General features: G+C 53.2%; 3 protein-coding genes and 1 long non-coding RNA gene across 10 annotated transcripts in view; 1 reads left to right on the forward strand and 3 right to left on the reverse strand.

The window, feature by feature from the left end:
• Positions 1-17,148, reverse strand: part of LOC120307154 (probable cation-transporting ATPase 13A5) — a 40,484-nt gene extending 23,336 nt beyond the window's left edge. For 2 of the 3 annotated variants that reach the window (XM_039341509.1, XM_039341508.1), the window contains exons 1-6: positions 17,002-17,148; positions 3,676-3,849; positions 2,355-2,495; positions 1,699-1,769; positions 1,504-1,584; positions 585-654 (exon numbers count right to left, since the gene is read on the reverse strand). In XM_039341509.1, the coding sequence (XP_039197443.1) occupies positions 585-654; positions 1,504-1,584; positions 1,699-1,769; positions 2,355-2,495; positions 3,676-3,849; positions 17,002-17,067 (603 nt within the window). In that variant the 5' untranslated portion in view covers positions 17,068-17,148. The remainder of the gene's footprint in view (positions 1-584; positions 655-1,503; positions 1,585-1,698; positions 1,770-2,354; positions 2,496-3,675; positions 3,850-17,001) is intronic. The other variant, XM_039341510.1, reaches the window with a different exon arrangement.
• Positions 17,149-21,355: 4,207 nt separating this feature from the next.
• On the reverse strand, positions 21,356-54,604 carry LOC120307155 (probable cation-transporting ATPase 13A4). 2 transcript variants are annotated; one of them, XM_039341512.1, is made up of 30 exons: positions 54,431-54,604; positions 48,912-49,085; positions 47,269-47,403; positions 45,231-45,301; positions 45,058-45,138; positions 43,943-44,012; positions 41,684-41,818; positions 40,516-40,588; positions 38,469-38,600; positions 37,087-37,260; positions 36,405-36,562; positions 34,365-34,553; positions 33,342-33,403; positions 33,041-33,191; positions 32,322-32,399; positions 30,822-30,975; positions 30,065-30,176; positions 29,640-29,764; positions 28,933-29,099; positions 28,326-28,445; positions 28,128-28,207; positions 27,971-28,013; positions 27,248-27,357; positions 26,517-26,613; positions 25,931-26,003; positions 25,170-25,344; positions 24,193-24,377; positions 23,901-23,989; positions 23,571-23,651; positions 21,356-22,588 (listed from the first exon to the last, which is right to left on the reverse strand). In XM_039341512.1, exons 1-30 carry the CDS (start codon positions 54,491-54,493, stop codon positions 22,358-22,360), a joined length of 3,588 nt encoding a protein of 1,195 aa, XP_039197446.1. In that variant the 5' UTR covers positions 54,494-54,604; the 3' UTR covers positions 21,356-22,357. The 2 variants fall into 2 exon arrangements, with proteins under 2 accessions (XP_039197446.1, XP_039197445.1); XM_039341511.1 differs by lacking the exon at positions 54,431-54,604 and having other exon boundaries at positions 48,912-49,315.
• Positions 54,605-58,864: 4,260 nt separating this feature from the next.
• Positions 58,865-119,904, forward strand: OPA1 (OPA1 mitochondrial dynamin like GTPase). Of its 4 annotated transcripts, none has more exons than XM_039341514.1 (30): positions 58,865-58,993; positions 61,274-61,589; positions 64,428-64,524; positions 66,083-66,190; positions 75,495-75,562; positions 78,610-78,729; positions 82,955-83,008; positions 84,152-84,256; positions 84,977-85,063; positions 86,679-86,792; positions 86,895-86,975; positions 88,458-88,532; positions 88,625-88,696; positions 90,525-90,624; positions 90,971-91,101; positions 92,444-92,516; positions 93,307-93,379; positions 95,890-96,005; positions 97,447-97,511; positions 99,210-99,286; positions 102,144-102,309; positions 103,905-104,057; positions 104,166-104,274; positions 104,583-104,662; positions 105,740-105,880; positions 106,974-107,090; positions 107,438-107,531; positions 108,143-108,253; positions 116,439-116,518; positions 119,523-119,904. In XM_039341514.1, the coding sequence occupies exons 1-29, from the start codon at positions 58,956-58,958 to the stop codon at positions 116,504-116,506; spliced, it is 3,009 nt and encodes a 1,002-aa protein (XP_039197448.1). In that variant the 5' UTR covers positions 58,865-58,955; the 3' UTR covers positions 116,507-116,518; positions 119,523-119,904. The 4 variants fall into 4 exon arrangements, with proteins under 4 accessions (XP_039197448.1, XP_039197447.1, XP_039197449.1 ...); XM_039341513.1 differs by having other exon boundaries at positions 119,538-119,904; XM_039341515.1 differs by having other exon boundaries at positions 84,152-84,250; positions 119,538-119,904.
• Positions 119,905-126,852: 6,948 nt separating this feature from the next.
• On the reverse strand, positions 126,853-129,450 carry LOC120307118. Its single transcript, XR_005556451.1, has 2 exons — positions 129,019-129,450; positions 126,853-127,092 (listed from the first exon to the last, which is right to left on the reverse strand). It is a non-coding gene; the product is annotated as an uncharacterized LOC120307118 (long non-coding RNA).
• Positions 129,451-138,844: the final 9,394 nt, after the last annotated feature.

The following is a 138,844-nucleotide window of genomic DNA, read 5'->3' on the forward strand; positions in this document are numbered from 1 at the left end:
CCCTCCAAGCCCCCACAGGCGCTGAGGAGCCGTGCAGCAACCGCCCTTCGCAAGAGCAGCCGTGGCGTTGGCAGGGCAGGCTGGCGTCCTCAAGTCACCCGTGGCCCTCTCAGAGCACCTGTGGCCCAGGCCCCTACAAGCCAGGTCTGACCTGCCCCCGGAGCAGCAGCAAGCCAGCCCTAGGCCAGCCCCTGGTTGCCCCGGGGGCTCGGCCCTCTGCCAGGCATTTACTGTGCCAAGACTCCGGCCTCCTGGCCAGGGTTCAGCTGCCCCCCCCCCCCCCGCTGCCCAGCACCCACAGCTGAGCTGGCTCTGCTCTGAGGGGACCCCGAGATGCTCTTGGGCCTCACAAGCAGCGGGCACTGTGCCAGGCTTTTGGGGAGAAGAGCTTCTGGCGTTCCTCAGTTTCCGGAGAGGAACGTCCCGGTCCCTGGAGGAGGGAGAAGCCCCCCCCCCAAGGGTCTGAATCCGCTCTTCAGCGTCTTTGTGTTGGTCTGAGACCTCCCAGAAGCAAGAGGTCAGGCTTTGGCCCTTCCTCCTGGCTGTCGTCCCCCAAGGCTGGGCAGAGAGGGGGGGGCGGTCACCTCTTTGAAGAGCAGCTTCCAGATGGGGCGGATTTCAATCTCGATGGCGTTGGGGCCGCAGACGGAGCTCCTGGAAGGCAGGAGGGGGGGCTGCCTCAGGCTGCAGCAGCAGCCCGGGGTGGGAGGCAAGGCAGAGGGACCCCCCACCAGCTGGCCCAGAGGGGAAGAAGGGCTCGCCCCTCGGAAGGAGGAACACCCCCCTCCCCGCCAGGGCGAGGGAGCTCCCCCCCCCCAGACAGGAGATTTGCAGCCCTCTGCCCTTGAAGAAGGTCACCCACTTCCACCTCTTCCTGGTTGCCTTTACTGAACGACTAAAACACCAAGAGGGAGGGAGGGAGGAAGGATGGAATGGGACAGAGGAGAAGTAGAAATAAAATAAGGAAAGTAGAAATAAAATAGAGAGGGAGGGAGAGATGGAGGGAGGGGACGGAGGAAGGGACGGAGGGAGGGAGGGAGGGAGGAAGGAAGGAAGGAAGGAAGGAAGGAAGGGAGGGAGGGAGGGGACAGAGAAATAGACATAAAATAAGGAAAGTAGAAATAAAATAGGGAGGGAGGGAGGGAAGGAGGAAGGAAGGAAAATCTTGTGTCCATCCATGAATTCTACATGTGTGCTTGCATGTGTGATGCTTGAGAAAAAAATTAAATGCAACATTTGCAACACACAACAATAGACAACATGCAGGGTAACTTTTCTAACACTACAGTTGTTTTAAGTCACAACTCTGGGTGAAGATTACTTCAGCCTCACCAACCTCCGGATCCCTAATTACAACAGAAGCAAAGGAGGAAGGCTCTCTCTCTCTCTCTCTCTCTCTCTCTCTCTCTCTCTCTCTCTCTCTCTCTCTCTGTGTGTGTGTGTGTGTGTGTGTGTGTGTGTGTGTGTGTGTGTGTGTGTGCTGGTTGCACAGGAGGAGTGTACCTGAGTGCCTTTTCCCTCCTTTCCAGCCCACCTCCAAATTGGTGGTGAACTTGGTAGCAGGTGTTGCCGTCCTCAAGTGACCTGGAAAAGAAGCCACACGGAAACATGGGGGGGGGGTGACTGGGCAGGAGGGACCCTCCGGCCAGTCCTTCTCCTCCTCCTCCTCCTCTGAAGAAGAAGAAGTGAAAAACTCACCCAGCCCGGGCAAACTGTTTCTCAGAAAAATCCCAGAGATAGCGTATTTTTTGTACCTGGACATATCTCCCCTATAAGAGCAACACATCATGAAAACATTAGGAGGCCAGGGGTCCCGGCCAGCCTCCCCTTGCCCCCCCCTTCCGCCAGGCCTGGGGGCAGGAGGGCGACCTTTGGAGACAGGCAGCAGGCTCAGGATGCCTGGGGCTCTGCTCGGCCTGGGTAAGGGTCAAGGGGGCAGGAGATCAGCCCCCACCTCACCCTCCCCAGCTGAACTCCCTCTGCCTCCTTCCGCCCTGAGGGCACCAGGAAGTGCCAGGGTGTCCAGAGTTGACTTCTAGAAGCAGCCCCCCAAGGCGACGTGTTCTTCCTGAATGGGTCCTGGGCTGGTGGGGCACCTGGAGGCCTTAAACGGGAAAGGGGATGCAGGCAAAGTCTGCAGGGGCCTCCAGGTGGAGGGCTGCCAAGGTTTCCACAGGTGGAGGTGGCTCCCTTGCACCTCGCTCTGGCCTCAGGCTGTGCCTCATGGAACTGGCCCAGCAGGAAGGAGAGCAAAACAAGCTTGGAGGCTCTTTGTAGTGTTTCACACACACACACACACACACACACACACACACAAGCAGCCCCCACTTGCTCCCAGGTAACGCCTGGCTTACTTTCATGTCAGGCATCTTGATGGCTTTCCATAGGACTGAATGCTTTTCTTTGCTGAAGCCCTGATCCGATTCTTCACAGCCCAACAGATCCCGGAAATCGAGGCAGATCACCCGCTTCCGAGTGTATCTCTTGCTCTCATCCTGAGGAAAGGGAAAAGGAGGGAAGGAGAGACGCTCCGGCTGAATCTGGAAATTCGGCCAGGGATTATTCCGTTAGAGCGGGACTGGTTTGATCCCTCCAGCAAGAGACTGGGTTCCAGATCCTCTTTCTTAACTATTTACTTACTTATTAAATTTATTTGTTACCCTCTCAGCACGGGTGACTTTGGGCAACTTACAACATTAAAATTATGCCTAGGTCTTTTAGAGAGTTGCATTAACAGAGGGATCCAATCAAGATCACATGAGGTACTAATACCGCTCTATAAAGCCTTAATAAGATCATACTTGAAATACTGCAAACCAGGTTGGTCTCCACACTATAAAAAAGATGTTGAGACTCTAGAAAGAGTGCAGAGAAGAGCAACCAAGAGGATCAGGGGACTGGAGGCTAAAACATATGAAGGATGGTTGCTGGAATTGGGTATGTCTAGTTTAATGAAGAGAAGGGGGGACAGGATAGCAGCCTTCCAGTATCTCAGGGGCTGCCCCAAAGAAGAGGGAGTCAAGCTATTCTCCAAAGCGCCTGAAGGCAGGACAAGAAGCAACGGATGGAAACTCATCAAGGAGAGAAGCAACCTGGAATTAAGGAGAAATTTCCTGACAGTGAGAACAATTAACCAGTGGAACCACCTGCCTCCAGAAGTTGTGGGAGGTTCATCACTGGAAGCTTTCAAGAAGAGACTGGACTGCCATCTATCAGAAATGGTGTGGGGTCTCCTGCTTGGGCAGGAGGCTGGACTAGATGACCTACAAGGTCCCTTCCAATTCTGATTCTGATTTTGATTCGGACAGGGAGGAGGAGGAGCTGGACCAGGACCAGGACCAGGACCAGGAGCAAGGCGGAGGGGCTCCAGTACCCAGCATTAGATCAGAATAAGGAAGAAAGCACCAATCCTGAATGCTGTGGTGGATTCAGTTTCCCACCCGGCCAATCTCTGAATTTCTATAAATCAAATACAGTCTGATCTTGTGGCCCAACGAATGAAACAAACAAAATAGTTGTGACTTGCAGAAGCCACGGCTTTCCTCTGAAGAAGGAGAAGCTGAAATGGCTCTCCAAGCTCTGTCTGTGTCCAGGGCAGAAGACATGAAGCCTAAGGAAGGACTGCACATAACACGGAGAGAATCGGGTTGCTTCGGGAGAATAAAAGGGACCTACTGTGGTTCTGAGCAGCACCACGTCGGCCTCTTCCAAGCTGCAGGGCTGGCAGTTGGCCCAGACATCCCACTCGGGTTTCCAGTGGAAGAGAAGCAGGAGGCCTCCGCAGGACAGGACGTAGCCAGCCAGGCACAGGGCCCTCCGGAAGCCGTGGGTCTTGTAGCCAAATATCTCCTGGAAGGAAAGAGATTGCCGTGAAGAGAGCGCTTCCCACTCAATCTGTGGGAAGGCTCAGTCCTTGTAAAAACTCATCTCTCTTCAAAATAATCAACCTGTAGGACAACAGATAGCAGAACCTGGGGCGGAGTCAACAGAGGTGTTGAAAGAAAAATCTTCTTCAGGGTCCAGTCCAAGCCGGGAATAAACAAAATGGAGACTGCTTTAGAAAGAAGGTTACAGTTGATTGAAGAGCAGAGCCAGACAGAAATGGGACTCTGGGAAAGCTGACCCCATGTAGCTGGGAGTGGTGGGTTTTTATACTTTTCTGGGCTTTTGGGTTTGAGGTTGTTTCCTGTTCCTGTGGCATGAACCTTGACCTGAGCTTTTGAGCATGTCCAGGCCTGCGTCACAAGCAATTCAAGGTGGATGATGTGAAGCTGTTGTGGCCTTTGCTACTCTCCAGTAAATAAGCCTGGGGCCACTTCCTTGCTGGCTGAGCTGAACCACAGGTGAGTCAGCTCCAATTTGCAACGGGGTGTGCTGGGTGCAAAACAAGCCAGAAACTGGCCGTGCTATTTGCTAACAATGATTGCCAAGGAACATGATGATTTTAGGCAATTATTATGAGCCAACTGACCATGGATCTGAACTCAGATACCACTCAGTAGCTTAATTCACCCAAGGATCCTGGAAGAGGTAATTGAAGATCAGGGGAGCAATTGACACAGCCACCCAACCGGCTTGGCCAGGTCAGTGAAAGACTCAAGACTCTTGTGGACCTCAGTTAGGCTTTTATGGGGCTTCATCAATCAATCAGCCTTGCGTCACAGGCCAGAATTAGAGGCTTAATGCTTTTTGTGAATCCTGGCTGGATGGTTAGTTTTGGATTCTATGTACCGGAAAGCGGTCAGCACAGCAACTCCCAAAGGGGCTTTTTTCAAGAGGCAACTTCCTTTGTTTTTCCTTGAAGACGTTTCGCTTCTCACCCAAAAAGCTTTTTCAGTTCTAGCTGAGTGTCAGAAAAGAAGCAGCTCCTTGGAGGAGAAGCAAAACGTCTTCAAGGAAAAACAAAGGAAGTCCAGTTGCCTCTTGAAGAGTGAACAGAAAGATTTAAAAACAAATCAATTCCTGGAAACTTTTGCCAACAGGATTGTGTTTCAACAAATATTTCTGGAGAAAAGCGCATCTAAGAACAATTGAGCTGAAAGCAAACAAACTGCAGCCAGCTCTGACTAAGCTAAGATGGGCCAAGAGAGGCCAGCCAGGGACAGGGTCAGGACCTCTGGGTGGACACTACAAGGGAGAGTTTCAGGCTGGACGTCAGGAGGAAGGGCACCACAGTAGGAAGGCTCACCGGTGGGACAGACTGCCCAGGAAGGGGCAGGACAGGCTGCCTCGCTTGCCAGCTCTGCCGTGGGGCCGGAGCTCTCCAAGGACACTGGAGATGCTTCCCACCCTGGCCACGATCCTGGCAGGAAGCTGCCTCCGCCCGGCTGGGTTCCTTGAGGACCCTTGCTGGGGCAGCCCTGGGCTGACAAAGGGGCCTGCACGTTGGGGTGGGGAGAACCTAGGGGAGCAGGCTGAGCCCCAGGCATGCCCAGCCCTCTTTACCAGGAACTGGTCAGGGTGCAAGGCACAGGGGGTGGGGCATTGGCTCTCTGAGGCAGTGCACTGTGGAGATGCCCCTCCTTCCAAGAGCAGACCCCCATGGAGATGGAGACTCTTCCTCCTCTTCCTCTTCCTCCTCCTCCTCCTCCTCCTCCTCCTCCTCCTCCTTCCCTGGTTGCAGAGCAACTGCTGGCCACCAGGAGCCGCCTGCACTAGAAGCCAAAGAACTGAGGAAGCTTCTTGGATGAGAAGCGAAACATTTTCAAGGAAAAAACCCAAGAAAGTCCAGTTGCCTTTTGGAAAAAAGCACCTTTGGGACAACCATGATCCGGATCAGTGGTGGCGAACCTATGGAACGCGTGCCAGAGGCGGCACTCAGAGCCCTCTCTGTGGGCACGCACACCGTCGCCCCAATCTCACTTCCCCCCATGACCTCCTCCTCACCAGCAGCCCCCCCCCCAGAGGAGAGTCACCCCCGGGAATGGGCCGCATGGAGCAGAGCAGCCAAGATTATGGGAGCTGGGCAGCAGGAACAAGACTCCACCCTCGTGCCCCATTGCGCGCATGATGCTGTGGGGCGTGGGAGGAGGGCGTGGCAGCCATGGCACTGCAGGGCCGCCTGGGCGATCTGCGGTGGGCCGTGGAGGCAGTGGGTGGCTCTATGGGTGGGTGGGGCAGGGCGGGGTGGGGCAGGGCAGCCAGAGGGTAGAGCGGGGGCAGAGTGGGAGTGGGCTGGGGGTGGGGCGGTTTTTGGGCACTCAGTTTCTAAAAGGTTCACCATCACTGATCTGGATGATGGAGACTCTCCAGAGACATCTAGAATAAATGGACCAGGAGAGGAGGCAGCGCTACGGATGGGCAATCGGGAGGGAGGAACGGAGGAGCGTAGAATCCCCTGGAGATCCAGGTGGGATCAAACCCCCCCCCCAGTGCAGAAAGAGGCAGAGGGGGGTTCGCAAAGACTTCCTTTGCAAGCAACAGAGGCTCCAAGGAACCGGAGGGCAGCTGTGCCCGTGGCATCGCCCGACTCACCAGTTCAGAATCTCACAGGAGCCAGGAAGAGAGGGAGAAAGGCCCCCTCAGTCAACCAGGGGACTGCGGAAAAGATAATTACTCCAATTGAAGAGTATATCCTCCATTAAGTGAAGAGGCGGGATTGGCTTTGAGCCAAACCTTTATGGCTGCTGCAAAGCCAGAATCCAAACGCCTCAAGGCAGGAAGACTTTTGCCACCGGGCAAGAAAGAGATCACAATCAAGCAAGTCGGAGAAATGGAGGAAAGCTAGAGAAGTCCTGGTCCTTTGGGTTGTCCTTTCAGAGAGAGTTCCTTCCCCAAACAGATGCACAGGATGGCCACAGGCAGTGGAAGCAGGACTGACTTCTGACTTCCAGCTGGCTTCCCCACTGAGTTTCCTTGTGGGAGGTTGGCAGAGAGAAAGTCAGTGGGGAAACTGGCAGGGGAGGCCACGACTTGCTCTGGTAAATTTCCCCCATCTGTGCACATTCCCTAGCACAGCCCTGAGCACCCTCAATCAATCAATCAATCAATCAGAATAGAGCTGGAAGGGAACTTGGAGGTCTTGGAGGCCAACCCCCTGCTCAAACAGCAGACCCTAGACCAGGGGTAGGCAACCTTGGCTCTTTTATGACTCGTGGACTTCAACTCCCAGAATTCCTGAGCCAGCATGGGGGAACTATGGCCCCTTCATGACTCATGGACTTCAACTCCCAGAATTCCTGAGCCAGCATGGGGGAACTATGGGCCCCTCATGACTCGTGGACTTCAACTCCCAGAATTCCTGAGCCAGCGTGGGGGAACTATGGCCCCCTCATGACTCGTGGACTTCAACTCCCAGAATTCCTGAGCCAGCGTGGGGGGACTATGGCCCCTTCATGACTTGTGGACTTCAACTCCCAGAATTCCTGAGCCAGCGTGGGGCAAGTATGGCTCCTTCATGACTTGTGGACTTCAACTCCCAGAATTCCTCAGCCAGCATGGCTCAGCTTGGAAACCTCTCCCTTTCCCCTCAGCACGGCTGGCTCAGGAATTCTGGGAGTTGAAGTCCACCAGTCATAAAAGAGCCAAGGTTGCCTACCCCTGCCCTATACCATTTCAGACCAGTGGCTGTCCAGTCTGTTCTTGAAAGTCTTCAGTGTTGGAGCACCCATAATTTCTAGAGGCAAGCTGTTCCACTGAATTAATTGTCCTCAATTGTTCTCCTTAATTTCAGGCTGCTTCTCCCCTAGATTAGTTTCCAACTGTTGTTTCTCACCCTGCCTTCGGGGGCTTTGGAAAAACAAGTTGACCCCTCACCCCCTTCTTTGTGGCAGCACCACAAATACTGGAAGGCTGCCATCATGTCACCACTAATCCTTCCATCCATCAGTTTATTATTACAACCATAGGCCAAACACATAAAATTAAATTTTTATTGTCCTATCTGTCAGTCTCTCTGAAAGGAGGGAGGTTTTGTTATACTGTCTGTAAAACTAGGCAGACTTTGGACACTGATTGATTACATCATTAATTGTAATATATTGCTACGCCTTCTTGTGTTCGGTTCCCTTTAGTTCTGGTTTATATGAATAGTCCTTCTTTTCTCTAGACTAGCCGCACCCAATTCCTGCAACCGTTCCTCACGTGGTTTAATCTCCAGGCCTTTGTTCATCTTAGTTGTTCTTCTTTAGTTTTTCCCTCCCTGACCCCCATCCTCCCACTCCTTCTCCAATCTGTGCAGCACCCTTATGAATTTCCTGTGGCACTCACCACACCTTTCATGCACCACCTCACACCCTCATCTGCCTCTCACCTCTTGCACACCCATGCACACCCTTCCCCACCCCTATCATAACTCATGCACCTCCTCGTTCCCTTCCCCAACTTGGACTTCCACGTGGATTTTGGCTGATGAGAAGCTGTCAGTGAGCACTAGAAATGACAACACATAACCAGAGCTGACTGTGGTAGTAAGAGCCATGGCTTTCCCAAATTTCAGCCCCAGGAGAATAAGAAGTCCCAAATTTTGGATACATTCTGTAAATTAGCTAACTTAAAGTACAATTGGTTCAAAGATTGCTGCCCTGTTATGCACTGTTTTTCCCAGCTGAAGGTTTGTTGTTGTTAGTTGCAAAGTCGTGTCCGACCCATTGTGACCCCATGGACAAGGTTCCTCCAGGCCTTCCTGTCCTCTGCCATCTTCTGGAGTCCACTGAAGCTCACGCCTGCTGCTTCAGGGACTCCATCCAGCCACCTCATTCTCTGTCATCCCCTTCTTCTCTTGCCCTCAATTTTTCCCAGCATCAGGCTCTTCTCCAGGGAGTCCTTCCTTCTCATTAGGTGGCCAAAGTATTTGAGTTTCAACTTCAGGATCTGGCCTTCTAAAGAGCAGTTGGGGTTGATCTCCTCTAGGACTGACCGGTTGGATCGCCTTGCAGTCCGGAGGACTCGCAGGAGTCTTCTCCAGCACCAGAGTTGAAAGGCCTCCATTCTTTGTCACTCAGCCTTTCTTATGGTCCTACTTTCACAGCCATACATTGCAACTGGGAAAACCATGGCCTTGACTTTACACATTTTTGTTGGAAGGGTGATGTCTCTGCTTTTTAGTATGCTGTCTAGATTTGCCATAGCTTTCCTCCCCAGGAGCAAGCGTCTTTTAATTTCTTGGCTGCAGGTCCCCATCTGCGGTGATCTTGGAGCCCGGGAAGATAAAATCGGTCACTACCTCCATTTCTTCCCCATCTGTTTGCCAGGAATTGAGAGGGCCAGATGCCATGATCTTGGTTTTCTTAATGTTGAGTTTCAAGCCAACTTTTGCACTCCCCTTCTTCACCCGCATCAAGAGGCTCTTTAGTTCCTCTTCACTTTCTGCCATTAGAGTGGTATCATCTGCATATCTTAGGTTGTTGATATTTCTCCCGGCAATCTTAATTCCAACTTTTGATTCATCTAGCCCTGCCTTTCTCACGATGTGCTCTGCATAGAAGTTAAATAGGCAGGGCGACAGTATACAGCCTTGCTGGACTCCTTTCCCAATTATGAACTAATCGGTGGATACATTCTGTAAATTATCTAACTTAAAGCCCAATGGGTTCAAAAATTGCTGCCCTATTGTGCACTGTTTTGCCCATCTGAAGGTTACAAACAGACAAACAGGCAGGAGAGTTTTTGTAGCATATAAGCTCACAAGAAAGAGGGAACGAGGGCTCTTTCCAAGAAGTCAAGAGAAATCACAGGGAAAGGGGAATATTCAAGAGAAATCACCGGACGGATCTCAGCGAGTCAAAGGAGGTGGAAGAAAGAAAGATTAAAGGAAAAAAAGTACTGGACTCTTTTGCAAACCGGATTGTAAATAGGCCAACCTTTCTGGAGAAAAGCATATTTAAGAACAACTGCAAATAAAGCAAATAAAGTGCACCAGTTAAACTACTAAGGACCGGGAGAGGCAGGCCTAGCAATTGGAGACCTCAGAGAGTGTCCCCAAACCGAAGACCAAGGATACGCGGAGGAGGGTCAGGTTCTTCCACAGCAAGCCAGCTTCTAAAGCAGGGGTCTCCACCCTGGCCCATTTTAAGACTTGTGGACTTCAACTCCCAGAATTCCCCAGCCAGCATGTGCTGGCTGGGGAATTCTGGGAGTTGAAGTCCACAAGTCTTAAAGTGGCCCAGGGTGGAGACCCTGCTTCTAAAGGAAGCCAAGATCAGGCTAGCCAAAGGAGGCAGGGAGAAGCCAACTGCTGGACCGTCTGACTTCTCCCACCTGCATTTCTAGGGCTCAGGAATCCCTCCGCCTCACTGCCTCCCCCCCCCCCGTGGGGCAGCCCACCCCCTTCTTTCTTCCAGCCAGACAGTTCGAGTTGCTACGATCTGAGTGACGCTTGAAGGAGTAAAACCAGCCAAGATCTCCAAGCTAAAAAGGGCCCTTTCACACAAATTCAGGCTCTTCTCGAGTTATGTCCGGTTGTTTACAACCTAAGTTGTAACGGAACACGAAAAAGAGATCTATGACCCCAATTTCAATATTCTGGTGTCCAGCCCCCTCCCCCCGCAGCCCCTTCCCCTGCAACACCCCGTGGTCACGTGGGCACAATTTACAATGTTTTGCAAAAAAAGCACCCCATCGCGAACAATGCACTGCGTTCATTTTACAACCCCCAAATTCACTTACATCTGGCCCAAAAAAAGTTCCTAAAATTGGATCCAGTCACGCGGTGACCCGCTTTGCAACCATCACAAGTTATGACTGTGATTGAGTGATTCCCTTGTGGTTGTAACTCAAGGACTTTCTACAGTCTCCTGAAGAGCTTGCTGAGGTATTTGCTTAATGATAATAGAATAGAGCTGGAAGGGACCTTGGAGGTCTTCTAGTCCAGCCTCCTGCTCCATCAGGGGGACCTATATCATCTCAGGCTGGCCAAGGCTCCTCTCTTTAGAGGTCAAGGCTCTGCAGTGGCCAGGTCGGGCCCTTCCGCTGAATTTGGCCAGCTGCTCCCTTTCCCTAGACCAGGGGTAGGCAACCTTGGCTTTTCTATGACTTGTGGACTTCAACTCCCAGAATTCCTGAGCCAGCCATGGGGGAACTATGGCCCCTTTATGATTGGTGGACTTCAACTCCCAGAATTCCTCAGCCAGCATGGGGGAGCTATGGCCCCTTCATGACTCAGCGAATTCAACTCCCAGAATTCCTCAGCCAGCGTGGGGGAACTATGGCCCTCTCATGACTTTCCCCGAATTCCTGAGCCAGCATGGGGGAACTGTGGCCCCTTTATGACTTGTGGACTTCAACTCCCAGAATTCCTCAGCCAGCCTGGCTCAGCTTGGAAACCTCTCTCTTTCCCCTCAGCATGGCTGGCTGAGGAATTCTGGGAGTTGAAGTCCACGAGTCGTAAAAGAGCCACGATTGCCTACCCCTGGCCTATACCGTCTCAGACAAGTGGCTGTCTGGTCTCTTCTTAAAAACCTCCAGGGATGATGGAGCGCCCACGATTTCTGAAGCTTAAATCCTCACTTCTATTTTTACATGGGAACCAGGAAGTAGCCAAACGCAAAAGCTTCAGCGCCTTTTTATTAATGGCGTAATCTCCATATAAAGTGTCAATCTAATTTATGTGAGGATTAGCAGTTGACATCACGACTGGCAGCGTTTTTATTATGCAACTAGATAAAAGGTTGCTTGTGCCCTCCTGAAGTGGTCAGTCTCTTGGGGTTTCTCCCCCCAGCGCTGTTGGGATAAACTGGGCCCAAGAGGATCATGTGGTGCCCTCTCGTAAAGTGGGTCCTGCCCCAGAGCTTCTGGCCCCTCTGAGGGTCCGAGCCCTGGCCTGACCCTGGCAGCCCTTGCCAGCCTGGCTCCGACTGGGGAGGGAAAGAGGCCAAGGGAGGCCCTCGGGCTGCCAGCCTGGCCTGGCACAGCGCAGCCTCCCTGCCTTTTGAAGGGCGGCATTTCTGAAAGGCTTCTTCCCCGGCACTCTTTAGGAGGGACCTTTTCTCTTCTGCACGGGCAGTCCTCGACTTACAACAGTCCATTTAGTGACCTCACCAAGTTACCACAGTCACAGGAAAAAGCAACTCAGGGCTGTCTTCTTCCCACTTAACGGCCGTTGCATCCTCCCCCTGCTCAGGGGGTCGAACTCCGGACACTCGGCAGCCGGTTCCTATTTATGACAGCTGCAGCATTCCTGTTGTCACGTGATCCACTTTGGCCGCCTTCTGACTAGCAAAGCCAGTGGGGGGGGAGCTGGATTCACTTAACAGCCGTGTGACTAACTGCAGTGATTCACTTAACAACCGTGGCAAGAAAGATTGTAAAATGGGGCAAAACTCACTTAACAGTTGCCTTGCTTAGCAACAGGAACAGAATAGAATAACAAACAGAACAGAATAGGAGAAAAGGAAGAGAGAAGAGAAGAGGGGAGGGGAGGAGAGGAGAGGAGAGAAGAGGAGGGGAGAGGAGGGGAGAGGAGGAGAGGAGAGGAGAGGAAGAGAGTAGGGGAGGGGAGGAGAGGAGAGGAGAGAGGAGAAGAGAAGAGAAGAGAAGAGAAGAGAAGAGAAGAGAAGAGAAGAGAAGAGAAGAGAAGAGAAGAGGAGGAGAGGAGAGGAGAGGACAGGGGAAGAGAGGGGAAGACAGGAGGAGAGGAGAGAAGAGAAGAGAGGAGAGGAGGGGAGAGGAGAGGAGAGGAGGAGAGGAGAGGAGGAGAAGAGAGGAGAAGAGAGCTGGAAGGGACCTTGGAGGTCTTCTAGTCCAGCCCCCCTGCTTGAGCAAGAGATAAGATAAGACAAGTTAAGATAAGATAGTCTTTATTGTCATTTTTTTACTGTGGGCACAACGGCACACATCAAAAATGAAATTTAGTTGCCCGTTCTCAAAGTGAAACATGTACATGACACACACTTAAACATACTACGTATAACATATGTATAGACCCACACCCCTACATATACATATCAAATAAATATTAAATACTGTCTATCTTGAATATATGACGGAAGGAGGAAGCTTGAGAGTTCACAAGGTTAATGCTGTATGGAATGAAACTCTGGCTGAATCTGGATGTTCTGAATCTATGGCTGACCCTAGACCATTTCAGACAAGTGTAGGTCTTCTGTAGGTCGAGGACTACCTGAGTACCCCCTTCGTTGATTTCCCCTCTTCTCTCCCTTCCCTCCGGCCCCACAGGGACCAGGCGGGGTCCAACATCTCCACTCAAGGGGGACCCCCTCAGTGACGCCGTCCCCCGAGGCTCTGCGATGGGCCCGCCAAGGCAGGTCAAGCAGACGGTGACCTGTCCAGTGGCATTCCAGGGCAGGCCTTCCAAACCAAGAGAATAAAGGAATCTATAGTTAAGGAGCAAGAAGCTAAGATGGAAAAGGAAGATTACGGGGGAAGCTCAAAGATCAAAATAAAAGGGTCAGACTTTTACTGCCCAGTAGCAAAACTTTCTACCAGCCTCTTGGCCTGGGGCTCTTTATAACCAGCCTGATTACAACTGAAACGGAGGTCTCCCCCGAAGCACTTTCGCTTGCTCAGTATTTGATACTACTAGTTTGTACTCTCGCTATGCTCAGGAGCTCCTTTCTAAGACATGAGATAATATTCAAACTGCTTCCTTTTTTCCCTGGGACATTATGCAAAAATAGAACTCTGCCGTAACAACAAGAGATGACTTAATATACTACATCAGGGGTCTTCAAACTTGGCCCTTTGATGACTTGTGGACTTCAACTCCCAGGGTTCCTCAGCTAGGCACATGTGCCTGGCTGAGGAATTCTGGGAGTTGAAGTCCACAAGTAATGGACTTTGATGCAGCCCTAAGCTGCATCAAAAGAGAGACAATATCAAGATCAGGTGGAGTGTTAATACCACACTGTGATTTACACAGCACTGGTGAGGCCACACGTGGAATCCTACATCCCGTTCTGGTCATCATGATACAAAAAAGATGTTGAAAAATTGGAAAGAGTGCAGAGAAGAGCAGCAAAGATGGTCAGGGGGCTGGGGGCTAAGCTGTGTGAGGACCAGTTGGGGGACCTTGGTATCCAGCTTACTGAAGAAAAGGACTAGGGGTGACGTGTCTTCCAAAACCTGAGGGGCTGTCACAGAAAAGAGAGCACCTGATGGCACCACAAAGAGTCTTATCAAAGAGAGATCCGATCTAGAAGTAAGGAGAAATTTCCTGACAGTGAGAGCAATTAATCAATGGAACAATTTGCCTCCTGAGGTTGTTGGTGATGTTGCACCATCACTGGAGGCCTTCAAAACTAGATTACACAACCATTTGAGTGGGATGGTATAAGCTCTTCTGCCTTGAGCAGGGGGTTGGTCTAGAAGACCCCCGAGGTCCCTTCGCATCCTAGGATTCTCTGATTGATGTGCCCCAGGAAAGCAGTAGGGTGTGTTACTGCTTCAGACCACCCGCCGCAGACTCGTGTTTACAGAAGGGGGGGGCAAAAAATACCAGTTTGTGGGGTCTTTGCTGGTCTCTGAAGTTGGCTGTTTCCTTGCAGATGTTTCCTTATCCAGCTAGGGAATATCTTCAGCACTGGGGGGGGAGGAGGGGAGAAGTGGTGGGATTCAGCCAGTTCGCACCGGCAGAACCGGTAGCTAATTTTGTGTTGCCCAGGCCCAGAATGGACTTCCAGAAGCAGCATCCAGATAGAGAACCGGTTGTTCACCTATCTGAATCCCACCACTGGAGGGGAGGTTGATGTCAGCTTGTGTACCCTGCCAGTCCCAAAAGGCAACTGGACTTTGTTTCTTCTCCGAACACGGTTCATTTCTCATCCAAGAAGCTTTTTTTTTTCAGCGGAAGAAGCTTCTTGGATGAGAAGCAAAACCAAGAAAGTCCAGTTGCCTTTTGGGGGGGGGGAAGCACCTTTGGGACAAGATCCCCGGCCTGGATGGCAGAGACCTTCCCAAGACAGAGCCTGTCAGTGTTGGGGTAGGGGTGCTGTTCCCTCCTGCGCTGCTTCTTGGTTAGGCTGTCGCTTAGTGCTTCGTTGCGTGTCGGAGTTGACAACACCCAGTTTGGCAGGAATTAACACCTGGCAAAGCATCAAGCGATAAAGGATGTCCTAACGAAGGAATCCCCAACTTAGACAAACAATCAAACAGTAAAGCAACAGCCCAATCAAAGAACCAACACACACACAAACACACAACCACACACACACACACCAACACTGAGAGGGCAAATTACTGTATGTACAGTTAATCCTCAACTTATGATCACAAGTGGGATGAAAATTTCTGTTATATTAAGCAAGGCAGTTGTTAAATGAGTCGCACCTGATTTTGCAACCTTTTTGGCCACGGTTGTTAAACGAATCATTGCAGTTGTTAAGTGTAACACAAGGCCGTTAAATGAATCCAGTTCCCCCCCCCCATTGGCTTTGCTTGTCAGAAGCTGCCTGGGGAGGTGGCAGAAAATGCCGGGGGACACTGCAGCCACAGAGGCGAAGCACCCCAATCCTGATCAGGGGGCCCTGCGGACGTGGCCATAATCGGATGACAACTGGTTGTAGGTCATTTTTTTCAGTAACATCGTAACTTTGAAGGGTTGCTAAACAAACAGTTGTAAGTTGAGAACTTTCTATAACTAGGAAGCAACCCCCCCCCTTCTAGCCCTGATGATGTTACCTAGTTGAGTCATGAAATGTCTGCAAGAAAATCACCCAGCTCAGAGAGCACCCAGGACCCCACAGTCTTCCTCCTCCGCCTCCTCCTCCTCCTCCTCTTCATAATCCCCTTTACCTTCTAGCCCTGATGATGCTACCTAGTTGGGTAGTGAAATGTCTGCAAGGAAACCAGCAAGCTCAGAGAGCACCAAGGACCCCACAGTCCTCCTCCTCCACCTCTCCACATTCCTCTCTCCCCTCTAGCCCTGATGATGTTATCTAATTGGGTCCAAAAACGTCCACAAGAAAACAGCCCTGTTTGGAGAGCACTGAAGACTCCCCCCCCCCAGTTCATTCCTGAGCTATTGGGGCTCTCTTGTACTGTATCAATGCACCAGTCTGGATCTTGTCTACAGGCCCCCTCTTTCCAAATTATCTCCTTCCTGTCGCTCAGCTAGGAGAAGCAGAACTTGTGCTGTGGAAACACACAACCTCCAGTTGCAGAAGAAAAGAATCCCCCATCCCCCATGGATACATCCATGGACCCCCTCCCCCAGAGCAGGTTCTCCCCCAGCTCCTAGCAGCAGCAATGGGGGAGAATTCTCCAAAGCGCCTGAAGGCAGGACAGGAAACAACGGATGGGAAGTTATCAAGGAGAGAAGCAATCTGGAATTAAGGAGAAACTTCCTAACAGGGAGGACAATCATCCAGTGGAACAGCTTGCCACCAGAAGTTGGGGGTGATCCAACGCTGGAGGTTTTTAAGAAGAGATTGGACAGTCACCTGTCTGAGATGGTATAGGGCAATGGTTCTCAACCTGTGGGTTGGGACCCCATTTGGGGTTGAATGACCATTTCACGGGAGTCACCAAACCATGCTGTCTGCCATTTTTTTCCCTTTTCCCTAGCTGTCCTACTCCCTCTTATTGGTGGCCACACCCACTTGGGGGTCACCACAACATGGGGAACTGTATTATGGGGTCACGGCATTAGAAAGGTTGAGAATCACTGGTATAGGGTCTCCTGCTTGAGCAGGGGGCTGGACTAGAAGACCTCCAAGGTCCCTTCTAGCTCTATTCTGATTGATTGATTGACTGATTGATTGATTGATTGATTGAGAAAGGGATTTTTAAGAATGGAAAAGAGCCTTGATGCAGCAAGTGGGGAAGGGGGATTGGGGGGGACGGATTTGTGAAGGGTTTGCCCCAGTGCTGAGCAACCTGAACAGGCAAAATAAAGTGGAAGCCTCCCCCTCCCCCTCCCCCCAACCCCTGACAAAGAGACCTGCCAGCCCTCCTGCTATGGGGGGTGCCCAAGCATCCCTAAACAACAGCCCCCGGCCTTGAGGAGCTGCTTCTCTCAGGGGAGCCAGGAGGGGGGCAGCATAAGGCTAGCAGACTCCAGGGGGCAGTTTTGGGGGTGAACCGTGGGGAGGGTCCCCCAGCCCTTACCATCTCATCGTCCTCCCCCTCATTGAGCAGGGCACGTTGGGGGTCCATTGGAAGCTTCGTCTCCATAGGAGCTGTCCTTCCTTCCTGCCCCTCCAGTTGCCAACAGCTGATCTCCGGGCAGGATCACCTCCTAGCGCCTAATGTTGCTCTTGGAGTTGTGGAATGCACACTTGCTATTTTTGCAATCACCTGAGAAAACCTGTTCCTCTCGGCCAGCCTCCAGATGTTATGTAAGCCCTGAAGAGTGTGTGCGTGAGGGCGGGTGCAGACCTGACTCCCATGTGGGAACGTGGCTCCGAGTCTCAGAGAGCGGACGTCTTTGTCCATCTTGCTCCCACCTGTGCGTGGACCTCCCTACCCATAAGCCCCGGGCACTCGCCTTTGGCTGTGCAGGAGGGAGAGACCCCCCCCCCAGAAGCACCTCTGACAGCTGCGCTTGGTGATCAGAGTCTGAGGCTTTGAGCTCAGGCCTGGCGTTGCCACCAGGTCCGATGCGTGGAGGCCGGTGGAGATTCCCCACCCCCCATCAAAGGGGTTCCAGGAAAGATCTGGGGAGAAAGAAAGGCGAGGCCGATGGCCAGACCTTCCCTGGGCAAGGCTTTAACTGAGGGATGTCCATTCGTGCTAACTTTAAGACTTGTGGCTTTCATCTGCCAGAATTCCCCAGCCAGTCAGGCTGTCCTGTCTTAAGTTTACTGGGTTTACTGGATTCTGCCTTCGGTTTATTCATCCTGGAGTCACAGGGGTCGAGATGATCACATAATATTTACAAGATTTCATCAAACAAATAAGGAACAGTCCTGCCTTACTCAACCCAAGGGGCCCAACCTTGTTTCTTTCCTAATCCCAGGCAGTGATCAATCTCTCTGATGCTCAACTCTGACTAAGCCAGGCTGGGATGTCATCTCCATGGGCAGAGGCCCTGGCATCTTCCACACCCAGCACTGCCTCCCACGATGGCCTGATTCATCCCATCGAGCCCTCCTCCCCTTCTCCAAGGGTCTTCCTGTGCAGGCCAGGGCCACCCCCTTCAGACAATGGCCATCCGGTGGAATCCACCACCCCCAACCATAAGAATAGAAGTACAGAAGAAGTGAGTTGGAAGGGATCCTGGAGGTCTTCAGTGGCCCCCAACCTTTTTGGCACCAGGGACCGGTTCTGTGGAGAGAGGTTTTCCACGGATCGGGGAGGGGCTGGTTTCATGTGCTGCCTGCATCCCGCAGATGGGGCTTTGCTTGTTTGTGCGGCCCGTTTTCTGGCATGTTGTGACCTGGTGCCAGTTCATGGACCGGGGGTTGGGGACCCCTGTTCTGCCCTCTGCTCAAGCAGGAGACCCTAGACTATTTCAGACAAACTTCTTCTTAAATGCTTCCAGTGTTGGAGCATTCACCGCTTCTGGAGACAGGTTGTTCCATTGATTAATTGTTCTGACTGTCAGGACATTTCTCCTTTGTTCCAGGTTGCTTCTCTCCTTGATTGGTTTCCATCCGTTGCTTCTTGTCCTGCCCTCACGAAGCCTTTGGGGAATAGGCTTCCTTGTAGCAGTCCCTTACTCTGGCCTCTCCATCCCCTGAAGGCTGGAGCTGGAGACTTGCCACCTGTAGCCTCCAGCTAGCTAACGTGGCCTCAACAGAAAGGCAGAGAGAATTCCCAGCCTGAGTCAGGGAGACGGTGTTGCGCTTCCCTGCTGGGAAGGACGGGGCTCCACCTGCGGATGACAAGCGGCTGCATCCGAAATCTCCCTCTGACCGGCCCCAACCTGGAACTTTCTGTCTTTCCTCATCTCTGGCTGCCTCTGTCGGGAATTGTCAAGTGGGTTGCAAAAGTCGGGGGCGTTGTTGGGTGGGTGTGGAGGACCCCCCACTCCCACCCCAGAGAGTTCCTGCATCAAGCAAGCTCGGTTGCTGTTGACCCACCGGTGAGCCACCTTCCTGCCAGGGTGTCCCAAAGATGCTTTTCAAAAGGCAGCTGATCTTCCTTATTTTTTTTTTTTTCTTTGAAGACCTGCCTTGAAAAAGTTCAGAAGCTTCCTGGATGAGAAGGGAAAGGTTTTCAAGGAAAAGCGAAGAAAATCCAGTTGCCATTTGGAAAAAGCACCTTTGGGGCAACCGTGAGCCAGATGATGGAGAATCTACAGAGCCATTCCTGCCAGGATGTCCCTCCAGGGGGAGCCCCTGCAGATGTGGGGCTGTGTGGCCCCCAAGGGGTGAAAAAAGGGGGCCTCGCACGCCGTCTTTGCCTCTTCGGCATCAGGATTCGGGGATCAGAGAAAGCGCCTGGCCCGAAATGTTTGCGGTCCTCTTTTTCTCCAAACTGTAATAAACAGCTCAGAGATCCAAGGGGGGCTTCTGACAGGGGAGACTGCCGTATTATGGTCTGGGGTCTTTGATGGCTGCCTTATGCCTGGGTCCCTGCCACCCACTCTGGGAAGGGGGTCCTGCCCCCTCCGTCCCCTGATCTTAGGACAGGGCCTGGCTCCCCACGGTCCTCCCTTGAGCAGAGCCAGTCGGGACCCCCGGGGCCCACCATGACCGTCCTCGGGGCACAAACTGCCCGCTGCTCAGGAAACCTTTGGGCTCCTGGCATTGGGAGCAAGGAGCCCTGGTTTGGCAGACCCGGCCCTGGTTTCTGGGTGGTACTCAAGGTGGGGGTTTTGATTTATAAAGCTTTTCCTGGTTTGGTGCCCAAATATCTGCAGAACCAGCCTGGCCAATCAGGTGAACAGGGGGAAACAGCTGGGGACATTCAGGGGGGGCTGAACCGGGCAGGCACTGCTTTCCTCTTGGAGCACCAACCCCCCCTCCCCCCTCCCCCAGTGAAACAGCTTGTCCCAGGTTTGAAAACTTTTCTTCCAGAGAGTCTCCTTTAATGGGAGGTCTTTAGCTTTTATTCTCAGTTTATTGTTCATTTCTTGGTGGGGTTTTGTTGTTATTCATGACGTGTGGGGATATTTTTAGGAGCTACCATGGATGATTTAATTATCTTTTTGAATTCTCCGTCAGCTGCCTGACTGTGATACGGAAGAGATGGGTGCATTTGATAAATGGGTGAATGATTAACCCCGATCCACTTTTATTTCTCCGCCCTCTTTTTAAAAAACCTGGTTAGTGGGATTGTGTAGGGTCTGGTTGTTCTTTCCTGCCCTTCATGAGCAGGCCGTCCCTGGCCGAGGCCTCTTTCGAACTGTCACAGTGGGGGGGGGGCATAATACAGGATGCTGTTTTAAATGTTGTGCTGTTGTTGATTGCTAAGACTTGTTCAGTGGGGTCTTTGCGGGCTTTAGTAGCTCGATTTGTTATTGTTGTGAGTCTTTGTGTTTTGTTTCGCAGTACAGGTCGTCCTCGACTTTACAACTGTTCTTTTAGTGACCGTTCGAAGTTACGACATCACTGAAAAAAGTGACTTATGACCATTTTTCACACTTACGACCATTGCCTGTGGTCATGTGATCAAATTTCAGATGCTTGGGTACTGTCTTATACTCCACCGGGGGGGGGGTGTCACGTGATCCACTTTTGCAACCTTCCGATAAGCAAAGTCAATGGGGGGAAGCCAAATTCACTTAACAACCGGGTGACTGACTTAACAACTGCTGTGATTGGCTTAATAGTGGTGACAAGAAAGGTCATAAAATGAGGCAAAACTCACTTAACAAATGCTTCACTTAGCAACAGAAATTTTGGGCCCTCTTGTGGTCGTATGTCCAGGACTGCCTGTCACAGGCAAAAGCCTGCAATATAAATACACAAAAAAAATCACTCCAAAGTCTGTAAACTTCTGTTCTTTGCAGAAACACCAGTCCGGGGGGGGGGAGGAGGGGGGGTGCTGGCATTCTCAAACTGCCCCAGGAACACTCACTGAGCCATTGGGCTCTGCCAACGTTGCCTGACGGGCATCCTGCCAAGACCAGGCTGTGCAACATGGAACCTGGCTCTTCAGCCCGGTCAGAACTTGTGGTGGGGCTGCAGTGGAGTTCCCGCCCTCAAAAGGGCCCCCCTTCAAAAGGCACAGGATTCTGGGAGGGGAAGGGGGGGTTTCTCTCCCGAGAAGGAAAAAAATGCCTCCCACCCCAGCCCTGAGCCCCCTCGCTTTCTTCATGGGGGGGGGGGCTCAGGCCTTGGCCAGCTGCTCAGCTCAGGGCTGGGAAGGCCTGGAATCACCCCCTCCCCCCCCCAGCTGCCAGTACAGCAGAGGTGGTCCTAGGCAAAAGAGCCCCAAGCCCCCCCCCCCAGGGGCTGGGTTCACCCCAGCCTTCATCCAGGGCCCCAAAGAGCTTCTGCAAAAGCTACAATTTTCGATAGGATCACGGGGGGGGGAAACATCAGCTGTACGGACTGCAAGTGTGTCAGTTGCATTTAATTAAAGCGGGGGGGGGAGCTCTTTCTCGGCTGTTCTCGGAACAGAAAATGTTAAAGAAAGATGAAGTTCTGGGAAAAGGACCAGGATGGCCGCCCCGGATCTGCTCCTTTAAGCAGACCACTCTGTCATCTTCGTCATCATCGCCAGCAGGCAGGCCCCCACTGGACCCCAACATTTAAACAAAAATCAGTGTAAACAAAATAGTAGCAGCAACTTCCAGATTTCAGCAACCTGCCCCTGCAATGCCCAAGGGGACCACTAGAGGCCCCCAGAGCACAGGGAAAGACTGACCCCTGCTGGGCAGAATCCATCACTGCAGCTGCCTGTTTCTACCAGGAGAGATGAGGGTCCCACAAAGGACCCTGGAGATTCCTCAGACACCCCAATAGGGGGAAATGGGGGGGACTTTCTGGGCCTTGAGAAAGGCAGGAGAGACCCCTGCTGGCGAAGGATGGGAAGGAAAGAAAGAGGGGCGCCTGGGTGGGGAAGGGAGCAGGAAGCTGGGCCAGATCCGAGGAGCGAAGGGCTGGCAGAGAAGCTGCCTTCACACACGACCCTTTGGCAGCTGCAAGCATCTGGAGGGCAGAAGGGCGAGGAAGGCTGTCCCTGGGTTTGGGGCAGGGGGAGCTGAAGCAGCTGCGGCCCCTTCCAGGCCCTCTTTGGCCCAGGGCTGCCCAGAAGAAGCTGCTGGAGCAAGCCCCCTCCCCTCCCCAGGATGTGGGGCATCCTTGTGACTTAACAGGGCAGGGTCTTAGGGGACCTTCCCCACATCTGATCCCTTTGGGACCCTCCATACAACTGCTCCATCACCGCCCCTCCCACAGCTCCTTCCCAGGCTCCCAGGGGGGCTTCCCTCCCTGCTCCTGCCTCCCCACTGCTGACCCCCTGCTAGGCATCTCCCAGCTGCTCTCAATGCCCCCACAGGGCAGGTGCCAAGGGGCATCCAGGGCCAGTGCCTTGAGGTCGGGCCAGGCGTGCTGCCAGCAGAGACCCGGCCTCAGCGTTTGTGGCACGGCTGCTCGTGGCTGACGAAGGCCGGGTTGGAGTAGGCAGGGCCCGGTCCTTTGAGGGGGACGACCGTGGAGCTCGAGACGTCTGTCCTGTCGCTGGGGGGCCAGGCCGGGTCCTCCTGCAGGGCCCGCTGGAGCTGCTTGTAGCGGCTGCTGGACTGGTACCCCACGGCCCTCTTGATCCACTGCCAGAGCGCCCGGTTCTCTATCAGCCATTCCTGCGGGGGGAGGAAGGCAGAGCGGGGGTCAGCAGGCCACAGCAGGGGACAAAGTCCCCCCCAGCCCACTTTTCTGGACTGTCAGGAATGGCGGCGCTGCAAAGAAGTGCAGAACAAGTGCAAAGAAGAGCAAGTGAAATGATCAAAGGCCTGGAGACAAAAACATATGAAGAGCGGCTGCGGGATTTGGGAATGGCCAGTCTAGAGAAAAGAAGGACCAGGGTCGACAGGATGGCAGCCTTCCAGTATCTCAGGGGCTGTCCCAAAGAAGAGGAGGGGGTCCAGCTGTTCTCCAAAGCCCGAAGCAACCTGGAACTAAGGAGAAACTTCCTGACAGTGAGAACAATCAACCAGTGAACAGAATTTGCCTCCAGAAGTTGTGGCTGCTCCATCACTGGAGGCTTTTAAGATGAGACTGGACAGCCATTTGTCTGGAATGTTACAGGGTCTCCTGCCTGAGCAGAGAGTTGGACTAGAAGACCTCCAAGGTTCCGTCCAGCTCTATTCTGAGTCTGATTCAGTGCAGGATGCAACAAGCAGGGAACAAAGGCTGCCCCCCCCCCAAGGGATCACCAGGCCTGGGGAACCAGATGGCTGGAGGGGGGGGAGGGGTCAGTGAGTTCCAAATTACAGAAATGCCCATCCTGCCCTTCCACCCTCCCTGACGTGGGGCACGAGGGGGGGTACCCAACCAACAGGGCCGGAAGGGGCAGCTCTCCTTCCACTTCCAGGCCTCCATGGGGCGGGGTTGTTTCCAGCTACTGAAAGGCAAGAAGGCCGAAACGGAGCCTTCCTCCACAGGGAGCGAAATCCCCCTGCAGCCTGAGAGCAGATGCCAGCTGTGCCACCCTCTGCCCACAGGTGGGCTGCCCCGGGGGGGAGGGGGCACTGCACGGAACAGGGGCTGTGGCTAAGCCCCCATGGAATCCTGAGAGGGGGGAATGTTTGGCTGCGGGGGGGGGCAAAGCAGGACCCCACTCACCTCCACGGCAAAGGAGGCGATGAAGGCGACCAGCAGCAGCCCAAGGAGCCAGATTCTCCAGAGGGTGGGGGTGCACACTAGCTGTGGGGGGAGAGATGGCAGGGAGGGGGTGAGAGGGGGGAAGAAAGAGGGTGGGCTCTGCCTCTTGCTCCCACCCACCCATCCTACCCCCTTCCAGGCCATCGGCTGAGCCTTCTACCATGCTCAGGAGCCCGGAAGGGGCTCACCTGACGCTCTGCCAGCCCCACCTTGGCCAGGCTGAGAAGTGGGTCTCTGGGATGGGCACCCCCAGACCCCTGTGGCCATCCCCCTCCCCTCCATCCTGCTTACTTCCATCTGGGCGTAGAGTCCCTCGAAGTTGGCAAAGAGGAAGAAGAGGCAGATGGCCAGCTGCACCGTCAGGACCACCATGAAGAGGTCTGGAGGAAGGAAAGGGTTGGGGGTGAGGAGAGGGAGGCTCAGGAAGGAGGTGCCAGGGGCCGGTGCCAGCAGGGAAAGGGGCGCAGGGATGGAGGCTGCAGGCTCCCAGGGCCCCCTCCCCGCCTGGCCTCCGGTGGGGACCCCTGGTCACTCGGCCTCCAGCAAGGCCCCCCCTTCCCGGCCTCTGCTCGGGGGCTCTCACAGTTTTTGTAAACAGGCTCCCGGAAGGGCTTCCCCTTGGAGAAGACCAGGGCCACCGTCAGGCAGTTGAGGGTGCAAAGGAGCCACACGCTGGTGTTCTCGTAGCTCTGGAAGCCATCCCTGGGGGGCAGGGGGGCTTGGGGCCCAGGGCTTGGCCGGTGAGTGGCGTTCTCAGGGGAGCAGGCACTGGAGAGAAATGGGGGGGAGACCTCAATGATTCATTGTTTATTTATTACATTTATATAATTAGAGCATAGAATCCTAGGTCTGGAAGGGACCTCAGAGGCCTTCTAGTCCAACCCCCCCCTCAAGGCAGGAGACATTATACCATCCTCATCAAATGGCTGTCCAATCTATTGAATAGAACAAAACAGAACAGAATGGAACAGAATGGAATAGAAAAAAAGGAATAGAACAGAACAGAATAGAATATAGAAAATGAATAGAATAGAATAGAATAGAATAGGATAGAATAGAATAGAATAGGATAGAATAGAATAGAATAGAATATAGAAAATGGATAGGATAGGATAGGATAGGATAGGATAGGATAGGATAGGATAGGATAGGATAGGAATAGGAATAGGAATAGGACTAGAGCAGAGCTAAAGGGACCTTGGAGGTCTTCTAGTCCAGCCCCCTGTTCAAGCAGGAGAATCTATAAATTATTAACAAAAGTCCGCTCCCGTACTGTCTCACCATGTTCTTGGTGTTCAAGCTTTGTTGTTAATTTTAATACTCCCATTTTTATGCTTTTATGCCTTTGAAAGCTGCTCAGAGTCTCTCTGGAGAGTGAGACGGGGGTGGCACGTGAATTAAAATAAATTGGGACCGCAGAGTTTCCGGGGCTTCAACAGAGGCAGCCATCTTAGCCAATGCAGCCAGGTCTGTGCCTCGGCTCTCCTGGGCTCCCCACACTCTATTGGGGCAGGAGGACGGGGCCTCCATGCCGTAGAATGGGGGGGGGGTCTGGCCTACCTGTGGATGTCGTTGGGGGAGTACCAGAGCTGCTGCTGCACCATCAGGAAGCCACAGAGCTGCACTGCCAGGCTGAAGAGGAGGTTCAGCACCACGGAGAGCAGCAGCGGAGGGGCCAGCAGCTGCGTGGGGGGCCGATAGGGCGCCAGCCCGGGGTGGGGCCCGTTCAGGCTCACTGCAAGAGGGGGGGTAGAAGGTGGGGCAGCTGTTCTACACACACACACAACACACACACACACACACCTGGCCCGAGCAGTTCCAAGGGGGCCAAGCACTGCCCTGGCTTTGGGAAGGCAGATCCCAGCCTGGAGACTTGGCCCAGCAGGCGTGGAGACAGGGCTTCAGGGACCCTGAAGGAACCCCCATATTTCATGCCTGCAGGGTCCCCCTTGGCAGGGAGGGCATCATTTCTCACAGGAGAAAGGGGGGAGCCGGTGCCAGCTTTCCTCTTGGCACACGAGCGCGCTGGCAGAGGGAAGGAAGCAGGATCTGCCCCTAAAGGGGGCTCCCCCACCCTGCACCAAGCCTGCCTTGGCCGGCCAGAGTGGGGCCTCTGCCAGGCCCAAAGGAGATCCTCTCTTGAGCCCGTTGCTGGGCAGAGCAGAGGTGGCCTGCCCAGGCAGAACCAGGCCTTCTTGCCGTCCCCAGCTCTGTGCAGGGTGCGTGGGTGGGGTCCTCCCTGGGTCTTAGCAAGGCCCTGGGGCAAGCTTTCCACACAGGAAGTCCCGCCTCTTCTCCTGGCCTGGTCGGGGGCAGCTTACTTGTCATCCCAATGACGGTGGTGATGGCCAGGTCTTGGAAGAGGAACTGGTAATTCGCGAAGGAGTTTAGTTGCTGAAAGCAAGAAGCACCATTGGAGGTCTTGAGCCCCAAAAGGGGGTCTCTCCTTCCAGCCCCAGACCTTCTGACTGGAGGAGAGGGAAAGGGGTGGGGGCTTCGGCTTCCCACCAAACTAGGCGAACGCCAGCCAGCTGGTTGCAGGGGCCACCTGGAGCAGAACCCCGGGCTTGGCCAGCCACCGTCCCTTGCTGCGATTGTTGTTTTGCTGCTGGTTGGCAAAAGTCTGAACTCCCAGCCCCTTAAGGCCCCCCTCCCCATATGGCTGTCGGGAGGGAGGTGCAGGGCCCAGGGGGCAAAGAAAGAAGCCCAGACGAGTGGGCTTCTCTTGGCAGGAAAAACAGCTGTTCAGAAGAGCCCTCTGACCCAGGTCTGGTGGCCCAGAGGGCAGCGACTTCCCAAGGCTGGTCCTTGCCAGGAAGATGCCTGGTTCCTGGTGGGACCAACCCTTGCAGCGCCCCCTCCCCACTCCGGCTCTGGAAGAGAAGAAGGGAGCCGCGGCCACCGTACCCAGTAGAGCAGGAGAACGCCAATGTAGGTGGCCAGGCTGAAGAGGGCCATGTACTTGAACATGCAGAAGGAGGTGACCAGGGCAGACCGGCCATGCCTGGGGAGCAACAGGAGGGGGGGCATTAGTGAGGAGAGTAGGGGAGGGAGGGGGCTTGTTAGAGACCACAAGACCAGGTCAGGGGGAAGGGGAGATGGGGGGCAGGTGGAATTGCTGCAAGGAAGAGGAAGGCAAACACGGGGAGTTTGGGGGACGTTTTCAGCTCCTCCAGAGACCAAGCCCAGCAGGGCCCTGGGGGGGGCTTGACCCCCACTGGAGGAGCAAAGCTGGGCCTTCCTGCCCCGGCCTCTCCTCCTCTGGAGAGACCCCCCTGCTCTGCTCAGGGCTCTTTGCAGGCGCCCGGCTGGAGGCTCCTTTCCCACATGCAACAAGTAAAACCTCCAACTTCTGCTGCTCCTGTCAGAGAAAGCCCAGCCTGCATCGGATGAAGGAGCTGCAGCCCCTCCCCTGAATCGGGGTTCATAGGCAGCCCAGCTCTGCCAAAGGAGCCCCTCCCAGTACTGAGGCTCCACCTCTTGGCAAAGGCGCCCCCTCCCCACTCAGATCCTCTGCCCCAAAACTCCTCGCCTTTGAGGAGGGAACGGTGGGCACCGCCTGGTGCAGAACCTCAACTTGCCCCCCCCCTTGACACCCCTGCCCATCATCTCTCCTCAGGGCTCTGCCTGCGGCCCACCTGATCAGTTCTGGCACGCACTCGATGGTGGGGACCTTGGAGGTGAAGGGGGAGGCCACCGAGGCGTCCTGCTCGGAGAGGGAGATCCCCGCGTGAGCCTCCTTCAGGGCCTGAAAGGGAAAAACTCGCACTCAGGGCCAGGCCAGGTCACCTGCTGGGGTGCTCCCCCTGCCGGGAGGATTCAAGAGGCGGATCCTGACCGGGTGCTGCTCAGGTCAATTAACCACAGACTGAAAAAGCGACAAATCCTGTAATCCATCAAGAGAGGGGGAGGGGAGACCAGGGAGGGGGAAAGAGGGGGAGGGAGGGGGGAACAGTGAGAGAGGGGAGACAGGGGAGGGGAAGGAGGACGGGTCCCACCCACTCAAAGAAAAGCTGGCCTGGACTGGAGAGCTTTTCCGAACAGGGGCAGAGGCTCCTGGCCAGATCAGCCAAGCCACTGTGCAGGATGCAAGTGAGAACCAGCTGGGAGTTTCAGCCAGTGGCCTCTCCCGTTCTTGTGAAGATGCCCAGCAGCGTCTTCTGGGCAGCCATTCGGTACCTGGCGAAGGTGCCCAGCCTGCTTGCCTTGGCCCCCACCCTGAGCGTGGCAGGGGGGAGCCAGCCCTGTTGGCCCAGTGACCCTCAAAGGGTGCCACCGTTCAAGGGGTCAATTCTGCTCTGTCCCTGCCCGTTGGCCAGGGAGACTCGTGCCGCCCTGCTCAGCAGCGGTGGAAGACTCACCCCACAGTCGTTGGCCCCGTCTCCACACATGCCCACGTAGTAGCTGGAAGAGAGGAGAGAGCGCCCGCCCCCTTCCGTGAATTCCAGCGGGCCCGGCAGCTGCCCCCCTTTCTGCCCAAGTCCTTTCAGGGCCCCCCCCCCGAGGCCCCTCACTCACTCAAGCTGCTGGAACTGTTGCACCAGGTGGGCCTTCTGAGCAGGAGACATCCGGGCAAAGACCGTCCCGTTCAGGAGCAGCTGCAGGAGAGAGCCGTGGCTTCACAGGGGGGCAGACCCACAGGGAGGAGAAGGGAGCCCAGAGCAGGCTGGCCGGGCAAGCGCTTTCCCCCCTCCGGGCTGGGGTCTCCACACTCACCTGCGGGAGGAGCTGCCCAAAGTGCTGGCTGAAGACCTCGTAGGAGCTCCCACTGAGGCAGAAGTGGAAGCCACGGTCCCTGGCGGGCGGAGGGTCTCCCTCCGGCTCCAGAACCACCATCTGCAAAAGAGAAAGGGGGCACCGTGTGGGGAAAATCAGATGAATGGGACTGCTCAATAAACAAGGAAGGGGGCCCTGCAGCTCATGATGGGGGGGCGTGGCTACGTTTCCTCAGAGCATTCGCTGAGCAACCCCGGGGGTCTCCGATGCAGCTGTTTGTTCGGAGACCCTTGTTCTCTGCAGATACCCAAAGGGCAGGAAGCGAGCTGAGATCTGAGTTTCTGCTTATGAATGCGTATACAATGCGCGTCATTTTTCCTCTTTTCTGAAATGTATAAATATGAGTGCATCTCTTTGTTTGCAGGGGTGCCTCCCACTCCTCCAGCACTACTCCCTGATAATAACCCTTGCAGGGAAGCCTGGTTATTTCCTCTGGGTCCCGTGTTTTGATGCCTCCCCAGGAGTCTGGAGGGCACGGGGGCAACCCCTGAGAGCTTTGCCCAGCTGCTCCTGCCCCTCCCTCTCTCCCATCCGCTGGTCCGCTCACCTCTGCTCTGCTGCTGCCTTCCTGGCTGGGCTCCTCCAGCTCTTGCCAGCTGACGGAGGCCGAGGGCTGGCCTGGCTGGGCACTGGCTTCCACCAGGATCACCCGGTTGCCGTGGGGGATCATGCCTGCGCTCCTGGCCACAGTGATCGCGGTCTGAAGGTTGTCACCTGCGAAGTCGAGAAGTGGCATCGCCAATTGATCCTGGAGCTTGGGGGGGTGGGGGTCCAGGGCCCAACCTTAAGGGCCCAACCTTGTCTTTAGGAAGGTTGGGCAGAAGGGCGCCCCTTGGGTGCCAGAGGGAGGCCTGCTCCCCACTTTCCTTGCACAGAAGGCAATGCCTCTGCCAGTCCCAGAGAAGGACTCATTTTTGGATTTTGCTACCCCAAAGTTCTCATCAGTCATTGCATCATCCCCCATGGGACTCCCTTCGTTCTCAGGCAGTTACGAAGGAAGGGAAACATGGGATATGTGGTGGTAAAGAAAGAAAACCCTCTAGGAAGAGTTGTGAAGGGGATCCTGGCAGAGGTATCCCTGCTTATGGGGTCTGGTTTTGAGGCTCACTGGAAGCCCCCCCTCCCCGGATGTATCCCAGCATCCCAGATTCGCAGACCAGGATCCTGTGAAGGATGCTGGGTAGACCATCTCCCCGGCAACAGAGCCAGGGGCTTCTCCGGCTTCCAGCTGCCTGGCCCAAAAGGCGGACTCACCTGTGACCATCACGCTCTGGATGCGGGCCTGGCTGAGCTCCTGCAGGACCGGCCTGGTCTCGCTCTTCAGGCGGTTCTCCATGACCAGCAGGCCCAGGAAGGTCAGGCCGGACTCCACCTCTTCCCTGGACGGGGGAAAAGAACGGGTGAGTGGGTGACAAGAGGGGCAGGCCGAGAGGGTCCTCCTCCCCAGGAGAGCTCCTGTCACCCCCAAGTACCCTGAGGTCAGGGGGCTCAGGAGCGACCCCCTCTCTCCTCCCCGGTGGAAAATGGGGGAGCTGCACTCCAGCCATCCTTGGGAAGCCGGGCGGGGATGGGGTGCCTCGAGGGCCAGCAGGGGGCCCGCTCCCCGCCCCCCCCAGGCCACCCTGGCAGGCATCCCCAGCCCTCTCTCCTGCCCACCTGCTGGGCCCCCAGCCCCTTACCTGGTCAGGGAGGTGACCGGTCTTCCTTCCTGCAGACGTTTGTGCGCCAGCGCAATGACACGGAAGCCCTGGGAAGTGCAGCCCTGGAGCTTGCGGGCAAAGCTGGGGGGCACTGGGGGAGGGGGAGACAGTCACACCCCGGGAAGAGCAAGCAAGGACCCCACCCCCATGCAATTATAAGAAAGACCCCAGTCAAGACCAGGGACAGGCCTTGAACCCTCTGTACCACTCCCTCTGGACCCTCACACAAATTAGGGGTCCCACCAAGAAAGCCCCTCCCCACCGCCATTCAGAGCCTCCAGAGCTCAGAGCCCCCTCCCCGCCCCAACTGTCAGGCTGGAGCAGATCCTCAGAATAACAGAGTTGGAAGGGACCTTGGAGGTCTTCTAGTCCAGCCCCCTGCTCAAGCAGGAGATCCTATACTAATTTCAGACAAGTCTCTCCTTGAAAGCCTCCAGTGATGGAGCACCCATAACTTCTGGTGTCAAGCAGTTCCACTGGTTAATTGTTCTGCAGGAAGTTTCTCCTTAATTCCAGGTTGCTTCTCTCCTTGGTGAGTTTCCATCCGTTGCTCCTTGTCCGGCCTTCAGACGCTTTGGAGAACAGGTTGACACCCACCCCCCCTTTTCTTTGGGGCAGCCCCTCAGATATTGGAAGATGACTATTCTGGCTGCCCTCTGCAGCTCCCGTTGCTGTTCAGCCCAGACGGGCACAGAGGGCAGAAGGTGGGGCAGGGCAATGCCAGCTGAGGGCTCACCTGTCTCTGGCTGGCAGAAACTGGCCACCATCTCTGGGGCGCCCTTCATGAAGACCTGGCTGTCCCCGGGGAACTCCTGGGCCACCACCGTCATCCGTTGCAGGGCTGAAGAGAAGGGGAACTGCCGAAGGACCGCCAGGCCCTTGACAGGCGCCTGGGGAGAAAGGCAGGAGCTGAGCCAGCCGCCCAGACACAGGAAGGAGGGAGGGTGGGAGGGAGGCCTTGCCTGCACCCACGGCCATTCCTGGCCTGTCTGTATAACGCAGTGGTTCTCAACCTTTTTAATGCCGCGACCCCCAACCGGTCGTAAGTCGAGGACTACTCAACCGGTCGTAAGTTGAGGACTACTCAACTGGTGCAGCACCGTTTGCAGAATGGGACTTTTGGCAGGCTCAGCAGGGCAGAGACAGCCTGGACAATTCCTGTTGGCTTTGGAAAGCCAATAGAATTAGACTCTATTCAAGAGAGTCTCTTCTATTGGCTTTCAAAAGCCAATAGGATAAAAGGGAGTAGCACAGCTAAGGAAAAGGGGGGGGAAATGGCGGACTGCGTTGTTTGGCGACCCCGTGAAATGGTCGTCCAACCCCAAATGGGGTCCCGACCCACAGGTTGAGAACCACTGGTATAATGCAAAATAGGATGGTGGGACATTGACAGGTCAGTGGTTATGGTAGGGGGGGGTGTCTTCCAACTTGGCCCTTCTATGACTTGTGGACTTCAACTCCCAGAATTCCTCAGCCAGCGTAGCATGCTGGCTGAGGAATTATGGGAGTTGAAGTCCACAAGTCATAAAAGGGCCAAGTTGGAAGACCCCTGGGTCATGGGAACCAACCTGACACCTTTTTAGCAGACTGGCCAAGAATGGGGTTTACTGGATGGCCCCCAAGTCATGTGACCCACCCCCAAATCAGCGATTGGCATCCCAGCACCCCAGTTCTGCTCTCCCTCTGCCCACTGACAGCAGCTGGAGTAACAACTCTGCCTAGTCAGAGGTGGGAACAGGACAGAGGCTTTGGCCCCCTCCCCTCGCTCAAAGGAGACCTCATCGGCCTGGCAGGGGATTTGGCCAAAGCTTTCAGTGGCTACCCAACTGGCAGAAGGTCCACGCTGGTGTCCATGAACACCAGGAATGGATCCACTGAAGGCCCCAAACTCGCTTGCTCTACCACTTGGACCATAAGCGAGACGAGCTCCCTACTTGGTCCAGAGCCAAGCAGACACAGCTGGCACCCATTGCCCCTCCCCCTTGAAGGAGCCAAGAGGAAGCCGGTGCCAGTTCAGAGTTTCCTGTTCTCAAGCACTCATGGGCGGTGGGCAAGATCAGACCGAATGGCAACCAGGCTTGATCCTCTGGTTCCTGCTTGCCTGCAGGCCCCCCTCTGGGCCGAAACATGGGCAAAATGTTAATGCCAGTTTGAACAGATTTATAAATAAAGACACAAAGGTAGAGAAGAGATTCTTTTCTCTGTTAAGGGCTGGCAAAAGGCACCGGGCAGTTACCTCCGCAGCTTCAGGTCCCGGTCTGACCATCAGAACATTTGCTGGTCCTCCTTCCCACTCAACGGAGTCCACAAGTTCCTGTTGTTTTAAGCGGAAGGAAAAGTTACATTGCAGCAGGAGGGCTGGGCCTTACGTTTGTCTGAAAGGGGGATGAGGTTATGTTGAAAAGAGGAGCTACAGTGCCTCAAGAAATAGACTGTTCTGGGATGGTCAGACCTGGGAAAAGAAACTTGTGCCTGCCATAGGGCAGGGGTGGGCAACTATGGCCCCTTTACGGCCGATGGACTTCAACTCCCAGAATTCCTGAGCCAGCCAAAGGGGATACATCGTGACATCATCAACGTGCAAATGAGGCAATGATGTGATTCGTGTCATTTGAGTGATGGCATCCCTACCTCCCTGGGGTGGCCTCCCTGGGGCCCGGGCCAGATCCCCCCTCTGGGTCTTGACCTAATGGGGAAGCCAACCGCGTGTCTGGTGACGTGCCTGGGCTCGGGGAAGAGACACGGTGACTGCACAGGGGTGAAATGGGTCAATTGACATTTGAGCTTGGCCGGAGGAAAGGTGGCACCCCAAGGATGTCACCAAGAAGCAGCCCACAGACTGGGCTCCCCACTCAGTTCACACACCCAGACTTCCTCCACATCCCACGTCAGGGCACACCAACAGGACCAATCCCAGATTTAGGCTAATTCCTAAAGAAGAACATGGAGCTTCACCCAGTGAGTTGCCTCAAACATCTTGAGGTCCAGCGGATCCCCCTGAATCTTCCCGTCCAGGACCATCAAGGAATGGCAGCAGGCCATGGCTGCATACGCCGGGCCCCAGGACATCAGCTGGCCAGAAGAGAAGCGATGGACCTTCTGGAAGCTGGGGTGGAGACAATCAGTCACACCCTTTTACACACATCGCCGTAGATGACCCACAGAGGCAAGAAAATGACCACCATTGAAGGCATGTTTAGTTGCCTTGAGTTTTGAGCCTCTGAGTCTCCCCAGAAATTCTGTTTCCGCTGGGTACCTCTTTCCTTCAGCCAAGACGATGCCCCAGAGGTCCAGCCCATCTTCAGTGAGGGTGCCTGTCTGCCAGTGGGCAAGGAGAAAACAGGAAAGCACAGTCAGGGTGTGGAGAGAGTTGGTGAATAATCTGGGGGTCCTCCTGGGGCCCTGAGCTGCTGTCCAAAGACAGTGGCCAGCTATGGCCAGGGGGGTCTTTGCACAGACTGCTCTCATGTGCCAATTGGGTCTGTTCCTGGCCTGGGGTCTCTGCTCACCAGCCATCACACTTCAGTGCAATGCATTCTACACGGGGCTGCCCTTGAAGACTGCTCAGAAGCTGGGGCAGAACATGGCAATTTGTGCAGTCTTGAGTGCATAGTTTGCCATACCTCACCATTACTGGGCTTGTGGAGCAATTCAAGATGAGGGTTGCCATCTACTATATAAAGCACTTCATGGCAGGGGATCAGGTGACCTCATGTCACCAGGCTGCCTCAGTTGCAACCTCAGGTTCTGCACATGAGCAGTTTGGTCAGCAAAATGAGTGGACAACACATCCCAGCAGCCTCAAAAGGCATCACCCCTCTCGTTCTTTCCTAAATGGTTACTCTCCTTCCGTCAAAGATAGGAAACCAGGAGTGTGTCCAGGCAGTTCAAATGAATATAGGTTTATTGTATGATAAAGTTCTCTACAAGAATCTGAACTACTAATTGTCAAAGCAGGTGGGTGGCAGAGAAGAGTCCAGGGAATTCAAGGACTTAGATCTCTTGTGAGCCCAAAAGGACTCAAGAGTGATGACGCGTTTGACCCTCCCCTCCCTCGGGCTCAGCCTGGTCACCTCCTCCTTAGACGGGGCCACTGGGTGACAAAGAGTCTTCCCCACCAGTTCTCCATCCTTCCTACCACTAAGCCAAGGACTGAAGAACTTTGACTCGCAAGCCTTCAGAATTGTTGCTACGCAGCGACCTGTTGTCATCCACCTCATTTGTCTCCCAGCACTGTCAAGCTGAAATCCGTGGCTCCCTTGGGAGTGAAAACACTCACCTTGTCGAAGCAGATGAGGTTCAGCTGGCCGCATACGTTAATCCTCTGGGGACTGATGCAAAAAATCCCCTTTTTCTTCAGCCTCCTCTGGGTGTAGATGATGCCTGTGGTCAGAGCGGCAGGCAGAGCTGGGGGCACGGCGATCGTGATGACGTCCAGGGCTTTCTTCACCACCTCACCTGCCTCTTGCTGAGGGACACGTGGAAGGAAGGAGGGCGGCAGTCAGCAAGGTCAGGCAGGGAAGCCAGGCCTAGAGGCCAACGGATGTGGGTGCTCAATCAGCTTTCACCCTCCTGCCATGGAAACCCTTGACAAGGAGGTTCTCCGAAAAGTCATCTTCCAAGGAAGACCAAGGAGGCAACCAGCTGCCTTCCAGATGTTTCGGACTATAACTTTCATCAGCCCAACCCAGCCTGGCCAATAACATGTGACTGTGGGAATGGTCATTTGAAGCATCCAAAGCTCACAGGGAACCAAAAACAGATGGACCCAATCAATGTCATCCTTCTCATACTAGAATCAGGATGGATGGATGGATGGATGGATTTGTTTGTTTGTTTGTTTGTTTATTTTGAGTGTCTTTGGGTCAATTCCTGGCAATTGCCTGGACCAACCAGTTCTGCAATTTTCCTGGCAAATTTGAAAGTGGCACACAACTCTGGGTGGCTAATAACAATAATAAAATCAATCTAATAATAATAATAATAATAATAATAATAATAAAGTTGGAAGGGACCTTGGAGGTCATCGAGTCCAACCCCCTGCTCAGGCAGGAACCCTTCATCATTTCAGACAAATGGCTGTCCAGTCTCTTCTTAAAAATGTCCAGTGTTGGAGCATTCACCGCTTCTGGAGGCAAGGAGTTCCACTGGTTAATTGTTCTAACGGTCAGGAAGTTTCTCCTTAGTTCTAGGTTGCTCCTCTCCTTGATTAGTTTCCATCCATTCCTTCTCGTCCTGCCTTCAGGCACCTTGGAGAAGAGCTTGACTGCCTCTTCTTTGGGGCAGCCCCTGAGATATTATAACACTGCTATCATGTCCCCCCTCGTCCTTCTCTTCGTTAAACTAGACATACCCAATTCCAGCAACCGTTCCTTATATACTTTAGCCTCCAGTCCCTTAATCATCTTTGTTGCTCTTCTCTGCACTCTTTCTAGAGTCTCAGCATCTTTTTTACATCGTGGTAACCAAAACTGGATGCAGTACTCCAAGTGTGGCCTTACCAAGGCCTTGTAAAGTGGTATTAATACTTATACCCATTCATCTGTACAGTCCCTCGGGCATCAACTTGACTGGAAGTTTTTGATGGCTTTCTGGAAGATTAAGAGGGCGAGGGCCTAGCACCGTGGTGGCGAATCTATGGCACGCATGCCACAAGTGGCACTCAGAGCCCTCTCTGTGGGCACATGCGCCGTCACCCCAGTCCTAGGCCTTCAGCTGAGTTTTATAAAACCTTTTCACTTTAGGCCTCCACCGCCGTGTGCAAATAAAAGGGTTCAATCAATCAATCAATTTCAACTCACAGGGAAAAAAAGACCTCGCAAAGCTGGAATTGATTGATTGAACTTTTTAGTCCCACCCAGTCTATCGTTACTGCTGCAGCCACGCCCACCCAATGGGCCACGCCCACCCGGCACCCGACTATACATAAGTGGGTTTTGGGTTGCAGTTTGGGCAGTCCGTCTCTAAAAGGTTCGCCATCACTGGTCTAGCAGCTCTCAAGGGGGAAACGGCTTCTAGACTGGGGGTGCCCAAGCTTATCCACTTTTAAGAGTTGTGGACTTCAACTCCCAGAATTCCCCAGCCAGCAGAGCTGGCTGGGGAATTCTGGGAGTTGAAGTCTACAACTCTTAAAATAGCCACGGTTGGATACCCCTGTTCTAGATTAAAGCTATGATAACTTATGGATTCTGAACCACTGCTTGAACCATGGATTTGTATGTAGAGCCACCAGCAGGATTAACCGAGCGAGGAAGGGGCTTCCACATATGCCCCCTCCAGAAGCCCCAGGGTAGCCTCTGCCATGCTCCCCGCTGCTCACCCCATTGATTACAAAGACACAGACAGCGTAGACCATTCCAATGCCAGCCATCACGAAGAGACACAAGAGAAACTGCATGGCATCCCGGTAGAGGCGGAAGTTCATGGGCTTAGGATACAGGATGGACCTCACCAGGTCTCCCTTGGCTGTGTTGAAACCTGAGGTGGTGAAGAAGAGAGAGGAGCAGCTACGGTTAGATACCTCCCAAGGATGGGAGGTGAGGGAAGACAGGTTGGGCTTAGAGGTTTATTGCTCAGTTCCTGCAGAGTCTAGAGTGGAGACAAGGTGGAGGAAGAGGAAGGTAGCAGAGACCAGACTGAAGGACAGAGACTTCCCACCCTACCTGGATCAGCATGAACGGGAAGGTGTGCTCTTTACAAGTGGTGAACATGACCCATAGCTACCTCATGAGTCTGAAACATCCCAAGCCACTGGAGGGTCACTCTGTGCATCTGTGGCTGGAGGCCACTTCAGAAGACATCTGGAGGAGGGTTGGACATCCAGAGCAGGACCCTGAATGCTTCCCCCATCCTGACGTGAATGGATGCCAGAATCAGGCCGTTTAATGAAGGGAGGGAAGAGGGGATCCCTTCCAGAAGAGTCCAAGTTTTGGGTTGAGGGCAGTTTTCTGTCCACCTTCCATGGTCCACCTTACACCTTTCTCACATGCCTGTTCACCCACCGGTCCTCAGCACGACAGCCCTTGCTGGTCCGCCGTCGTCTCCCCTCGCCTGGATGACGTCCGTCCCGCAGAACAGGAGGTGCCTCTTGCTGTCCTCCGCGGAGCTGAGATGCCACGGCTGGGCGCTCTTGCAATCACGGCTCAGGCTGGTCTTGGTGACGGGAAGGCTCTCCCCTGGAGGGGACAGGAGAGGGAGGGTCAGCCCCACCCTCCACCACCGTGGATCCCAGGGCAGGCAGGTGACGGAGGAGCCATCCTTTGTGTGCCCCTGTGGGCAGTCATGACTTTTTTTAATAAAAGTTGGGTTGTCAGGTTGCACCGATCTTGACCCACACTTATGTGCTGAAAGCAGAATCATGCAGCGATGTTTCTGTTACGACTTTACAAAAACAATGGCAGACACGCCTGAGGCAGCCAAGCTGAGTGGACACAAAAAACGGGCCGAATTCACCCCCCAGCTGAGGGCCACGTTCTCCTCCTCAAGGAAGCAGCTGGGCCTGCTTCCACGTTCAGCCTCTCGGCCCCTAAATTGGTGGGCTATTGTCGGGGAGAGTTTAGTGACTCTTTGGAAGCTAAGAACAGAGGTCTTCTCCTCTCCAGGCTCCGCCAGCCCGTCAAGGCAGAGGCTGCCCTGGGGAGGACCTTGCAAGGCTGGCCTTGCCCACTCCTGGGCAAACCTGAAGATGATCCCTTGGGATCCTTGGTGCTCTCTGAGCTTGGTGGCTTTCTTGCAGAAACTGCGGTGCATTGATTACCTATAATACATTGTATACTAAAATGACAAAAAGAGTAAAGGACGTGAACATATTCCTGTAGGGCAAGGGTAGGCAACCTTGGCTCTTTTACGACACGTGGACTTCAACTCCCAGAATTCCTGAACCAGCTTGGCTCAGCTTGGAAACCTCTCCCTTTCCCCTCAGTATAGCTGGCTCAGGAATTCTGGGAGTTGAAGTCGCAAAAGAGCCAAGATTACCTACCCCTGCTGTAGGGGAAGGAGTGGTAGAACCTGAGGGGATGGAGTTAAAAGAGGGATCAGCCTAGCATCCTTACGTAGCCACAATCGGACAAAGTCTAACCTTCCTTGAGTGCCATTGACCCTGATCTAACTCCTAGCAGGTGCAAATTATGCGTTGAGAAGATTTTTAAAAGAAAACGTAGAATAACAGAGTTGGAAGGGACCCTGAAGGTCTTCTAGCCCAGCCCCCTCCTCACGCAGGAGACCCTATATCATTTCAGACAAATGATTCTCCAGTCTCTTTTTGACAGTCTCCAGTCATGGAGCACCCAAAACTTCTGGTTAGTTATGCAGAGGCTTTTAGCAATAAACCACCGCACTTGTGGTCTTGGGAAACGGGGAAAGCCATCAAACTGGCACCGCTCACCCGTCAGCATGCCTTCATCCACGACGCACTGGCCATTGAGCAGGAGGACATCGCAAGGCAGCAGGCTTCTGCCCTCGTCCAGAATCAGGGTGTCCCCGGGCACCAAATGGCGGGATTCCACCTCCTGGATGCCTGTCAGAAAAAAGGGGGTCTTTGAGGGGGGGCTCTGCAGTCTTGCTGCAACGGCAGCGTTCGTGTTTCAGCCCTTCGGGTCTTCCCGGGCTGGTCCCCCAACTGGGGCTAAGCCCAAGGAAGGCCGTGCTTTGCCTCCTTCGCCGGCTCTACCCAGGCCCCCTGTGGTCCCATTCTAGCTGGACAGCTTAGCTCCTGCCTTTGGGGTGCTGTTCCTCATGCAGGAATGGGGGGCCCCCCAAAGCTGCTGCCTCTTCTGGGCAGGCCCCTCACTCACAGTTCTGCAGCTGATGAGGGAATCTAGCAAGTTCCGGTTCTTGCCCTACGCCTCCTTGTTACACATTATATGAATATATAACAAATACGATACATGATGTATAGTACATTAGAATAAGTCATGAGTACAGTGGGCCCAGGGTACAAGCATCTCTAGCCTTTTTATGAACCCACCAGGAAACTCACATCGCTGGGATATGTATGTATCGCTGACCCTGGATGCGTGTTATGAGTGAATTGCTGATGATGATATCAAGTGGGACATTGGTGGGTGCAAGGAATGCAGTGGATGGCATTTTTTCACAGAGTCACGGAACAGGGAGTGAGAATATGCAGTTCTTGACATGACTGGGGCAAGATGTACTGTACATACAAGCTTGGTATGAAGAAAAACCTGGAATGAACCCTGAACTCCGAAGTGGGAGACGACTCTTCCTGGAGCAGGGGGCACCCTGAGTCTGCTTCCCTGCCCACTCTGATGCAGCCTGAGCCCCTGTGCGGAGAACGTATGCGAGTATTGTGTGAATGTGCAGCTGTCATTGAGGCCTTTTGAACTATGGTGCTGGAGAAGACTCCTGCGAGTCCCCTGGACTGCAAGGTGATCCAACCGGTCAGTCCTAGAGGAGATCAACCCTGGCTGCTCTTTAGAAGGCCAGATCCTGAAGTTGTAACAAGTGCTTTGGCCACCTAATGAGAAGGAAGGACTCCCTGGAGAAGAGCCTCATGCTGGGGAAGATGGAGGGCAAGAGAAGAAGGGGACGACAGAGAAGGAGGTGGCTGGATGGAGTCCCTGAAGCAGCAGGCGTGAGCTTCAATGGGCTCCAGAAGATGGTAGAGGACAGGAAGACCTGGAAGAACGTTGTCCATGGAGTCGCGAGGGGTCGGACACGACTTTGCAACTGACAACAAGAGTAGCTGTCAACCATCCCATTGGCATATGCAGAAAAAGAAACTTCTGGGACATAATTTTACAAGCATATAACTTTACTGATAGGCACAGAAGAAGCAACGATGATTCTAAAGGTTCCCATGGGAAGCAGCATAAGTGATTTCCCCTTTTCCCCATTAGCCCCCCCCCCGACACACACACACACACACACACACACTGTCCATTGTCCACCCATCCAAAGCATTCTTTGTGTTTTCATCACATAACGTTGAAGTGCAGGAATTTTTTCAGGCTCTGCTGGCCGGCTTGGATCCCTGCCCCCCCCAGCCGCCCCCAGGAATTCCACCCCCTCCCTTCTGTTTCGCTTGTCAAGCTGCGAGAAGTATTGCAAAATCCGAGTCAGCCTTGTCAGTAGCCTAGTTGGGCAACAATACTTACAGCAACTTGAGTAGCCTCGTTGGGCATCCTTATTTGCATAGCCTTGTTGGGTATAGCTTATCATAGTAAGCGAACTTTGAAATTAGACAAGCAATACATATATACTGTAGGTGCATAAATATAAAGGAAATGATTAAGCTTAATTGCACGCTTACCTTGCTTTTCATCTGAATTACGCAAGAATAAACTCTATTTTGGGAAATTCTACTTTGAGTGGTTTGAACTCAATTTTGTAACACCCTCAGGGCTCTCTCTGGTCCCTGGCTCAGACACAGACAAAGTGGATGATGGAGGCCTCTTGGGCTGCCTTACCTGTCTGTTTGCTGAACACCTTGACCAGGACACTATTATGGGATTCCACCAGCTGGTGCAACTTCACGGATTGCTGCATGGAAGGAAAGGGAGAGTCAGATCAGGAAAGAGGTGGGAGAGGGGCACATGACAACCGGTGGGCAGATGGGTAAGGGGCTGGAAAGGTGCTAGCAGCTAATGTGGAATATCCTGGAGAGATCGGAGGGGGAAGAGGTGCAGCCAGGGCGATGGCCATATAAGAGACACCCCAACCCACAGAATGAATGGGATGTGGGAAGCATCTCTGAAGGGATCTTCCTGAGTTCCTGGGAAATAAAGGCAAGGAAAGTGGGGGTAGGGGTAGGGATAAAGGCAGGGGTAAGGGTATAGGGAGGAGAAGAAGAAGAAGGAGAAGGAGGAGGAGGAGGAGGAGGAGGAGGAGGAGGAGGAGGAGGAGGAGGAGGAGGAGGAGGAGGAGGAGAGGGAGAAGAAAGAGGAGGAGGAGAGAAGAGGAGAAGAAAGAGGAGGAGGAGGAGGAGGAGGAGGAGGAGGAGAAGGAGAAGAAAAGAGGAGGAGAGAAGAAGGAGGAGAAGGAGGGAGGAGGAGGAGGAGGAGGAGGAGAGGAGGAGGAGGAGGAGAGGAGGAGAGAAGAGAGGAGGAGAAGGAGAAGAGAGAGGAGGAGGAGGAGGAGGAGGAGGAGGAGGAGGAGGAGGAGGAGGAGGAGGAGGAGGAGGAGGAGGAGGAGGCTGTCTTGAATTGGCTTTCAACCTTCAGGTCTGGTGAAGTTCACGCCTTGCCTTCTTCCAGGTTAACTTGTGCTGCTTCGTCTCTTAGAATTTCTTGGTCAACCCAGGGTCTCTCCAGGATCTGTGCTTTGGAGCAATTTTGTTGAACCCAGGTCACCTCCTGTTCCTAGTAGCCCACAAATGCCAGGAAACCCCTGAAGCAGCTGGCAACATTCATCCAGATCCAGGGAGCACGGATCCATGGCTCCAACCCCACCAGATGCTCCATGTATTGGAGCTCTTGCAGGGGCTGCACAAATCCTGGGCGGGGGCAGCATCAGGGCAGGACTTGCCAGGAAGTTGAGACAGAACCTCTCATTGGGCAGCAACTGAGGAACGAACCAATCAGCTGCAGATGGTGAGAAGACATTTTGGTGACCAGGGAAGGACAGGGAGGTGCTCACCTTTCTGAGGTCATACACAGTGAGTGAAATGGAAAGGAGGGACATGATGATTATGGCCACAGAATACTCCGTGTAGTTCTCTGCAAACCACAGGCAGACGCTGAAGACTTGGAAGATGTAAAATGGATGGAGAACCTGGGAAGGGGAAGAAGGCACCAGGTGGTTAGCTTAGGTCACCACAATACGAAGAAGAGGTTAGGACTCTGGAAAGAGTGCAGAGAAGAGCAACAAAGATGATTAGGGGACTGGAGACTAAAACACACGAAGAACAGCTGCAGGAATTGGGTCTGTCTAGTCTGGAGAAAAGAAGGATGAGGGGGGACAGGATAGCAGTGTTCCAATATCTCATGGGCTGCCCCAAAGAAGAGGGGGGGTCAACCTATTCTCCAAAGCACCTGAAGGAGGACAAGAAGCAACAGATGGAAACTCATCAAGGAGAGAAGCAACCTGGAACTAAGCAGGAATTTCCTGACAGGGAGGACAATCCGCCAGTAAACAGAAGTTGCCTCCAGACGTTGTGGATGCTCCAACACATTTGAAGGGAGCACAACCCTTGACCCCGTGCCTGGCCAAAGAACAGCCTCCTGTTGCACCTGCAGCTGCGCCAAAGCCACGTGGACCCCGGACAGCCCCACCGGCATGGCTGAGCAGAGGGGCTGAGTCCCTCACTGCGCATCCTCCCCATGGCTCACAGAAAAACCCTGTCAAAAAGGAATCAATTTGGAATCTCTTGGGGCCTTTCTGCAAGCCGGATTTTAAGCAAGATTAAATGACTCGACCGGGTTCAAAAAATCTTCACAGGAATTGCCCAGAGCTGCAGAAACAGGAATTGCTACTCCAGAAAAGACAGAATGTTCTGGCTGAATAAATCCTTTGTTCACCGAGCTGCTAATCTGGCTCTCAAAAAGCAGCAGGAAACGTAGCTTTGCCGTGATTGTGCCAGGGGCTCCTGCGCAGGGCTGCTCAGGGGGGTTGGCACCTACGCAGGTTGTCCCCACAAGGGAACCTTCTCTGGCTGAGCTGAATGGGTAGGAGCCCCCCTTCCCCCCTCCCTATTGCCACCCAAGTTCTCTCCACTCTCTCTCTCTGGCGATGAGCAGAAAGGTGGCTGGGAGACCTCCGTGCAGGGATCATCTGAGCCACTTCAGGGAAGGCGCACCAATCCACAGGGCTGAAAATTCATTGGTGAGGATGACCACCCCCCAGAAGGTCAGCCTATTCCCCAAGGCTCCAGAGGGCAGGAGAAGAAGCAACAGATGGAAACTCTTCAAGGAGAGAAGCAACCCAGAATTAAGGAGAAACATCCTGACAGTGAGAACGATAAACTAGGGCAGTGTTTCCCAAACTTGACAATTTTAAGGCATGTGGACTTCAACTCCCAGAATTCCACAGCCAGCGTTGCTGGCTGTGGAATTCTGGGAGTTGAAGTCCTCATGCCTTAAAATTGTCAAGTTTGGGAAACACTGAACTAGGGGAACGGCTTCCCTCTAGAAGTTGTGGGTGCCTCCATCCCTGGAGGTTTCTAAGAAGAGGCTGGACATTCACCAGTCTGGAATGGTAGAGGGTCTCCTACTTGAGCAGGGGGTTGGTCTAGAAGACCTCCAAGGTCCCTCCCGGCTCTCTTATTCTGGTTATTCTGACTCGTGTGTCCATCTTAAGAAGTGCAGGAGCAATGAGCCATGAGCTCATAAAGTGAACACGATCAGAAGATTCCCTGGGATGTCAGGAGCCTCACAGTGTGGAACAGCTGGGCAGGCTAGATCTGGACATTTTCCCAGGTCAGGAGCAAAGGAGGTGAAGCAGCAGTCAGAGAAACCCTGAGAAACGAGCCAGAAGGGATCAGTGCTGGAGAAAAACTGCAGGTTGCCATCTCTAAAGCCGCAAGAGAAGGAAAAGGCTGCTGGTGTGGAGACTTCCGGAAGGCCTCCCCTTGGGAATTCTAGCAGGCTCCCAGTTCTTCCTGTACCAAAAATGAAGCCGGGGAGGAGGAAGACAAAGTGTTCGCCTGCTGCCAGGTGGGCAGTGGGCAAACCAAGACAGGAGACTGCCTCAAAGGAGGCACCAGCTGCAATGAGGTTCTGCTGTCGGAAGAAGGCCCACCAAGGGCCGGCGTACCAGAACCACCAAGGAATGACTAGGATGCAGAAGGACCGAGAGATGCTCTTTGCGTGAGGAGGAAAGAGAAGCCCAAGACACTCCAACTCTCCGCCTTGGCGCACAGGATCTGCCAGAGAAGCTAGTCCACAGAAAGGGAAGTACCTCCTTGACCAGCAGCTTCCAGATCGGTGTGACTTCAATGTCGATGGCGTTGGGGCCACAGATTTCTCTCCTGTGGATACAAAAGGGAGAGATGACCTCAGGGTCCACCTCCGAGGCCAAACACTGAAGCCATTTCTGACCTTGCGGGGCCCTGGTGCTTGTTTTGCTCCGGGAACAGAAGATCCGGTTTTCCCCAACAGCTCTTCCCAATGCCTGGAGTTGGGCTTGGGGTGGCTTCTGCTGTCAGGTGTGCAGGGTCTCCTGAAGCAGAGCCTGTCCTTGGAAGACCTGGACGATATCACCAGGTCCCTCCCAAACTAGAACTGCCCCCCACCTCTGGGAGCAAGGAGCTGCCCCATAACTTCCTTTATCTCCCTGTGTTTTTATATCCCAGCTCTTATCCAAAATGCTGTCCAAGGGGCTACCAGCAGGTTACACCTCAAACCTGTGGGGTCCTTGGTGCTTTCTGAGCTTGGATGTCTTCTTGCAGATGTTTCATGACCCAAGTAGGTAATATTTTTGGTGAAGTTTCTAGCACTGATGAAGTTACTTAATTTGCAAGAAAACATTCAAGCTCAGAGAGCACCAAGGACCCCACAATTCAACCCTGAGGCTACAAAGATTATCTTCTCATGGTAACACCTCTAATTACAACACTTCATTGTGAACCTTCAGATTCAAACAGGTCAACACAAATAAATAAGTGGAAGAAGCAAGCTGGGCTGCTACTACAAACCAGCAGAGGCCTGCAGAAGCTGAGCAAGTGGCTTCATACTGGCAGTAGAGAAGGGCGCCCATGTCTGGAAAAGGCCTCGGCCTGCGAGGGATACTTGCCTGGGGGGTGGGGAGATGCTGGTGGGGCTGGCCAGCCAGGCATGGTCATAGCACCTCAACAAGTAAGAAGCCCACCAGGACATGTCTGTGGAGATTCTCCGTGGAGAAACTTCACCGGGGCTGTGTTCCCATAAAGAGCAATGGCCGATGCCCTCCACCTTGTGGGTGAAGGTGGCCTGGTGGTCCTCATGTGCAAGGAGATTCCTCACACGTTGACTCACAAACACAAGCACGGCTTTCTGCCTGATCGGGTCTGTGCTGGCCCTGCTGAGGGGGAATACCTGAGTTCCTGCTCGGGGCTTGTCAGCCCTGCCCCAAACTTGGCATGCATCTCCAGGCAACTGTGGTGGTCCTCCAGGACTCTGAAAAGGAAGAGGGTCCAGCTGGTGGTACACAAGGGAGGGGGGTTTCCTGCGGCCGCGCCTCCTTCCCCAGAGGTCAAAACTGGACTCACCCAACCTTCCGAAACTCTCGAGCAGAGAAGTCCCAGGCGTAGCGGATCTTCTGCACCTGGAGGGACCGTAGCTGTGGGGGCAAGCAAGGACAGCAGGCATGGTGAGGGGACGGGGGTCACCACTGCTGTCAGGCCTGGAGGGGGCATCACGCAGCCTGCCATGCTTTAGGCTTAAGGCAGTGTTTCCCAAACTTGACAATTTTAAGGCATGAGGACTTCAACTCCCAGAATTCCACAGCCAGCAACGCTGGCTGTGGAATTCTGGGAGTTGAAGTCCACATGCCTTAAAATTGTCAAGTTTGGGAAACACTGGCTTAAGGAAAAGGCGAACCAGCTGGGTGAGGGGACAGCACTGGAGAGCTTGAGGGAGGGGAGGAAAAACTATTACAGGTATTCATCACTTAATGACCACTCCGTTACAATGGACCTCCCACTTAATGACCATTCAAAGGGCAGAGGGCAACCAGCTTGCATTTGCGGCTGATTGCAACATTCGGCGGTCACATGAATGAAAAATTCTGAAGGGTTATTTTTTTTTGTCAGTTCCCAGCATTTACTTCCAGTTTCTGGTGGGGGGAAGACAGAATTGTTTAAGGCAAAGGAGCTTTTCCCAAAAGGCAACTCGGTTTCCTTCGGGTTTTTCCCTTGCAACCATTTTGCTTTTCATCCAAGAAGCTGCTTCTAAAGGCATCCAGACACAATAAAGTCACCAGGTAACCCCGGGACGCAAGGCGGGGGTTTTCCAGCTGGCATTGGGCCAGGTGGGGACACCTTCTCCAACCTGGACCCCCACCAAGGTGTGGAATACAACTGCATCTCCCTGCCAACCAGCATGGCTGTGTATTATGGGAGCTGGGGCTTCTGGGGAGAGCATCTGGGGAATTTCTGCCCTGCTGTGCCAGCAAAGTTGCTGGAATTGGGGATGTCTAGTTTAACGAAGAGAAGGACGAGGGGGGACAGGATAGCAGTGTTCCAGTATCTGAGGGGCTGCCCCAAAGAAGAGGGAGTCAAGCTATTCTCCAAAGCACCTGAAGGCAGGACAAGAAGCAACGGGTGGAAACTAATCAAGGAGAGAAGCAACCTGGAACTAAGGAGAAACTTCCTGACAGTGAGAACAATTAACCCGTGGAACAATCTGCCTCCAGAAGTGGTGAATGCTCCAGCACTAGAAATTTTTAAGAAGAGACTGGACAGCCATTTGTCCAAAACGGTATAGGGTTACCTGCCTGAGCAGGGGGTTGGACTAGAAGACCTCCAAGGTCCCTTCCAACTTTATTATTATTATTATTATTCTCAATCATCGCACAGTCAGCCAGATGTTCAGACTGGATTTGGTATTTTGTCTACCTATCGAGTCCTTACCCAGGACCTGGGATAGGAAGATGTGGATGTTTGATGGTATTACAGATATCGTCGTAGGATGGAAGCAGTTCCTAGTAAGGCCGCCTTTTGCAATTGACTAATAGCGAATTTGTCAATGCCAATGGTGTTCAAGTGGTGCTCCAGTTGTTTTGGGATTGCACCCAAGGAGCCTATGACTATTGGTACTACCCTTGCTTGCTTTTGCCACAGTCTTTCTATGTCTATTTGTAGGTCTTTGTATTTTGTTATCTTCTCCAGTTCTTTCTCTAATAATATTATTATTATTATTATTATTATTATTATTATTATTATTATTATTATTGGAACAGGGCTTCCTGACCAAGCAGGGGGTTGGACTAGATGACCTCCAAGGTCCCTTCCAACTTTACTATTATTATTATAACCTTATTATTGAGAGACGTGTCCCGGTTTCACCTCCCAGCAGCTCACGGGAGAAGCCTGGCAGTGCCCCCCTCGCTCAGCTGAGCCTGGTAAGAGGATTAAAGGCTTGGCTCTGGCCAGCTCCAGCCTTTCCTGCTGGGCCTGAAGGGCAGGACCCCTAGCAGTTCTCCAAGCCTAGCTGGGTGGCTGAGTGGCAAAAGCTGTCCACCTCCCTTGTATCTGTTCGTCCCATCCTTCTAGAGCTCCAGAGAAGATGGTGGGACTCCACCTTTACCTTGAAGTCTGATTTCACGATGACCTTGTTCAGGAGGGACTCCTCCTCGTCGTCCGTGGCAAGAGAGCTGGGTTTCAAGTGGGCAGACAAAGGGGTCCAGGTCACCTTTTTCTGGGTGCAAATCTGAAATTCATCCTGAGAAATTGTGGAGGAAAACAACACAGGCTAGAAGAGGGAGAGGAGGAACACGACCCTCCCGTTCAGCACAGCCAGCATCTTTTCCGAAAGCCACCTGCAGGTGGCTGCCAAATCCACCAAATCCACCAAAAGCTGCCAAATCCACCAACAGGCTGCCTGGAGTTGGCCCCAGGGTGAGTCTTGGAGACCAGCAGGCAGCCATCCTCCTGCCCACCTGAGCATCTTCTTCATCGGAGCCCCTTCTGGTTGGCATTAACATTCGTCCAGGGGTAGGCCACCTTGGCTCTTTTATGACTCATGAACTTCAACTCTCAGAATTCCTGAGCCAGCTGGCTCAGGAATTCTGAGAGTTGAAGTTCACGAGTCATAAAAGAGCCAAGGTGGCTTACCCCTGGTCTAGATCAGGGGTCCCCAAACTTGGCAATTTTAAGACTTTTTCTGGTAGTTGAAATCCACAAGTCTTAAAGTTGCCAAGTTTGGGGACCTCTGGTCTAGGTCAGGGGTAGGCAATCTTGGCTCTTTTATGATTCATGGACTTCAATTCCCAGAATTCCTGAGCCAGCATGGCTCAGCTTGGAAACCTCTCCCTTTCCCCTCAGCGTGGCTGGCTCAGGAATTCTGGGAGTTGAAGGCCACGAGTCGTAAAAGAGCCAAGGTGGCCTACCCCTGGCCTAGGCCTAGGCCACTTTATGACTCGTGGACTTCAACTCCCAGAATTCCTGAGCCAGCATGGCTCAGCTTGGCAACCTCTCCCTTTCCCCTCAGCGTGGCTGGCTCAGGAATTCTGGGAGTTGAAGTCCACGAGTCATAAAAGAGCCAAGGTGGCCTACCCCTGGTCTAGGTCAATGCTTCCCAGCCTTCTCCTTTTTAAGATGTGTGGACTTCAACTCCCAGAATACCCCAGCTGGCTGGCAGGGGTATTCTGGAAGTCCACACACCTTAAAATGGAGAAGGTTGGGGAAACACTGTTCTGGGATTTTAACTCAAGACAGCTGTGAAATCTTCCCTGTCCAAATCAAATACTAATACCCAAATTATCACGGCCCTCGATCCTTCCGCTCTTAGAAGTTCTTTCTATCTTCTCCCCCACCGGACCCATTTTTGCTGGAAACCCTTCACGGGGTCTGTCCTGGCCAGCCCACCGTCGCTGAGAGATTCGGGTGAGGAGAGGAGACTGACTCAAGGAGAAAGGAGGTTCCAGATCAAAAGCAAGATCCACCCAGTCTCCGAAACCCCAATAATTTCTCAGGAATGTAAAACTGTAATTCCTGCCTCTGTTTTTCTTTCATTCCTCAGCCTCTTTGGCAGTTAAGCATGATTAGCACTGATGACGTTGCATAATTTTGCATAATGAAAAGTCTGCAAGGAAACAACCAAGCTCAGAGAGCACCAAGGAGCCCTCACTGTATCCCCCCCCCACACACACACACACACCCAGCTACAGATACTCTCCTTTGGAGACCCAGCTCCCATGAAAGGAGGAAAGGAGGGAGGGAGGGACCTACTGTGGTTCTGAGCAGCACCACGTCGGCCTCTTCCAAGCTGCAGGGCTGGCAGTTGGCCCAGACGTCCCACTCGGGTTTCCAGTGGAAGAGAAGCAGGAGGCCTCCGCAGGACAGGATGTAGCCAGCCAGGCACAGGGCCCTCCGGAAGCCGTGGGTCTTGTAGCCAAACATCTCCTGGAAGGAAAGAGATTGCCGTGAAGAGAGCCCTCCCCACTCAGTCTGCGTGAAGGTCCAGTCTTTGTAAAAACTCATCTCTCTTCAAAATAATCAACCTGTAGGAGAACAGATGGCAGAACCCGGGGCGGAGTCAACAGAGGAATCAGCCTAGCATCTTTATGTAGCCACAAGGAAACAAAGTCCAACTTCCCTTGAATTCCATCGACTCTTGTCTATCTCTAACCAGTGCTGGCCATTAGTTGAGAAGATTCCTCTGCGTAGGCTTTTAGCAATAAATCAGTTTAATTGAATCTTCACGTGTCCCTATATTCAACGAACAGATTTCCCAGCTGCATAAAATACATCTGGGAAGTCACTGAACCTTGCATACTGTGTGAATTTTGGATTTTATCCTGAAAGAGGAAACTTTCCAAGACACTCTGTAAAAAAATGAAGAATGTTCACGTGGATTTCACAGACATCTTGAATGGATGCTGTGGGACCCCGGAGCTCAAAAGAGCAAGAAGATCATGGCAAGACGACGTTTCATCCTCCTGGGATTCCCCCCCCCCCGCAACTTCAAGGTATCACTGCTGGGAATGACACAGGGTAGATCCCAGATCCCACGTTGGCATCCTTGAGTCAGATGGAAACTGCTGCCAGAGACTCAGAAGGTCCTGTTGCTACCCAGAAGGGAAGAAGGTCTGGCTCTGGAGCTGCCCGAGAGGCATTTGTCAAGCATCACGGGAGGAGGACGAGGAGGAGGAGGGGGAAGGAGAGGAGGAAGAGGAGGAGGAGGAGGAGGACGGAAGGGGAGGAGGAGGAGAATGGAGGGGGGAGGAGGAAGAGGAGGAGGAGGAGGGAAGGGGAGGAAGAGGAGAATGGAGGGGGGAGGAGTATGGGGTCCTTGGCCCTCTCTGAACTTCCATTGTTTTCTTGCAGATGTTTCATGACCCAGCAAGGTAACATCATCAGTGCTGGAAAGGAGGAGGAGGAAGAGGAGGAGGAGGAGGAGGAGGAGGAGGAGGAGGAGGAGGAGGAGGAGGAGGAGGGCTGTCCCTATCAATCAAGGAAGTATTTATGAGCGAAGAAGACCGTGAGGTCTGCTGGATGGAGGAGACGGTGATCCAGAGCAGCTTCTGTAGAAACCCATTTGCTCCCTTTTCAGCTGCAGCTCCTGCCGATTTGCCACCCGAGAGAGGAGCAGGACTACCTCTCTGGAAATCCAGTCAGGCCATGTCCAGAGAGGCGAGGAGCAAGTAGATTTTTGGGTGAAGAAAGCGAGTTTGGGCTCAGGCTGCTTGTGTGGATGGGTTACCTTCTCCAGAGGCCTCCCAGGTCAGCTGGTGGAGCCCTCCTAGTCCACTTCAGCCTCTTTCCTGACCTGCATCTGGCCAAATTCCTTGGCCGGCCTCTAAGCCGCCGGCAGGAGGCCTCTGAAATAAAGCAAGCTCTGCTGTGGGGCAATTACTCTGGGCAGCCGGGTTCCTGGAGGGCAGAGGAGGGAGGAAGGAGGGCGAACCGGGCGCTTTGGGGTCCAGAGGACTCCCTGAGGTTCGTTTCGGGGCTGTTCTGCATGCCCAGGGGCCCAATGCCAGCCCTGTTCCTGGGCTCCCTCAAAGCGGCCACTTTTGTCCCGGTTGGGGAGGGGGAGGCTTTGAGCAAAGCAGCGGGTGAGAGGCCTCCTGCCTTTATAGGCAGTCCTCAACTTACGACAACGATTGAGCCTCAGATTTATGTCGCCAAGCAAGACAGTTGTTAAGTGAGTTTTGCCACGGTTGTTAAGTGAATCACTGCAGTTGTTAAGTGAGTCTGGTTTCCCCACTGACTTTGCTTGTTGGAAGGTTGCAAAAGGGGATCACACGACACACCCCCCCGGGACACAGCGACCGTCCTAACTATGAGCCAGTTGCCAAGCCTCTGAGTTGTGATCACGTGACCATGGAGATGTTGTGACGGTCGTAAGTGTGAAAAACGGACACGTCACTTTTTTCAACGCTGTTGCAACTTCGGTCACTAAACAAACTGCTGTAAGTCGAGGACTCCCTGCCTCCTCATCATCCCGGAAAAGCTGCGGATCATCGGCCAGCCTCTCCCTCCTGTGCAACCGTCGGTGCTACTGGCCTAGGATTATGGGAACTGAAGTCCAATATTGCCGAAGGGATGCAGGGCAGCTCCGAGGAGCCAGGGAGAGCTGCGTGCAAGGAATCTGGCACCCAGCGCCACTCGGTCCCGTCCTGGCAGACGGGGAAGGTCCCTCCCGGCTGAGGCAAGGCAGGCAGTGACCGGTTCTTCAGGGTGGGGCTTCCTTCCTGGATCTCTCCCCGGTTTTTGAACTCTGGGGTTTAATTGCTTTAATCTACGCTGTAATTGCCCGTCCTGCGTTTCCTTTAATTGCCTTCTTTTTATTCTGCTTGGGATTGTCGTGAGTCTGTTTTCTGCCAAGCGTCCCTGAAGAACGCCCGGCCAAAATTACCAGCACAGCCTCGGACATGCAGGGCCGGCACCTGTCTCCAGCTGCCAAGTGACACCGGGCCGAGGGTGGCAGAAGGGAACAGATCCGGTCTGCGGTTTTGCCAGGCAAGAACTGCCGCCTTCTGCCACCATCGGCTCCTGCAGGCTGGCCTCCCTCGTCTCCAGCCCCGGCTCCTTCCTGCGCCCCCCCCCGTCCCTCTTTTTTCTCCTCTGAATCCGTGGGGCCTGGCCAAGAGAGAGAGGAAGCCATTTCCTGGTTTGTTTGGGAGAAACTCTTCTCTCACATCCGGGGATGCGTCCCCCTAAAATTGCGGAAGTGATCCAAGGCTGGGCCTCTGGTGGAGGCTGAGGCTAGGCGCCCCTATTAAGACATCCATGGGGAGCAGCTGGATCCAAGGATTCTTGAGTGGGACCTTGTGGGTCCGGGGCCTGCAGGGGATGTCCCAGCGGGTCTTGGGATGGTCCCTGCCCCCATCTCTGCCTCAAAGGAAGAAGCCGAAGCCCCTCGGCAGCAAAGGCTCAGCACCCTGGCTTAGCTGAGAAACAGGCCCCTCAGGAAGAATGGGTGAGCCAGAGCAAAGCCCTGCTTGGAAGGGGGATGTTCCAGGGCCTGGGAGGGGCCGAGGAGGAGGAGCTGAGGAGCCCCCCCCATCCTGATGGCAGCCTGGGACCCCTTGCCCAGCCCTTCAATGGGCTCCTGGGTGACTGACCCCAAGTGGCCTCAACATATGGAGAGGGTTGGACTAGATGACCCACAAGGTCCCTTCCAACTCTGTAATTCTAATTCTAAATCTTAATCCTAATTCTACTCTCCCCCTGGGCTGCTACTGACCCACCTGCCTGCAACTTTCTCCTGCTCGGCTGCTATGTACTGCCAACTGGCCACGGCCAACTTGACGCAACCAAGTCATCTAATATCGAAGGAACGGTGGGATAGAATCATCAAAGAAAGGATGAGAAAGGAAAGGCAAAATGAAACCTGGACGACAAAAATTAAAATACTGTAATTTTAAAATTATTTTAAATAATTAAACCGAACGGCTAAGAGTTGTCCCGGGTGAGTTGACCCATTCCATCCGGGGAGGAAAGCCGAGGGAGGGGAGGGCTGTGACGCAGAGAGTGTCAAAGAGGGAAGGGCCAGAAGGGGGCAGCAGAGCCTTCCGGTCTGGGCACAGAGTCCAAATTTCAGCGCTGAGAAAATGACTCTCGAGCAGGCGAGTCCGCAGGGAACGGACAACGCTTAACACGCGTCAGTCACACGTAGTGGCAGCTGTCCTTTGATCCCACCCTGCAGACCCCCTCCCTCCAGGCTTCACACCCACACACGCCCCTCCGCTCATACAGAGGTTGTAAGCTGCCCACAGTCACGGGCAGCAAGATGGGCTACATAGAAGGTCAATTAAATTAGTTTCGATTAACCTTAATGAACCTTATCTATTATATATTAATCAAATTAATTTTGACATTTATTATATGTTAATTTAACATACAATTTAATGTTACGCTCTGGGTTCCTCGGCCTTGCCAAGTGCTGAAAATGAAAGTGAAGTGCATCACTTTGAAAAGGTACATCTCCTACGGAGTATGTAGAGGCGGGGGGGGGGCTTTGCCACCTCCGCCCCTCCAGAAAAAATGCCAGGGAGAGCCGCCTTCCGCCTGCGGTGCCCGGGGGCCCGAAAGAGCCCGTGCGCCGCTTCCAGAGAGCTGCGGGGCGGGCTGCCTCTCGGCCGGTCTGCCTCGCAGGCGGAAAGAAGGCGAGGCGACGAGACGCTGGAGCCGGGCTTCGGGACGCCGCTTCCCTCGCTCGGCTCCGGCAGAGGAGACGGAGGCCGGGGGAGGAGCGCAGCCAGGTCCGGGGAAGCCGGGCTGGGCTCGGGGTTTCCGAAGGACGCCGTCCGACCCTTGGCCACCGCTCCCGCAGGGGGGCCCCGGGCAGACGAGGCCGGAGGAAGCCCCCCACCACCACCTGCACAGGCGCCGGGCAGGGCGGGCCCCGCTGTCCGAAGCCCCCCCCCCCACATGCCCCGCGGAGCTCCAGACCCTCCCGGGGCTCCAGTTACAGAAGAGGAACGCTGCTCGCCCGGGGGAAGGGGGGGCCCTGGAGGGAGAGTTTAATCCGGGGGGAGCGGAGCAGAGAGGAAGGCTGCGGGCGGGATGGGGAGCAGCTGCGGGGAGGCAGAAAGCGCCTCGGAGCGCGGACTGGCGAAGGGGAACGGGGGGGGGCATCCCCCAACCCCCCCCCGCCGAAGACCCGGCAGGGGCAGCGGAGCTGGCAGCCTCCCCGCTCGAGCGAGGAGGCCGGCGGGCAGCGGGCAGAGCCAGCGCTTCGGCAGCGCTTCGGAATAGCAGCCGTGGCCGCGCGGGCTCCCGGGCTTCAGCCCGGGTCTGGTTACAGCTCAGCCAGCAAAGCGGGGAAAACGAGACACGGGCCCCCCCACACAGTACTTATTTGGGGGGGGGCGTTGCGCCTTCAGGCCACTCTTAGCTCCGGGCGACGTCTTGAGCGCAGCTGGCGAGGAACGTCCCATTGGCGGCCACGCAACTATAATCCTTTGTGCAATAAAGCCCGTGAAGAAGACCCCCCCCCTTTTTTTTTTGCTCTGCTGGTTGGGGGGTCTGCGCCCTTTCCAGCGAGGCCCCCTCCCAGGAAGAGTCGGTGACTGCCAAGTTCCGCCGAGGAGGGCTTCGTAGCATAGAGGGCAGGTGCGAGCTCCCAGCACAAGGGCCGGTTGCCTTGGAGAGGCTTTCACCCCCTTCGGCCAGCCCGTCCTCTCTGCCCCGTTGCCGGAGCCTTGGGGCCAGCCCTGCAGGGACGCTTTTCCCCGGAGCAAGAGGCTGCCTCCAGGGCGACGGTGGGGAAGACCCAGCAATGGGGGGGGCAGACTCACCATTTCAGCCTCCTCTCCCTTGTTGAGGAGGGCCCTGTGGCTCCCTCCATGCTTCTCCTCCATGGGCAGCCCTCCAAGCCTGCTAGTGCAACTGCTAGCGCAACTGCCCTTCCTGGGGCACCAGGGATGGGGCCGCTTATATACCAGGCTGACCTGCAGGGCCACACCTTCCTCCTGCCGGGCTCCTGCTGCTGCTGCTGAAGGATGGCTCCTCCCTGGAGCTCCAGGTGAAAACACCTTCCCTCGCCCTCCTTCCTCCAGCGCTGAAGAGACCGGGCTCCCTCCTGATGGGGCCACTCCAGAGTTCCACCTGCCCAGGCAGGCTCCAGGCCAGGCAAAGGGAGGGGGCTGCCTGCAGGAGATGTATTTGCAGGGGGCGACTCCTGACAAAGGCAGGTATTGTGCGAGTGCCACCACCGCTTGTGGGAGAGAAGCCGCCTGGATCAGAGGCCTGGAGGTGCTTCCTTCCCTTTTCATGCTCTTGAGGGCTCCCCCCCCCAAACCCCTTGGTCTTCTGCTTCTTGCACCCTGAATGGGCAGAGGAAACCCTGCAGGGCAGACAAGCTAATCCTTAAAGTAGGAACCATGGACAGAGCCCATACAGGGCAAAATAAAGTTCTTCTGGGCCATTCTTATTTCATTCTTCGACAAAGTGACTAGGAGACCAGCAAAATGCTGTGGACATAGTATACCTAGATATCAGTAAGGCATTCGACAAAGTAGACTATTGCTTGGTAAGCTAGAAAAAGATGGAATAGACAATATCAGCACCTGGCTGACAAACCGTACTCAGAGAGTAGTCCTCAATGGCACTACTACATGGAGGAAAGTAAGCAGTGGGGTACCCCAAGGTTCTGTCTTAGGCCCATATTCTTCAATATCTTCATTAATGACTTAGATGAGGGAATAGAAGGGGAACTCATCAAATTTGCAGATTACACTAAACTGGCAGGAACAGCCAACACCCCAGAAGACAAGCTCAGCATCCAAAAAGATTTTGACAAACTTGAACAATGGGTCCTATCCACCAAAATGATGTTTAATGTGGAGAACAGCAAAGTTTTACATTTAGGCAGAAAAAACCAAGGGTGTAAGTACAGATTAGGTGACATCTGGCTCAAAAACAGTAACTGAGAGGGACCTTAGAGTCCTAGTAGACTATCACTTGACTATGAATCAGCAGTGTGCAGCAGCAGCCGAAAAAAGCTAATACAGTCCTGGTTTAAATAAACAAAGACATAGAATCAAGATCACGCAAGGTATTAGTACCGCTTTATAAAACCCTAGTGAGGCCACACCTGGAATACCGCAACCAATTTTGGCCACCATACTACAAAAAAGATGTTAAGACCTTGGAAAAAGTTCAGGGAACAGCAACTAAGATAATCAAAGGCCTGGAGACTAAAACATACGAAGAATGGCTGCAGGACTTGGGTTTGGCTAGTCTAAAGAAAAAAAGAAACGGGTGATATGATAGCAATATTCCAGTATTTGAGAGGCTGCCACAAAGAACAGGGGATCAAATTATTCTCCAAAGCACCTGAAGGCAGGACAAAAAACAATGGTTGGAAACTGACCAAGGAGAGAGGCAACCTGGAATTAAGGAGAAAGTTCCTAACAGTGAAGACAATTAACCAGTGGAACAGCTTGCCTCCAGAAGCTGCAGGTGCTCTATCATTGGAGGTTTTTAAGAAGAGACTGGACAATCACTTGTCTGAGATGGTATAGGTTCTCCTGCATGAGCAGGGGGCTGGATTAGAAGACCTCCAAGGTCCCTTTCAGCTTCTAGAAGACCTCCAAGGGTCCCTTCCCTTCTGTTCTATTCTTTGTTTTCTGGCTCTTTGGAATTTCCTGGGCCCTTTCTTAAGAGAAATTCCACCACAAACTTAGCTGGGCTTCTTAGACACCACAGGAACGTCCCCAGAAAGCTGGAGTTGCTGTAACCAGAAGCCTCTTTCCCCAAGAACAGGGCAGAAGCAGCAGACAATGCTTTACAAGAGTCCCTCTCAGCTGGTTCTGCGGGGATGCTCAACTGATCTGGGGTCTCTCTAGTCAGGCAGGTGGAGGGAAGGGGGGACCCAGCCGTCCGCAACACAGGCTCTCTGCCTGCCACCCAAGGGAGTCAGGCCACCGCTGACAGCTGCGCTGCCCAAACTATGTGCCCTTTCTCCCTGGTCTTTTTAATGGAGCCTCTCCTTTGAACGTTTAAACATTCATTTTAACAGACACTCCTAAAACTCTGCAAAAAAAAAACAACCCTTCCCTCTTCCACCTCCTTAGGAAGAGGGAGCCAGCCAAGGACGGGGCCTCCTGTGCCTGCAACTAGCACTGGAGGCTCTCCTTAAAGGAGGGGCACTTCGTAGACAGATGAAAGTCCAGATCCTGGGTCTCCTGGAGAGCAGGAAACTAGGGTGGACAGCAGATGCTTCCACAGGGGTGTAATCCCAATCCCAGTGATATGCAAAATTACCAATATTGAGGGGGAGGGGATTGTTTACTATTTGTGGGTGCCATTCTGATCGCTCGGAGTTCAGGTGGCCCACCCCACCGAAGAAAGGAAGAAATAAACCGCATGAGCCACAGAACCGAGATAAAATAAGCACCGGTGTCCCAACCACCCAAAGATCTACTGGAACAAACTGTCTCCTTTTACAAGGAGAAGGAAGTCGGAAGAAAGCTCCCTTTGGCATCTGCTGCCCCCAGGAGGTCCTCCCTTCCTGGAGGGAGGAAACAACCGCACAGCAACTGGATTTCCCTGCGGAGAAGCAAGGAACAAGCAAAAGGGCTGGCCTATCGAAGTTGTGGGTGCACTATCAGTGGAGGGTTTTAAGGATATTGGACAGTCTGATTTGGCATATAGGGTCTCCTGCCTGAGCAGGGGGTTGGACTAGAACAGGGCTTTTCAACCTTTTCACCCATTGTACCACTTTTAGGATATGGCAATATCCAAGTACCACCAGTCACCTAGCAAAAAAAAAAAGGAAAAAAGTGATAAAATACAGGTAGTCCTCGAACTTACAAAAGTTCACTTAGTGACTGTTCGAAGTTACAATGGCACTGAAAAAAGTGCCGAGGAAGACACTTGCCTGCCCGCCCGGCGGCACTCTTCCTCCTGTTCGAGGTTTTCATTGTTGTGAGCATTTTTGTTGAGGATTGGCAGCGGGGGTGGCATGGGGGGGTGTTTGGTTTTTATTCCCCCCCCCCCCGCATCTGCTGGGTGGTTGCAGCAGGTTTTGATCACTTCACATGACCCTGGGACACTGTGACCGTCATAAATATGAATCAGTTGCCAAGCATCACAAGACCCTGAAGATGCTGCAACATTCAAGCTGATTGGTGCTTCTTCTGGGCTCAGCAGAAGCACCAGGATCAGCGCCGAGCTCCAGCTGGAGCCTGGCACTAATCCTGGTGCTTCTGCTGAGCCCTGACAGCCCTGCAGCTCCAGCCGTCTCTCGCTCAGGCTTGTACGGTGCTGCCACCGGTTCAGCTCATTCCCCTCCCCCACTACCCCTTTTCTAGGATGGTCGCGTACCACCTGCCAGGTGCCAATGGACTACAGGTGGTACCTGTACCACTGGTTGAAAAGCCCTGGACTAGAAAACCTCCAAGGTCCCTTCCAGCTCTGCTATTCTGTTAATTTTCAGTACAAGTACTGAAGGGGGCAGACCGGAACAATGTTCGGACCAACTATTAACTATTATCAGGCCAGAGGGAGATTGTGACGCAGGTTCACAACCACACACATACACACACAAACAGACAGGGTGTCTCGGAGACCTCCCTCTGTGGGGCTGGCAGAGAAAGCACCTCCAGCGCCCTCCTGCCCTTCGGCGGTGCAGTGGGCGCTCGGACCTCTGGACGGAGGCAGTGGGGGTCTCGGAGGCAGAGGGAGGCAGCCCGGCCTTCCCAGTCTCACGTTCTGAGTGGCTGAATTGAGTTCTTTGGGACCAGGGACTGGGTAAAAGCAGCAGGCTGGCTGGCATTCTGAGAGTCGGAGTCCCTGAACACCAGCTGTCAGGAGCTGGGAACTGGGGATGATGTGGGCTGGCAGGGGATTCTGGGAGTTGGAGTCCCTGCACATCAGCTAAGGGCTTCCGGGAGCCTGGAGTCCACGTGTGCCGGTTGGGGGATTCTGGGAGTTGGAGTCCACCGATGTCAGAGCTCCTGAGCCAGGCCAATCTGCGGATTCGGGACTGCCCGTGCTCGGGCCTGGCGGGGGCCCCGAGGAAGGTCCTTCGGAGACCCGCATGCCCGTCTCCGTCCGGGCAGAGGAGCGCGGCTCCAGCGCCGGGGCTTTTCGGGCAGCCGCCGAAGGCTACGGGACCCGAGGCCGAGCTGGAGCGGCTTGGCGCGTCCCTTCTACACTTTCATGAGTCTACAGCACGGCCCGTCCGCCCAATCGCGTTCCAGCCCGGGACCTGGCGCGCAGGCGCAGCGCTTTGGCGGATAGCCCGGAAGCGGAAGCGACTGAAGGGCAAGGCGGCGGCGGCGGCGGGGAAGGACCGGCCGGGCCGGGCGGCTCAGGATGTGGCGGGCCTGCTCGGCGGCGGCGGCGGCGGCCTGGTTAGTGCGGGGCCAAGACCCGGGCCCGCGATTGCCAGCTCCCACCGGAGTTGAGCGGAAGGAGGGCCGAGGCGGGGAAGGGCGATTCGGGCGGGAAGCGGGATCCGCGTCGTCGCTCCCGAGAGCGGCTCCTCTGGCCGGCCGTGCCGCCTTGCTCCGCTCGGCCCGGAGCGGGGGCTCAAGCCGAGGCGCCTCCCGAGGCTGCCCGGCCCGGAGTGATCCTTCCGCCTGGAGAAGTCGAGGCCGGGGCTCCCGTGGCCGGCAGGCAGGTGGCGGCCTCTCCGAAGCTCCCCCCATCCCCTCCCGCGGCCCTGCCCAGCGCCCCGCCCCGCCCGCCTCTTCCCCGGGGCCCGGCGGAGGACCGGTGGCGCATGAAGGCCCAGCCCAGGCGGACAGGACGGGGGAGGACTCCGCGAGCCGACCGGTCCTTCCCCCTCCCGCATCCCCCGCATCCCGTGGAGGATCGTGGCGATGTCTTCGGGATGCCAGGTTGAATAATAGACGCCCCGAAGGTGCTTTCTCCGAAAGGCCTCCCCCAGAACGGGGGAAGCTCCTCGGATGGGAAGAGAAACGTTTTCAAGGGGAGAAAAAAAGAACAACAACAAAGAGAGTCTAGTTGCCTTTTTGAAAAAGCAGCTCTGGAGGGTGGGAGGGGCTTTTTTCCCCTCCTTGAAAACGTTTTGCTTCTCAAGCAAGAAGCTTTTTCAGTTCAGGATGGGAAAAGCAGCTTTAGGACAAGCGGGACCTGGAGGATGGAGCTATATAAACATTGGTTCGGTCTCCCTTCAAGGAGATGCTTCTGTTCACCTTGTCTGTGGAGATGCTCCAGGCCCTGGTTGTCCCAGAGCTGCTTCTTCCAAAAGGGACTTGCGCTTTTCCTTGAAAATCTTTCTCTTCTCATCCCGAACTGGAGAAGCTTCTTGCATGACAAGCAGAATGTTTTCAAGGGGAAAAAGTCCAGTTGCCTTTTGGAAAAAGCATCTTTGGGGCAACCAGGGCCTGGAGGATGGAGAATCTCCATAGACCAGGAGAATAGAAGCCTCTCCCTTTGAAAGGATACCGATCCAATGGTAAACGTAGAGAGAGACGGTGTGACGTTGTGGTTAAGGCACCGGGCTGGAAACCGAGACATCCGGGAGTTAAGACTAGCACTCCTAATGTTGGAGCCTCTGGACTTTGCAATGAAATAAAGTAGATTTATTGCATCCCCCATTAAGATGCCACTATCCTCCCCTTTGGATTAATTATTTAGAGACTTAATAGGCAATCTTATGCAAGACAACTCTGTCCAATAAAAACAAAATAAGTAAAACTGACCAAATCCAGAAGAGTGGGTGGCTATGTTAAATTGAATCAATATTACTACTGGTAGCAATAACAGCCCCCTATAATCCCAACCTCAGCACTGCACGCTAAACTTTTCATACTCTTACCTTTCCTTTCTAGCCTAGCCCAAGATCTTCACCACCATTTTGAAGGCCAAAAAGAGGGGTTGTCCAAAGGTTGCCTTGAATGTGTAACTCTACTTTGTATAGGCAACACTGTAAACCTACAGTCCGTTTATAAACATGAGAATAAGAAGTTATTTCATTGTCTCTGCGCAGCTGTCTTACAGCGCTGAGCATTTGGGAAATGTAGCGTGCCGTGTTCCTGATTCCCTTGTGTGACCTTTGAGGTTTGTTAGGCTACATCTCCACTGAGAAGTTTCAGAGGGCTCCATCCCAAAGGTGCTTTTCAAAAGGCAACTGGACTTCTTTTGCAACAGTCATGATGTGGATGATTGAAAATCTCCACAGACCCAGGGGGCTCCAGGTTGTGGAAGGCCTAAAGGGCCTAAAGGTTGAATCATTACGAAACCGTGTGGTTTTTATTCACCATTTATTTAGGAGTGGTGCTTTTTGCACAGAAGCTACTGTTCTGGTGGTGGCCACCGTCTTTATGTAGGATGGTTTTATGAGACCTCTGACCATGAATTTTGTGCTCCCAAACAGGCAGCACAGGTTGCAACACAGACCTGGGGCTTTTCAAATGGAAGTCTCTCCGTGACTCTTCATATGTTGCTTGCAGCATTTTTTTTTGAACCAGCTTCAAAGTGCACCCCCAGATCCCCTCCTCAAGGTGGCCCACTGCGTCTAGGAAAGTAGCCGATGATGGTGTGGGGGTAAATGTAGAAACTTAGCGTGAAATCTTGTTGACCTGTGATTTTGCTTGCATTCAAGACTCAGAGAAAATTAAGAACCATGCATGAATAATCCAGGATCTGCGTTTCCTCCCCTTTAGCGCTGCCTGTCAGAATTTGGCCAATGGCACCTACAGAGCGAGAGGGAAGCTGCCGCTGCAGAAACTGCATCTTATTTCACGAAAAACACATCATTCCTGCTATCCTGCTTCCAAATTACCACGACTTCGGTTAAGGACCTCGGCACAGCATTACTCCGCCCTCAGTCGCCTTCCCTTGCGCAGCTCCAGGCTGTTTGTAAAGTACGGCCTCCAGCCCTCCAGGAACTTTTGGCTTGCTCGGGTGGCGTCCAGGCTGCTGCGGCTGCGCTACATCGTGCTGGGCTCTGCGGTGGGCGGCGGCTACACGGCCCAGAAGGTACCGGCACTCTGTCCTTGAGGGCGGCTTGTGGTTGACATGCAGGCGGTCCAGGTATCCTTTCAGATCATAGAACATGGAGGTAGAGCAGGGGTCTTCAAACGTGGCCCTTGGATGACTTGTGGACTTCAACTCCCAGAATTCCTGAGCCAGCATGGGGGAACTATGGCCCCTTCATGACTTGTGGATGCTGGCTGAGGAATTCTGGGAGCTGAAGTCCACGAATCATAAAAGGGCCAAGTTTGAAGACCCCTGGGCTAACACAATTCAAAAATTAAAAAAAAAAAGACAGAAATGAAAATTAAAAAAAACAGCTGGGAAACCCCCTGGATTAGGGCATAAGAGCAGTAGAAAGGTCATCCAGAGATTCCCTTTCAGTGGCCATTTTTTTAAATTATTTTTTTGAGTGTCCTTCATTCCCACGGACAGCCAAAGACACTTTCCAGGGACCATTGATCTAGTTCAGCGGTCTTCAGACTTGGCCCTTGGATGACTTGTGGACTTCAGCTCCCAGAATTCCTCACGCGTGCCCGGCTGAGGAATTCTTGGAGCTGAAGTCCACAAGTCATCCAAGGGCCAAGTTTGAAGACCCCTGAGGTAGAGCATCCACAAATGGTTACCTAATTCAGTAGGACATTTAGACCTGTTTGTAAGGTAGGTGTTAGGCTTTATCTTTTAGAAACAAAAGGATTCTAAGAATTAAACCTTTCTCTCCAGGAATAGATTTCCTTCCCTAACAAGTAACATTGATTCGATACAGATAGTCCTCGACTTTACGGCACTTCGTTTAGGGACCATTCAAAGTTACAACGGCACTGAAAAAGGTGACTTACACTTAATGACCGTTGCAGCATCCCCTTGGTTGCGTGATCAAAATTCAGACGCTTGGCAACTGGTTCGAACAACCTGCCTCCAGAAGCGGTGAATGCTCCAACACTGAAAGTTTTTAAGAAGAGACTGGATAGCCATTTGTCCGAAATGGTATAGGGCTTTCTGCCTGAGCAGGGGGTTGGACTAGATGACCTCCAAGGTCCCTTCCAACTTTATTATTGTTATTGTTATTGCAAGCTCCAGCAAAAGTTTGTCTTCCTTGGTGGCATTTTTAAATAATTGTTCGTTTTTTCCTAAAATAACGTGCAATATTAGATTATCTGTAGGGTCCATTCCAATCCCACGATTCCTTGTTCTGACTTCTGTATGAGTCTGTGTGAATATTATCATATTCTGCCCCCCTCCTTCCCCCCCCCAGTCTTCTGTTCTCAGAGCTAAACACATCCAGGTCCTTTAATCTGTGCTCACAGGGCTTAATTGTTAAGCATCGGTTGGGAAATAATTTTGTTATTACCATTGTGTTTGTGAATGGCCGCAGAGCGAGGTAGTTGCTAAACCAGGAGTGTCTGTGTTTCCAAATGGCATTACTAAGTTGGATACCCTCTAACGCAGTGGTTCTCAACCTGTGGGTCGGGATCCTATTTCGGGTCGAACGACCATTTCACAGGGGTCGCCAAACAAGGCTGTCCGTCATTTTTTCCCCCTTTTCTTTGGCCATGCCCCTGGCACCTGGTGATGTATAAGTGGTTGGGGGTCATGACAACATGGGGAACTGTATTATGGGGTTGCGGCATTAGAAAGGTTGAGAACCACTGCTCTAACGTATTCCTGTGTATTTGATTTTCTAAATAATGAACTTTGCCGCTGTGTCTGTTACATTTCATCTCGTTAAAGATAAGTTAAGCCTGGCATGTCCTGAGCTCCTTAGAGAGGCCCTTTCAGCTATAATAAGCATTTGCCCGGTTCTGAATGGCTGCTGTAATTAGATTTAACGCAGCTTTGAAGTCTGCCAGGTGGAGCTAGGTGGGAGAATGGCTGCCCAGAAGGATGGATCCTCCTGATGCTGGACTCAGATGGGGAGGTCGCTGCGAAAGTCCCCAGCCGGACCTTGGAAGGTTTGGAGGACACAGACGAAGCTCTTTCTATGGAGGTGGCTTCATGTAGGGCAGGTAGTCCTCATTTAACAACCGGTCGGTTACCGACCGCTTGAAATTAATGACAGGCCCACCCAAAGCTACATGTGACCCGGTTTCAGAGTTTCCACATCCGCATAGACATATCCCTGGGGTCACCTGACTGCATCTGGCCAGGGCCCGCCTCTGGGGGCCCCTGCGGCCTCCGTGCGGCCTCCTGACTGCCATTCACAACAGGGTTTTGCTGGTTCCTGGCAGAAAAAATGCCCACGGGAACAATGCGTGCAATGCGTAATGACCCCTGCGTTCACTTAACGGCCACACTGCAGAAAAAGTCATAAAACCGTGTCTGGTCACAGGAGCGCCTGGACTTAGGGCCACCGTCAATTACAATGGAAATTCTGGACTCCTTTACGGTCGTAAGTCGAGGGCTACCTGGATAGGGGCCTGATCCTCGGCCGAATGTATTAGCCCTTTGTCCAAAACGTGGTTTTGCTTGGTTGGTCGTAAGCCTCCACCTCTTGGCGAGACGGGCAATATATACCCCTTAAGAAACAAATGAATAAAACCTGAGTTTTGTCTTCCGCGCCATACCCATTTCTCAGTAAACCGATTGGGCTGTTTTGTGGGCGTGGTCTAAGGGAGGGGCGGTGGCTTGATAGACGGGCGCCGGACGTCTGGGATGCTGTCCTGCCTCCCCGTGGGGCTGCCACGTTTTCCACCCTCGAAGACACATTCAGATGTGAACTTAAATCAGCGGGTTTACGCGCACGTCGGAACCGGTTTGATCAGGGCTGGGTTTTCCGGAGGGCTTTTTCAAGACTTTCTCTTAGGAGTGCAAAAACCTCACGATCTTTTTTCTGGCTTGCTTTAGACCTACAACCAGTGGAAGGATTCTCTGCCTGACCTCAGCGAATATAAATGGATTGTTCCGGACTTCCTGTGGGAAATCGATGAGCACATCGACTTCGGTAGGTGCTTCGTGTTCCCTGTCGCCCCTGACAGAGAGTCCTAAGTGAGGGCAGAGGGACCCAGGTGCCTGCTCATCCAGCCCACCTTTCGGGGGGGGGGGTTCATGGGTTTTAATTGTGATAATCTGAGCTATACAGTACTGCGGTATTTCTGTTGTTAAGCAAGACATTTGTTAAGGGAGCTTTGCTCCATTTTACGACCTTTCTTGCCACAGTTGTTAAGCGAATCACTGCAGTTGCTAAATGAGTCACACGGTTAAGTGAATCTGGCTTCCCCCCACTAACTCTGCTTTCAGAGGGTCGCAGAAGGGGATCGCGTGACCTTGGGGCACAGCGACTGTCATAAATGCGAGCCAGTTGCCCAGCATCTGGATTTCGATCACGTGATGACCGTGGAGATGCTGCAACAGTCGTAATTGCGAAAAATGGTCATAAGGCACATTTTTCGGTGCCATTGTAACTTTGAATGGTCACTGAATAAACTGTTGTTAAGTTGTATTTATATTATTTATTTATTATTAAATTTGTATAGCGCCCATCTCACTGTTGGGCCGACTCATTCATAGATAGATAGATAGATAGATAGATAGATAGATAGATAGATAGATAGATAGATAGATAGATAGAGGTAGGTAGGCAGGCAGGCAGGCAGACAGACAGACAGACAGACAGACAGACAGACAGACAGACAGACAGATAGATAGATAGATAGATAGATAGCCTTTATTGTTATTTTTTACTATGGGCACAATGGCACACCTTAAAAATGAAATTCAGTTGCTTGCTCTCAAAGTGTACACATACATAACACATTTAAACATGCTCTATCCAACATATGTATAGACCTACACTCTTACATATAAGTAGCATATAAATATTAATCCCTGTTGTCCATCTTGAGTACATAACGGAAGGAACAGGTTGTGTATAACAAAAATCGATGAGTAAAACATGCCCTTTCCCCTTTGTGGCTAGGAAACAGGTTTTGTCAAGCTCGCCCTCCCCCCCCCTTTCTCATCATAAAAGAGGGGGCTACTCTCAGCCTCTCTCCTAGGAGCAGGACCTCCACGGTTGGCCTCAGGGCCTCAGCTGCCCCCTTTTTCAAGAACTCCAAACCTGCCAGGTTTCAGCTGGTCTTCGGTTTGGGGTTTGGGATTTCTTCTCTCCAGCTGGAGACTGGGCGGTCAGATGCCCCCCACTGCCCCCCCAGCAGTGACCTCGTGGGAAAGCGCAAGAGTTGTCCTTCCCTGCCCCCTGTAGAGGTCTTCTCTGTGTGTGTGTGTGTGTGTAGGGAGTATCAGGACCACAACTGACCAGTTTATTTTTGGCCTCCTGTGAGCTCAGACTGGACGGTCCTGGGAGCCCTGGAGGGTGGAGATTGCAAACGGGGGGACCCAATCCTTCGGCTGAGAGGTGAAGATTCAACCACATTTTATAGCGGCACTGCCTGAAAGGCTCTGCGGAACGCAAGAAGTAAACCAAGGCAAAACCTTATTTTTGTTTTTATTTTAATTAAAAATCTGGAGCCGACTCATTTTCCCGTCTTCTCTGTTCCTAGAGAAACTTAAAAAGGCTCTTCCCGATTCCGAAGAGCTGGCCAAGCTGGTGCCGGACTTCCACAAGATCAGCGAGACCTTCAGCTCCTTATCCGGTTTCTTCACACCCGGTAAGGGGATTGTTTTCTCCAAAAGGGGAGAGAAGTGGGAGGAGGTTGGTCCGGAGAAGCTGGGAAGGAGTTGTTATTTCTTAGCCCAGGGGTAGGCAACCTTGGCCCTTTTATGACTCGTGGACTTCAACTCCCAGAATTCCTGAGCCAGCAGAGCTGGCTCAGGAATTCTGGGAGTTGAAGTCCACGAGTCATAAAAGAGCCAAGGTTGCTACCCCTGTCTTAGCCCTTTGAATCTGGAATTTTCCGGAAGAGGATGAAGGCATGCGCGAGCATCCCAGGCCTTGTGCTCTCCCCTGCAACTAGCTAGACTTCCCGGATCCCCTCCCCCCGGGCCTCTTTAGACCTGGGCAGCTTAGGAAGTGGGACCCGCCTGGAAGAGGCCACCTTTTTCCAGAAAAGGTGAGTCTCCAGGAGGAGATGATGGGCATTTTTAGCAACGGCAGTAGCACTCAGAACTATATACCGCTCCGTAGTGCTTTACTGCACTCCCTGGGCAGTTGACAATGTTTTGCATCCTGGGTCCTCGTTTTACCGACCTGGGAAGGAACGCAAGGCCGAGTCAACCTCGAGCGCCGTCAGGATCGAACTGCAGGCTGTGGGCAGTGGGTCAGCCTGAATGTTGCACTGCAATCACTTGGGCCACCAGGGCTCTTTTAGTCACAGGCCCAGATGTTAGAGAGTTGGTTTTTGCTGCGAGGCTGCGCCTGATGAGCCTGGCTTCTCCTGGGTCCTGGCCAGAGAGTCAGTCCCTGGCCTGACCCCGCACCGGGCTGGTTGTCCTTCTCCTGGGAGGCTGGACTGAGCCTTGGCCTAACAGTGTCTGTCTCCAGATGGGACCTGGGAAGGGGTGTGTGGCATGGAAGACAACAGCTGAAACGATGTCCAGATATTCAGGACCGGCAGATGAGAGCCTCCTATGCACTCTTATATTTTGGAAATTGGACCCCCCCCCCACTTCCCTTCCCTTTGTGGCAATTTATTTTTGACTCTTCCCATTGTCGACCCCTCTTGGTGTGCCATCTCTGAGAAAGCTGTGTCTGTGTGGCCCTTGTTGTCAATCCTCCCGCGTAATTTTCTCCCCCTCCTTCTGCTGGTTTCTCACAGGTTACAATTTGGTTAATGAAGTCATAGAAGCTTCTGATCTACTGTTGTTAGGTGTGTAATATGCACTTTTCTTTACTCGTTTAATATTCCTCTCTTTTTCAAAAACTGCAATGATAAAATGCTTGCAGGAATCGGAGACAGTGCCTCGGTTCAGGGGGAATGTGTTTTGTTTTTTAATTCTTAAGACTTGGGAATTCCGGAGTTAATCTTTAAGCTCAAGTCAGGCTAATAGAATTGTCTTTCCTCCATGTTATAAATTCAGTTTCTCGGTTTTAGAAAATAATTTTTAAGAAAAAGTGAAAAATCAATACATGAAAATTCAGGGTCTTTTGAAAAAAAAAGTTACTTCATTGATTTTAATTTGCCCCAGTAATCACTAAAAATAACCAGTGAAGCAGAAGGGGAAGGTTAGTAAATTTTATATTGAAATAATATACCAGATCTGGTGATGAATCCCGGATACGCTTTCCATTTAGATTGGGGTAGGCAACCTTGGCTTTTTTATGACTCGTGGACTTCAACATAGCTGGCTCAGGAATTCTGGGAGTTGAAGTCCACAAGTCATAAAAGAGCCAAGGTGGCCTACCCCTGATTTAGATAAACGGGAACAAGCAAAGCAATTTTGGTGAATTTGGTGAAATGTAAATTGCAAGTCTGAAAGCATTTATTATATAAAATACCCTATTAATGATGGAGAATCCGGGCAGATACTATACAATCTAAACTATGTAGATGTTCACTGTTACTGTCTCTAATACTGATACTTTTCAGATGTGGCTGTAGGTTTACATTACAATATTGCAGCAATTACTGTTTCGTCATTTCATCGTTGGAATGTTGAATATCATTATCAAATCATCCGATTTCTAATTAAGATTAGACCATCTTAAAACACAATATAATAATCTTTCATCCCCTTGTTCACTCATGGTAGGGTGAAATAATTTCTGATTCTTGGCGCCTAAACCAAAATCCAGCCGTCCACCACCTGATCTGGCCCCCAGTTGCCGGTGCCCCAAGGATCCAGACTTTTGTCAAATCGTCTTTTCAGGTTGTGCCCAGTTTTGCACCCACTCCTGTCCTAAGAGTGCCCCCCCCCCATCCTGTGGCTGAAGCAGCTTTAATGCTGCTCACCCACGTGATGAGAATCTCACCAGGCTGACCGTGTCCCCCCTGGGCAACGGTGGGATGAGGCTTTAGGGGGCCTGGGGGAGGCCGGGCCTCTGCTGCTTCCTGCACTGCAAGGAGTCCTGGCTCGGCCCCCTCTTAACACCTTCCCCCCCTTCCTGGAGATTCCCCCCCATCCACAAAGATAAGCTGCTCTGGGTGTTGCTGCTGATGGGGTTTCCTCAAAGCGCCCATTTCCTCTGCCTATTAAACTCATTGATGTTTATAAATTAAACTTCTTCTTCTTGTGCCCTGTCCGTTATCGGATGTTGGCGATATGTTGGCGATCCTGTTTTTATCAGCAGCCGCACAAAAAAGTGCTGCTGAGTTTTGTCCAAACCTGTCCCTTGGATTTTGAAGCCACGATGTTCTTCTTCTGCCTGGACCTCGTTTGCTTTCGATCTTTCCCTGGAGGATTAAATGGAGTATTTCACATGTCCGAAATATTCTAATTTTCGCTTTTCAACTGTTTTGTTGATTTTCCTTGGCTTTCCTCACCTCCTCATTTCTGATCTTGTCAACCCAGCTTCTACATAACAGCCACCTGTAAATCCACATTTCAAAGGCTTCTAGTCTCTTCAGGTGGCCTTCTGTCAGAGACCGACTCTCTACTCCATAGAGCAGGATAGAAAAAATAGAGCATCTGACAAGCCTGATTTTCAGTCTTAGGCTTCTGTCGTGACTGCAGAAGACCTTTTGAAGAATGCTGTTCGAGCTTTCTCTATCCTAGTCTTTACTTCAGTGGTCATGTCCCAGCTTTCATGTAAATTGGAACCGAGGTGTGTGATCCTTTCAACTTTTTCTATGGTATTCCTTCTGAATTTATTGGTGGTAAATTAATGGGTTGTTTGCTGACGACCATGATCTTGGTTTTTGAGGTGTTAAGCTTCAAGCCGTATTTTTCAGATGTTTCTGTGACTCTGTTGATGAGGAGCTGAAGGTCTTCATGCTTACTGGCAAGCAGAACTGTATCGTCAGCATATCTTAAGTTGTTGATCCAAACACCGTTTACTTTGACGCCACATCCAACTCTAGCTGGTTTTTGTCCCTCGGATCTGTAAGGCAGCGGTCCCCAATCTTTCCGTCTCTGTGGACCGGCGGTGGGGCAGAGGGGAGGGTTTCACACATGCACCTGTGGCCCGGTTCCCAACAGGCCACAGACCGGTGCTGGGCCATGGACCAGGGGTTGTGGACCGCTGCTGTAGGGTGTTGGTTATCACCTTTAAAGCCCTTCATGGCATAGGGCCAGGTTACTTACAGGACCGCATACTGCCCCACAGTTCCCAGAGACCGGTGAGGTCCCATAAATTGGGCCTCCTTCAGGTCCCGTCAGCCAGACAATGTCGGCTGGCGGGCCCTCAGGGAAGGGCCTTTTCTGTGGTGGCTCCGACCTGGTGGAATCAACTTCCCCCCCCCCCCGAGGTTCGAACTGCTCCCACCCTGCCGGCCTTTAAGAAAGCCGTTAAAACTCTCCTGTTCCGGCAGGCCTGGGGCTGATGTCCCCGGGGGGGGGTGGGCGGGATATGATCGGACACGCTGTATGAATGTATTTGTTTTATTGTTTTATTGTCAGATTATTGTTTTAATTTTGTACGCCGCCCTGAGTCCCTTGGGATTGGGCGGCATATAAATTTTAGAAATAAATAAATAAATAAATTCAAAGAAGCACGTTTGACCTTCTGATGGAATTCTGGTTGAGAATCCCCTGAAGACGCCTCTCCTGTGCCTGGGGAGATGGGGCTCCCTCCGCCCTTTGGCATGGAAAGCCTGTGGCCCTTTTCCCGACATGGCTCAGATACGCCTGATCTGCCTGCAGTGAGTGGAAGGGAGCAATCCACTTACTTTATTTGTTTTTTGCCCAGAAAGTACTCTAGATAGCTGTAGGTCACCATTACTAAGCACAATACAATTAGCGCTAAATTGCTCCACAAATTGCTGCATTATCTTCCAGAAGGGTGATAAGATTCCTAGTGTCTGGATAGGCGTTTATGGTACAGAAAGTATTTTATTTCTTTTTAAATTGGTGCTTCCTGGTCTTCCACCAAGTATCTTTCCTTTAGCTGTTCATCTGAGTTGGGAAAGAGGAAAGCCAGCATTTGTTTCACACTTCAGCAGACCCCGAAAATATATGATCTGCCTGCCCCCCCCTCCTTTGCCCCCCCCCAGTTCCTACTCTCTTGATTCCCAAACCCAATTCATTTGTCTTTGCGCAAAGATCACGTCACAGCAATGCTGCTGAATTAGCTGAGGGACCTGTGCTTCGAAGAATTTTAGGATCTTTTTGTATATTTTTTTTATCGGAGAAATTTTTAACAAAATAAAAGCAATGCCAATTTTAGGAAAGAAAGAAAGTAAAGAAAAATAGTGAATAAGTAAGATAGAAAATAGAAATACTTATTAATCAAGTTCATATGACTACCCATCTCACAAAAAGCAAATCTGGACAGTGTACAACAATGCAGACAAATTTATATCTTATAAAACATCACATATATATATAAAGCAATCGGTATAAAAATAATCAGTTTTAAAACATAAATGTTAGTAACAGCAAAATACACAAATTCCATAGATAGAAAAAAAATAGAAGTTAAAGAGCAGTTTCTGTTCTTTTTGACAGAGCTTATAATTGCATTTATATTTTACTCTCTCTAAAATTGCATAAGTTCCTTCTTTCGTAAACTGCTCTTTCTAATCATCAGACAAATTCCTGTTCTTCCTTTTTTAGCAAAAAGTCCACATGGGGTTCCTAGTCACTATTAATGTAACAAATTGCTTTTGCTATCTTCTAGTAGTTCCATCCTCTTCCTCAGCCTTCCCTCCATTGTGGGGTATTTCAGAGTCTTTCCATTTCTGTGCATATAATAGTCTCATAGCAGGAATTATATATGAAAATAGCCACCCCTGGCTCTTTTCTAGGTCTCTGCCCATTAATCCCAACAAGGAAAGCTGTGGTTTCAGTTGAGTCTTTAAGTCTTTGAAATTCTTTGTATCGGCATACGTATTTTGATCCAGAATGTTCTGGCTTTTTTACAGGTCTGTCAGGCATGATAAAATTATGTTTCTCACATAAAATTGAAGTATTTTTATGCACTCTAGTAATTTTTCTGAGTTGTATAGAAAGGAATGTTTTAGAATCATTTAAATCTTCAATACATATACCGCAATGACTCAGTGGATTACCAGTTTTAAGCATTACAATAAAATCATGTAATTAAAAGAAAGAAAATTGGAAAGGGGAGTCTTGTCTAGGGAGATTCTCTAATCACCCAGATCATGATTGGCCCAAAGCTTTTTTTGAAAAGGCAAGTGGATTTTCTGGGGGTTTTTTCCCCTGAAAACATTTCACTCCTCATCTGGAACTGAAGAAGCTCCTTGGTTGAGAAGCGAAACGTTTTCAAAGGGAAGAAACCAAGAAAAGTCCAGTTGCCTTTTTTGGAAAAAGGAATTTTGTGGTAAGATCTCGCCCTTTCTTTCCATTTAAGTTGCAAGAAACAAAACAATTGCAGGTAAGTAAAATGTGTGTTGCTGACACATTGATAATGCACTGATTAAAAGGTCCCGCAGAGGTTAATGTCACAGGGTCCCTCCTGGGAGGAATTAAAAGTTGTAAATGTTGGGGGGGGGAAGGGTATATGCCTATGTAAAAAAAATCCAGCCCTTTTTAGGCTGAGGTCCGGCGTCTCCAAAATTCTGCTGCCTAGACGGCTTCTGCATTGGTGGGCTCTTGGCCTCCCTTCGTCCCAACATCCTTGAGGTCAGCAAGGCAAGAGCATCACAACTCCTTTTAGAGGAGCTGAGAGGCGGCTGAGCTTTCCTTCTCCTCTGGGGTCTTTCCGGCCCCTTGGAGTCCGGATGGAAAAGCCAGGTCCCCTTCCCCAGAAGAGCTTAGACGGCCCTTTGTCCCAGGAGGTCTATGGGTCCTCCTGCTTGAGCACTGGGCTGGACTAGAAGACCTCCCAGGGCCCCTCCAGCTCCTGTTCTGTCCTGTTCTGTTCTATTCTAATTTCTCCTATTCTATTCTATTCTGAATTCTATTCTATTCTATTCTGAATTCTATTCTATTCTATTCTGAATTCTATTCTATTCATTATTCTATTCTAATTATTTCTATTCTATTCTATTCTAATTATTTCTATTCTATTCTATTCTGAATTCTATTCTGTTCTATTCTATTCATTATTCTATTCTGTTCTATTCTATTCTAATTATTTCTATTCTGAATTCTATTCTGTTCTGTTTTATTTTATTTTCTATTTTCTATTCTAGTTATTCCAACTTCTATTCTATCCTTGCACCTTCCCTTGAGGGTTTTGCTTTTGTCCTTAGAATCGGAATCCGAGGGCTGGGAGGGACCTCACGAGGTCTCCTAGTCCAACCCCCAGGGGCCCAAGGCAGGAGTCCTTTCACCCCCTGGGACAAAAGATTGTCTGAGCTTTTCTTGAAAATCTCCAGCAACGGAGCATCCCCCCCCCCACCTGGGAGGCAGGCTAGCCCATCTGATCGTGGCTTCAGGGCCTCAGCTGGCTCTGAAATGAAATGCAGGCTCCAGACGGCTTTGGGGGCTAAGCAGGTCTTCCTGCCTGCATCTCTCCTCCCTCCCTCCCTCCTCCGCAAGTCCTTTCCCAGCTCTTTTCAGGCGCTTTGCAGGGCGAACCTGCCGAATTGAGCCCTCCTGGCTTCCCTCTTCCAGCTTCCTCCTCTCCTCCTGTCTCCGTCCTCCCTGGCACCCCCCTTTTTCTCCCTCTCCTCTCCAAGAGGAGAGGAATCGGGAAGCTATACGTGGAAGAAAGGTCTCTGGAGGTTCTCCGTCATCCGGGCCATGGTTGCCTGAAAGGTGCTTTTTCAAAAGGCAACTGGACTCTTTTTTCCTTGAGGAGGAAGAAGAAAACTTTTCGCTCCTCATCCAAGGAGCTTCATCAGTTCTGATAGCAGGAATCCTTCCCTCCCTCCCTCCCTCAGAACCGATGAAGCTTCTTGGGTGAAGAGCGAAATAATCATCATCTTCTCCTCTTCTTCTTCTTCTTCTTCTCCTCCTCCTCCTCCTCCTCCTCCTCCTCCTCCTCCTCCTCCTCCTCCTCCTCCTCTTCTTCTTCTTCTTCTTCTTCTTCTTCTTCTTCTTCTTCTTCTTCTTCTTCTTCTTCTTCTTCTTCTTCTTCTTCTTCTTCTTCTTCTTCTTCTTCTTCTTCTTCTTCTTCTTCTTTCCAGTTGCCTTTTGAAAAGGCACCTTGCAGACATGTATGTTGAATAAGAAGTATAAGGGAGGTTTGAGGTTCAAAAATGTGATATATAAAAATGAGTGAGTGAGTGAGTGAATCATCCAATGAAGCAATGAATCAAATGTAATTTTCCTCCATGCCATCGAACTGGAATGGCTTAAGGCAGGTCTGCTCCTTCACAAAAAAGTCTGTTCCTACCTTTAAGCTAGCAGTGGATAAAGATAAACCAGGCTTGGTTAATAAATTTCTAGAATATTAATCAAGAGTTTTGCAAGAGCTGCTAATTGTTTTATTATTGCTCTTTCCACATAGCTGGATGAGGGAAATGGACATCCACACCGCAACAGCCTTTTGTGTAAGAGCTACGAACCTGGTTCAGTTCTGATAAAATCAAAAATTGTGCCCTCACCGGCTGTTCAAAGGTGCCTCTTTCCCAATTCCCCTTTGGAAGTGCAGCTTCCCCATTCCGTTCGTTCTTTCAGGAGCCCTGGAACTTGTTCCCATTTTATTTTTATTCTATTTTGTTTATTACATTTATATGCATCCCCTCCCACTCTCAAGCGACTCTTCGCGTTGCCCCAGGACTTGGAAACGGTCTCCCAAAGTGTCCAGGTTTTTAAGGGTCTGCGCAGAGGAACCTAATTGATTGAGGGGGGGGGGGGCAACCGCCCCCACAAACCAGCAGTGGCGTCTCCGCAGCCTCTGCCAGGCCTAGCCTTCTCCTTGGCACGAGGGTGAGTCCAGGGACAGCAGACACGGTTGTGCTGTGGTGCCCTGTTCCTTACCGACTACCTGGCGAAATTTGGCATTACAGTTTGCCCGTCTTTCCCAGTAAAATAGAAAGCCGAGGTGATCCCCAATTTCCCAGTCCCTCTTTAGCGATTTGGGGCTGCAACACCCACATACACGTAACTCTTAAAGGCACCTTCTGGTTTCCTGTATTTTTTATCAAGCAAAACCTCAGAACTTGGGTGCCCTTTTTTATTATTATTATGTGATCATTGTGGTTACATTACAGTAATTTTCATTTTCTTCATTCGTGTGGCCGTTTAAATGGAAACGTGTTTATACAAGAGAAGGAGGAGTTTGGTTTGTCAGTTGAAATTTACTTTTTCTGAGTTTCAGATGATAGTTGTGCCAAACGACTGAGATTCTGGGAGAAGGAAGGAAAATTGCCTTTCAGATCTTTTCTATTATTATTATTATTATTATTATTATTATTATTATATAAAATAATAATAATAAAGTTGCAAGGTACCTTGGAGGTCATCTAGTCCAACCCCCTGCTCAGGCACAAAACAAATAAATGAAGGAAACAACCCAAGAGAGAACTTCCAGTGTCCTGTGGACAGACTCGTAAAAGAAAACTGCTAGGATTGCCTTTCTCAAAGGAACTCCCTCACTGCAGAATAGTTTGTCATTTGTCCCCCCCCCCCAAGGTTGGGTCAGCCGCCCCCCACCCCCACCCTTGTGCTCTGGAGGAGTCTTGTCTGGCAGAGCATTTGGAGAGGAAGATAAGAGGGACACCAGAGGAGATGGGGCTGAATGCCTGGTGCTGGTGACAATATTGTAAGCCTTCTGCAGTCCGGTGAGCAGGGCCCATGCAGGTTGCTGGCCCCTAAATGAATGGATCAATCAATCAATCAATCAATGAGTGGGTGAATGAATGAATGAATGAATGAATGAATGAATGAATGAATGAATGAATGAATTAACAATGAGCAGATTGCTTCTGAAATAGTGTGGCTTATCTGGGTTCTGCTGAAACTGGGTGCCACCTTATGGGAATCCTTCTTCCTTCCTCTTCCCAGGTTCTTCCGGGGATTCAGCCTTCAGAGCCACCGACCAGGGAAGCGAAGGTGACAAGCAGCACAAGAAGGTGAGCTGGGAAGGTGCAGGGCCAGCTCCGTGGGAGACAGATTCGGCAGAGGCCTAGCGTGGAAGGCTGGGTTTCCGCCTTCTGCGTTTCGGTGCCTCCGAGCAGGCGCGCTCTCTCAGCCACGAGTTGGGTTGCCAAAATGAGCCCTCCCAAATCCAGAAAAATGTTGCCGATGAGTAATTCCTAGCCAGGCGACAGACGCATCTGCCTTCGTATTTTAAGTTTCCAAAATGTTTTGCTTTGGAATGGGCATCTAGACTTCAAAATGTAATAGAAAAAAAAATAACAATTATCTCAGGAAAGGAAAAGAGGCCCAGATTCTCTCGGGACTAATCGGCACTTTGCACTGGGCCCAGAGGATAAGGAAATAAGTGCTGGGGTGGGATGAGCTTCCGTGGAATTTACATCCAGCGTTTTTACTTAAGATGGCAGCTTAAGGGAAGCCCAGAAAAGTCTGCTGGAAGTCAGAGGAGAGGGGAGTAACCCCCACACTCGGGGGCTCCTGGCCCGGCCAGGCCAGATCAAGACGTGGTGGGTTCACACTTTGCAATCAACAAAGGAGAATATTGATAGCCCAGGGTTGAAATGAGGGGTCTTTGGTGCTCTCTGAGCTGAGTTCTTGTGAACCTTTCATTACCCAACTAAGTAACATCATCAGTGCTGGGGGGGGGTTGTAAATGAGCACTGATGTTACTTAGTTTGGGTCATGAAACGTCTGCAAGGAAACAGCCCAGCTCAGAGAGCGCCACGGGCCCCTCTGTACTTTGCGTGTTGGGCAGTCCTGTGCAGGCCAAGCAGGAGTTGTGGCCGTCGCGGAGGGTCTGCCAGAGACCCCCTCCTGAGACCAGGGGGCCACGTGGCTCTGATGGGGCTTTCAGCAGAGCGAAGCTCCCGTCCCGAAGGGGCTGCCTTCTTTTGTCTCCCCGTTGTTTTTTCTTTGCTCTGGCTCTTGGCAAGGAAGGGCCAGGCCAGGCAGTTCCTGCCCTCGTCCTCCACCTGGTGGGCTAACACTGGAGACAGGATCCCCCTCGGCCGGGCAGCACCTGCTGCAGTGCTGGGCAGAGACTCCAGGCCAGCTTGGCAAGGGAGCCGGTGGTGCCCAACAGTGGTGCTGGAGAGGGCGGGAGGACAGCCACCCTCACGCCCAGGGTTGTTGGCAGGCGGTGGTCACTCTGAGATTCTGTGGGGTAAGTTGGGAAGCCCCTCTTAGACCCCCCCTCCCCAGGCTGTACTACTGCCCCACCATCTTCCCTTCTGGCTTGGCTAAAAGGAAATCTTGTCATCCATAATTCCACCGTCCTCCAGTAGATCCTTCGTGATGTTCCCTGCTGTCTCCTCCAACTCTTCCGCAGCCCTTTGAAGCTCCGATAAAGGAGAACCTTTGTCGCTCAGGGCCGACAGGAGGGGGCCCTGGGGCTCTCTGAGCTGCGTTGTGGGCCGCTGGTTCTTCTCCAGCAGGGCCGAAGGGGAGGTCTGCGCAGAGCTGGTGTTCTCTTGAGGAGACCCTGGAAGGGGGCAGAAAGGTTAAGGCTGGCTTGTGCTGTCAGCCCCCCAGAACCAAAGAAGGCCCCAGTTCTACCACCCCCCGGGACACAGACCACGTCGCACAAGGGAGAAAGACTGTTTCCTCTCCGCTCTGGTGGTCTGGCAGGACCCTCTCCCCCCCTTCTGCCCGAGGGCAGAACGGGCCTGGGAGCCTCGCCCAGGGTGAAGCTGCATCTCATCTCACGCTTTTTGTCTGTGTGTTGCACGGGGGGGGGGTGTTTCCTTGGTGGCAGCTGGACCTGAGGCTTCCTACCCCGGTGGCAGCAGAAGAGGGGACGCGGGGGTCTTTGGGCTCCGCAGGGGAGGGGGATGAACCAGGAAGGAAGCACCGCAAGGGAGGCCACCTCAGTTCTGGGGGTCTGTGGTTGTCACGCTGTGCTCGGGCCTGATTTGAGAGCATTCAGACGCCGGGGGTATGTTTCTGACCCCGGCAGACCCCCTCCTCGAAAAAATAAGCAGGGCTGGGCTGGGAGACCCTGTGGAGCTCCGTGGCTGATAGGCTGAAAAACTCCATAGACAGAAACTTCCTGGTTGGGGGGAGGGACTCAGTGGAAGGAGACCTGGCTTTTGGCGAGGGTGGGTTCCTGCAGTGAGACCCCCCCTCCTCCTCCCCTCTTTGGACCAGTGCCCCCCCCCCAGTCTGGGTGGCAAAGGGAGGGAGTGGTCTGCCTAACTGTCCTGGACAGGCCGAAGCCGACAGTGCTCCCTTCCCTGAGGAAGGCAGCCTTTGAGACCGGCGGTGCCAACTCTGCCGGCATCCGCCTGCCCCCTGCCGGATCCCTTTCCGTTGCTGGCCTGGGAGGGGGGGGGAAGCTCCTGTCTGGGGAAGGGAGGCCTTCCTGGCCCTCCCCTAATTAACCACCTCTCCCAACGGAGGAGGTCTTATCTGCCTTTGACCCAGGAGGGAGGCTTGTGAAAGGCCGTCTCTGGTGCAGAACGCTTTTGAGAGCACCAAGGATGGGCAAAAAGTCCATTTATCAGCCACCCGCTTGCATCTCCTCTCCGTGCACAGGTGCATTCACACCTCTCCCGTTGCTTCCTTGTGCTCCCGGGAGGCGCTCCAACAAGTGAACGTTGCCCATATTTGCAGAGAGGGTGTCGGTTGTGCAGGCATTCCATGTGCCTCTGTGGCCCGGCAGGGAGACGGTCGTGATTGGGTGTTCTTTTCTCCTGTTTAACACCAGCTGCGATTGTCCGGACGGTCCCAAATGATTCCCAAGAGGAGGAATTTTGTATTTGGGCTCCTCTCCAGTTTTCCTGTTTTGTGCTGGGGGGGGGAAACCCTGAAGGCCCCTGTCCCCTCTTCTCTCTTGACCCTCCCTAAGGAGGGGGCAGATCTTTCTTCCATCCTTTGACATTCATCTCTTCCGCTGCCTCCGCCAGTTCTGTTGTGCGTGTGGGCGTGTGTTTGTGTTGCACCTTTTGGTTTAACATTATTGCCCCCCTCACCTCCATATTTTTTTTTCCTCCTCCCCCTTCTCACCCCCCCCCATGTGCGGCAGGGTCTCCTGGGCGAGCTCATCCTCTTGCAGCAGCAAATCCAGCAGCACGAAGAGGATGTCCGCAGAGCCGCTGACCAATTTGGGCCAGGCTCCTCCTCCTCCTCCCAGCAGAAGCGCAAGGTGATGCCTCTCAGATAGACCAGGCAGGCCTGGGGAGTGGGGGGGGGTTTCTGCTCTCCTCCCCCCCTCCCTCCTCCTCTTTCACCCAATCAGACCCTTGGCAGTGATTGAGCTGTGGTGGCTGGACTTTCCCCTCTCCGGCCTTCCTCTTACGAAGGCCCCGATCCGTTGGCTCCTGGTTCTTCTTCCTCCCAGGGCTGTCTTTCCAGCAGGTTGATTCCCGCCTGTTTAATTCTCACAAAAGGGGGTGTTGATTTCCCTGGGGATATTCCCGGCTCTTCCTCGCTTTTTCTATCCAATTTTGAGACCGTCGGATGCCGATGGGGACCAAGATGGTTGTGTTGGTGGCTTCCCTGGTCTTTGACAGTAAAGATCAGCAGTTGAGAAGGTAAAGCCTCTCTTGGAGGCCATCCCTGGACGTCCGATTCCGCCCATTTCATGGAAGGTTCTTCCAGGGCAGGGAATTTCTGAAGGACACCCACCCAAGATGAGGGACCTCAGGGGGAGCTGAGAGGTGAGGAAAGAGGCTAGATAGCCGGGGAGGGCCCAAGGGAGGCTGTAGCCCACAATGTTCTGGTCTCCAATGGACCCCCTGTTGGAGCTCAGCCTGCTTCCTCGTCCTGTGCCCTCAAGGCGGCCGAGTGAGCCAGCCAGAGCGTGGCAGTATGGAAGGAAGGGCTGCCAGGCCCACCTGGAGGAGATGTCAAGGTGGCGCAGGAGTTAGAGTGCAGTACTGCAGGCCACTTTAGCTGACTGTGTTCAGCAGGTCAGCGGTTCAAATCTCACCGGCTCAAGGTTGACTCAGCCTTCCATCCTTCCGAGGGAGGTAAAATGAGGACCCAGATTGTTGGGGGCAATGTGAATATATATATATATATACATTGCTTACTGGTGTACACCGCTTACAGAGTGCTTGCACTTAAAGCGGTATATAAGTCTCATAAATAAATGTCATCCTCCTGGACCAGGGATAGGCAACCTTGGCTCTTTTGTGACTCATGGACTTCAACTCCCAGAATTCCTGAGCCAGCCTGGCTCAGCTTGGAAACCTCTCCCTTTCCCCTCAGCATGGCTGGCTCAGGAATTCTGGGAGTTGAAGTCCCCCAGTCATAAAAGAGCCAAGGTTGCCAATCCCTGTGCTGGACAGATGATGAAAGCTGTTTTTAATGTTTAACTCTTCCAGTGATTTTAATGACTGCATAGTCACCAGAGATAAGCTTGATGGGTTTTTATTTCTTTTTAAATTTGCACTTTACTCCTGGACAGTGATTAGGGCCTTAATCTGCTTTCCTCAGTGGGCCAAGGAACAGGGTCTAACGGGATCCTCTATTCCACATATGGGCGGTGGTCATCATTACCTTGGATTTCATTATAGCCCAGAAATCTCCTCTTCTAGTGGAGAGATGGATTAGCCCACAGGCAAAACCATCCCATTTTTTTTCATCCATCCAACCTGTTCCCTGCTCTCCTGAAGGCTCGGAGGCTGCCTGCTGCTTCAGTCCACTCTGCTCTCTTTCCCTCCTGGAGAAGAAACAGAAACCAATACCAGTACAGAAGCTGTGAATGCTCCATCATTGGAGGCTTGTAAGAAGAGATTGGACAACCATTTATCTGGAATGGCATAGGGCTTCCTGCCTGAGCAGGGGGTTGGACTAGATGACCTCCAAGGTCCCTTCCAACTCTGTTCTTCTGCTATTGTTGAATTAGACTCCTTCAACTGGAGGCGACTTTAATAGCCATAAGGTTTAGTCACCTCCATTCGGTGCCTCACACAGTAATGCAGGGGTCTTCAAACTTGGCCCTTTCATGACTTGTGGACTTCAACTCCCAGAAATCCTCAGCCAGCCTCCATTTTGTTTGATAGATTTAAGACAGGGGTCTTCAAACTTGGCCCTTTTATCCCTTGTGGACTTCAACTCCCAGAATTCCTCAGCCAAGCATGCGGAATTCTGGGAGTTGAAGTCCACAAGCCATAAAAGGGCCAAGTTGGAAGACCCCTGCAGTAATGCCTTTATTTCAGCAGCTCTGCTTCCTGGGGCAGCCTGAGCAGTGCTGGCCTTGAGGAGCAGCCTCCCGGCCCCTCGGCTCCTGCCCTCCTAGGTGGGGGACTCCTGTCCTCCCGAGCTGCTGCTCAGATCCTTGAAGACGGCTGCCCTCTTTCCCCTGGGCTCAGGGGCATGGAGCCTCTTCATCTGGGCTCTGCTTCCAGTCCATCAGCACCCGATGCTCAGAACTGAACTTTAACTGCTGGCCACCACAGAGAGGATGCTAAGCTGTAAAGGAGCAGCCGTGGAAGAGGCCGTTTCATCCAATATTTCAGGGGCTGCCATAAAGAAGAGGGAATCAAGCTATCCTCCAAAGCATCCAAAGGCAGGACAAGAAGCAACGGAGGGAAACTAATCAAGGAGAGAAGCAACCTAGAACTAAGGAGAAACTTCCTGACAGTGAGAACAATTAATCAGTGGAACAGCCTGCCTCCAGAAGCAGTAAATGCTCCAACACTGGAAGTTTTTAAGAAGAGACTGGACAGCCATTTGTCCGAAATGGTGTAGGGTTTCCTGCCTGAGCAGGGGGTTGGACTAGATGACCTCCAAGGTCCCTTCCAACTTTACTACTATTACTATTACTATCCTCCGCGTCTTTCACATCTGCCTGCCATGTCTTAGACCAGGAATGCCCAACTTTGGCAACTTTAAGACTTGTGGACTTCAACTCCCAGAATTCCCCAGCCGGCACGTGCTGGCTGGGGAATTCTGGGAGGTGAAGTCCACAAGAAAGTTGCCACGCTTGGAGACCTCTGCTCTAAACCAATGATTCTCAGCCTTAGCAAATTGAAGATAGGTGGGCTTCAGCTCCCAGGAGTCTGCACGTGTTGGCTGGGGAATTCTGGGAGTTGAAGTCCAGAAGTCTTAAAGTTGCCAAAGTTGGATACCTCTGCCGTAGGCCAAAGTGTTGCTGCTTGACAAGGCTGAACATTTTTAGTCACAGATTTAAACAAAAGATTTCTTGCACGTTGACCACTTGTTTATGAAGGAGAAGAGAAGACATTATGCTTGGCCAACAGTCCGTCTGTGGTCCTGGAGAAGCAGGAGATGCAGACGACATAAGGCTTCTGCACAGCTGGGTGACTATTCTGGGTGCTTCTCAGGCGCGCTGAAGTAGCTGCCCATCATGCTGGAGGATAAGAGAAGCTCAGAGAACAGACCAGCTTTGTCCTTCCCCCAACTCTCCCTCGTGGACCATCACCCCTTTGCCAGCTGGCAGCCCAGGGCTGTCCTTGGGCTCAAGGGATGGCAGTTGAAAGCCGCCCTGTGGAGAGGGTCTCCCTGTTGAATGGCTGAGGAAGGTCTGTCCTTGATACAGAACATCACTGATGTGTAAAGAAAGAAGGAGCCAACTTTTTCCTGTTCAACTTGGACAACTTGTTATTTTGAACATTAGGATAGCTCCTGCTAATACCTGGTGGAGCTCCGTCTAGTTCAGGGGTAGGCAACCTTGGCTCTTTTATGATACGTGGACTTCAATTCCCAGAATTCCTGAGCCAGCCATGCTGGCTCAGGAATTCTGGGAGTTGAAGTCCACGTATCATAAAAGAGCCAAGGTTGCCTACCCCGGTCTAGTTGAAACTTTTTGAAGCACAACAAATGGCATGAAACACATGGAAGGGGCATTAATGAATGTAAAGCAAACCTTTTCCCCAAATTGTAAAACCAAAGGCTAGTGAGTATCTCCGTGCACATTTTTAAAAACCGTTTGTTAACAGCACAGCAGATTTTTCTTTGAGCAGAGAGGGATGGAATTGGAGAAACCAGCTCTGTTATTCGGGCATACATAAAAGGTCTGTTCAGTTAGAAAAACATGGTTTTCAAGTGCACTGCTAATAAATCTGCAGCTTCTTTTAGAAATAAGGTATCTCAAGTAAGTGTAGCAGCCATTACAGCAAAATGCGTTTAGGAATGAGTTTGATTTTGGGTCCAGGTTGTCAGATTTGAGCAAATTGTTCTTGTAAAATAATGACTCTTAAAGCTTATGATCTCTTGCATCTGAAATACTTTGGGTTTTTTTATTTATAATTTCAGCTTGCATATCCATCCACTCCTACGGGACTCATCAATCTAACCATGATTAAAACAATAAATGGCTAAATGAATTTTTATCTCACTCTACAGATGTTGGTAACATCTGAAATGCCGACTGTGTGTTCTGTGTCCTTTTGCTGCTGCAGGTTTCTGATAAAGAAAAGGTCGATCAGCTCCAGGAAGAATTACTGCGGACGCAGGTATGGGAACTTTGCGGTTGTTGAGGCAGATTCTTAATTGAGTTGCGGAAAAAACAAGGCAGGATCAGTGTAGCCCCACTGAACATTTGATCCCCAGGGAGCGTGCTGCCTGCGGGTGAGAATCCTCCTGCCCTGTAGAATCAGATCCAGATATGGCAGTCCTGGAGGGGTGATCAGGCTGGGACCAATCACTGTCGTGCCCTTGCATGTAGCCAGAGATCCAGATGTGGGTCAGCCATGCTGGTTTGGTGGGTTGAGTGTTCCCAACTCAGTTGCGCAGCGCACGTAATCCCCCTTGTCCAGTGGTTGAAAACAGTGAAAACAGGAGCTTGGAATATCTTAAGGGCAGGAAGAGAGCAAGGAGAGACCTTCCCTAGCAATTCACAGAGGGTGTCTGTAGTCATTGCAGATAGTTGCTTTAGTCCGGCAAGATTCTGTCTGTAGGCAAACGGAAATAAATAGAGGGAACTTCACATGTCATTCTTGGTTCTTCAGACCTGACAGAAACTCTTCTGGGTTATTTTAAATTTCAGTTCTAATCCTGTGCATTGTATTTTGCCATTAAAGTTTTGGGAGGGGAGGAAATGCCATTTAAAAATACGATCAACTCCGTTTTGTAATATTTCTCAAGTTTAATACACTATTTATCTAGGTCAGGGGTCTTCAAACTTGGCCCTTTTATGACTTGTGGACTTCAATTCCCAGAATTCTTTAGCCTGGCTGAGGAATTCTGGGAGTTGAAGTCCACAAGTCATAAAAGGGCCAAGTTTGAAGACCCCTGAGCTAGGTGTTCAGTAGATATGAACCTGCTTCTAACCATGAAGCAGGCTGGGCTTTCCATCCCAATGAACTGAGACTCTCCCTTGGGTTAATTTCCCCTTCCAGAAGACGAACAGTTCTGGGGAAAGACCAGGGCAGGGTTGAGGGTGACCCCAACCACCTCTTGAAAATACCATTATTGAAGAACTTTTTTACCTTTCCTGGGAAGAAAAAACAATGTTTTGAAGGAATCCAAGATCTTTTGGACACGAAGCAATAGAGACTAATCAAGGAGAGAAGCAACCTAGAACTAAGGGCAGTCTGTTTATCTCCTGCACTTCCCCTCTCAAGTCTTGACATTAACCCCTTCCATCTTTTTTGCAGCTGAAATATCAGCGGATGCTGGAGCGTTTGGAGAAGGAGAATAAAGAGCTGAGGAAGATTGTCTTGCAGAAGGACGAGAAAGGCATTCATCAGAGGAAGGTGAAGGTAAGGGATGCGGGAGGTCTCCCCGGCTCCTGCCTTATTTCCCATAGCGATTTTGGCTTCGTAAAAGCCCAGCCTCCCATGGGTGGCAGCGGCAGTGAAGCCCCCTCTCCCCAGACCCCACCAGCCAGAGTTCTTTGGCTAACGGGGTCTACAACATCCTTGCCTGCCTACCTGAGTGGGTGGGTGGGAAACCTTCCCACTCCAGTCCCTTAACTGGCGTTCCACAACACCGTGACTCTCCATGTTTGCCTGTAATTATAGCAAGACATTAGAGTCCAGGGATAGGCACCCTTGGTTCTTTTATGACTGGTGGACGTCAACTCCCAGAATTCCTCAGCCAGCATGGGGGAACTATGGCCCCTTCATGACTTGTGGACTTCAACTCCCAGAATTCCTCAACCGGCATGGGGGAACTGTGGCCCCTTCATGACTGGTGGACTTCAACTCCCAGAATTCCTGAGTAACCATGGGGGAACTATGGCCCCTTCATGACTGGTGGACTTCAACTCCCAGAATTCCTCAGCCAGCATGGCTCAGCTTGGAAACCTCTCTCTTCCCCTCAGCATGGCTGGCTCAGGAATTCTGGGAGTTGAAGTCCACGAGTCATAAAAGAGCCAAGGTTGCCCACCCCTGGATTAGACAATGAGAGTGGTAACCTTTCCTTCTTTCCCGTGCTTTGGCTCCGCCTCCGCTCACCAAGCTCATCGTTTCCTTCCCTAGAAATCTTTGATTGACATGTACTCCGAAGTTCTGGATACCCTGTCAGACTACGATGCCAGCTACAATACCCACGACCACTTGCCTCGGGTGAGTTGGCGACGAGCCTCTGCATTCACACTTTTCTTTATTCCTGTCAGACGTGTGGACATACGTCATCCAGCCCTGGGTGTCTCTGGAGATTCTCCACCCATGCAGGCCACGGCCCTCTCAAGGGTGCTTTTCCAAGAGGGGACGGGACTTTTTCCCCTTGAAGATGTTTTGCTCCTCCTCTTAAGAAGCTTCTTCCGTTCAGAACCAAAGAAGCTTCTCGGATGAGAAGCAAAACCTCTTCCAGGAAAAAAAAAACCCAAGGAAGTCCCATCACCTCTTGGGGGGAAAAGCCCCTTTGGAATTCATCACCGAGGATATAAAACAGGAAATAGAACCTGTGCAAAAATTATGTAGAAAAAAATGCGATTAAAACTAAAAAGACATTTGCCCGGTCACATCGACAGCGTGTTCCCTCGTCAGCGGGAGGTCTTCCTCCTCCACACGTGCTGAAGGGCCTCCTGCGCAGCGCAGCCTGTGTGAGGCGGTTTGTGCTTCTCCACATTCTCACAAAGCATCCTCTGTAGGGAAGCCCCATTTTCTTAAGATGGACCTTTGACCTTCCTGCTCGGGCCTGCAGCCTTTTTAATCCTTTCCATCCAGGCCGAGGTCGTTCTTGACCAGGCTGCAGACAGTCGTGTGGCTTGCGTTCTGCATTCACCCTGAAAAAGGGCAGGTGAATATCTTGAGCTGTGAGGAAAAGGAAGATTGCTCTAGTGCAGGGGTAGGCAACCTTGGCTCTTTTATGACTCGTGGACTTCAACTCCCAGAATTCCTGAGCCACCTTGGCTGGCTCAGGAATTCTGGGAGTTGAAGTCCACGAGTCATAAAAGAGCCACGGTTGCCTACCCCTGCTATAGTGGAAAAGGCTTCAATTGTTAGGCTAGTAGGCAATAGCTGGCTTGCTTTGGGAGCATCCCAAGAAGACTGTATCCAGATGGAATTTAGCTCACTCTTTTTTTAATATAATATTTTATTAATTTTCCAATTTGAATATTTAAAAAGCAACGTGGTGACTGGGTTAATCAATAGCTCAATGACAAAATCTTAGTGCAAATCTCAGGCTACAACATCAAATATTTCTTCTCTTTTTCCCTTAACAATTACTGTCTCATGTTCAGGTTGGTACATTTCTAATTATATCAATTCAATAAGGACATCATAATTACATTCATCAATAATTTTTAGCTTATACGTATCTTGAATTACATTCAATCTTCGTAAACAATCCATATCTTATTGATTTTTACTCAATTTTTAATTTCTTATCGATATTCCAATTTAACCTTTGATATTTATAACTTTAAGACTTTGGGTCACCAAAATTTCCCTTATCTCCCTTCATAACAAACCATAATATCCAAAACACACATTTTATCTATTTGAATATAATCCTGTTCTATTTCCTAAGAGTTATCTATTTCCCACCCTATTAAATCATCTACTTAATAACACGGAATTTATCTCTCTCGGTGTCATCGGATCTTCTGTGGGGGAACTTTTGGAAAGCTGCCTCGTCGTCGGGGAGCAGAATCCCGGAGCGGTGGGCCCAGAGGAGCTGGGGAGAAACCCTCCCTCCCTCCCTCCCTCTGAAGAAAGGCCCTTTGCCTTCCAGGTGGTGGTGGTGGGAGATCAGAGCGCTGGCAAAACCAGCGTGCTGGAGATGATCGCTCAGGCCCGGATCTTCCCTCGGGGCTCGGGAGAAATGATGACTCGCTCCCCTGTCAAGGTAGGAGGCGCGAGCCCTCCGGAAGGAGGCCTGGTCCCGCTGAGATCTGCTCAGAGCTTTAACCCTGTCCCCCTTTTTTTTTGAATCCACTTTGGGCCTCAGGTGACTCTCAGCGAAGGCCCTCACCACGTGGCCGTCTTCAAGGACAGTTCTCGGGAGTTTGACCTGAACAAGGAGGAAGATGTAAGTTTCAAGGAGCAGGCCGCTCTCGGAGGGCTTGCGGTCTTCTTTTTTTAAAAAAAACCGTCCCCCTAGAACCCACAGAACGAATTGTCTGTCTGTCAGTGCTAGCAAGGGATTTCGGTAAGTGAGGTCGAGAGAGGTCAGCTCATTCAGAGGTGGGGCGGGGAGGGGGGGGGCTGGGCGCTTCCCGGAGGGAGGAGCGGTGTCCATGTCGCTGAAAGAGGCTGGGGTGCCCCTAGTGCAGTGGTTCTCAACCTGTGGGTCGGGACCCCATTTGGGGTCGAACGACCATTTCACGGGGGTCGCCAAACAACGCAGTCCGCTATTTCCCCCCCCCCCTTTTCCTTAGCTGTGCTACTCCCTTTTATTCTATTGGCTTTTGAAAGCCAATAGAATAGACCCTCTTGAATAGAGTCTCATTCTATTGGCTTTCCAAAGCCAATAGGAATTGTCCAGGCTGTCTCTGCCCTGCTGAGCCCGCCAAAAGTCCTATTCTGCAAACGGTGCTGCACCAGTTGAGTAGTCCTCGACTTACGACCGGTTGAGTAGTCCTCGACTTATGGCCGGTTGGGGGTCGCGGCATTAAAAAGGTTGAGAACCACTGCCCTAGGGGCTTCTGGGGAATTCCAGCTGTGTCCCCCAGTTTCCCCTTCTGGGGAGAAGGTAGCTGAGGAGGGGAGGGAATCACAGGGTTACCGGCGAGCCTTTTCGGTTTGAATTCAGACCGTGGCCTGGGTGTCGGGCACCCAAGGATCAGCTCCCCACAGGAAGCTCCGGTCGAACAGATTCATTGCTCTGCACAGCCTCTGCGCAGGAACCTTCCCGGTTAGCAGTTGGTGCTGCTGCTGAGGGGGTCTGCTTGCCTGGGGCCATTTCGGGGGGGGGCAGGACTGAGACTTTTCTGTCATGCCTGACAAAGAGGACTGGTGGGCCTGTCCATTTACCCATAAAGGCCTCCCAGATCCATCTGTAAACTCCAGAGTGAGCCCCCGGGATGCCCCTCCCCTCTACCCAGGGAGTCCTCGGCTTAACAGTTGGGATCAGAACTTCCACAGCTCAGCAGCAACGATCAGATGGTTCAGCGGATCACATCCAACTCTATGGCCATTTCTGCCCCTGGGGAGGTTGCAAGCGGCAGTCCCAGTGGACGCTGCGGCTGTCGAAAGCCCGATGCCTAGACTTTGGTCACGTGACCACAGGGACACTGTGACGGGGGTGATAAGGACCAGTGCCGGTCGTAAATCACCTTTTCCAGCCCCATTGTAACTTTCAACGGTCACTAAATGCAGGGTCATTAATGCGAGGACTGCCTGCAGTCTGATTGTGTTCTTCTCCCTGGCTGTGCCCGAGGATGCCTCTCCCAGGCAGGGCTGGGCTCTGTGCGCCTCGGGCCTCTTCCAGTTCCTCCGGGGGGGGGGGGGGCTCAGGGTTCACGCCTTGCCCCACCTGATTCCAATCCCCCATCTGCTTGTGCCGAGACAGCTGGCAGCCTTGCGACACGAGATCGAGATCCGGATGAAGAAGAGCGTGGGCAGCGGCTGCACCGTCAGCTCGGAGGTGAGGCCCCCTCGTGCCCCTCCCCACTTCCCCCCCATCCATCCCCCTCCCCTTTTTCTCTCTCTCAAGCTGCGATGTTGTTTCCCTTGCAGACCATCTCGCTCAGTGTGAAGGGCCCCGGCCTGCAGAGGATGGTGCTGGTCGATTTGCCCGGTGTCATCAGCGTGAGTCTCCTGTGCTGGGGAGGGAGGGTTGCGGCCCCGGGGCCAAGGAGGCGGGGCCTCGCGCCATCCGGCTGGGTCTCTTGGCTGCAAAATGGGGTGCCCGGGTTAAAGAGGCACCCTCCCCCTTGGGATCTTTGCAAAGAAATCAGAGCAAGACTATGGCCACAGAGTAACATCCACTCCCGGATCCCAGCTCAGCCACGAAAGCCCAGGGACGATTGGGGGCTGGGCCCTTTCTCTCAACCCAACCCCCCCCCCGCTCCTGCTAGACAAAGGGAATGTTGCCTAAACCAGAGGCTCCCAACCTTTTGGGCACCAAGGACCGGGTGCGTGGAGAAAGGTTTTTCCACGGACCGACCGGAGGGTGCGTGATTTTGTGTGCTGCCTGCATCCCATGGATGGGGCTTTGCTTGTTTGTGCGGACTGATTGCTGGCATGCCACAGCCTGGTACCGGTGCATGGACTGGGAGTTGGGGACCCCTGGTCTGCACCAAGGGCAGGTGGCCTTTTCCAGGTTGGGGCACTGCTGCAGTATTTAAAGTACGTAGCGTTAAAGAAATGTGTGTTTTCAATTAAAATGGCCCAGATCTGACACAGAGTCCTGCCTTTTGCTTAGCTCTCGAGATTCAAGCTATAAGGTGGCTGAGGACATCCAGGGACAGATCAGGGTTTGCAAAACGCCAGCCCAGTGCTGATCCCCTTGAAGGGATGGAGAGTTCCCAGGGGCCTTAAACCTCCCCCAACCTCTTTGGCCTTGCCAGGATGAAACTGAAGCCAGTTCTTCCCCCGTTCAGAGTGAGCAGTTCACTCCTGAATGCAGCTGCCCACAGAAGGTTGCTTATTGCATCCAGTTTTGGTCGTCACAATATAAAAAAAGATGCTGAGACTCTGGAAAGAGCACAGAGAAGAGCAGTGAGGAAGATTAGGGGACCAGAGGCTAAAACACATGAAGAACGATTGCTGGAATTGGGTAGGTCTCGTTTAATGAAGAGAAGAACTAGGGAGGACATGATACCATAGCAGTGTTTCAATATTTGGGGGGCTGCCACAGAGAAGGGGGCGGGAGTCCACCTATCCTCCAAAGCGCCTGAAGGGCAGCACAAGAAGCAACAGACGGAAACTCGTCAAGGAGAGAAGCAACCTGGAACTAAGGAGAAACTTCCTGACAGGGAGAACAATTAACCCATGGCACTACCTGCCTCCAGAAGTTGTGGATGCTCCATCACTGGAGGCTTTTAAGACGAGATTGGACAGCTGTTTGTCGGCAGTGGTAGAGGGTCTCCTGCTTGAGCAGTGGGTTGAACTACAACAGTGATGGCGAACCTTTTAGAGACAAGTGCCCAAAAACTGGCCCCGTCCCCGTTCTACTCCCTGCCCCGCCCCCGCTCCGCCTCCACCCCGCCTGCCCGCAGGGCCACTCACCATCTCCAGGGCCCGCTGCAGATCGCCCAGCAGCGCCATGGCAGCCACGCCCTCTACCTGCGCCCCACAGCATCAACTGCACGATGGAGCGTGAGGGCAGAGTCTTGTCTACACTGCCTGGCTGCCGTGTCCTTGGCTGCACTGCTCCGCATGGGCCACGCTCGGGGGCAACTCTCCTCCAGGGGGGCTGCTGGTGAGGAGGGGGTCACGGGGGGAGGTAAGGCTGGGGCAACGGCACGTGTGCCCACAGAGAGGGCTCCGAGTGCCGCCTCTGGCACCCATGGCATAGGTTCACCACCACTGGACTAGAAGACCTCCGAGGTCCCTTCCAGCTCTTGTTATTCTGTTAAGCAGCAGATTGAAACCTCAACTACAGAGGCGTGAGAATGAGCCTCTCTTTCCCCAGACGGTGACCTCGGGCATGGCGGCCAACACGAAAGACCTCATCTTCAGCATGAGCAAAGCCTACATGCAGAACCCCAACGCCATCATCCTGTGCATCCAAGGTGAGGGAGCCAGGAGCCCTGCTGGCCATGCAGAAGGTTTTGCTGGTGGGAGAGGAGCCCCCACCTGCCTTTGACCCCCTGGGCTCCGACTGGGGGAGGCAGGGCCGGGCAAGTCTGCCTCCATGCTGTGGGTAGACAAGTCCTTCTCCTTGACCATCGGATGTTCCAAGACTCCCAGGGTTGAATAAGAACGATGCCCCTCTTTCTTTCTTTCTTTCTTTCTTTCTTTCTTTCTTTTTTCCTTCCTTCCTTTCTTTCATTCTTTCTTTTTTCCTTCCTTCCTTCCTTCCTTCCTTCCTTCCTTCCTCCTTTCCCTTCTGGGCCAACTCTCCGGTTTCTTTCCCAGATGGCTCCGTGGATGCCGAGCGCAGCATCGTCACTGACCTGGTCAGCCAAATGGACCCCCAGGGCAAGAGGACCATCTTTGTGTTAACCAAAGTGGACCTGGCGGAGAAAAACGTGGCCAGTCCCAGCAGGGTGAGGAGGGGAAGGGGAAGGATTTGAGGTTGCTCAGAAAGCAGAAAGGTGTTTTTTTAAAAAAAAAAAAAAACAAAAAAAAAACGCTGTCTTCCCCTATGAAGCCCTTACCTGTTAACCGTTAGGAATAGCCAGGGGGTTCTGGTGCAATTTGTCAGGAAGATTCTGTGCCTCCTTGTCTGTGTGAGATTTTTCTTCCACGGAAGGCTTGCTCCTTCACTGAGGTTGGCAATGTTTTTTTTTATGTCTCCTGGGTGTGTGTATAACTCTGAAGCTACAGAAAAAAATACGCTTCGTGACTGGTGTGCCCGTTGGAAGCTTATAGGAAAATGCCTCTGGAGCAGAAGTCTCCAAGCTCGGCCACTTTAAGACTGGTGGACTTCAACTCCCAGAATTCCCCTGCCAGCCGTGCATTCTGGGCTGAAGTCCACTAGTCTTAAAGTGGTCATGTTTGTAGGCCCCTGCGTTAGACAAGAGACCCTGGGAATGCAAGTGGCTTCCGGAGGGGAGGGGCATCCCTGGCGCCTTGCCTTCACCTTTGGACACAGCCAGGTGCTGCAGAGCCAAGTCTCAGGATCCCCCTCCCCTCCTTTTTATGCTGGGGGGGTCACCTTCACCATTCCCAGCTGCAGAGTGTGGCTCGAAGCATCCCAGAATCCCCTCTGCCCCTCTGCCCCATGGATTGTAAGAGCCCTCCTGCTCTGCGCCTGGGGCAGGGGAGTTGATGGGGGGGAGAATGTGGGGGGAGGCAAGGCTGTCTTCCCTGAAAAACCAGGGACAGCCAAGCCACCGGTCAGGATGCATTTACAGGCAGTCCTCTTTTTACAGCCTCTCATTTAATGTCCACTCAGATGGTACGCTGGACCCCTCCAAAAGCCACTTCTGACCCATTCCTTTAAATTACACAAACACACACTCACACGTCACATGGGTGCATTTTGGGCACTTGACAAGTGACTCCCTTTATGCCTCTTAACAGCATCCCCCTCAATCACATGACTGCGGTTTGAGGTGTCTTTTGCCGGTTTCTGGCATTTAACTTCCGGTTTCTGGCAAAAAAAACCACCCATTTGGGAAAAACCAATTCATTTAACGATGCAAAAATATCAAAAAATGTCAAAACTAATAAGGCAAAAGGTCTTCAAAAAGATCCAGTCCAATCATGTGATATCTCCGTTGTAAGTTGGGGTACTTTTGATTCCTGTCCTTGGGGGTTGGGGGGGGGAACGGTGCCCGGATCTAAACAGCGCCTCGTGATGGTGGAGGGTTTTGCCAAAAGTCAGGGACCCCCCACCCCACCCCATCCCAATGAGGCTGAGCTGCTGCTTTCTTCTCCTCGCAGATTCAGCAGATCATCGAAGGCAAACTCTTCCCCATGAAGGCTCTGGGGTATTTTGCGGTTGTTACCGGAAAAGGTACGTGTCCTGGTAAACTCTTCAAAGAACTTCGAGGCATTGTTTACCTTAAAGAATCTTTATTTGAGAAGCATAACACAATCAAAGCCAAAAACTGGATTTCCCCTCCCCTGAGCATATAGTATCAAAGCACAATTCCCTCCTCCAGTTAACCGTCATAAATCACATTCTCCAATTAGTGTGAAATGCAGGCTTCCCCTCCAGTTCTTCAACCGCCAATTCTTATCATCTCTTATTTCAATAACCTTGGTTTACACACTAGGTCCAGTATTGTTATGTCTAGCTCACAGGTCAGCAACCTGCGGCTCCCAGCCTCCTCCGCCACTTGCAGAGAGAGAGAAAGAGACAGAGAGAGGCACTTGCGCTAAAAAAGAGAGTGGCCTCACACTGTTTTCGGACAAGCTGACGAGTTTATTAGATGGGGCTCCTGCAGGAAGCAGCAGAAAGCAGCAGCAGCGCTCTCTCACTCTCACTGAATGGGGGAAGAGGACTGGCAGACCAAGGGCAGGAGAGAGCCAGCTCAATAAGAATGTGTGTTAGCTTGTCGGAGAACAGCATCATCTAACTCTAAGAGTAAAACATAACAAGAAAATGGTTGCATCTCCATCTGTTGTCAAAGCAAAAACATCTGATGTTAGCAGCGTTGACAGTACGTTAAGGTTGGCGTTTGTCCAGCTTGCAGGCCCTTCCTTCCCACGTGGCCTGGTTTCAAATGCTTCTTTCTCTCTCTCTCTCTCTCTCCCTCCCTCCCTCCCTCTCTCTCTCTCTCTCTCTCTCTCTCTCTCTCTAGGAAACAGCAGTGAAAGTATTGACTCTATTAGAGACCACGAAGAGGAATTTTTCCAAAACTCCAAACTATTGAAGTAAGCTAATTCTCAGTTTCTAAAGCATGTCTTGCTGGTCTAAAGCTACTTACTCAGGCATATTTCAGAATTGTTGAGGCTGTGATGCATTTCAGTTGGCCAGGCTGGGGGGGACCTGGGAAGGTGGCCTTCAGGCCCTCGGCCGCAGGAGAACCCTAGGCTTTGAGCTCTGGAAGGATGTGCTTCCAGTCTGGGCAGGCGACACCTTGCTTCTGGATGGATGGAGATCTAAAGATTCTGTGCAGGACAAGCCTTGAATGTAGGGCTTATTCTCCTTCATGAGGGTGTGTAAGCCTCGATCTTCAGGAAAGACGGAAGGCCAAAGGAGAAGGTGTCGGCAGAGGCGAAGAAAGTTAGATAGCCTCATTGACTCAACAAACACGAATTTGGGCAAACCCCAGGGAACGGGGGAGGATGGGGGGCCTGGCGAACCGTGGTATCACAAAGAGTCAGACACAATTTAGCTGAACACCTGCAACAACAAAAGCCTCAGTCTATTCTGCTTCTGCTCTCTTCCAAATAATAGTGCCCAGAAGCACTCAGTCACCCTCCGGCTTCTCTGTTTTTTTGCACAGCCTTCTCAGACTGGGGGGTGTTGGGGTGTTTCTTGGTTTTGTTACACATTAAAATCAAAGGAGGGGGGGATATCAGCTCCCCGGATGCCCCAGAAAGAAAGTAAAGTGCCAGAAGAAAATGCTGACTCCTCTCTTGTTCCGGCTAAAATTTGAGCTTAAATTTCCAAAGCCGAGAAGTTTGGCCTCTGGGATGTGGAAGGGACCGATGGATTGTCTAGCCCAGGGGTGTGCAACCTCGACAACTTTTAAGACTTGTGGACTTCAGCTCCCAGCTATGCTGGCTGAGGAATTCTGGGAGCTGAAGTCCACAAATCTTAAAGTTGTCGAGGTTGCACACCCCTGGGCTAGACAAATTATTGCACATCTCGTGTTTGAATAATCTTGGAGGAAGGGCCAGGGGATTTCCTGAGAAATAGGGGAAAGACTATCTAGGGAGATATAAGACTCTTATAACTGCTCTGGGGAAGATTCTGGAGGAAATGATAAAGGAATCGATTTTTGAGCACCTTGAAATCCAAGCAGGAGTTTACCAGAAGCCGGTGTGGACGGGCCAGGCTAATCTTATCTCCTTTTTCGATTGGCTTAATTGCCTTAGGAGATTGTGGAAGTGCTGCACACATTGTGTACCTTGTGCAGAGCATAGAACAACATATTCTGCAACCTGCTGATTAGCAGGCTGGTTAAATGTGGGCCATGTGGCAGAAACATGAACCTTAGCTAGTCCTCAACTTACAACCGTTTGCTTAGTGACTGTTCAAGGTTACAGCGGCACTGAAAAAAGGGACATGACCGTTTTTATACTTACGATTGTTGTGGCATCCCCAGGGTCATGTGATCAAAATTCAAACTCTTGGCTGACTGGTTTTTTTGACGGTTGCAGTGTCCCTGAGGCACGTGATCCCCTTTTGTGACCTTCTGGCAAGCAAAGACAATCAGGAAGTCAGGTCCACTTAACAACTGTGTTACTAAGTTAACAACTACAGCAATTTGCTTAGCAACTGTGGAAAGAAATGTCGTAAAATGGAGCAAAACTCAACAAAACCTTTTGACTCCATTGTGGTCGTAAGTTGAGGACTCCCCGTATGTGAGTCTCCGTCGGATCCTGTCAGGGACTGAGCGGGATGCCCCTTCTGAGTGCCCTGCTCCTCCGTCCCTCAGCCACGACTTGGGGGAAGGAGTGGAAGGAGGCACACATTGTAGTTGCTGATTGTATAAAATTGGGGGGGGGGAGGTTGCTGTCCTAAGACAGAAAATTAAAAACGGTCTTAATGGATTATTACAGGAGAGGTGGGCAACTAGAGCAGCTTTAGGGCTTGTGGACTTCAACTCCCAGAACCCCCTGAGCTAGCCTGGAATTCTGGGAGTTGGAGTCCACAGGCCCTTGCTGAAGGAAAAGTCTTCATCATGGTTCAGTCCAAGCCGGGAGTAAACAACCTGTCGATTGCTTTAGAAAGAAAGTTACAGTTTATTGAAGAGGAGAGCCAGACTGGAAGAAAAGAGAAAAGAGCACATGTAGGGAGTGGATTTTGATACCCTCTGGAGCCTTTTGTTTGGAGTTGTTCCTGTGGCATGAACTGAGTCTGAGTGTGCCTCTTTGGCATCTGTGGGTTAATCCCATTATGTCCTGTCCTAGAGTTTGGGTGGGTATGTAGATTTCTAAGCTTCTAGCTGGGGGCCTCCAACTTTCCTGAATGGTTTGCATCTCCATTTCTACAGAGCTGATTTCTGCTTGAGAGAGGGAGACTTGGGGCTATTAAGAAAACTGGGCATGCTTTTCTGCCTCTTTAATATTTCCTTCTGGGGGGGAGGTCCTGACTTTCCACACCCTAAAGCCGCTGTACTTGATCAGCCGGGATTACAGCAATGGGCTGCCACGGGTCCTTCGGCACTCACCTGGCACACATCCCTGCAGCGCTTGTGTCTTTTTCTCCCCAGGAACTGCATGCTGAAACCCCACCAGGTGACCACGCGCAACCTCAGCCTGGCTGTGTCCGACTGTTTTTGGAAGATGGTGCGTGAGTCAGTGGAGCAGCAGGCGGACGCTTTCAAAGGTAAAGGGGCAGCTCGGGCAGTGGGGAGCCTGGGGCAGAGAGGAGTCTGGGACTGTGCACGAAGGGGCCACCAGACCACGCGTGTTGCTCCCGGGTCTTTGGGGGCAGAAAAGTGGCCCTTGCCATCTTGGGTGGGATCTCAGGTAAGGCAGATTCCGCACTCGGGGCTGGGCTGAGCTCTTTTAGGGCTCTCGTGGCTGCAGTGGAGTTGGAGACACATCTCGGGGGTGGACCCAGAGGGTGAGCACAGGAGCGAGCGACCCCCAGGCCAAACGCTGTGGAGACCGAAGGCAGGAGACGCCTTGCAGGCTGGGTCTGCCCTCTTTCTGGGGCACCCGGAGCTTTGGGGCATTCCCCGGGTAGGGCAAGCGTGATCCGGAGGTCTCGAGGGAGGCAACAACGTTGGCTCTAGGGCAGGAGTAGGCAACCTTGGCTCTTTTATGACTGGTGGACTTCAACTCCCAGAATCCCTCAGCCAGCATGGGGGAACTGTGGCCCCTTCATGACTTCTGGACTTCAACTCCCAGAATTCCTCAGCCAGCATGGGGGAACTATGGCCCCTTCATGACTGGTGGACTTCAACTCCCAGAATTCCTCAGCCAGCATGGGGGAACTATGGCTCTTTTATGACTCGTGGACTTCAACTCCCAGAATTCCTGAGCCAGCATGGCTCAGCTTGGAAACCTCTCCCTTTCCCCTCAGCATGGCTGGCTCAGGAATTCTGGGAGTTGAAGTCCACGAGTCATAAAAGAGCCCAGGTTGCCTAGCCCTGCTCTAGGGGGAAGGACCTCAAAGCTTGGGAGAAGGAGGAAGGTTTTTCCCTCGGTTCCTTGGCCCTTCCCAGGCAGGTGGGGCAGGAGAAAGGGAAATCTGCAGTCCTTGGAGGAAAAGCTGACCCAGGCAGTGGGAAAGCAGGCTGGACTCCCTCTCGGCCACCACAAACCAGGCAGGGCAGCTGCCCAAGGAGGCTCTCCGGCCACGGAGGGTTTGGCTTCGTGCCTCTCTGACCGCCGCAGGGCCAGGAGGGGCTGCTCACAATGAAAACTGCCCGTCTCTGGTGACTAATTAACGGTCATGGTTTTTCAATTTCAGTTTAACATCACGTTCGATTTTTGTCCCAGACTCTAGAGGTGTTATTTATTTTTCCCTTATGATTCTTAATAGATGATTTGATTTTAATGATGCCGGCTACGGAGGCTTTAATGGGTTGGATGTTCTGATCAGGCTGCCTTAAAGCGCCCCCGGGGTCTATTGATTTGGAAAGAATAATAATCAACATAAACACACAGGTGGCTTTTGAAGAGCGAGACGGCCTTTCCTGGCCGTGTCCTGCAGCTGAAGGGCCTGGGCGTTCCGTGGAAGGTTTCGGGGTGTGGGAAGGGCACCCTCCGGAAAAGCAAGCACGGAGGTGTGGGTCTCACTGTTATCTTTTCTTTCCCAGCAACCCGCTTTAATTTGGAAACCGAGTGGAAGAACAACTACCCCCGCTTGCGAGAGCTGGACCGGGTGAGTTCCTGTCTGCCTCAGAGCCTTTGGAGCATCTGCTGGGCCTCAGGATCAGCTTCAGCCATCACAGCATCCTTACACGTGAAGGCCTGTCAGTGGCTTCCCTGTAGAGCAGGAGGTGGCCAACCGTAGCTGGCTGGGGAATTCTGGGAATTGAAGTCCACAGGTCTTCAAATGGCCACAGTTGAGAAACGCTGGGCTAGAGGATTCTGGGAGTTGAAGTCCATGTGCCTTAAAATGGCCACGGTTGGATACCTCTGCTATAAAACTTCCACAATTATGGGTAATTCTCGACATGTCCAGTTGTTTAATGACTGTTTAAGTTATGATGGACCTCACCAGAGGGATCTGGGCTGAGGAAGGACTGGGATCCTATTGTGCAGAGCCTCTGGAGCCAGACATTTGGGGGGCTCAGCTGGACTCTGCTTACCAGCACTGGCCTCATTCATAGAGCTGGGACAGGTGCCCGGCTCCCTCTTTCTCTTGGGGCCCCACCCTGCAAAGCTAAAACTTAAAACTCGAATTCACTTGCCAATTAGAGCATGCATGTATTGTTGTTGTTAGTTGCGAAGTCGAGTCCGACCCCTCGCGACCCCATGGACAACGTTCCTCCAGGCCTTCCTCTACCATCTTCTGGAGTCCATTGAAGCTCACGCCTGCTGCTTCCGTGACTCCATCCAGCCACCTCCTTCTCTGTCGTCCCCTTCTTCTCTTGCCCTCCATCTTCCCCAGCATCAGGCTCTTCTCCAGCGAGTCCTTCCTTCTTCTCATTAGGTGGCTAAAGTACTTGAGTTTCAACCTCGGGACCTGGCCATCTAAAGAGCAGGCGGGGTTGATCTCCTCTAGGACTGACCGGTTGGATCGCCTTGCAGTCCATGGTATAGCACAAATTAATTAATCAAACTTGAGGGGTCCTTGATGCTCCGTGAGTTTGGTTGTTTTCCTGCAGGCCTTTTATTATCCAGCTAGCTAACATCATCAGTGCTAGTAAGGATTGGGGTTTGGGTTAGGGAATCTCCGCTGCTTATTTGCCCTGGTGATGTTATTTCATTTGGGTCATGACCCGTCCGCAAGGAAACGGCCAAGCTCGGAGAGCAGCAAGGGCCTCCGGTGTCAACCCTGAGCTGACAAAGATTCCCCTTCGTTAATCGAACTTGCACAGAAAGTTGAAAGACAGCCCAGCCTCCCCCTCCCCCAGGAGAGCCCAAAAGAGGAAGGAGGGTCTTGACCCCAGCTGCCTCAGGACCACCAGAAGGTGTTGAAGCGGTCGGCCATTGGCCTTTTCCACCAGGGATGAAAGGAGTTTCACACAGACACACACACACACACACACACACACATACACACCCTGTGGAAGAGGCCCCTGCTGAGTCCAGGCATGGAGGTGTCTGCTTTGAAAGGAGCCGGTGTGGGCGAGGCCAGGGGGAGGTGTGGGAGGGCAGGACTGTTGCCTTTGCCCTGCCTAAAGGGGGCCCCTGAAGTGGGGAGGGGCTGCTCAGGGAACCTTTTGGGGTCCTCAGCGAAGGAGCGGAGTCCCCAGGAGAGGCTTGTGTCATCCATCCCTCCTCTCCGGAGACGTCCTTCTTGCCTTTGATCTCGGCAGAAATCCACCGTGCCTCTTTCTACACCCGATTCAACCCCCTTCCCACATTCAGTAACTCTCCCTCTTTCCCTCCCTCCCTCTCTCTCCTTCTCCAGAACGAGCTGTTTGAAAAAGCCAAGAACGAAATCCTCGACGAAGTCATAAGCTTGAGCCAGGTGACCCCCAAGCACTGGTACCGTCCTTCATTTCTTTCGTTGGTCTTAGGAACGTGGTGGTGGTCGGGGGTGCTGAGCTTAGGAGGGGCTGCTTTGAATGCTCCGCTGGGACTGTCGAGCGTGGATGGGCCTCCGTGTCGGTTGGGAGCCCCTTCCTCCCCCTCCCCCGTCCCATCCTTGTGGTTTTTGCAGCTCCCCCTCCCCAGAAGAAAACATGCCTGTGTGTGTGGATTGTTCTTGCTCCAAGAGTGATTGAAACCAGCCAGAGGGGCGGGGGGAACTTGGGCAGCAGAGGAGAAGCAGTTGTGCAAAGTTGTAAATATTCCAAATAAAATCCAGGTTTGTCTGGCCGCCCCAAAGAATGGCGTTGGTCAGCCTGCCAGAGGCTTACAAAGTGCCAGGGCCTCCCACGCCCCCCCCCCTTGGTGCTGTATGCTGGATTAAAAACCATGGGGCTGCCTCATGTGATTCTCCTTGTTTTGGGTCTTGAGAATCCCTGCCAGGGACTACTGAGATGTCAGGAAGATATTTGGGGGCGGGGGGGGGGGCTTGCTTGAGCCTTTTGGGCTCTGACCTTTAATGGAATAACAGAGCTGGAAGGGACCTTGGAGGTCTTCTAGTCCAACCCGCTGCTCAAGCAGCAGACCGTATACCATTTCAGACAAGGGGCTGTCCAGTTTCTTCTTAAAGGCCTCCAGTGTTGCAGCACCCACAACTTCTGGTGGCAAACTGTTCCACTGGTTAATTGTTCTCACTGTCAGGAAGTTTCTTCTTAGTTCCAGGTTGCTTCTCTCCTTGATTAGTTTCCATCTGTTGCTTCTTGTCCTGCCTTCAGGGGCTTTGGGGAATAGGTGGAAACCCCCCCCCTTCTTCTTTGTGGCAGCCCCTCAAATATTGGAAGATGCTGTCATGTCTCCCCAGGTCCTTTTTTTAATTCAAACGTTTCCTTTCGCCCTGGAACATTTTTGTTCCTGCTCTCATCCTTTGAAAACATCACCAAAGCAGCAAAGATTACAAGACACCCGACCCTGCTTTTGATTTGCCTCTTGCAAGGTCGATCAAGAGGCCTCCAACAGCAAGCGGAAATTGTGTGTGTCTGTCTGTATGTCTGTGTGTATTTGCGGAGCTGTTTTCGAGCAAATGAGTCTGGTTTGGCCAGAAGATTTTTTGGCAAAAGACAAGTGAAACGTCTGTTTTCTGTTTCCAAGCCTTTCCCATTTTTATTCTTTAAATGCTTCGCATCCTTTTAAGTTGTCATAAATAACTTTCCTAAAGCCAGTTGGAGACCAGATGGGCCTACTTACTACACACACATTCCCCCCCCCCCCCTTGGCCTGACTTCAGCAGGATCGCAAAGCTTTGAATGGCTTTGCTTGCCAAACATCCCAGGAAGGAGCAACTTCTCTGCAAGAAAATAGTTTTCCCTTCTTTGCTTTCCTTGCCATCCTTTTCCTTTCGCAGGAAGGAAGCATTCAGGCTCATGGTGTTAATTATTGTCATTTTTACCCTTTGGACTATTAACCTACCGTTCCCACCATATTGACTTCCTGTCTCATAGACCTAGAATTCTTCCTAATTAATTCCGAATTCCTCGTGTTCAGAATTCTGCCTTTTTGCCTCGTTTTATGTTTTCTTGTTATCAACAATCCTCTCGGACTTACTCTAAATCGGGTATCCCAACCTTGTCAGCTTTAAGACTCGTGGACGTCAACTCCCAGAATTCCCCAGCCAGCTGTGCTGGCTGGGGCATTCTGGGAGTTGAAGTCCACAAGTCTTAAAGCTGACAAGATTGGATACCCCTGTTCTAAATCCTCTCCCACAGTTAACAAACACCACTGCTGTGTTCATAGAATGTGTGCGCTTTCTACACAAACTGCATTAGTGTTTCCCATAACAGCCTAGTTCATGCAGCAAAGAGAAAGGTTGGATTCTCACAACGTGTGATCACACACAACACATGCCCACACATCCCAGTTTCTTTAATCTGCTTTTCATGGAAGGCGCATGAAGTTGCAACAACAGCTTTTGTGTTTGTGTATGTCACTCATACATTCCTGCCCATTCCCCCAAAAGGCTTCTGGAGTCCGTGTGATCATTGTGCTTACATTACCATAATGTTCATTTTCTTCATTCATGTGGCCATTTAAATGGAAACGTGTGTTTATTCAAGAGAAGGAGGAGTTTGGTTTATCAGTTGAAATTTACTTTTTCTGAGTTTCAGATGATAATTATGCCAAATGACTGAGATTCTGGGAGAAGGAAGGATAATTGCCTGTCAGATCTTTAATAATGACGATGATGATGTTATAAAAAACTGCGCTACTTGGAACATCTTATATTTTAAGAAGATACCTGATTGACACCTGGGATGCTGGTAGCAACCAGTGTCAACCATCAGTGCCAGCCAATTTGAATGTTCAGTTGACTGAGGTTCATGTTTAATTAATAAAAGATGATGATGATGATGATGATAATAATAATAATAATGTTTGAAGGGACCTTGGAGGTCATCTAGTCCAACCCCCTGCTCAGGCAGGAAATCTTAGAACAGGGGTAGGCAACCTTGGCTCTTTTATGACTCGTGGACTTCAACTCCCAGAATTCCTGAGCCAGCCATGCTGAGGGGAAAAGCAGAGGTTTCCAAGCTGAGCCAGGCTGGCTCAGGAATTCTGGGAGTTGAAGTCCATGAATCATGAGGGGGCCATATTTTCCCCATGCTGGCTCAGGAATTCTGGGAGTTGAAGTCCACCAGTCATAAAAGAGCCAAGGTTGCCTACCCCTGGCCTAGGCAGCCAAGGGGGCGTTCTCTCCCCTTCCTGGGACCCTCATCTCCTCCTGACGCCGGTCTCCTTTCTTCCCTTGTTCCTCTCCCAGGGAGGAGATCCTCCAGAAGACCTTGTGGGACAGGGTCTCCACCCACGTGATAGAGAACATCTACCTTCCAGCAGCCCAGTCTCTGAATGCCGGGACCTTCAACACCACCGTGGACATCCGGCTGAAGCAGTGGACAGACAAGCAGTTGCCCAACAAGGCCGTGGAGGTGAGTGGCAGCCTGGGGGACTTGCCCTCTCTTGGGGGACTCTCCCCTGAGCAGAGCGGCCGATCATGTTGTTGCCCTTCTCCCCCCCCCAGTGGGGTCACTGAGGAAAGAAGAGCCTTTGGCTGCTTTTCTAGTAATAATAATAAAGTTGGAAGGGACCTTGGAGATCATCTAGTCCAACCCCCTGCTCAGGCAGGAAACCCTACATTTTTAGTAAAGCCAAGGGGTTACCAAGCCGGGGAAGCCAGATTCTGAAAAGTTTCGGGTACTAAGAGTACTACTTACTTTTCGTTTTTCAAGGTCCTTTCCCCCCCCCCCCTTGGTTCATGGCAGTCTGGCATCAGTAAAGCAGTGGAGGGGCGAAGCAGGACAGCAGCACTGACCCTACACACACACACACACACACACACACACACACACCTCTGGCGTCCCTGCCTCACCTCTTCCTTCCTTTCTGGGAGACGCAGGGCCAGTCCTGCTCTCCCCTCCACGCTCGGAGCCTTCCCTGCCCCACCCAGGCTTTCCACTAGTGCAGGGGTAGGAAACCTTGGCTCTTTTATGACTTCTGGACTTCAACTCCCAGAATTCCTCAGCCAGCGTGGGGGAACTGTGGCCCCTTCATGACTCCTGGATTTCAACTCCCAGAATTCCTCAGCCAGCCTGGCTCAGCTTGGATACCTCTCCCCTCAGCATGGCTGGCTCAGGAATTCTGGGAGTTGAAGTCCACCAGTCATAAAAGAGCCAAGGTGGCCTACCCCTGCATTAGTATGCTGAGACCCCCAGCGCATTGCTCCTGAACGGGGGCCAAGAGCTTCTCCCTCAATCTGCCCCACTTGCCAGGCGGCCTCCCCTGCCAATTGCTTTCCTCACCACGTGGGCTCTCTTTGAAGCCTCTTTTCCCTTTTTAAAGGCCGTTCAAGTTCAGCTGAAATTGGACCACCCCTGGATTTGGTGGCTTAAATAGCTTCCACCGGCGCAGGCGGTCTCTCAGCCCGAATGTGGGCATGGCAGCGGGACCGAGGTCCTTGGGTGAGGGGTCTGCCGCCCCCTGCCCCTCTGGAGGGGGGCCCTAGGCCAGGAGGGAGACTGGCTTAAGGCTCTGGCAGGTTAGGACCACTTAACTGGGCTAGAAGACCTGCAAGGTCCCTCCCAACATTATTATTGTTGTTGTTATTGTTTGCTGTTGTTGTTATTGACACTAATGGAGCCTGCCCATGATCATAACTTCAGATGGCCATAAAAGTCAGTCACGTGACAGACCCAATTTTTTTGTGGTGGTCATTAAGCTAACCCTGCAATTATTAAACTAATCATGAACCAAACCATTTGCCAAAACCCAGAAGTAAATGCTTCTTTTTTGGAGGGAGGACTCCAGCCTGGAGAATCCCTCCTGCAGCTGGGGGGGATAAATCCCACTCCCCCATCAAATTCCCACCCAGAGGCTTGGGCTCGGAGGGGGCCTGGTGGTCCACGCCTGGAGAAGACGGGGAATCCCATGTGAACCGCTGGGGCTGGCAGACAGGGCGCAAGAGGGCACGGCGGGGGGGGGTGCCTTGCCTGCTGTTTGCTGAGGCGCCCCTCCCGCCCCTCCGCAGGTGGCCTGGGAGACCCTGCAGGAGGAGTTTTCCCGCTTCATGACCGAGCAGAAGGGCAAGGAGCACGACGACATCTTTGACAAGCTGAAGCAGGCCGTGAAGGAGGAGAGCATCAAGAGGCACAAGTGGAACGAGGGGGCAGAGGACAGCCTGGTAGGGCCAGCCCCCCTCCCCTCCCCCCACATGCACACACGTGCTCCCTCGGGACGGGTGGGGCGGGGGCAGAGGGGCCCTCCTGATGCCGGTGCTCCGTCTTGGCAGAGGGTGATCCAGCACAACGCCCTGGAGGACCGCTCCATTTCGGACAAGCAGCAGTGGGACGCCGCCATTCAGTTCATGGAGGAGACCCTGCAGAGTCGCCTGAAGGACAGTGAGTGTCCCTCCCTCCCTCCCTCCCTCCCTCCCTCCCTTCCTTCCTTCCTTCCTTCCTTCCTTCCTTCCTTCCTTCCTTCCTTCCTTCCTTCCTTCCTTCCGGTTTCAGCCTCTCTTGGGCCACCTCACAGCTACTGCTCTGAAGTGAGGAGGGCTTCCTAAGTCAGAGGCCCGGAAGGGAGGGTGGTGGATCCTTGGCAGCCCCCCCCCCCCGAATGTGGCCGGGCGCCTCTTCTCTCCCTGCTTTGGGCGAGGGTCTTCTGGCCTCTGGGACTCAGGGGGGGCCTCTGTCTCGCTTCTCTCTAGCGGAATCGGTCATTGAAGACATGGTGGGGCCGGACTGGAGGAAAAGGTGGCTGTACTGGGTGAAGCGCAGCAAAGAGCAGGTAAAGGGACACGCAGGTGTCTCACCCCAGGGTCGGCCCTTCCCTCTGGTGGGGCTCCCTCTTCTCTGCGTGGCCGGCTGCACCCCCTCGCGGAGTGAGTCCCGCTTCTGCGCCCTGGGCTTCCTCCTCCTGCTTCTCCTCCTTCACCCTGGGGGAGGCTGCCAGTTCTTGCTCTTTCCCAGGGGGAGGCAGGCCTTCCCCAGCGGTGCCTCCACCTTCCTCAGAACTCATTTTATTGGGGGAGTGGGAGGCAGTGGGGGTCTCTGGGGCCTCCAGCCTCAGCCTGTCTCCCCCTTGGTGGCATTTGCATTCCTCCTTCAGCGTTGCTCCAGGGTTAGCCTTTCCCTCTGCCTTGCACAGGCAGTCCTCTACTTACAGCCAACATTTCTGCTGCTAAGTGAGACAGGAGTGGAGTGAGATTTGCCCCATTTTGTGACCTTTCTTGCCACAGTTGTTAAGTGAATCACTGCAGTTGTTAGGTTAGTAACACAGTTGTTAGGTGACTTTTCTTGTGTGGTCGCAAAGGGGGAAACTGCGACCGTCATAAATATGAAGCAGTTGCCAGGCGACTGAATTCTGACCATGTGACCCTGGGGAGGCTGCAACGGTCGTTAAGTGCGAAAGACGAACATAACTCACTATTTTCAGCACTGTTGTAACTTTGATCGGTCCCTAAATAGTGTAAGCCGAGGATTCAGTGTGGGGAATCTTTCATTAATGTCAAGCGTGGCCCTGCTGTCCCTTCCTTCCAATTTCCAGGAGAAGCACAATCAACCTTATTTGTTGAGTCAATTTATATGGCTGCCCAAATCCCAGGGGAGGGACTCATGTCGGCTTAAATCCAAACCATAAACCGACAGGGTAAAAATAACCCCAATAGAAACACAGGGTAAACTGAGGCCCTCCATTAAACAGGCAGGCTCTTCCTGCAACACCCCAACACACACACATACATACACACCCTGGCCCAAGCCCAGGGGAAAAGCCAGGAGGGGGAGGGCAACCCGTAACCGCTGAAATGTTCCCCCCCACCCCTTGCGAGGGGCTGACGGGGCCGTTCCGCCTCTTCCACGCCAGACGACCCGCAACGAAACCAAAAACGAGCTGGAGAAGATGATCAGATGCAACGAGGAGCACCCGGCTTACCTGGCCAACGACGAGGTCACCACCGTCCGGAAGAATCTCGAGGCCCGAGGGGTGGCGGTGGACCCCTGCTTGGTAAGGCGCCTGGCTTCGGACTCCGTGAGGTGGGGAAGGTAGGGTTTCAGTAAGACCCCCCCTCCTCTCAATCTGCCCACTCTCCTCCCCTGGAAGGTTTCTTCTTGCACTTGCTGGCGGCCGAGTGGCCGGCCAGGGAGGAGCCCCCCAGGATTTGTGGAGGTGTGCTAGGTGGGAGCAGCAGTGAGCACAACTCCAGCTGGCTTCCTCTGTCCGGGGTTGCCATTGGATCAGGCCCCTGGGGGAAGTGGGCCCTAAAAACAAGCATCCTGGGAGGGGCTCTGGACTAGCAACAGCACTTAGACTTGTGTACGCTGCCCCAAAGGGCTTTACAGCCCTTTACAGAGCCAGCCTCTTGCCCCCCCCCCCAACAATCTGGGTCCTCATTTTACCCACCTGGGAAGGACGGAAGGCTGAGTCAACCTTGAGCCGGTGAGACCCGAACTGCTGGCTGTGGGCAGAGTCAGCCTGCAGTGCTGCCTCCTGACCACTGAGCTACGAGGGTCCCATAATTCAACCCAGTGGTCCATCATTGGAGGCTTTTAAGAGACTGGACAGCCACTTCTCTGAAACATTATGGGGTCTCCTGTTTGAGCAGGGGGTTGGACTGGAAGACCTCCAGGGTCCCTTCCAACTCTGCTGCTCTGTTGTACTTTATTCTTTTTTTATTTTTATTTTTATTTTTTTGACCATTGGAAGCCCTGATTCTGTCTCCCTCTCGTTCTCTGCTCGGTGTCAGAATTTCTCCCTGGAGCTCATGGCCATCAGTGACCCCCAGGACCTTCCCCGCCACTTTCTCTCCAAGGACAGGAAATTAAATCCTGGCCGGCCGGGGCAACTGACCGCAGATGGGCCTCTTCTTTTCTCCTGGGCACCGTAGGGCATTCCCCAAGGGTGTCCGGGCAGAATAGCCAGCCGTTCTCCGTCCACACAGTAGGGAGGGCGGTCTTTTGCGGATTGCCTTCTGCTCAGGACGGGGGCCTCGGCAGAGGGCCTCCCCCAGTCCAGGACTGACCAGATATCCTTAGCGAGAGAGCCTCGGTTTGCTTGCCCGGCCATTTGAAGGACCAGGCCTTTCTCTCTCTGCTCCCAGATCAAGGACACCTGGCACCAGGTTTACAGGCAGCACTTCTTGAAGCAATCCCTGGACCACTGCAACCTCTGCCGGAGGGGCTTCTACTACTACCAGAGGCACTTTGTGGACTCGGAGGTAAGCGGAGAAGCCAGTGTGTGTTTGTGTGTGTGTGAGATGGGGGAGGCTCTCCTGCCCAGTCGGGATGTCCGTGCTCCAAGAGGATGGTGCTTCTGCGGTGTTCCACTAGATGGCAGTCTTGCAGTGAACATCTGGTTCCAGCTGCTCTGTCTGGGCAATGTGCTGAGCTCTCCGAGGGCCCCCCCCCCCGTGTGGGATCGTTCTCCCTTCTCTGCCTTTACTTGCATTCTGGATTCGTGCGTTATACGCTCACCTGCTGGGCCGGGCTGGATTTGCACAGCCCCCCCTCCCCCATGCACTAAGCAGATTTTGGGGCTCACCGCCGTGTCCCTCTGCTCCTCTAGCTGGAGTGCAACGACGTGGTGCTCTTCTGGCGCATCCAGCGCATGCTGGCCATCACTGCCAACACCCTGAGGCAGCAGCTGGCCAACACCGAAGGTAGGAGCCCTGCTGTGGATGGATGGGCTTCTGGTGGGGACAGAGGCCGTCCGGGTGGCGGGTGGGAGAGAAGGGGCATGCCCAGCAGCCCCCACTTCATCTCGGACGCCCCTTCAGGATCTGGGAAACCTGCCCTTCCGGGGAGCTGCTTGGCATCTGTGGCTCCGTTCCTGCCAGGGTGCTCAGCCCTGGCTGAAGGCGAGACCTCCGTCTCCTTTGGATATGGATCCTGGACCCCCTCCCCCCAGGAGGTGCCCTCCGGCTCCCACGGTTTTCTCCTCTTTGATTCCTCGGAGCCCTCAGCCTCCCTTTCTAGCACTTTCGCCCTCCTGCAGAAGCATCTGTGGAGGTCCTCCATGATCCAGGTTGTCCCAAAAGGGCTTTTTTCAAAGGCAGCTGGGCTTTCGTTTTTTCCTTGAAGACGTTTCATTTCTCATCCGAGAAGCTTCCTCAGTTCTGAAGCAGGAAGCGAAATGTCTTCAAGGGAAAAACAAAAAGTCCAGCTGCCTTTGGAGAAAGCCCTTCCAAGATACACACACACACACACACACACACACACACACACACACCCCACAGAAATAGTTCCGCTAACCCCGAGGCCCCCTCTGCAGTGAGGCGCCTGGAGAAGAACGTCAAGGAGGTGCTGGAGGACTTTGCCGAAGACTGTGGGAAGAAGGTGACGCTGCTGACGGGGAAGCGAGTGCAGCTGGCTGAGGACCTCAGTGAGTATTCCTGGCTGGAGTCACGGGGCCCTTCCTGCGCCAGTGGGACGCTCTGCCACTGGAGAAGTGCTGGGCTCTGCGCGGTTAAGAACCCCAGGAAGCGCCTGGCCAGACCGTCTTGGCTGCCTCTGGGTCTTTGTGTCTGAGCCTCCCTGGGTCCTGGCTTTGTCTGAGCCACAGTCCGCGAGAGGCATTGCAGTGTGGGTGCCTCCCTCTGGGAGCCTTCCGGACTGTGTGGCTCACCCAGGGGGAGAGAATCGCTGAGGCGGGGGGGGGTCCCTGATGCCCTCTGAGCCTGGCAGTCTCCTTGCAGGCGTTTCGTGACCCAACCAGGGAACATCATCAGGACTGGAAGAGAGTGGGGTTTGCAGGGAGGAGGAGGAGGAGGACTATGGGGTCCCTGGGACCCTCTGAGCCTGCCAGTCTCCTTGCAGGCGTCTCGTGACCCGACTGGGGAACATCATCAGGGCTGGGGGGGGGTCTGCTCTCTGTTCATGGGAAGTGGCTTGCCCTGCTCAGAGTGGGTGAGAGTGTCCTTGGTGGGTCCTCAGTTTCCTGTATCCCTGCTTCCCCTCCCTTGTAAGTATCCAAAGCCAGGACACGCATGGAAAGCCTTCAAGCCAGTTTTCAGCCAGGAGGAACAGTCCCCCCCTGGTTCTCTCCTGCAGGCAGGAAAAAGGGGGGGTGAAGAGTCCACGGGCTGGGGGGGGTCTTGTTTGCCTAGCTGCCAGAGGGGCAGATACCTGGGGGGGGGGCAGAGAGGGGCAGCCAGCTTCCTGCCAGGCAAAGGGCTGGGGGTTTCTCTCCCAGTGGCAGCCGCTGAGCGGAGCTTCCGTGGGTGTTTGTGCTGGGTAATCTCCAGCTGAATTCCTGCATGAGGAGCATTTCCTGGCCCACCAAGGCCCTCTCCTGTCCGGGCTTGTCCCCCACCCCACCCACCCACCCCTGGAGGCCTAGGGAGAATCAGGCAGCCCAGCCTCTCTTGCCGGGAGGCCTTGCTGTCATTCACAACACACGGGGGATTCCCTCCCACCACCCCTCTGCTCCAAAGAGGCTGTCCTAAAAGGGGGGTGTCATTCCCCCCCCCAAAGAAGGCAGGCCTTTGTGCAGGTCTCTCACCGCCCCTGCCGTCCCCCCCCCCGCCTTTTTGCATGCATTTCCTCTCTTTCCTGAGGGTCGTGATTAAGCTCTGGGCAAAGCAGTCTGAACTACTACATGTTTATGCCATTGGAAATATGCTCGGCTTCTTGAATTTCGGTGCTACCAATAAGAATAGAAGAATAGAACAGACTAGAATAGAATATTCTTTATTTGGCCAAGTGTGATTAGACACACAAGGGGTTTGTCTCCGTTGCAGAAGCTCTCGGTATATGTGCAATAATAATAATCATAATAATGATACCAATAAGAGAAAGCAGTAGAGAAGATGATAAGGATAATAATAATACCACAGCCCTCCTATGTGGGTGAATCTTCTTAGGCCAGTGGTTCTCAACCTGTGGGTCGCGACCCCATTTGGGGTCGAACGACCATTTCACGGGGGTCGCCAAACAAAGCAATCTGCCATTTTTTCCCCCTTTTCCTTAGCTGTGCTACTCCCTTTTATTCTATTGGCTTTTGAAAGCCAATAGAAGAGACTCTCTTGAATAGACTCTAATTCTATTAGCTTTCAAAAGCCAATAGGAATTGTCCAGGCTGTCTCTGCCCTGCTGAGCCCGCCAAAAGTCCCATTCTGCAAATGGTGCTGCACCGGTTGAGTAGTCCTCGACTTACGACAGGTTGGGGGTCGCGGCATTAAAAAGGTTGAGAACCACTGCCTTAGACATAAGACATGGGAATTAGGCGTTCAGCAAAGTGATGGCAGGAGGGAAAAAACGGTCCTTGGGTCTAGTTGTTTTGGCCTGCTGTGCTCCCTAGCGCCATCTGGAGGAGCGGAGCTGAAACAGTTTGTGTCCAGGATGTGAGGGATCTGCAGAGATCTTCCCGGCCCTCCTTCTGACCTGCGCAATAGACGGGTCCTCAGCGGAAGGCAGGCTGGTTGCAGTTGTTCTGTTTCTGCCGTCCTGACAATCCATTGGAGTCCACACCTCTGCTGTGTGGTTGCTGTGCCAAACCAGACAGTTGTGGAGATGCTAATGAAGGACCCGGCGATTCCTCCGTAGAACCGGATCAGCTGCTCCGTGGGCAGCCTGAGCCTCCTGAGTTGGTGCAGGAAGGACATTCTCCCTGGTGCCTTTTGGATGAGGGTTCTAGGGTCAGGGGTCCAGTCCAAGTCCTGGGACAGGGGTGGGCAACCTTGGCTCTTTTATGACTGGTGGACTTCAACTCCCAGAATTCCTCAGCCAGCCTGGCTCAGCTTGGAAACCTCTCCTTTCCCCTCAGCATGGCTGGCTGGGGAATTCTGGGCGTTGAAGTCCACCAGTCATAAAAGAGCCAAGGTTGCCTACCCCTGTCCTGGGAAGTTATAGAACCCCAAAACCTGAAGGCTCCTGTGCTGATGCTGTGTTGTCGAAGAAGGAGAATATTGGCAGCCCAGGGTTGTAACAAGGGGGGGGGGCTGGTTCTCTCAAGTAAATAAACCCTTTATTATCAAAGTATAACATGTATACAGTGAAATTGGCTGAGCCTCGCTCTGGGTTCTTTTCTTGCAGACATTTCTTTACCCAGGGAGGTAACACCATCAATGCTAGAATTTCAGGGGCGTCAGCATTCACGCTGAGGAGAAACCATAAACCAGCTTTTGTGGTGGAGGAAGGTCTGAGAAGCAGGAGACCCTCTTGGGATGCACTCACCCCCCCCCCAGTTGGAGCTACAGAAGGGACGGTCCAGGAACTGTTTGAGGTCCTGCCAAGAGTTAGCTTAACCCCACCGGGCAGCAGTGGCCCAGACCGGCCCTTAGCCAGGAGAGGGGTCAGCGCAAAGCAGCAGCAGCCTGTTCAAAGCAGCCACAGAGACCCTGGTCCTGGCATTGTGGGTGGGTGGTCTTCCCTACTACCTGCCGTTGCTCTGATTTCTCTTCCCCCCGCCCGAAGATCTGCTCCTGGTCCCTGGGAGGGAACTGGGGGGGGGTGGCATCCAGTGGGTGTGTGGCTCCGCATGGCACACGAATGGGCCGATGGGATGTGCCCATCGGGGGCAGCTCAGAGGGGCAGAGTGAGACGGATGCCCTCCCCCAGAGCAGAGCAAAAGGCCAGCTCTGGGTGCTGGCAAAGGGGAGAGGCCCAGCTGGGCCCCCTCGCTGCTTTTTAAAAAGGGTGATGGGACACCAGACCATCCAGTTTGAGCCCAAAATGCCACCTGCCACTTTCTGCCTGGGCTGCTCCTGCTCTGGAGTCCAGGCTCATCTTGGAGATTATCCTGGCTGGGTCCCACCTCTGTCAGGATTGGAACTGGCAGTGAGGTTTCGGTCGCTTCTTTGGCGCGCACACACATACATACACACACACACACACCTCCCTCCTTCCGTTCCAGGGAAGCCTGAGGGGGCTGATTTTCCTTCACCAGGAATTCCCCCCCCCCGCATCTTCCTACTTGTTGAAAACGATCTCTTACCGCAGGGATTAGGAAAGCTCCGGTGGGTGGGAGGAGGAAAGGGGCTGGTTGTACTCCCCCCCCCCCAGCAGAATCCCGTATGGCTCCAGAAGCTGCTGGGGGCCTCTTGACCGTCGGAAGCCCCTCAGGAGCCTTTGGGAGCCAGTTGGGGGAGGAGGAGCTGTGGAGGGGGCAGGTGGGGGACAGAGGTGGTGCTGATCCAGGGACTCGGGGGCACCTTCTATGTTCCCCCTCTAGGTACGCCCTCTTAGCCCCCCTCCAATTTGGCAGTGGGGAGCCCCTCCTCCCTCTGAGCCAGATCCTTCCTCCCGGAAGCTTTGCCAGGGGGCCACTCGGGGCACAGTTGCCGGGCTGCCTGCCGGGGTGGCTAAGTCAACAGACCCCCCGGGGGGAGCTCCTTCCCTGGGAAGCCCCGTCCCCTTCCAGGAGAGTGCTGGGCTCCCAGGCCCCGGTCCCCCCCCCCTCGGGTGTCCTGGGGGGTTTCCTCCCTCCCGGATCTGGTGAGGGTTCCAGTGAGGGTTCCGGCAGCGGGATTGATGGGCCTCTGACGCAGGTGGGGAGGAGGCTGACACCGACACACACACCCCGCTGACCCGTGTCACGGATGTTGCCGTGATTTCCCCGTCTCCCGTGTGGGGGGAACCCCAGGAAGGCTTTGCTTCAGCGTGGCAGGACGCACTTTCGCTCCGGGGCAGGCGCTGACAAGGGGCCCCTTGACTGCCTGCCTGGCAGTGAGGGAGCGTGGCTGGTGGTGTCGGCTTTCCCTGGGCGCCCCCCTCGTCCTGATTCGGTGGGGGGGGTGACTCCTCCTGAACTGCTCCCGTCTCCCTCAGAGGGCTTCTCTTTGGCTGCTTTTGTCCTGGGGCTTCCTTGGGCCGGTGAGCTAATGGGGGAAGAATCCCCCGGCCTCATCTCGGCCTCTCAGGGAAGCCCAGGCCAGGGCAGAGCCTGGGACAAGCCCCTCTTTCTCCCGCCCACCCGCCCGGCAGTGGGACGGGGAACAGGGCCGGCCTTTGTGGCTGAGGCGAGGGAGGGCCTCCCAGCCACCCGCCGGCCGCCCCATTTCCATCTTGACCCGCTTTCTCTGCTGGCAGCACAAACGCCTCCTCCAACGGGCAGACCCTCCCCACCTTGCCATGACACCCCCCCCCCCGCCCATTCACTGCCCATCTGGTTTCCAGCCTTGGGGGGTGGGGGGGCTTCCCATCAATCTGTCTTGGCCAGTGATGGATGGGGTTCTGTCTCCACCCGGCTGACCTGGGTGGCTTCCCTCCCGGTTTGGCCTTTTCCTCGGGGGGGGGGTGAACAAGGGGGACCCGCTCCAAAGCGGGGGGGGGACCTTGCTGTCAAGCAGTCTGGCCAAAAGACCCCAGCCATTCAGTGGGGCCTGACCCCCGGCTCAGCTCACTTCATTCTAACAGCTTTTAGTCACAATGGGGTCCTCCTCCCCATGCCGGAAGAGGGAGGGTCACGGAAGGTCTGCAGCCAGCTCAGAGTCCCGGAGGGGGAGGGGAAGCCAGCGAAGGTCTCGGCTGGGGGTCTTTGGCGGTTTAGGCCCTGCCCCCTCCCCAGCTCCCTTTAACTGGGAGCCTCCTGGGTGCCTCAGGAAGAAGGAAGCCCTGTCTTCCTGGAGGCCATTTTCAGCTCTAGCAGAGTAACAGACTTGGAAGGGACCTTGGAGGTCTTCTAGTCTAACCCCTATGCCATTTCAGACAAGTGGCCATCCAATCTCTTCTTCGAAACTTCCAGTGTCGGAGCGTTCACAACTTTTGGAGGCAGGTAGTTCCGCTGATCCATTGTTCTCACGATCAAGAGGCTGCTTCTCTCCTTGATGAGTTCCCTTCTCTTGCTTCTCCTTCTGCCTTCTGGTGCTTTGGAGAGCAAACTGACCCCCTCCTCTTTGTGGCAGATATTGGAACACTTTCTGGGGAAAGGGAGAACCTAGTGAAAGAAATGCACCCCACGTTGTTGGAGGGGCCATTGGAAGCCCTCAGCCCCAGATCTCCCACAGCCTCCCTTGAAGGCCAGAGCCCTGCCCTTTCCTGTCGGCAACCCCTCCAGCATGACTAGATTTATTTATTTATTTATTTATTTATTTCAGTATTTATATGCCGCCCAATCCCAAAGGACTCAGGGCTGCGTACAAAGTTAAAACAATGATAAAACAATAAAATAAAGCAGTCATACTGCGAGTCTGATCATATCCCGGCCCCCCGGGGACATCAGCCCCAGGCCTACCGGAACAGGAGGGTTTTAACGGCCTTCTTAAAGGCCGGCAGATCAGATCCGGCAGCTTCACCATCGCTGGGCTGTTTGGTAGCTGTGACCTCGCTCGCTCGGGCTGGGCATCCCGGGGGCAAAGTCTTGGCCTCTGAGGCCCCGTACTAACCCGCCATTCGGAAGAGAATCCAGAAGGGATTGTCAGTCAGCCGTAGAAACAGTTCACGAGTGCCACGTTAATGGCAGGATAAGCTTTGTGGCAAACGACCAGTGAGTTTAATAAACCAAACCTGTCAGTCACAACCCCATCGCCGTTCCCAGGTTTGCCCGTGACGTCTTCCCATCGCAGCCACAGGTGGCCAAACTCTGCATTGAGAGGCCTCCGTTCGGCGTTTGCAATGTGGCCTTTTGTGCCTTCGCTGCTGGTGCAGAAGCCACAGAGAGGACAGTCAGGGCGGCCCATGGAGGATCAGCCTGGAATTAAGGAGAAACTTCCTGACAGTGAGAACGATTAACCAGTGGAACAACCTGCCTCCAGAAGCGGTGAATGCTCCAACACTGGAAGTTTTTAAGAAGAGATTGGACAGCCATTTATCCAAAATAGTATAGGGTTACCTGCCTGAGCAGGGGGTTGGACTAGATGACCTCCAAGGTCCCTTCCAGCTCTATCCTGATTTTAGGGCTGAGATGCCCACAGCTGCTTTTTGTGAGGCCCTTGTGGTGCCCCCGGCTGATCCTGAGCGGTTGTGTTTCAAGGCGCCTTCCCCTCTTGAGCCGAGCCCCCCCTCCCCGCCTCAGTCCTGGAGCCGGGTCTTCCTGTGTTCTCTGTGTGTATTCAGATCCTAATTACAGATCAATTAGTCTGTTTTTGAGCCCCGGATCAGAGGATTAACGCAAGGGAGATGAGTGGCCCATGGATGTTGTTTCATGTGGGGACAAAGAGGCTGGAAAGATGAATGGGTCTCCTGAAGCCGCTGAATAGCCCAGGCTTTCTTCCTTCTGTGTCGGGCAGAGTTGACGGGATGTTGGGAGAAAGGATTATGGGAATATTCATGACCAGATGAAGGGCTGGGAAGAGGGGGGCCAGGACGGCTCATCTTTTGAGCAAACACCCGGTCAATGGCAGGAGCAGGGGGTTCAGCGCTCCCCGCCGGCTGCTGCAGAATCCTGCTCCTTGCGGCTGGGACGGGGGCGGGGGGGCTTTGTGCCTTGGGGGGGGCTGTTTAACAGGTGTAGGAGAACCAGGGTGTTCCTCTCTCACCCTCCCCAAGGGGCATTGTCTGGCATCCTTCCTCGACATCTGGAGCAAGAGGGGGGGTGAGTTGCCTTGGGGCAAGATGGGCAGCAAACAGATTTAATAATAATTGTAACGGGCAGGTCCAGATGACTGGCAAAGCAGGAGAAGGGGCTCGGGGTCGGCACATATCAAGGTGCCCCTGAGGGAATAAGGCCCGGGGGCGGGGGGTGCCTCTTGCCAGTTGGGCTTCTCCTTGTTTTCCAGTTCCAGACTCCGCCCTGCCTCGTCCAGTTCCTGGTCTTGGGGCCAGGCCAAGCTCTGCCAAGGAGATGGGGCAGGATGGCTGCTTGTCTCAGCGGCTCTTCTGCCCAAGCTGCCAGTCTTGGCCCCTGGCGCCCTGCCTGCCAGAGGGATCCCAAGTCCTCCTGTCTCCTCTCACAGCCGGTGCCATCTGGGGCTCCTGGGGGCTTATCCTTCCCTGTCTCCGTGGGTGAGGAAGGGAGCCTGGCTCCCAGCACTGGATCCAGCAGACTCACTATTTTCCTGGGGAGTCACTGGTAATCCCAAAGTGTCAGCTCCCCAACGTCTCTCTTGTTCCCAGTTCAAGGCCTCTGGGGGGGGCAGGGGGGCTTTCGGAGAAGGCTGAGAGAAGACCCGATTCCCATCCCTGAAGTCCCCCCCCCTCTCCATTTGCACAACACGTTTCAATTGCGCTTCCGGGCGTTCCCGGAAAGGAATATAACCAATACGTGCTGTTGAATGCCATTGTGCAAACTTTATTTTTTCATTGCAATGTAGTATTTGCTAAATGATAATATTTTAAATGAAAACTCTACTAAATAAAATTCAGGTGTCCCAAGTTTAAGCTTTTCCCAGCCTAGTCGCTTCCCAGCTTTTGGTCCAGTTCATCTAGATCAGGAGTTGCCGACTCGACTTGTGGACTTCAACTCCCAGAATTCCCCAGCCAGTCCTGCTGGCTGGGGAATTCTGGCCGTTGAAGTCCACAAGTCTTAAAGTAGCAGGTCAGGGAGCACCTCTGGATGAACCACCTTGCCTGCCGTTTGCCTTCTGACAACGGATGGGAGAGAAGATGAACCGGAGACCATGGGGGGCCTTCCTCGGCTTCCTTCTCTGGGCCTGAAGGCAGGAACTTGATTTTTTTATTTTATTTTCCAGAAAAAGTTCGGGAGATCCAGGAGAAGCTTGAAGTCTTCATCGAAGCCCTTCACCAAGAGGAAAAGTGATGGCTTTACCAGGTAAGGCTGCTGAGCTTCTTCGATGGGCCTTCAGTTGCTCTTTTTTTTTTTTTTTTAATTGAAAATTTTTAAAAGTTTTTACAAAAAACAAAAGAGACAACAACAAAAAAAACAAAACAACCCTCACCCAACCCCTCCCAAACCACCCCCTCCATCCCCCCCCCGAGCTTCCCAGAGCTGAATATAGGCTTAATTAAAATTTTAAAAATCCTAAAAAAAAGTTAAACAACTTATAAAATAATTAACAATAAGATATATATAACAAAAAAAAACATAAGCATTAAAAAGAAAAAGTGCTTAAAAAAGAAGAAAAAAGAAAGAAGAAAAGAGATAAAAAAAGAAAAAAGAGAAAAAGTACAATCTATAAAATATCAAAGTTTATATACAAGTTATAAAAAGGCTAAATGGTATTTTTTTATATCCAATTTGTATTGTGTGAAATTTATCCATTTTTCCCATACGGCAAAAAATTTCTCTTGCGATTGCTCCTTTAAGAAAGCCGAAATCTTTGCCATTTCCGCCAGATAGGAAACTTTAAAAAGCCACTCTTGCAAGGTAGGCAAAGATTCCTTCTTCCAATATTGCCCTACTAACAGCCTTGCGGCTGTAATCAAATTCAACATCAATATAACCTCCTTAGCATCACAATCAGTAACAATACCTAACAAAAACAATTGTGGAGTAAATTTTACCCTCTTTCTAAAAATTCTTTGGATATTCCACCATATCTTAGTCCAAAAAGCTTTTATATTTTTACACGACCACCATACCTTCAGTTGCTCTTGTCAAGAGTTGGGTCTTCTCATCTCCAGCCAGGACCTCCTTGGCTGGTGAGGGGGGGGGAGGAGGGGTGTCTGGAATTTATCACACTGATTACAGAGGATGGGGCTTAGGGTGCTTCTGGGCTGGTGTCCTCCTGGAGGCATTCTCTCTCGTGGAGGCTCCCTTACTGAGGCCCCTGGCCTGATCCCAAGAGTTCTCTTACTTATCCTCTTGTTTGTTTGTTTGTTTGTTTGTTTATTAAATTTGCCTACTGCCCAACTCCCAACAACTCGAGTCAAAATGGCTCTGGGGGATCATCCAGTTGATCTTTGTGCTTCTTCTTGGAGACCCTGCCTCATTTTTGTTTTCATTAAACCAGACATATTCTCAAATTGGGTATGACTAGGTTAACGAAGAGAAGGACTAGGGGGGGACATGATAGCAGTGTTCCAGTATTTGGGGGGCTGCCCCAAAGAAGAAGATGGGGGGGGGTCAACCGTATTTTCCAAAGCCCCTGAAGAAGGCAGGACAAGAAGCAACGGATGGAAACTCATCAAGGAGAGAAGCAACCTGGAACTAAGGAGAAACTTCCTGACAGTGAGGACAATTAACCAGTGGAACAACCTGCCTCCGGAAGCAGTGAATGCTCCAACACTGGAAGTCTTTAAGAAGAGACTGGACAGCCATTTATCTAGAAAGGTCCAGGGTCCCCTACCTGACCAGGGGGTTGGACTAGAAGACCTCCAAAGTCCCTTTTAGCTTCGTTATTGTCTCCATAGTGCTTTTTCCAAAAGGCAACTGGACTGTTTTTTCCCCCAAGGAAGAAGACATTTCGCTTCTCTTCCGAGAAGCTTCATCTTGGATGAGCAGATGAAGGCCGGATGCCAGGCCCAAAGAAGCCTCTCGAATGAGAAGCAAAAGGTCTCCTTCTTCTCCTTCCACAAGGAAAAAACATTCCAGTTGCGTTTTGGAAAAAGACCTTGGAATCTCCCTAGGCATTCTGTCATTCAATTGATTCTCGTGCCCCCCCCCCCAGTGCTGGGCCTGCTAGTCAGTGTCTGGGCTGTCATTGGAGCTCCTGACTCCAGCACAATTTGTTTGAAGCCAGCGGTTCTCAACCTGTGGATCGGGACCCCATTTGGGGTCGGACAACCATTTCACGGGGGTCGCCAAACAACGCAGTCCGCCATTTTTCCCCCCTTTTCCTTAGCTGTGCTACTCCCTTTTATTCTATTGGCTTTTGAAAGCCAATAGAATAGACTCTCTTGAATAGAGTCTAATTCTATTGGCTTTCAAGAGCCAATAGGAATTGTCCAGGCTGTCTCTGCCCTGCTGAGCCCGCCAAAAGTCCCATTCTGCAAACGGTGCTGCACCAGTGAGTAGTCCTCTACTTACGACCGGTTGAGTAGTCCTCGACTTACCACCAGTTGGGGGTCACGGCATTAAAAAGGTTGAGAACCACTGTTTTAAGCCTTTGCTCCCCGGAAGGCCTTCCCAGCCCCTGCCTGTAAAATCCTTGGGGGGCTTGGACTCGGGGTGGCTGTCCTCTGGTCTCTGCTGCTTCAGGGGAGCCGAGCAGGTGAGGGCGCTGAGTCTGGGCAGAAGCTGCAGGGTTTGAGACACCCAGAATGTCCCGGTTCCGACAGATGAAACTCTTCAAAAGAACTTGGAGGCATTGTTTACCTTAAAGGACCTTTTATTTGAGTAGCATAACAGAGGCATTACATAATCGAAGCCAAAAATTGAATTCCTCTCCCCTGGGCACAGTAGTATCAAAGCACAGTAGTATCAAAGCACATTCCCCAATTACCTTGAAGCCCCGGCTTCCTCTCCAGCTCTCTAGCCCTTCAATTCTTTATCAGCTCTCAGCCCCAATAACCTTGATTCTCACGCTAAGTTTAGTGTTGTTATGTCTAACTGGACTCTCATTCACATCCCCCCCCCCCAGCATCATCTAACTCAGTGTTTCTCAACCTTGACAATTTTAAGGCATGTGGACTTCAACTCCCAGAATTCCACAGCCAGCATTGCAGGCTGTGGAATTCTGGGAGTTGAAGTCCACATGCCTTAAAATGGTCAAGGTTGAGAAACACTGATATTCTAACTCCAAAAGCAAAAGGGAAAAAGAGGGCTACATTTCCATCTGTGGTCAATGCAAAACATCGGATGTTAGCAGCATTGACCCAGGAGAGGACAGCTGCATGCCTGGATGACTACTGCATATTCGTAAATTCATTTGCAGGCTTTTGTCTTTCAGTCAAAAAAGGCTACGGGGAAGGCAAAGCCCTGCTCTGGAGTCCGTGGAAAGCAGATCCCTCTGCTGGATTTTTTGGACTCTCCCAGAATGTTCCAGAAGGAATTGCTGCTCTTAGAAAGACGGTCACTTCATAGATGCTCATCGGAAGGAGAAGCAAAGCAAGGAGGCCACTAGAAACCTGGACTTTATGGCATCCTTGAAGTGGCATCTTGCAGGTGGCGTCCAGATTGTGTGATTCTGTTTTTATTTTGAAGACGGGATAAACGGAAGGGAGGAATGTTCATCCCGAGATGGTCTTCTCTCCCTTCTTCTCCATTACGTGTAAGAAACGAGAGGCTTAAAATAAAAAAAATTAGCATCTTGTGCAGGAGGTTGAGATGTTCCTTCCCCGTCTCCTCTTTCCCACCCCCCCAGCCCCACCCCTGGGGGGGGGGAGAGAAGAGAGAAAAGGTCTGGCAAAGTCATCCCAGGCTTGCTTGCAGCACTTGAGAGGGCCTGAGGAAGGCGGGGGCAGCCCCTGCTCGGGTCCCGTCCCCCCCCCCCAATGAGCAGAGGGCTCTTTCTGCAGACCTGGTGGGTGGGATGCCCTCTGTTGATTTGGCTGCCGTCTTCAGACGGAGCAGAGCGGCCCTTCGGCCACCCACGTCTCTTTTCCGTGTTTCTGGGAATCCGATCCTGGTTGTGTGTTGAAAGAACAACCCTGGCCAGGCAGCAGCAGGTGGACGCCGGGGCCTCGTGAGGATGCGCAGCCCTGGGAGATCCGCTCAGGAGCTCCTCTTCCCTGACGGAGCTTTTAATATTTCTCAGGCTGGCAAATTCCTTGGGTTTCCCGCCTCCGCCTCCGTTTCTCCTCTCCTTGCCTGCCTGGCCGAGGGAGGCCCCTCCCGAAGGCCTTGCAGATTGTTCCAGCCCTTCGGCCAGAGATGTTGTGCTTGTGGTCACCTTCCATTGAACTCCGGCCCTCCCCCTTGTCTGCCACGGGGGGGGGAATGAATTCAGCTCTTTTTAGGGCTGGCCAAGGAGGGGGACCCCTGCAAAGGGCCCTTTTTCTTCCGGGCTTCCTGACCAAGCCTGCCCAGCCCGAGGAGGCCCATGGGCCTACGTGCGGATCTCTGCAGCCCCAGGTTGCCCACAGGGGTGAGCCCATCCCAAGGGACACCAGGCCCAGTGGTTGAACAGAATGGAACGGAATAGAATACGGAACAGAACAGGATAGGATAGAATAGAAGCTGGAAGGGGCCTTGGAGGTCTTCTAGTCCAGCCCCCTGCTCACTGCAGGAAAACTTACACCATTTCAGACAAGTGACTGTCCAGTCTCTTCTTAAAAACCATTGTTTTCTTAGGGAAAGAGCAACAGTGGGTTTGAGACACACCCACACCCACACATACACCTCCCCCAGCCCCAATTCCTCCCTCTCCTGCCAGCATCAACCACCAGCAAGCCAAGAAGGCATTTTGCATTTGCAAAGGCTCAGCTCCGTCCTGCTGCACTGGAGGTGGGGTTCTTCCGCCCCCCCCCCCCGCACGCCCTCCTTTTTACGCCTATTCCTCCCCCTCCCCGGCATGCCCCCTCCTTTTTATGCCTTTTATGCAGCAACAAAGGGCTGGTGGAGGCCAGTCCAATCTTGCCTTGTAACAGGCGACCCCCAAAGTGACATTCCCCCCCCTCCCTGAATGGGCTCTGAGGTAGGTAAATTAATTCAGGGAGGGGGGAGCCCTTTGTGCTGGGGTTCCTGCCCCATTTGTTGGCAGCCTTGTCCGGGGCGAGGGACATCTCCGGCCTTTTGTTTCTAATGATTTTTGCATGAGGGAAGTTAATGCCCACCTTGTCTGCGCCCACCGGAGCAGAAAGAGCTTGAGGTGTCGACACCCCCCCAGCCCTCCCCCCTCTTACAAGGAAAGGCCAGGGGAGGGGGAAGCGCAGGGCAGCCCCCAGCGGCAGCTCAGGTCGAGACAAGCGCAGCCTCACTCACACACACACACACACCTGCCCCTCAGCAGAGCCCTCGGGCAAGGGGGCCAGCGAGGCAGGTGAGGCCTCTGCAAGGAAGGGGCATCTGTGCCCCACACACGGCCCTTCCAAGGGTGCCCCAGACTGGCAGCAGTGGAGGGAGCCCAAATCCCAGAGCAGGTGGGACCTGGACCTCCCTCCGCTGAGCAAGAAAGGGCAGCCCAGGGACCACCAGGGAGACCAGGCCGAAGCCCCCCAAGACAGGCCAGACCCCGGGGACTTGGGGCTCTCAGCCCAGGGGGCTTGGGTAGAGGGGGATGGTCCTGCAAGCAAAGCAGGGCATCAGTCCAGCAACTCAATAAATGATGGCAGCGTCCCCTCATGGCCGGACTCCAGCAGCCCCTTGCCCTATTATCCATCCATGCACTTGGATTACCTCCACAGGTTCCAGATGGGGCTCCCCTTGAAGACAGTCTGGAAGCTGCCACCAGCGCTGAAGGGCTTAGGGGGAGCCCCTCCCCGCAAGGATCCTCTGGCTGCCTCTTCCCTTGTCCTGCCCCCCTTGCTAAATCAGCTGGTTCAGCTCTGCTTCTGCCCTGGGGGTCACCAGCTGTGCAGGGGGAGCCCTGGTGGGCAGGAGGAGACACCCACAGTCCCTTTCTTCAGGCCAAGCCTTGAGGGGAGCCCCCCCCCCTTCGGATATTTATTTTTGGTATCTGCACTTTTTAGGACAGGAGACCTTCCTGAGTGGCCGTCATTGGGGGCTGATTTTGTTTGCTCCCTCTGGAGAAGAAACGGAGAAGAATTGATCAAAGAAAGGAGGGAGCAATGTGGTGATCGGGGGTGTCCCATCCTCTTCGGGCCCACCGGAAGTCCTCAACGTATAACCACTTAGTGACCGTTCAGAGTTACGACCTACCTGAAAAGGGAGGCTTTTGGAGATAGATCCAAAGTTCCCATGCTGGGATCCTCCCCCACCCACCCGCAGTTCAGTGACTGCACTTTTACAGCTACCCTTACAGCCCTGCGGCTCATTTGATGGTGATTTATGATGGTTTCGCTGAAAACAGGCACTGACTTCTGATTTAGGGCAAAACCAAACTGCCACAGCAAATGAGTTCGCTTAGTGACCACAATGTTAATTTAAAGACTGCAGTGTTCCCACTTAAAACTGTCTTATGTTTGGGTAAATTTGCAGTGGAGCTGCCAGCTGGGCTGCAAACTCCCTGATGGTCACTAGATGGCAACCGAGTGTTTCAGTTCTTGAACCGCTTGGTGCCCCCTAGTGGCTGGGCAGGATCCTGCAGCCCCAGATTCAGTGGCCCTTCCCAAACCTGTTGGGTAAGTTTAGGCTTGCCTTTGGGGTGCTGAGCTGTGCCCAAAGGGGGCAAGGAAGAACCAGGAAAATGCCAGCGCTGCTTCCTCTCTCCTTCTCCAGCAAAGGTGGCTGGCACCCCAGGCCAGCAGGGACAGCCAGATGGACCACACTCCCTTCAGGCACTCCGAGGGAGGGCGAGCGAGGGAAGAATTCCTACCACCTCAGGTTGGCTCTCCCTGGGGGCAAATATTGGACTAACATCTTGAGTTCAAGGGCCCCAACCAGCCCCACGGTCTCCTTTTGTTCCCCTGAAGGGGAACTTAATGGGGGACTCTGGAATTACGTCTCTGTGTAAACAGCCCAGCCAGCTGCGGAGTTCCATTTGCTGTCCCTCTGGAGCACTTGGCCTGCCGCCCCAAGGCCACGACCACCCCAAAGCAAGGCGCTGAAGCCCCTGGAGCAGTGGGGTGCTGGCATCTCTTTCTCCGGGTGAGGGGGCCCTCCCCACTGAACAGAGGAGCCCTCCTGGCCGGTTCTGGCTAAAGAGGGAGCCTCCGTGGGGTCCTCATCCAGGGCAATGGGCCGGCCAGCCTCTACAGCAGAGGTCCCTAACCTTGGCCCCTTTATGACTCGTGGACTTCAACTCCCAGAATTCCTCAGCCAGCCTGGCTCAGCTTGGAAACTTTCCCCTTCCCCTAAGCATGGCTGGCTGAGGAATTCTGGGAGTTGAAGTCCACGAGTCATCAAGGGGCCAAGATTGGGGACCCCTGCTCTACAGGATTGAAAAGAGGGTGGGTGTCTGGGGAGGTCCAGGCTAGTCAGGGACACAGCCCGATAATCCTGCTCGGCTGCCAGGAGGCTGGGCTTCCCCTGCTCCCTCCCTCTTTCGCAGGTGGGCGAAGGGAGCAAAGCGGCCTTGTTCAGGTGAGGCCACCTGGAATCTCTTCCCAGGGATTCGTATTTCCTGGCTCTGCTTCCCTCCCCCCAACACACACACAATGTTGGAACAGGTCAGCAGTTCTCCAGGTTTGGCAAGTGTCTGTGGTGGGCGCAGCAAGCAGGTCTGGGGAGGGGGCTGCACCGCCCCCCAAGGCCTCCCCCCAGAACCCCTCCTCCGGAGCCCTCCGGAACGGCGGGGAAGGGGAGCCCCTCTTTCCGGGCTGGGCGGCGGTGCCCCCGACGGGACCGTCTCCGGCTGCAGGATTCGGACGGCCACGAAGAGGCAGCCCGGCCAGCTCTCCCGCCCTCGACGGCCCAGCGGCTGGAGGCAGCCAAGGAAGGCGCGGCCTCGACCTTCGCGGAGCCCCGGCCGCCCGCAGAGGGCGCGCGTGACCCGCCGGAGCTCCCCGCCAACCGGAGCCGGACAGCCGCGCAGCGATCGCGGGGGCCGGGTCGACACGCGGTCCGAAGCGGCGGCCCTCGGAGGCTTCTGCCTGCCACGGTCCAGCATCCCCACGGCTGGCTGAGCTCCCGGCGGGTTAACCCGTTGTCTGGATTCTCATAATCGGAAACATAAACTCTCGCGCTGGCTTTAATCGCTGAATGGTAACACAAAGCCGATTCCACGCACGGCGGGAACCCAAAAGGTCCGCTAGTCTGTCCCGGATCCTCCCCTCCCCCTTCCGCTCTCAGCGCTCCCAAAGCGGCCACTTCCCGTTTTCGCTCCCCACGGAGAAAGCCGCCAGCCCCCCTCCCCCCCAGGCGAGCCCCCCCGCCTCCCGAGCTCCGCCCCGCCGGAATTCTCCTGCGGCTCCCACGAGCCTCCCCGGCGATGCTCCCCCCCCCGCGTCGCTCCGTGGAAGCCCCGAGAGGTGCGCAGCTCCGTCCGGGCGCGACCTTGCACGGCTTCTCCGCCTGCCCTTCGCTCCCTCACCCGAAGCTTCCGCCCCACCGCAGCCCAGGCGCCCCCTCCGCTCCCCAGATGCGCGGCTGGCCCATCTGGCGGGGGGGGGGGTAGCTAGGGAGAAAAGTGCAGGTGGCGGCGCCCCTGGGAAACCACGAGACGTTCCCACGAACGGGGAGAATGAGGGATTTTAAAGGCGGGGGGGGGGCTAAAGAATTGCTCACTTCCAAAACCAACAGGTGGATGGAAACGAGTAGAGAGGAGCCGGGGGAGTCGCATCTGTGTGCCGGACAGCTCTTCTGCAGGGTCATGCGCTGCCTGACCAGAGGTTTCTGGGGGCTTCTCCCCTGCTCCCCTCCCTCCCTAGGGGGGCTTGCAAGGGATCTCCTTGCAAGACAGACGTTCCTGGTGTGCAGAAAAAGCCCTGAACGCATCGCTTCTGGTCTTGTTTAGAAGCCGCCTCAACTGGTCTTGCACAAGCCTGACCTCCTGGGGGGGGGGGTGGATCTGGCTCAGACCCCACAGGAGCCTTCGCAGAAGGGGCTGGTCCAAGGTCGAAACTTTCCTGGGTTTGGCAAGGGCAGAGCAGAACCCCAAAGTGCCATCCTATGCCTGGGTCTCTGCCAGATGCTGCCCACATCTCGACAAAACCCAGCTGTTGAAGCCAGAGGTGGGGACACTGCAAAGCTGCTGATTCCTCTCTGATTCCCTGACTGCAGAGCAGGGGACCCCTCTCCTGTGGGCAGCCCACAGGCGCTGGAAGGTTGGCAGGAACCCAATGGGGGAGAGGGGAAGGGGCTGCGGGGCTGCTGTGCTCCCTGTCCAAGTGGTCCATTTTCAAAAGCCCCAGAGGTGCCCATCTGGCAAAGTTCCCAGGGGGGCTGGGGGGGGTCTCCATGGAGAATGGGTGCATGCCAGAGGAGCAGGCTGGCCTTCCTACAGGGGAGGTGCAGAGCTGGGGGGGGGGTGCCCAGCCAGGCAGGGGCTGATTAACCCATACCAGAGGGACCCCTTTGGGCTGTTGGGGCTCCCCTTGTCCTCTCCTCCTCCAGGCACTGCTTGCATGCCTTTACAGCTTCATTCTGGTTGGGGGGGGGGGAGAGAATTCTCTCTGCTGCCTGAAAGGCCCAATCAATCAAGGAGCCCCCTTGGAGCCCCTTCCTCAGAGGCAAAGCCAGCTGGCGGCCACTACTTGGCAGCAGCTGATGTGAGTAACCCGGGAGGGGGGGGGCTGTGTGAAGTGGTGCCTCTTCTCCCCCAGAGAGAGAGCCAGGGGATCCTCTTCTTGGTGGATCCAGGCAGATGGGATGCTGGGGGGGGCAAAACCATGAGGGTAAGTGCACCCCCATGAGAGGCCCATCCGCCAGTGTGCCTCTCCCCGTGGCAAAAACGGGCTTTCCAGGCTGGCTGGAATCCAGATGTTCAGCTAATGAAGGGGAGGGGGGTCTGCATCTGCCTGCAGGGGAGGAGGGGGCTCTGTTGCCACACTCCCTCCTCCAAGCAATGAAGGGCCACAGAGCAAGCAGATCTGCCAGGGCTCTGCAGTGTGGCTGGGGAAGCACAGCTGCTTCTGGGGGCAAAGTTGGGGCTCCTTCCCAGTCTCTGAAAGTTTCTGCTCTGGTTATGGTTACTGCTGCCGGAAGCCTCTCCTTGCCAGAAGAGGGGGAAATCCCAAAATAATATTTGTCTGTGGGTGAGATTCCAGGGCTGCTTGGAGAGTGGCTGCTTTCATGAGCCTGGGAAGGCCTGGACCGTTTCTCCCAGCCAGCCACTCTGCCTCCCCCACACAAACACACACATTGCCTCTCCTGGCCCAGGAAGGGCCACCACTTCTGCTGAGCAATGACACCCGCAGCCTTTCAGTCATTTGTTCCTCCCTTCCTTTATCCGGCTTTCTGACACCCGAGACAGGAGCTGCCTCTCTTCCTCCGCATAAAACAGTGACAGGTGGATAAAAGCGAAATAAAAGAACGGCACAGATGGGGAGAGATGCTGGAAAGGGTCTTTAGAGCAGTGTTTCTCAACCTTGACCATTTTAAGGCATGTGGACTTCAACTCCCAGAATTCCACAGCCAGCATTGCTGGCTGTGGAATTCTGGGAGTTGAAGTCCACATGCCTTAAAATGGTCAAGGTTGAGAAACACTGCTTTAGAGGATGTTCACTCCTGCAGGACGAAATGACTGAAACAGGATGATACAGAGCTGTTAATTCAGTGATTTAATCCCTCGGATCTTTTCCCTTTGATTGCTGGGTTCGCTCAGAGAGGAAGCAGCCACGCTGGTCTTTGGCCACCAGCCGAAGCTTCCGGGGTTCCCCCCTTTAGGGTGCGTCTCTAAAGTGCTTCAAGCCTGTCCATGCCAGCCAATACCATAATCCCCTGCTTGCTCTGGGGGTAGATTCTGGATTCTGGTTCTCCTTTGTCCTTCAAACAGATTCTCCTACCTGCACAAACACAGACACAACTACTGGTAACACAGGACAGATCTCAGGTCCTAGACAGTGCGTGGGGGGGAGGGGGCGTTGAGACAATGAAAACTGAGGCAACATTATTTTCCAAAGCAACCGAAGGAAGGACGAGTGGAAACCAAGGAGAGAAGCAACCTAGAATTAAGGAGAAACTTCCTAACAGTGAGGACTATCAAGCAGTGGAACAGAAGTTGCCTTTAGAAGTTGCGGGTGCTCCGACACTGGAGGTTTATAAGACAACATTGGACAGCCATTTGTCTGGAATGGTGTAGGCCAGTCTCCTGCTTGAGCAGGGGGTTGGACTAGAAGACCTCCAAGATCCCTTCCAGGTTTATTCTGATTGATTAATGATTTCTGAGGGGTCCTTGCATGGATCCGCCCGTGGTGTTTCTGCTCCAAAGGCGCCAGGTGCAAATCTTCCCAGGAGCTTGTCCTGTCCAATGCCACCCTGCTGAGGGTGTTCTGGCCCAGCAGGAGGTCTCAGGGGCTTCATGGAAGAGAACCCGCCCCTCCCCCATCTGCTTATGATGCAAAAGAAAGAAGAGGGGAGCCTGTTGCTGCCTCTAAGGTCTGGCCCTCAGGCGGTCCAGGGCAGCAGCCCCCTTTAGCTCAGCAACAATCCCCACCCCTTAACGCTGCCCCCCCCCCCATTGATTGCTTCCTGTTCCTGGGGAGGCCTGTCCTGGCTGCTTGGATGGGGAGGGGCCTGGTCAATATTGACTCTCTGAAGGGGCCTGGGGAGGGGGGAGGGGCAGCAACAGAATCCTGCTGGGCTTGGTTTGTGGGCAGAGGCTGCTGCAGAAGCATTGAAATGGTGGGGGGGGGCGGAGTTTGGCTCCGGGAGGTTTCTCTTTGGAAAGCAGAACCGCGGAGTTTGCTGACCCAAGGCAGACTTTCCTGCTGGCTGCAATGGGGGGGGGGCCTGGCTGAAATGGCGCACCCTGAAAGTTCAACAACACACAAACACACACACCAGCTCCCTCCCTAAGCAGGAGCTGTTCCTGGGTCTCCCAGCTCCAGGGTCCCGTGGGAGCCCGAAGGGCAATGCTGGCGACCCCAGTAGGGCTGTTGGAGGGGCTCCTGAGTGGACCCCCGGCTTCTCCTGTGCAAAAGGGCCAGGTCAGTTCTGGGGATGATGGGCTGTGTCATCCGAGTGGCAGAATGGCTACCCCTGACTGAGGGGGATGGAGCCAGACCTATGCCAAGGAGGACGGCTGGTGGTGGCCAGACACCTGCGGTGGGCCGTGGATGGGGAGGCTGGGGGAGGGAGCCGGTCAGCTTCCCGGCCTCCCACGCCTTGGCCCTCCCTTGCGGCACACGAGCTCCGTGTGAATCCCTCCGCCCCCACCCGGTGCCCGCGAGGTGCCCGGCAGCCCGCCGGTTGGTGACCGGCCGCTGCCGGAGCCCGCCGAGCCGGAGGGGCAGGAAAGGGGGGGTTCCCCCCTCCGCCGGGATGCCGCCGGCTAGCTGACCCCGCCCTCCCTGCCCAGGATCCCGGCAGGAGAGGGTCCCCCGCGCCCCTCCGAGGATGGCCGTCGCGCACCCGGGGCTCCTCCTGGCCCGACCCGGGAAAGCCTCCCCTGACCGGCGCCCCTCTGCCGCGGGAAGCGCTGGGGCAGTCCGGGGGGGGGACCCGCGTTGTCAGGGTCCTCGGCCTCCTGGACGGGCCGGCGGGGAGGGGCGGGCAGGCCCCGGGCTCCGAGGCTGCGGGACTCCCTAAAGGTCTGCGCCCAAGGCCAGCCCAGGGCGCGTGGGAAGAGGGCGAGGGTCCCGGCCGCGCTCCGCTTTGAAGAGAGGCGCCTGGGGGCTCTCCCAGTTCCCACAAGGGGGGGCGGCAGGCCCTCCCCCAGCCCCCTCCCCCCCCAGCCCTCCGCCGCCGGGAGATCAAAGCGGGAAGCGCACCTTCCGGCTGGCTCCTTTCCTTTCCCGCTGAATCCGTCGTTTTCCCCCTTCCTTTTGCTGCTCCGCTTTTTCTTAACTGCTTTTCCAGACTCCGAGGCTTCGGGCTCCTTTGTTCCTATTCAACCGGAGATCAAACGGGCCAAACATCTGCTGGGTTTCCTTCATTATTTCATTCCTGGCGGAGGGCGGGGCGGAGGCTGAAAGGTGGCCCTCCTGGCCCGCTTCCTTCCAGCCGTCCAGGGAAGCCCCCTCCCCGCCCCCCCTCACAGCCCCTGCCCCAGGTGGCCTCTGCGGTGCTGAAGGAGGGGGAGAGCGGCGGTCCTCTGGCCAGGGACGCCCGGGGGAGAGGACAGAAAAGTCCGGATCGCGGCCCAGGAGCCGGTTTTTCTGGGCGTCACCCATAAAAGCAGGAGCTTCACTCCCAACTTTGCGGCCGCCATCTTGACTTTTTTGACCACTCTGAGGCTGATGCCTTCCGAGGAAGGGCGCAGAAGGCAATGGGGTACAGTCCACAGACCCTCCCTACATTTTTACGAAGTGACTAAAGTTAGGGCTCCCGCTTCTGTGGGGCCTGCCAGATTCCGGGGTGCTTTTTTTTTCACTGCAGCTGGGCTGGCTCTCCGCAGACAGAAAGAGCCCAGCCTTTCTCAGTTGTGTTGTGCTGGGGGGGGGGGCAAAGACCCAAAGCTGTCCCTCCTCCTTTGATGCCCCTCCCACCCCTTCATTTACCTCTCTGTAAACAGCCAAAATAATCCATGCATAATCCAGAGGTGCTAATCTCAAAATCCCTCACAACCCCCACTTGGCACAGTGCCCTAAAATCTGGATGAAAAAGAAAGGAAGGCCCACTCCATCCTTCATTCTTTCCTTTGGGCCTTTCTCCATGGGGTGGGGGGCAAATGAAGACCCCCCTGGCTCCCCTGCTCCTGTCCAGTGTTCCCTCAACCACCCACAGGTGTGCACAGCATCACCTGGGCTTGTCCAAGGGGACACCTCCCCTGACTGAACTGTGGAACAAAGGAAGCCAGACCCTGGTCTTGGGGGGGGGCGTGTCTCCTCCCCAGTTTGGACCTGATGCATAGGGCAGCCCCAGTGGCGGGTGGGTCTTCAGTGGGGCAGTGGGTGCCGTGGCCCAGGAAAATCAATTGGACACGAAATCAGCAGCTGGGCCTGGGAAGGGGCCGGGTGACCCTCATCCGTCTCCGTCTCTCCCTCCGCCTTTGGGGAGGACGGCTGCTGTTCCTTCACCTGCAGGAACCGGAACAGAGGTGCAGCCTCCTTGACTGACAGGTTTCTGACAGGTTTGTTCTGCAAACAAAGCTCAAAGAATGAGGTTCTTCTATTGAACTGGACAACGGCTGCTTGGTCTCCCCGCTGCTCCTTTTCAGCTGACGGAAGCTGAATCACAAGCTTCCTGAACTCCAGTTGCCAATGATTTATCAGCTGGCAGGCTGCTTTTTGGGAAAGAGGGGTGTCTGCCAGGACTCCAGTTCAGGTAGTCCTCAACTTTGTTTGAAGTTATGAGGGCCCTGAAAAAAGCGACTTACAGACGTTTTTCACACTCATGACTGCTGTAGCATCTCTGTGATCACCTGATCAAAATTCAGACACTGGGCAGACTGGCTCGTGTTTGCAAAGGAGACGGGGAATGAAACACCTGCAAGAAAAACCACCAAGCACAGACAGCACCAAGGACCCCTCACTCAGACTTACGATGGCCTCAGCGTCCCAGGCTGACAGAATCCCCTTTGCCAGCTTCCCACAAGCGAAGCCAATGGGGAAGCCGGATTCACTTGTGTCGCTAACTTAACAACTGTAGTGAGTCACTTAACAAGTGTGGCAAGATGGAAACTAATCAAGGAGAGAAGCAACCTGGAACTAAGGAGAAACTTCCTGACAGAACAATTAACCAGTGAAACAACCTGTCTCCAGAAGCTGTGACTGTTCCAACAGTGGAAGTCTTTAAGAAGAGACTGGACAGCCATTTGTCTGAAATGGTATGGGGTTTCCTGCCTGAACAGGGGGCTGGACTAGAAGACCTCCAAGGTCCCTTCCAACTTTATTATTATTATTATTATTATTATTATTATTATTATTATTATTATTATTATTATTATTATTATTATGAAGAACGGTCATGAAGTGGGGCAAGACTCACTTAACTGTCTCACTTAACAACAGTAAATTTGGGTTCAATTGTGGTCGTAAGTTGAGAACTACCTGTACATGAAGAGGGAGGGTGAGGAACACCAGCTGGCAGCCCCACAAGGTAGTCTCTCTCTCTGGGGCACAGCCCCCTTTCCTGGGCTGTTGAGGCCACACCGTCCGGCCTCCTTTCCCCTCTTCGGCAGGGACGGGAGAGGACAGGAAGCCGTGTGTACACACACACACACACACACACACACACACACACACACACACACAGTCAGCAGGCCAAGAGCCAAGTCGATTTATGTTTTTTCCTGGAGTCCAGAGCCTGGAGGACAGCCATTTCACATCATCTCACCAGATGTTCCTCACCTCCCTGCAAACTCTGGGAACATCTGGCTGCAAAGTTTTCCTAGATGGGTCGGTCTGGAGGAGGGTTTGAGGTTTCCTGAGATCAGAGTGAGTCTCATTCTTCAGATTTCCAGCTGTTCCCTTGGAGGAAGGTAGAAGCAGGAAAAAAACGAGACAGAGGCCCAAGTAGGACGGGAAGAAAAGGGGAGGGGATCTTGGAGGGTCCTTATCTGCCTCTGGGGGCTTCTGAGGTTTGGAAGGGATTTTCCCCCAGACTGCATCACTCCAGGATGCCTCATCCAAAGCCTTCAGAGGAACCGGGAGCCCGGCCTTTAGCAGCAGGCCCTCGATCCCTGAGTGAGCCCTTCTGGGCCACCCCGGACCCCAGGAGGGAAAAGGGAGGGGGGTCTGGACAGTTCCTGTCAAGAAAGGCTGCAGCCGGGTCTCTGGGGCAGGGGCAATCTGAGCAATGCACTCTTCTTGCCAGGCTTGGTTTCTCCCCCTGCCCCATAGAGAGACCCCCCCCCCAGCCTTCCTTGCCGGGTCGGAGGGATTCCTTCTGGATCTTTTTCATGGGCTGGAGAAGGCGGCTTTGGGCCCACTTAGGACCTCCTGGGGCGTTCTCATCCCTGACGATCCAGGTCAGGGGGTCTCCGGACCTGGCAGCTTTAAGGTATTTGTGGACTTCAATTCCCAGAATTCCCCAGCCGGCTTTGCTGTATTGAGGGAGGTTAGCCCAGAGAAGGAAATATTAAAAGGGCAGAAAAATATATTTTTTCTCAAAAGGATTTTGAAAACCAGAAACCAATCCTGGCCAAAAATTTCTTTGCCCCAAGCAGGAGCCAGCCCTATACAAATGCAGATGTAAAACCATCAGGAAGGCTGGAGCCAGGGAACTCAAAAAGACAAAGGGACTTAAAATCTGCATCCCCCACCCAAACTCTAGGAGTTATTAGCTCCATCACCAGGGAAGCAGGATATGGCTTTTGGGACATAATAGGACTCAACCATTACCATCAAGTATACCACAGAGGCACACCTAGGCTCAGGTCAGAATACATGACACAGGAAATAGCCTCAAAGTTCATGCCCCAGGAACAGGAAACTTCCAAACAAAAGGCTAGAGAGGGTATAAAAAACCCCTTGCCCATGTGCTCTGCCCTTCTCTCCTCTGCTCTTTCCTGCAAGAACCATCTTTCTGCTTCTTCAATAAACTGTAACCATCTTCCCAAAGCAGTCGCCATGTTGCTTATTTATTCCCGGCTTGGATGAACCAGGATGAAGACTTTACTTCTAACACTGTGGAAGTGAAGTTGCCAAGTTTGGAGAGGCCTCGTCCAGCAAAGACCTGCCAGGTGCCTTCACACAAGCTTACCACATTTTGAAGCATTGTTAGGATTCTTTTGTTCCTCACTGTGCTGTGTGAACCCCACTCTCCCTCATGCCGTCTGTTGCACAAAGAGAGAGGAAGGCAGTCACTAAGAACCCAGGGGTGGAGGAGGGGAGTGGGCATTCAGGGGGGTCTCATTCCTGCGTAGCTGGCAGGCTGGGCCGATGACCAACACAGGGCGGGCGGAGCTGGTGGCCGAGGGAGACCTGGGCCCCTTCGGCTGTGCTGGGTCCTTCTCCTTCCCCAACAGCCTGCTGAGGTGCCACAACCCCAGGCCCACTCCCCTGATCAGGCTCCCCACCCCTCCCCCTCCTGCCTGGCCCCCCGGACTCATTTCTCTGAAAAACAGCCCAGCCCCCCCCCTCTTTTTATCATCCTGGGGAGTCCGTGGTCGCCCAGAGGGAGTCACTCATGACTCTGCTTTCTCTCCCAAGGAGACACTCTTCTGCTCTCTGGTGCAAATAGGGTGAGGGTCTTCCTGTACCGCCAAGGAGCCCTCTATTGCCCCATCCCCACCCTCAAATGCCTAGCTGAGCATAAAGGCTCTTTGCTCCAAACATGTCTTCCATCCTGCTGAAAAGGGGGTCGGGCTGCCTCGTCCGGAGCAGCAGGCAGTGGGGGAGGAGAGGGGGCTGACCAGCTGACCAGCACAAAGCCTTCCAGGCCTCCACGGGCAGCTTCAGCCGGCTCCTTCCCTTCTTCCGGCTGCCCCAAAGGAACCATCAGATTATTATCCCCAACATCCTCCAGGATCTGGGTCCCGTCAGCTCCCGACCCAAACTCCCCCCTGCCCAGCCCCTCTGGGACCCTCCCTCTTTTTGAGTCTCAGTAGCATCCAGTGCCAAGGATGGCCGACGGTTGGGGAGCTGCCCTTCTGCTGCTTGCGCCCACTGCCAGGGGGAAGCTTACCTGGGCAACCGCTGGACCGGAGCCAGAACTGGACTGGGAGCTGTACCAATGCTGGGGGAGAGGGGAGGGGTCCTCTGAGGAATCCCCCCAAAGCCTGACCCTCTGAAAGTGAGCCCCTCCCACTGACCCTCGGCTTCAGCCTCCCCAGGGTCCCCTCCAGGGCTGAGTCAAGAGAAGGAAAGGCAGGACACTGAACTCGGGGGGGGGGGGGCAAAAAGCTGCTGGGCCTTTAAGAGGCTCAGTGTAGTTCCCCAGACAACACCCCCCCCCCGAACACATCTGGAGTTTCCATGCTGGGGGCTGGACTAGAAGACCTCAAAATCCCCTCCAACTGTTCCACGCTGTGGCTCCCTGATTCCTGCACAGCTGAAGCTCTCTCGGAGGCCCAGCGTCTTCCGCACCCAGCACCAGGCCAGTTGGGCCAAAAAAGGAATCCGGGCACAGAGGTGACTGACCACTCTCTCTCTCTCGGTAGGAACAGAATCACCTCAGAAGTTGGACCCACGGCTACCTGAGCTCTGGGCCTGTTGACACAGCCGCTTCCTTTGTCTCAGCAGGCAGGTTGGCACAGTTGCAGCTTGGCAAACAGATTCTGGAGGGGGGGCTTTGCCCACATTGATCTTCAGATTAGCCTGGCGGAGGCAGAATGGGACAAGGCGAGATTACTAAGTGGCGGAAGAAAGGCTGGAGTTGTTTGCCAGAAGAAGAAGGAGAAGGAGAAGGAGAAGGAGAAGAAGAAGAAGAAGAAGAAGAAGAAGAAGAAGAAGAAGAAGAAGAAGAAGAAGAAGAAGAAGAAGAAGAAGAAGAAGAAGAAGAAGAAGAAGAAGAAGAAGAAGTGTTATGAGACGAGCATCTCTGTCCCCTCAACATTCCTCCTGTGACCTCGGTTGCCCCCCCCCATAGAATCCCCCTGTGCGTTCCAAACCTTCCCCCCTTCACGACTGCAGGCAAGCTGGAAGCAGCAGGGCAGTCCTAACACAAGCCGGCTTTGGTCGCTTGACAGTTCCCTAGTTGAAATGTCTGCCAGAAAACAGCCAAGCTCAGAGAGCAGCGAGGACCCCTCCTCCCCCTCCCCCTCCTCCTCTCCAAACCCCTCTCTCTTCTAGCTCTGATGATGTACCCTAGCTGGGTCATGAAACGTCTGCCAGAAAACAGCCAAGCTCAGCGACCACCAGGGACTCCTCGTGTCAACCCTGAGCTGAGAGATTCTCCTCTAGGGGTTCGGCCTGTGTCCTGAGGGACCCCCCTGCGTGGGGCATCTCTCTCCTGCTCCGGGCAGTGGAAGTGATTCTGGCCCAGGTTCAGGACTTTCTTGGGAGTGGTTTTAAGGCCGGAAGAGAGTGTGAGGGTCTCCTGGTGGCCTCCCCCTCCTCTTTCAGCTCTTGGCCTGAATTCTGGATTGTGGGCCCAGAAGCCCCTCCCTCCTTGCTGCGTTGGGTTCCTGGGGTCTCCAGAGCAGCCTCCCCTCCCCTCCCTCCTCCCTCCCACCCTTCCCCTGAACATGGTATTCACGTTTCCACTCGTCAAGCAGAGGAAATGATGGGAAAAACATCCGGATTTGATTATAGCCTGGAAGAGGCCTTGAAGCCCGGAGTTGTGAGGAGTGGTTGACTTGCTGTTAGGACACATCTGGGAGACATATTTCCAGTGGCAAACCAGATGTGCGGCTGTTCCACTCTTGAATTCCTAACCTGCAGTGTGTGGGAGTTTCTTTAGGGCTGCCCCCCCTCCGAAAAAAATTCTGCTTGAGGAAGGAGGCTCTGGAAAATGCCGGGCAGAAGACCCCAAGGCTCCTCTGGGCAGCCCCTCCCAAGAGTAGCCATGGGACACCCCCACACACACACACACACACTTCCTTACCCCTGACCGAAGCCCCATTTTGCCCTCTCTCTCCTTCTTGCACTTTGGAAACTGTTCCCGTGAAGACGAGATCCCTGTGAGATCTAGACCAGCAGGGAGAGGTGGATCCCCGGTCCAAGGGGCTGCCCCACAGCCTGAGCAAGTCCCAGGAGGGGCCCCCACCCGCTGACTTTGGCATCACAGCTGCTCATGACAGGAGCAGAGGCTGGGGGGGCTCTCTCCTGCCCAGGAACACGGGGGGGGGCTTCCTGTGAAGAATGGAGGCCAGGGGAATCCAGAGCCCATGAACCAGGAGGAGCCCGGCAGCCCCTTCCCAGCCCAACAAAGGCGATTCAAGAACTGAAGGCTGCTTGCTCAGAGACCCCCGCCCTGGCTCAGAAGTGGCAGCTCCTTGTCTGAGGGGGGGGGGGGTTTCAATCTCACAGTAAGAAGGTTTCCTTCAAACCTGTGCTGGAGTCAATCAAGACACGCAACCTGGCTGCTGAATTCACACAAGGCTTTTCAACCAGAAAGAGACCAAATGGGCTGGATTCACTGAGCTTGACGGAAGCAAATGACCCCCCCCCCATAAAGCCTCTGGGCTAAAGCTGACGGGGTGAAGGGGGGCTGGCCTGGGGTGTGTGGGGCCCCACTGACCGTCCTAGTCCTTTGCAGAACCCGCCCAGCCTGGCAGGGGGGCAGAGAGGAGCAAACTGGGATGTAAACAAGGCAGACACTGGCCAGCTTTAAGACTCTGTGTGTGTGTATGTGTGTGTGTGTGAAAGCCTTCGTGCTGTGGGGTTGCTGGACACGCAGAAGGCTCCCTTTGAAGCCCAAGGCGGCCAGTGGGTCTGAGGCAATCGGTTCCCCCCCCCCTTTTGGCATGAGGAAGTGGTTCTCAATAATCCTGGCATTGTTAGGGGGACAAAATGGCTTTTCATATGCAGCAAACAAGCAGTCTGTCCTTTCTTGGCCTTTGATGTTTATTGTCTGGATGGCCTGGAAAATGTGACTGGGGCTTCTCTCCCCACAAAGCTGCAACTTCCTCTGGGGCTGAGTTCATCTGCGGATCCCGAATGCGTCCCTCGCTCTCCCCCTCTGGGGTCCTTCCAAGGAGAGGATGCCTGGCCTGACCCTCCGGGAGTGCCCTGGGGGGGCATCAGGAGGCCCCCGGACACCGGCCAGAGCCAGGACAGGGCAGTTCCCGGCCAAGGAGAGCCCAAAGGAAGGGACCCTTTCAGGACAAGGTCCCGGGAGGGGGAGGGGGAGGGGCGCCCACCTCCTCAGCCCTAAGTTTGCTTCTGAGCTGCATTGAACCCCTCAACTTTTATGCATCTGGAAGTGGGTGCAGGAAGAGCCCCCTCCCCCCATTTTCTAAGATTTCTGGGCTGGCTTTGAAGAGAAGAAGGGAGGGGGGCTTCCCCGATGCCCCAGGCATGATTGGGGGTTGCACCCACCCAGCTTCAGCTCACACACTATCAGAGAGTTCGGGAACAAAATCCATCACCAATTTCCACAGAGCTGCAGGAAACTTGCTCCTCTGGAAGGGGGGGCTGTGGGTGAACGGGGGGAGGGGGAGGGGGGTTCCGTGGGGTTTTAAAGGAAAGAGTTACTGTTCTGGACTCCTTCCTCTCTGGCCTGGGGCTGCTGTCCCGCTGCCAATATGACCACAAGGGAGCCCAGAATTGCCACAGCTAAGCGAGACACTTAACAAATGTTTTGTCCCATTTTATGATCATTCTTGCCACGTTTCTTAAGTAAATCACTGCAGTTGTTAAGTGAGTAACCCGGTTGTTAAGTGAATCTGGCTTCCCCATGGACTTTGCTTTTCCAATGATCGCCAAAGGGGATCATGGGACCCCCAGGATGCTGCAACCGTCGTAAGTACATGTCAGTTGCCAAGAGTCTGAATTTTGATCACGTGACCGTGGGGATGCTGCAAACGTTGTAAGTGTGAAAAATGGTCATCAGTCACTTTTTTCAGCGCCGTCCGAACTTTGAACGGTCACTAAACGAACTACCTATATTCACCTCCTGCCCACAGTAGAACCGGAGCCTGCAAGAGGGGCAGCTGCTCCCCGATACCAGCCTGGGCATCTGCCGCCAGCCGTCCACCGGGGGCCCCTGTAGCTGAGGAGGCTGAGATTCCGTGGTGACCTCCAGACTGATGGGCCCTCCTGTTCCCAGGAGGAAGCGAAAGGACACCTTCCAGCTGTCCCAGGAAGCTCCCTTTCGAGTGACCTCTCGGCTGCCCAGAGGCCCTCCAGGACCATGGATAGGGGGGCACCTTTTAGCCATGGCACTGGCTGCCCAGCCTTGCACCCTCTTGTCTGTCATGATCCTCCAGCCTCTAATCAAGCAAGCGAATCCACTGGCCATTCGTGCTTCTTTTCCAAACTCTTTGCTTTTTACTTAATTCTTTATCACATTTACCTAGCTAACCATCTCCCAAAGGCATAAGGGTTAGGGTTAGGTCACCATGAATTTGGAGAGGAAAATGGACATCGCCATCAAATCCGGACTGCGTGGGAATGGTTAGGAGGGCACTGACTTTTCTAGGCTGTCCTATTTATGTTTCCTGGTAAAATAAATGGGAAAATCCTATTGGAGGAAAATTCCACTTAGGGTTAGGTCATCATGAACTCGGAAAGTAAAATGGACATCGCCAACAAATTTGGGATGGTTGGGTATGGTTAGGAGGGCACTGACTTCTCTAGGCTGCCCTATCTATGTTTCCTGGTAAAATACATGGGAAAATCCCATTGGAGGAAAATTCCACTTAGGGTTAGGGTTACGTCACCATGAACTCATAGAGCAAAATGGACATCGCCATCAAATCCGGAGTGCTTGGGTATGGTTAGGGGGGCTCTGACTTTTCTAGGCTGCACTATCTATGTTTCCTGGTGAAATACATGGGAAAATCCCATTGGAGGAAAATTCCACTTAGGGTTAGGGTTAGGTCACCATGAACTCATAGAGCAAAATGGACATCGCCATCAAATCTGGAGTGCTTGGGTATGGTTAGGAGAGCACTGACTTTTCTAGGCTGCACTATCTATGTTTCCTGGTAAAATACATGGGAAAATCCCATTGGAGGAAAATTCCACTTAGGGTTAGGGTTAGGTCACCATGAACTCATAGAGCAAAATGGACATTGCCATCAAATCTGGAGTGCTTGGGTATGGTTAG

The sequence above is a fragment of the Crotalus tigris genome, unplaced genomic scaffold (assembly GCF_016545835.1).
Source record: "Crotalus tigris isolate CLP2741 ecotype Arizona unplaced genomic scaffold, ASM1654583v1 scf7180000017765.3138416, whole genome shotgun sequence".
NCBI lineage: Eukaryota > Metazoa > Chordata > Lepidosauria > Squamata > Viperidae > Crotalus > Crotalus tigris.

Bases quoted from the DNA above. Each gene is read 5' to 3' on its own strand.
- LOC120307155 (XM_039341511.1), bottom strand. From the start codon at position 49,163: ATGAGTTTTTACAAAGACTGGACCTTCACGCAGACTGAGTGGGGAGGG. The intron at 38,601-40,515 runs GTAAGGCAGCCC...TTTTTCTGACAG, and splicing joins GGTGTTCAGCAAACAGACAG to GCATCCAGGAGGTGGAATCC. The intron at 34,554-36,404 runs GTGAGCAGCGGG...CGTGTCCCTCAG, and splicing joins GTGTCTTTGTAATCAATGGG to CAAGAGGCAGGTGAGGTGGT.
- OPA1 (XM_039341514.1), top strand. From the start codon at position 58,956: ATGTGGCGGGCCTGCTCGGCGGCGGCGGCGGCGGCCTG. The intron at 86,976-88,457 runs GTAAGTTTCAAG...GTGCCGAGACAG, and splicing joins ACCTGAACAAGGAGGAAGAT to CTGGCAGCCTTGCGACACGA. The intron at 108,254-116,438 runs GTGAGTATTCCT...TTTATTTTCCAG, and splicing joins GCAGCTGGCTGAGGACCTCA to AAAAAGTTCGGGAGATCCAG.